At 45.8% G+C, this 144,179-nt stretch overlaps 2 protein-coding genes across 2 annotated transcripts; one reads left to right on the forward strand and one right to left on the reverse strand.

Moving 5' to 3' along the window:
• Positions 1-26,656: 26,656 nt before the first annotated feature.
• On the reverse strand, positions 26,657-111,266 carry LOC123079009 (uncharacterized). Its single transcript, XM_044501680.1, has 4 exons — positions 111,170-111,266; positions 109,821-109,990; positions 31,885-32,201; positions 26,657-27,185 (listed from the first exon to the last, which is right to left on the reverse strand). The coding sequence occupies exons 1-4, from the start codon at positions 111,264-111,266 to the stop codon at positions 26,657-26,659; spliced, it is 1,113 nt and encodes a 370-aa protein (XP_044357615.1).
• Positions 111,267-118,055: 6,789 nt separating this feature from the next.
• On the forward strand, positions 118,056-120,970 carry LOC123132455 (gibberellin receptor GID1). Its single transcript, XM_044552250.1, has 2 exons — positions 118,056-118,461; positions 119,086-120,970. The coding sequence occupies exons 1-2, from the start codon at positions 118,423-118,425 to the stop codon at positions 120,112-120,114; spliced, it is 1,068 nt and encodes a 355-aa protein (XP_044408185.1). The 5' UTR covers positions 118,056-118,422; the 3' UTR covers positions 120,115-120,970.
• The last annotated feature ends 23,209 nt before the right edge of the window (positions 120,971-144,179 follow it).

Below are 144,179 nucleotides of genomic sequence, written 5' to 3' on the forward strand. Positions count from 1 at the left end.
CCTGCAATGTTTGCACGAAAAAGACGGCATGCCTCCAAAGCAGTAGGAAGGTCCTGCCAGCTATGCTCTTACCAAACAAGAGAAGGAAATCTTCTTTGAATGCCTGCTCAGTATGAAGGTCCCGTCTGGCTTCTCGTCGAATATAAAGGGAATAATAAATATACCAGAGAAAAACTTCCAAAACCTAAAGTCTCATGACTGCCACATGATTATGACGCAACTGCTTCCGGTTGCATTGAGGGGCTTCTACCGGAAAACGTTCAATTAGCCATTGTGAAGCTATGTGCATTCCTCAATGCAGTCTCTCAGAAGGTGATCGATCCAAAAATCCTACCAAGGCTAAGGAGTGATGTGGCGCAATATCTTGTCAGTTTCGAGATGGTGTTCGCACCATCCTTCTTCAATATCATGACGCACGTCCTAGTTCATCTAGTCGACGATTGTCATTTTGGGCTCTGTATTTCTACACAATATGTTCCCCTTTGAGAGGTTCATGGGAGTCCTAAAGAAATATGTCTGTAACCACGCTAGGCCAGAAGCAAGCATCTCTATGGGCCATCAAACAGAGGATGTCATTGGGTTTTGTGTTGACTTCATTCCTGGCCTTAAGAAGATTGGTCTCCCTCAATCGCGGTATGAGGGGAGACTGACTGGAAAAGGCACGCTTGGAGGGGACTCAATAATATGTAGGGACGGGCATTCTTGGTCTCAAGCACACTACACAGTTCTACAGAACTCTACCTTGGTGACCCCGTATGTCGATGAACACAAGTACAGTCTGCTCTCCAAACACCCGGAGTAGTGTGACGACTAGATTACATGTGAACACATCAGGACTTTCGGTAGTTGGTTGGAAACACGTCTTAGAGGTGACAACACTATTTCTGATGAGTTGTACTTGTTGTCCAGGGGACCATCTTCGACTGTGTTGACTTACAAAGGATACAAGATAAATGGGAATACATTTTACACGATCGCCCAAGATCAAAAGAGCACCAACCTAAATAGTGGTGTCCACTTTGATGCTGCAACCAATAAGGGAAAGGACACATATTATGGTTACATAGTGGACATATGGGAACTTGACTATAGACATGATTTTAAGGTCCCCTTTTTAAGTGCAAATGGGTCAATCTGTCAGGAGGAGGGGTACAAGTAGACCAATAGTACGGAATGACAATAGTGGATCTAAACAATCTTGGGTACACAGACGAACCATTCGTCCTAGCCAATGATGTGGTGCAGGTTTTCTATGTGAAGGACATGTCTACCAAATCGAGAAAAAGAAAAGATAAGGAAGCGATTACATCATACGATGAGCCAAAGCGCCACATAGTTCTTTCAGGAAAAAGAGACATCGTGGGATTGGAAGGCAAGACAGACATGTCTGAAGATTATGAAAAATTTCATGAAATTCCTCCCTTCAAAGTCAAGGCTGACCAAGCACCCTGTGTAAGTGATGAAAAATATCCATGGTTACGGCGCAATAAGCAAAGGACACAAGCGAAGAAAAAATGAATACTTTCTCTCCACAACTATTATGATGATGCCTTTGATCTAGAATATCACTCCAGTTACATGTGAAGAAATGAAATGCCTTTTGTAACAGACGAGTTTTTGTATGAAATCCTGATACTTTGAAAGAGATTGTGCATTTTGTACACGAAGTGCATCCAGTTTTTGTCGTAACCCTCTCAACTTTTTAGCACATGCTATGTGGGTGAAATGATGATACCATGCCAACTTTCAACCTTTTCAGAATTCATTTGTAGTGCTTTTCAATTTCAGGGTCATTTAGCTCAAAAAAATCAGTAAATTCATGAAAAATAACAAATGAAGTCAGAAAGGGTTGAAAATTGATTATGTGGCTTTGAATGGTGCACTTTTAACACACAAAAAGTCTGGAGTTCAAAAAAGTTAAAAAATGAAATCCCTTTGTAATAGATGAGTTTTCGTCCGAAACCCTGATACTTCGAAAGAGATTGTCCATTTTGTACACGAAGGGCATCCAGTTTTTGCCGTAACCCTCTCAACTTTTTAGCACATGCCATGTGGGTGAAATGATGATACCGTGCCAATTTTAAACCTCTTCAGAGTTCATCTGAAGTGCTTTTCAATTTCAGGGTCATTTAGCTCAAAGAATGAACTAATATAAAAAAGAATGAACTAGAAATTTTTTATGAAACTCTAATAGCAAAAATAATAAACTAAAATTTATGCAACTAAAATTAGGAAAGTATTTTCTGTTCAAAACGTTAAAAGCAAAAAAGAATTTTCATAAAGAACTTTTTTTGTTAGAAACTTTAATACCAAAAAGAAATATCATAAAGATTTTTTGTTAGAAACTAAAATAACAAAAACTATTTTTGAATATAATGATAAAACACAGTAATATTAAATAGCAGGAAAAAGAATCACTCCAAAATCTTTTTTATAGTAAAGTTAATCACAAACTAGTGATTCGCACAAATTTCAAAGAATTCAAATTTAAACTATTCAAATTTGAAAACTAATGGTACTAACAGAAAGTTTATATTTTTCTAACAAAAAGAATTAAAAAATAAAGAAAAAAACAAAAGAAAAAATAATGCAAAAAACAAAAGAAAAACTGGGAAAAAATAAAAAAATGCACACAAACTTCAAAGAATTCAAATTTAAACTATTCAAATTTGAAAACTAATGGCACTAACAGAAAGTTTATAATTTCTCTGACCAAAAAACAAAAAGAATTAAAAAAATAAAGCAAAAAACAAAAGAAAATAAATAATGCAAAAAACAAAACAAAAAAGCTGAAAAAATAAAAAAACTGCCACCTACTAGGCCACCACGGCCTAAATATGACTAGAAACCCAACCCTGGGCCAGGATTCAGGCTCACAGAAGGCCCAATAGGCGTGACAATGGAGGCCGCGCCTCGAAGCACGAAATGGCAGGCGAGAAAAACGGTTCGAAATAATAAAGGCCAGACATAACGTTTCGCCGAAAAAGTTGTCAGTGGACATACCTTACTTTGATTGGATATTGTGCCCTTGTGGTTGAGGGTTGTAACCATTATACGGAGCCGGATATAGTTCACTCGTTCGTAAGACTGCTTTGGAGTATTCGGAGGAGGAACCCGCCTTGCAATGCCGAAGACAATCTGTGCGTCGGACACATCGTCATTGAAGCCTGGTTCTGGGGCTACTGAGGGAGTCCTGGATTATGGGGTCCCCGTGCGTCCGGGCTATGCGACATGGGCCGGACTGATGGGCCATGAAGATACAAGATAGAAGACCTTCCCCCTTGTCCGAATGGGACTCTCCTTTGCGTGGATGGCAAGCTTGACATCCGAATGTGTAGTTTCCTTTCTCTGTAAACCAACTCTTTACAATCCTAGGCGCCTCCGATGTCTATATAAACTGGAAGGTTTAGTCCGTAGAGATCATCACAGTCATATAGGCTAGACATCTAGGGTTTAGCCATTATGATCTCGAGGTAGATCAACTCTTGTAACCCCTATACTCATCAAAGTCAATCAAGCAGGAAGTAGGGTATTACCTCCATTAAGAGGCCCCGAACCAGGGTAAGCATCGTTGTCGGTGTCAAAACCGGCGGATCTCAGGTAGGGGGTCCCGAACTGTGCGTCTAGGCGGATGGTAACAGGAGACAAGGGACCCGATGTTTTTACCCAGGTTTGGGCCCTCTCGGTCGAGGTAAAACCCTACTCCTGCTTGATTAATATTGATGATATGGGTAGTACAAGAGTTGATCTACCACGAGATCAGAGAGGCTAAACCCTAGAAGCTAGCCTATGGTATGATTGTTGTTCGTCCTACGGACTAAAACTCTCCGGTTTATATAGACACTGGAGAGGGCTAGGGTTACACAAAGTCGGTTACAATGGGAGGAGACCTTCATATCGTATCGCCAAGCTTGCCTTCCACGCCAAGGAAAGTCCCTATCCGGACACGGGATGAAGTCTTCAATCTTGTATCTTCATAGCCCGGGAGTCCGGACAAAGGTCATAGACCGGCCATCCGGACACCCCCCTAATCCAGGACTCCCTCAGTAGCCCCCGAACCAGGCTTCAATGACGACGAGTCCGGCGTGCAAATTGTCTTCGGCATTGCAAGGCGGGTTCTTCTCCAGCTCCATATACTTGTAGAATAGTGTCTGACTTCTGATAAATGATGCGCTCCTTGGCTTCCACGTCCAATAAAGGCCAGCTTCCACGTGTCAAACGAATGCGAAAAGCCAGGGTATTTTTACATTTTCCCCCCGGGCTGCTCAAATAAGTTGCCTATATAAAAAGAGACGAGGATCTAGATCCGAACCACACCATCTCCCCTTCGCAAGCTTTCATCGGAGCGCTTCTGACTAGAAAATCCATTCCATCATGGACAGCCGACGCGGCTCCTCCTCTCGCACACCCAGCCCCAAGCCTGGGGATTGGGAGAGATGCTCCGTCCCGCATAGCAAGCTAGTAGTGCTTCAATCCAAGGGGCTACTCCCCCCAGCATATATGGTCCCAGTTTGATCCGGGATCGCCGCCTATGGCGGCGGAGAGCAGGCGCAGAGCGTCCCCAATCCCTCTCAAGGAGAGCGGGTGTGCCTAGTTCCTTATTTAATACGGGGACTTGGATTTGCAATTCATCCGTTTCTCCGAGGTCTACTGGAGTTCTACGGCCTCCAGCTACACAACCTCACACCTGCCTCCATACTGCATGTTGCAGGCTTTGTGGCCCTCTGCGAGCTATTCTTGGGCGTTGAGGCCCATTTCGCACTGTGGAAGAGGTTGTTCTGCCTTGTGCCCCGCTCTCAGGAGGGGTCAATTTATCAAGTGGGTGGAGCCGAACTATGGCGCATCGCCGGGACCGGATATCTATCTGGTACCCCAAAGAAGGTGTCCGAGGACTGGCCCTCGGAATGGTTTTACATGGACGACGTCCCCCTGCCGGACCCTGTGCGGATCGGCCTCCCTGAGTTTAATAACCCTCCATTAAAGAAATGCCTGAGCTGGCGCCCATGGAACCATCAAAGGGAAACTGACAGGGACGTTCTTTACCTGATGAGTCAGATAAAATTGTTGGCTCATTCCGGATTGACCATGATCGAGGTCATGGCCACATGCATTACGCAGGGGGTGCAGCCGCTTCAGTACAGAGGCCACCCCATGTGGGATTTCAATGGGGAGGACGACGCCACCCAGTGCGGTCGCAAGGGGCCCGATTCGGCAGCCACTCTAACGAAGATCTTATCCACTTTGTACAAGGGAGAAGAAGAGGAATTCCTCCGTGTCAACCCACGGGGTGGATTCTCTATGTATAGTCCTCCAAGCTGGGTAAGCGAACACTTTCACTTATCTACCCGCTTTCGAAATTCCCATAATCGAGTACTTAGTCTGGCGATGTTAACGCAGGAGCTACGCGAGACTATGAAGGAGATCAACAGCCCTCCTCCGCAACCCGAGGACCCAGAACGGTCCCTCGATCCGGATTCCCAAGAGGACCCGGACTTATGTGTGGAGTTAATTGATGGGGTGTTTCACCAATTGAGTAAGGACAACACCTTGGTGGCCATTACGGTCGACTATCCCGGACTACTTCCAGCCTCAAAGGTAACCGAGACCGAAGTCCCAATACTTTCAAGGAGATCCATCCATGCCTTATTTTGAATGTTGTAAACCAATAGTGTTTTGTTTTGTAGGGGAAATCCTTGAGGCGGAGGGCCGGGCCCGTGGTGGGCAGCCAACAAGGGCCGCTGAAGCCAGGTGCGCCAAAAAGAAGTGTGGACCGGATCGAGACTCCGGTGCAACGGTACGGCATGCGAATTTAACACCTAGGGTTTATGCCCTCAAGTCATGCTAACGCTCATGCTCTCCTTAGGAAGAAGAGAGCCCGCCGGACTATATCCACCGGCCAGGCTTCAAGGCCGGGTCCGGAAGCGGAGGCGGACACGAGGCGCGCGTCGGGCATTCCTCCGACAGAGGACACAAACGGGCTATCTGCCACCAATTCAGAGGTGGAGAGTGCCATGAACCACAGGCATCGCCGGACTGTTCTTCAGGACGCATGTTTTTCCCCAGAGGCATTGAACGCCTTTAATACGGGAGATGTGTACCTCCGTGCCTCTCAAAATGGTCTAGCCAGAGCCACAGAGCAGTATGTAGAAGACATACGGGTGAGTAAATCTGATGGTTATATATGTCAGTAGCCCCCGAGACTTGAAATAGTTAAGATAACTGTTTTAAGGATCATATGTTATGTAGGGTCTTACAAAGAAGAACACGCAACTGTCTCAGGAGCTGGAAGATTGCAAGGCCCAACTCGAGGCCGCACTGGCCGCTTCAGCTATTGCCAAGGGGACCCCCTCATGTAATATATGCGTCAAAAAATAATTCCGTTGTGAAGTGCGGCATGTGTGCAATTCTGACGATAACAGTGCAGATGGGGCCAGAGTAAATCCAGACAAGCAACAACTCCTATGCCAACTAAAGGCTGGCAAGAGCGTGCTGACGAGGGTGAGGCAAGAGAAGAACAAACTTCAAGACGCCAATACCCAGCTGGACGAGGAACTAAAGGATGTTCGTATTCAACTGTCTGCTTCCGTAAAGGAGAATCGGCGACTTCGACGCGGCATTTTTAGTAAGTGCTTGAACGAATTCTCAAAAAAAAACGGCGAGGAAGTCGATTGACAGAGCTATGTCTGTAGGTCTGCTGACATGTCGTCCTGCGGAGGAAATGCCCGGTTCAACGGGGGACCTTCTTCCCGAGCTATTGCAACTGCACGAACGAGTTCGGCACGCAATGCAGGGCGTCGTCCAGGCTATGTGGCCATCCCTCTCCATGCCCGAAGGCCTTGGGGAGCTTGCAAAGAAGCTGGAGGGAGTGCGGCAGCGCTTTCGGTTGTGGAAGATATCGGCCTGCCGTCAAAGTGCCAGGGAGGCCTGGGCCATGGTGAAGACTCGGTACACGAAGGCTGACCCGAACCACATGGCCGAGGTCGGCCCTATGGGTCCTGACGGAAATGAGATCCCTGTTAGTTTAGTATATGGCCAGGTAGAGCTGGCTGCAAAGTATTCTCAACAGGACTATAAATTAGACCGCCTGTTGGATGGTATTGAAGAAGAATATACCGAGTCAGATTGACTCTTTAATTTAAAATGACACGAAAAATAACTTCTAGCCGGATTGTAGATCGTTTGTCATTGCGGACCTTTTCGCTTCGACCTCTGGACCCTATAGTCCGGAGTGTGTCCGAATACCCTCTCGATTATGTAAGAACCAGGGCATGCATGGAGACAAGGCGTAGGGGCCATAATTGCTTTAGCAGACAAGTGCCCAACTAGTTATGTTATATTACATGGTTAGTAAGAAACACCTTCTAGGGAGAATAGTTCCGTTAGGGGTTCCTTTCCCTGGGAGACATGTCCTAAACTGCATGTCCGAACTGCTAAAAAGAGCAGAAAAGCATCTGGGGGCAGATAAACAAACAAGAAAAAACATCTTTTAGTTCACCGACCGAATATTCCCTTAAGAATGCTAGCTTTCGGCTTCACCCAGTCTGAGGTACACATCCGGCTGACCCGGCAGTAACAATCACAGAGGTGCTCCCTTTACCACCTAGCCGAACGAACGGGAACGTAGGGGTAAGCACAGGAGCCAGGCAACCCAGCTTGGCCAAAACTTAAGTCATATCGATGCATATAATGGTGTATAAAACATTCATGCGGAAGTGTCACACATGTTTTGGGCATGAGGCCCGTTTATATAAACTTCTGATAAAGAAGCCCCCAGGTATGATGAGCGCGGGTGGCGCGTCAAGTATGTGCGAACAATGCGCAGGCAAGCCCCTAAGGGCTTGGGAGAAAAAAAGGTAGGGAGAAGGAGAGAAATGCCAGACGGATAATGAGAAAAAGTAAAAAAGGGACAGAGGAAGGAGACGAACATGGAGTCCGGCGCTAGGCGTAGAATCTTCGTAGGCGTGCTGCGTTCCATGGGTTCGGCTCAAGTCGGTTGTTTGATGCGTTTCACAGATGGTACGCTCCACCAATCAGTACTTGGTCGATTATTAAGGGACCCTCCCATTTGGGCTTTAGTTTGTCCTTTTTCTTGTCCGACAGGCGTAGAACTAGTTCGCCAACATTATAAGTTTTGGCCCGTACTTCTCTGCTTTGATATCTTCGAGCCTGTTGTTGATAGAATGCGGAACGGGCTTTTGCCACGTCGCGCTCCTCCTCCAATGCGTCCAAGCTGTCCTGCCGATCGAGCTTGGCTTCTCTTTCTCCGTACATGCGCACGCGAGGTGAGTCATGAATTATGTCGCAGGGCAGAACTGCCTCTGCGCCGTATACCATAAAAAATGGTGTGAATCCGGTAGTGCGATTCGGCGTGGTCCGCAGCCCACAAAGTACGGAGTCAAGCTCCTCTACCCAGTGCATGTTAGATTACTTGAGGGATCGCACTAGTCTGGGTTTGATGCCGCTCATGATGAGACCGTTGGCTCGCTCGACTTGACCGTTAGTTTGTGGGTGATAGACTGAAGCGTAGTACAGCTTGATGCCCATGTTTTTGCACCAGAGTTTAACTTCGTCGGCCGTGAACTTTGTGCCGTTGTCAGTTATGATACTGTGGGGGACGCCATAATGGTGTACAACCCCGGATATGAAGTCTATCACCGGTCCGGATTCGGCCGTCTTTACAGGCTTGGCCTCTATCCATTTGGTGAATTTGTCCACCATGACCAGTAGATATTTTTTCTTGTGGGTTCCTCCTTTAAGGGGTCCAACCATGTCAAGCCCCCAGACCACAAAAGGCCAGGTGATGGCTATGGTTTGTAGGGCGGTAGGCGGCATGTGGCTTTGATTAGCGAATAATTGGCAACCGACGCATCGCTGCACTAAGTCCTGAGCGTCTGCCCGGGCCGTCGGCCAATAAAATCCAGTACGGAAGGCCTTGCTTACAAAGGCCCGGGCTGCGGCATGGTGCCCGCCGAGTCTGGCATGAATTTCAGCCAGAAGATTTCGCCCTTCTTCTTCGGAGATACACCTTTGAAGGACTCCGGTTGTGCTCTTCTTAAAAAGCTCTCCCTCATGGACTTTGTAGGCTTTAGATCGCCACACTATGCAGCGGGCCTCGTTTTGGTCCTCGGGAAGTTCCTGCCTAGTTAGGTAGGCTAGGAATGGTTCTGTCCACGGGGCAATGATTGCCATTATTGTGTGGGCTGGCGGTGTTGTTTCGTTTGCAGAGCCACCAACGGTGTCAGAATGTTCGGTGAGGGGTAGTGTGGTTGTGTCCGGGCTGTTGTTTCCGGACTCTCCCTCCCATGATATGGATGGCTTGAAAAGCCTCTCTAGGAAGATGTTGGGAGGGACGGCATCGTGCTTCGCGCTGATGCGTGCCAACACGTCTGCTGCCTGGTTGTTCTCCCGGGCTATATGGTGAAATTCAAGCCCCTCAAATCGAGCTGACATCTTTAAGACGGTGTTGCGATAAGCTGCCATTTTCGGATCCTTGGCATCAAAGTCTCCATTTATTTGGGATACCGCGAGGTTTGCATCCCCGCGGACCTCTAGGCGCTGAATGCCCATGGAGACTGCCATCCGGAGACCATGTAGAAGGGCCTCATATTCGGCTGCGTTGTTGGAGTCCGTGTACATTATCTGAAGTACGTATTGGACTGTATCTCCTATAGGGGACGTCAGAACGACGCCAACCCCCAGGCCAGCCAACATTTTGGAGCTGTCGAAGTGCATGATCCAGTTGGAATATGTGCCGTACTCTTTAGGGAGCTCGGATTCGGTCCATTCGGCGATGAAGTCAGCCAAAACCTGCGATTTGATAGCTCGTCGTGGCTTGTAAGTTATATCGAACGGGAGGAGCTCAATGGCCCATATGGCAATCCGGCCCGTTGCGTCGCGGTTGTTTATAATATCATTAAGAGGTACTTCAGTGCCACTGTTATTGAACACTCTTGGAAATAGTGTCGCAGCTTCCGGGATGCCATGAACACCGCGTATGCTATCTTTTGATAATGCGGGTACCGTGACTTGCATGGAGTTAGGACAGTGGACACGTAGTAAACTAGTTTTTCGAGAGGGAACTTGTGTCCGTCTGTTTCTCGTTCGACGACGAGCACCGTGCTTACAACTTGGTGGGTTGCCGCGATGTATAATAGCATTGGTTCGCCCGTGTTGGGCACGGCCAGGACCGGATTTTTTGCCAGTATGGCTTCGATTTCTTCGAGTCCGGCCGTGGCGGCATCTGGCCACTCGAAGTGTTCGGTGCGCCGCAAGAGGCGATAAAGGGGTAATGCCTTTTCTCCTAAGCGGGAGATAAAGCGGCTTAGAGCCGCCACGCATCCTGTCAATTTTTGTATTTGCTTAAGGTCTTTTGGGATATTCAATTGCGACAGAGCTCGGATCTTGGCTGGGTTTGCCTCAATTCCTCTATCGGATACAATGAAGCCTGAGGGAGTCCCGGACTAGGGGGTGTCCGGATAGCCGAACTACCATCATCGGCCGGACTCCAAGACTATGAAGATACAAGATTGAAGACTTCGTCCCGTGTCCGGATGGGACTTTCCTTGGCGTGTAAGGCAAGCTTGGCGATACAGATATGTAGATCTCCTACCTTTGTAACCGACTCTGTGTAACCCTAGCCCTCTCCGGTGTCTATATAAACTGGATGGCTTTAGTCCATAGGACGAACAACAATCATACCATAGGCTAGCTTCTAGGGTTTAGCCTCCTTGATCTCGTGGTAGATCTACTCTTGTAACCCACATCATCAATATTAATCAAGCAGGACGTAGGGTTTTACCTCCATCAAGAGGGCCCGAACCTGGGTAAAAACATCGTGTCCCTCGTCTCCTGTTACCATCCGCCTAGACGCACAATTCGGGACCCCCTACCCGAGATCCGCCGGTTTTGACACCGACATTGGTGCTTTCATTGAGAGTTCCTCTGTTCCGTCGCGATTAGGAAGGATGCCTTCTCCCGTCTTTAAAGACGGCACCGTCGTCAAGAGAGCTTTGGCCGCCGGCCAAACTGTCCGGCTAGGTGGTTTTCTTATGACCGCCTGTTCGGCCACCGCTCTGACAATGACCTCTCAGGTCATCAAAAGCGATCTTGACGTCAGCCCGGAATTCGCCGAGCAGTTAGATCTGATTGAGCTCTCCTCTGTAAACGAGCTCTTGGATCGCATCGCCGCCCCGGGAGTAGCCACAGACTACGATCAGATTGGGCTTAAACCCGATCTGAGAGAGATTAACTCTCCTCAGGCCACCCACCACGTTGTCGTTGTAGAGGAACAATGCGTCAACCCTTCTTCTACGTTGAAAACCAACTATGTCCGGATTCCCGATCCCTCCAAGCCGGATTCCCGCGAAGGGACGGATGCTAAAAAAATACTAAACTTAGAGTCAGGCATAGGACTAGATTCGTTGGAAAGCATCCAGCAAGTCAAGCTTACAAATCCGGAAACTTCTTTGCCTTTGAGCCTCAGATCGGGCGGGGTTCCGAACTTGATTCCACCCGCCCACCCAAACATAAGAGATCTATCTCGAATACGGCAAGAGCCCGATGAAACAGTACACCATTACTGGGCCAGATTCCTCCTGGTTATGAATAGGATAAAGGACTGCTACGAAGAAAGTGCAATTTCAATTTTCTGCAACAATTGCACGGACAAGGGAATCATGAACGCCATAAGTCGTCGCGAAGTTACACGCTTCATCGACCTAGCGACTATCGTACAAAAATACTGTGCGGTAGAGAGTGCCAGGAACACCGAAACTAGGTTTTGGGACAGTCCAGCCTTGACCACAACCCTAGTCCAAAGTAAAAGGGTGCGCCATACTCAAGCACCTGGGTTAAAAACCAAAAAGCAAAGACCCCCTAAAGGGCATGAAACCGTACTGGAGGGCTGGCTCAACGGACCCTGCAAAATCCACAGTACGGAGGGCGCCACTCCAACACACAACCTTCGAGCATGTTGGATACTACGGCAGGTGGCCGGAAGTGGCGAAGGCTTTTTAGCCCCGGGCAAACAGCCCAGCAGTACCGGTACGATATTAACAGTCTTCGAGACTTCCGCATCAAATAACATGCGAAAACGAACAATCCGCGGCCTCGCCGAAGTCTACCAAGTAGCAACAGCAAATCCATGGAGTGACACGGCTATCACCTTCAACGCGAGCGACGAACCTAAATTCCGAACAGCTACAGCACCAGCCGCATTGGTCCTCAGTCCGGTAGTGGACGGCTTTCACCTTAGCAAGGTACTCATGGATGGCGGCAGCGGATTAAACCTCATCTATGAGGAAACCCTTCAAAAAATGGATATTGACTGGAGCCGCATCAAGCGAAGCAGCACAACCTTCAGAGGGATAATCCCTAGTCGAGAAGTACGCTGCACAGGAAAAATCACACTAGATGTAGTGTTCGGCTCACCGGTCAATTACAGGTCCGAGGAGGTCACGTTCCAAGTGGCCCCATTCGGCAGCGGATATCACGCTTTGTTAGGGCGAGAGGCATTCATAATCTTCCAAGCTATACCCCACTACGGGTACATGAAGCTCAAAATGCCCGGACCCAATGGGATAATCACTCTTGCCAGCGATCCAGATACAACACTCCGCGCTGAAAATAAGACAGCCGCACTGGCCCTAGAGGCATTGTCCGAAGCCCTAGCGGCAGAGGAACTAACTACGCTGTGCTCCATGGTGGATAGGGACGATGTGATACTCGATAAGAGGTCCAAGTCCACCTCTTTTAAACCAGCAGACGAAATAGTCAAATTTCAGGTCCATCCAACGGACCCCACAAAGACGGCCTCCATTGGGGCACAATTAAGTCCTGATGTCGAAGCCGCACTACGAGAATTCCTTCGGGAAAATTGGGACATTTTTGCCTGGCACCCTTCAGACATGCCAGGAATCCCACGCAGGCTGGCAGAGCACAGCCTAAACATCCTAAAAGGATTCAAGCCGGTCAAACAAGCTCTTCGGCGATTTTTCGAACCCAAAAGACAGGCAATGGGAGAAGAGCTAGCCAAACTCTTAGAAGCCGGATTCATCAGAGATATAAAACATCTGGACTGGCTAGCCAATCTAGTAATGGTACCAAAAAAGGACAAATCCTGGCGCCTCTGTGTCGATTTTAAAGACCTTAACAAGGCCTGTCCAAAGGACCCTTTCCCCCTCCCTCGCATCGACCAAATCATCGATGCTACAGCAGGGCACGATTCATTGTGCTTCCTCGACGCATACTCCAGATACCATCAAATCAAGATGGCGGAGAAAGACTAGGCCGCAACGGCATTCATTACTCCATATGGGCCATTCTGCTTCAACACAATGCACTTCGGACTCAAAAACGCCGGCGCAACATATCAGCGCATGATTCAAACATGTCTGGCCCAGATAGGCAAAACAGTAGAGGCATACGTAGACGACGTGGTCGTCAAGACCAAACACGTCGAAACTCTAGTAGAATACTTGAGGGTGACATTCGACAACCTCCGAGCATATGACATTAAGCTCAATCCGGAAAAATGCGTCTTCGGCGTACCAGCCGGAAAGCTCTTGGGCTTCATCGTATCCGGTAGAGGAATTGAAGCAAACCCGGCCAAAATCCGAGCTCTGTCACAATTGGATATTCCAAAAGACCTCAAGCAAATACAAAAACTAACCGGAAGCATAGCGGCCTTAAGTCGCTTCATCTCCCGTTTGGGAGAAAAGGCTATGCCCCTCTATCGCCTCCTCCGGCGCACCGAACATTTCGAATGGACGGATGCTGCCACAGCCGGACTCGAAGAAATAAAGGCCATACTGGCAACAAATTCGGTCCTGGACGCGCCCAACCTGGGCGAACCTATGTTATTATATATCGCAGCAACACATCAAGTTGTCAGCGCGGTACTCGTCGTCGAGCCAGAGACAGAAGGGCACGGATTCCCTCTTCAAAAACCAGTGTACTACGTATCCACTGTACTAACTCCATGCAAGTCCCGGTACCCACATTATCAAAAGATAGCATATGCGGTGTTCATGCCATCCCGGAAGATGCGACACTACTTTCAAGAGTGTTCCATAACGGTGGCCCCCGAAGTACCTCTCAACGATATTATATACAATCGCGACGCAACGGGCAGGATTGCAAAATGGGCTATTGAGCTCTTACCATTTGACATAACCTATAAACCACGGCGAGCTATAAAGTCGCAGGTTCTGGCCGACTTCGTCGCCGAATGGACCGAAGCCGAAGTCCCTAAAGAGTACGGCGCATACTCCAATTGGATCATGCATTTCGGCGGATCCAAAATGTTGGCTGGCTTGGGGGCTGGCGTCGTCCTGACGTCCCCAACTAGAGACACAATCCAATACGTACTTCAAATAATGTACATGGACTCCAATAACGCAGCCGAATACGAGGCCCTTCTACCTGGCCTCCGGATGGCAATCTCCATGGGCATTCAACGCCTAGAGGTGCGCGGGGATTCAAACCTCGCAATATCCCAAGTAAATGGAGACTTTGATGCCAAAGATCCAAAAATGGCAGCTTACCTCAATGCCGTCCTAAAAATGTCAGCTCGGTTCGAAGGACTCGAATTCCACCATGTAGCCCGGGATAATAACCAGGCAGCAGACGTGTTAGCACGCATCGGCGCGAAACGAGACGCCGTCCCTCCAAACATCTTCCTGGAATGGCTCTTCAAGCCATCCGTGTTATGGGAAGAGGAGTCCGGAAATAACAATCCGGAGCCAGCTGCATCACCTAACTCAGACCATTCTGATACAATCGGCGGCTCAGCCAACGAAATAACACCTTTAGCTCACGAAATAATGGCAGTAATTGCCCCATGGACAGAACCATTCCTAGCCGACTTAATTCGGCAGGAACTTCCCGAAGACCAAAATGAGGCCCGCTGCATAGTTCAGCGATCTAAAGCCTACAAGGTCCATGAGGGAGAACTTTATAAGAAAAGCACAACCGGAATCCTTCAAAGGTGTATCTTCGAAGAGGAGGGGTGGAATCTCCTGGCTGAAATTCACGCCGGACTCGGCGGGCACCACGCTGCAGCCCGGGCACTCGTAGGCAAGGCCTTCCGTACAGGATTTTATTGGCCGACAGCCCGGGCAGATGCTCAGGACTTAGTCCAACGATGCGTCGGTTGCCAGCTCTTTGCTAATCAGAGCCACATGCCACCCACCGCCCTCAAAACTATACCCATTACCTGGCCGTTCACTGTCTGGGGGCTTGATATGGTTGGACCCCTTAAAGGGGGAACCCACAAGCACAAATACTTATTGGTCATGGTGGACAAATTCACCAAATGGATTGAGGCCAAGCCGGTTAAAACGGCAGAATCCGGACTGGTGATAGACTTCCTATCCGGGGTAGTACACCGTTTTGGCGTCCCCCACAGCATCATCACTGATAACGGCACGAACTTCACTGCCGACAAGGTTAAACTCTGGTGCAAAAACATGGGCATCAAGCTCGATTATGCTTCTGTCTATCACCCCCAAACTAACGGTCAAGTCGAGCGAGCAAATGGTCTAATCATGAGCGGCATCAAACCCAGACTAGTGAGGTCCCTCAAGGAATCTAACACGCACTGGGTAGAGGAGCTCGACTCCATACTCTGGGGGCTGCGGACCACGCCAAACCGAACAACTGGATTCACACCATTTTTCATGGTGTATGGCGCAGAGGCAGTTCTGCCTTGCGATATAATTCATGACTCACCTCGTGTGCGCATGTACGAAGAAAGAGAAGCCGAGTTGGATCGGCAGGACAGTTTGGACGCCTTAGAGGAGGAGCGGGACGTGGAAAAGGCTTGTTCCGCATTCTACCAGCAGCAGGCTCGAAGATATAAAAGCAGAGAAGTACGGGCCAAAACTTACAATGTCGGCGAACTCGTTCTACGCCTGCCGGACAAGAAAAAGGACAAACTTAAGCCCAAGTGGGAAGGTCCCTTCATCATCAACCAAGTCCTGACCGGCGGAGCATACTGTCTACATAAAGCATCTGACAACCGACTCGAGCCAAACCCATGGAACGCAACCCGTCTCTGAAGATTCTACGCCTAAACACCGGACTCAGAGTTCGTCTCACTCCCCCGTCCACCTTTTTGATATTTTTTACTGTCTCTTGTCCCCCTCCTTATTCCCACTTCTTTTTCAATACCTTTTATAGGCTGATTTGCGCTCTGTTCGCACACACTTGATGTGCTCCTAGCACTCATTACACCTGGGGGCTTCTTTACCAGAAGCTTATTAATATGGGCTTCACGCCCAATACATGTGTCATACTTCCGCATGTACCTTTTATTCACCATTATATGCATCGATATGATTTAAGTTTTGGCCAAGCTGGGTTGCCTGGCTCCTGTGCTTACCCCTACGTCCCCGATTGTTCGGCTAGGAGGTAAAGGGAGCACCTCTGCGATTGTTACTGCCGGGTCAGCCGGATGTGTACCTCAGACTGGGTGAAGCCGAAAGCTAGCGTTCTTAAGAGAATATTTGGTCGGTGACTTGAAAGATGATTTATTACTTACTTATTTATAAGCCCCCAGATGCTTTTTCTGCTATTTTCGCAGTCCGGCATTGCACCTTAGGGCATGCCTCCCAGGGAAAGGAACCCTTAACGGAACTATTCTCCCTGGAAGATGTTTCTTACTAACCATGTAATATAACATAACTAGTTGGGCACTTGTCCGATAAAGCAATTATGACCCCGACGCCTTGTCTCCATGCATGCCCCGGTTCTTTTATAACCGTAGGGGTATTCGGACACACTCCGGACTGTTGGGTCCCGAGGTTGAAGCGAAATGGTCCGCAAAGACAAACGATCTACAATCCGGCTAGAAGGCATCTTACATGTCATTTCAAATTACATCGTCAAACCGACTGATTGTACTCCTCCTCAATCCCATCTAACAGGCTGTCTAATTTACAGTCCTGTTGGGAATATGTCACGGCCAGTTCTACTTGGCCATACATCAAGCTCACAGGGATCTCCTTCCCATCAGGCCCCGCAGGACCGACCTCGGCCATGTGGTTTGGGTCAGCCTTCGGGTGGCGCGTCTTCACCATGGCCCAGGCCTCCCTGGCGCCCTGACGGCAGGCCGATATCTTCCACAAACGGAGGCGTCGCCGTGCTCCCTGGAGCTTCTCAGCAAGCTCACCAAGGCCCTCGGGTAGGGAGACGGATGGCCATAAAGCCTGAACGACGCCACTCATCGCCTGCCGAACACGTTCGAACAATTGCACCAGCTCGGGAAGTTGGTCACCTGTTGACCCAGGCATTTCCTCCGCAGGGCGACCTGTGAGCACACCTAAAGACATATTTCTGTCAAGCGACTTCCTCGCCGAATTCTTCTTTTCAAAGGAATTTGCTCAAGCACTTACTATAAATGCTGCGACGAAGTCGCTGATTCTCCTTCAAGGAGCCAGACAGCTGGGCCCGAACACCTTTCAGCTCTTCTCCTAGCTGGGTGTAGGCATCTTGGAGCTTGTTTCTCTCCTGCTGCACCTTCATAAGCACCCTCTCGCCAGCCTTTAGCTGACGCAGTAGTTGTTGCTTGTCCGGATCTAGTCCGGCGCCCTCTGCAATATTATTGTCAGATTCACACCGCACTTTGTTAATTAATTATCTTTTCAAAGTACATCTTACCAGCAGGGGTCTCTGTGGCTCCCCCTGTGGCGGCCAGTGCGGCCTCAAGTTGGGCCTTGCACTCTTGGAGCTCCTGGGAAAGATGGGTATTCTTCTCCGTAAGATCCTGCACAAAAATTGATCCTTAAATCTGTTATTTTAACCATTTTAAGTCTCGGGGGCTACTGGCATATATAACTATTAAAATTACTTACACGTATGTCTTTCACATACTGCTCTGTGGCTCTGGTTAACCCATCTTGAGCGGCACGGAGGTGCGCGTTTCCCGCATCAAAGGCATTTAACGCCTCCGGGGAGAAACACGCGTCACGAAGAACTGTCCGGCGACGCCTGTGATTCATGGCGCTCTCCACCTCAGACCGGGTGGCGGACAGCCTGTCGGCATCCTCCGTCGAAGGAGCGTCCGACTCATGCCTTGTATTCGCATCCCCTTTCGGGCCATGCGTAGGAGCATGGCTGGCGGAGGCTTGATTAGCAACCTCTCCGGACACTGTCCGGCGAGCGCTCTTTCTGGAAAAGTTATGAGCATTAATATACCTCCTGGGAATCCTTCCCTTAAAAAATAGCGGTGCTCCATACCGTTGCGGCGACGTTTCAGTTCGCGTTGCACTCCTCTTCCGCCTGCTGGGCCGGACTGACCCTTGTTGGCCGGTCGCCGCGGGCTCAACTTCCTGCCGTAAAGGCACTTCCTGTCGAACACCATTGGTGCATGGTGGTCAGAACTAAGCATTAAAGAAGTAACGACGCCAGGACTTCGGTCGTACTCACCGGGGAAGCCGGACACAAACCGGGGTAGTCAGCCATAATGGCGACTAAAGCATTATCTATGCTGAGCTGGTGGTACACCCCGTCAATCAGTTCCACCGCTAAGTCCGGATCCTCTTCGGAGGCCGGATCAAGGGACCTTTCTGGGTCTTCGGGTTGTGGGGCTGGGCTTTTTATGCCCTCCACATCCCGACGCAGTTCCTGTGTCAAAATCATACAATAAGACAATTGCCTTTAAAGGCACGGTTCAGATATGCATGCGACCGCTTACCCAGCTCCGAGGGTTGTTCATGGAAAATCCGTTCAGAGGATTCGTGCGGAGGAAGTCCTCTTTCTCCCCCTTGTACAAGCCGGACATGATCTTCACCAGATCGTCGGCCGAACCAGGTCCCTTGCGGCCGTGACGGGTGGCGTCGTCGTCTCCGTTGAAGTCCCACATGGGGTGGCCCCTATATTGGAGCGGCTGCACCCCACACATAATGCATGTGGCCATGACTCCGATCATGGTTAATCCGGAATGGGCTATCAGCCGTATCCAGCCCATCAAGTAATGGACGCTACTATCATCTTCTCGTCGAGCGCTCCGTGGGCGCCAACTTAGGCGTTTCTTCAGGGGAGCGTTGCTGAACTCCGGAAGGCCGATCCGGACTGGATCCGGCAGCGGAGCGTCCTCCATATAAAACCACTCTGAAGGCCAATCTTCGGACGCCTTCTTCGGGGTCCCGGACAGGTATCCGGTCCCGACGATGCGCCATATTTCAGTCCGCCCACTTGATATATCGACCCCTCGTGAGAGCGGGGTACGAGGCAAAACAGCCTCTTCCACAGCGCAAAATGGGGCTCAATGCCAAAGAATAGCTCACACAGAGCTACGAAGCCCGCGATGTGCAAAATGGAGGCAGGTGTAAGGTGATGAAGCTGGAGTCCGTAGAACTCCAGGAGCCCCCGGGAGAAACGGATGTATAGGAAATCCGAGTCCCCTTATTAAGTAGCAGACAAAGCACACCCGCTCTTCTTTGGAGGGATTGGGGGCGCTCTCTGCCTGCTTCCCACCTTTGTAGGTGGCCAGTCCGGCTCGAACCGGAACCATGAAGGCTGGGGGAAGATATCCCTCTGCTTGGAGCGTCACTAACTCGCTGTGCGGGACTGAGCATCTCCTCCAATCTCCTGGCTTAGGGCTGGGAGCGCGAGAAGAGGAGCCGCGTCGACTGTCCATGTTGGAATGGGTTTGGTGTCAGATGCGCCTCGATGAATGCTTGCGGAAGGAGGATGATGTGATTTGGATCTGGATCCTTGCCTCTCTTATAGGCAGCTTATTTGCGCAGCTAGGGGGTAAAACATAAAAATACCCTGGCTTTTCGCGTTCATGCGACGCGTGGAAGAAGACCATTATTGGACGCGGAAGCCAAGGAGCGCACCATTTATGAAGCAACCGGACACTATCTGGCAAACACATGGAGCATGAAGAAGAACCCGCCTTGCAAACGCCGAAGACAACATATGTGTCGGATTCGTTGTTATTGAAGCCTGGTTCTGGGGCTACTGAGGGAGTCCCGGACTAGGGGGTGTCCGGATAGCTGAACTACCATCATCGGCCGGACTCCAAGACTATGAAGATACAAGATTGAAGACTTCGTCCCGTGTCCAGATGGGACTTTCCTTGGCATGGAAGGCAAGCTTGGCGATACGGATATGTAGATCTCCTACCTTTGTAACCAACTCTGTGTAACCCTAGCCCTCTCCGCTGTCTATATAAACCGGATGGCTTTAGTCCATAGGACGAACAACAATCATACCATAGGCTAGCTTCTAGGGTTTAGCCTCCTTGATCTCGTGGTAGATCTACTCTTGTAACCCACATCATCAATATTAATCAAGCAGGACGTAGGGTTTTACCTCCATCAAGAGGGCCCGAACCTGGGTAAAAACATCATGTCCCTCGTCTCCTATTACCATCCGCCTAGACGCACAGTTCGGGACCCCTACCCGAGATCCGCCGGTTTTGACACCGACAAAGCCCAAGAGCTTTCCGGCTGGTACGCCGAAAACGCATTTTTCTGGGTTGAGCTTAATGTCATATGCTCGGAGATTGTTGAACGTGAGCCTCAAGTCGTCTACTAGAGTTTCGACATGCTTGGATTTGATGACCACGTCATCTACGTATGCTTCATCTGTTTTGCCGATCTGGTTGGCCAGACATGTCTGAATCATGCGCTGATATGTTGCGCCGGCGTTTTTGAGCCCAAAGGGCATCGTGTTGAATCAGAATAGGTCGTATGGTGTGATGAATGCCATTGCGGCTTGGTCTGACTCTGCCATCTTGATTTGGTGGTAGCCAGAGTATGCATCGAGGAAACACAATGAATCGTGTCCTGCAGTGGCGTCGATGATTTGATCAATTCGGGGGAGGGGGAAGGGATCCTTTGGGCAGGCCTTATTTAGGTCTTTAAAATCGATGCATAGGCGCCAGGATTTGTCCTTCTTTGGTACCATCACCAGGTTTGCTAGCCAGTCCGGATGTTTTATATCTCTGATGAATCCGGCTTCCAGTAGTTTTGCTAGCTCCTTTCCCATGGCTTGTCTCTTGGGTTCGGAGAAACGCCGAAGAGTCTGCTTAACGGGCTTGAACCCTTTTAGGATGTTCAGGCTGTGCTCGGCCAGCATGCGTGGGATTCCTGGCATGTCTGAAGGGTGCCAGGCGAACATGTCCCAATTTTCTCGTAAGAATTCTCTGAGTGCGGCGTCTACATCAGGTTTTAGTTGTGCCCCGATGGAGGCCGTTTTTGTAGTGTCCGTTGGATGGACTTGGAACTTGACTATTTCGTCTGCCGGCTTGAAGGAGGTGGACTTGGATCTTTTGTCGAGTATCACGTCGTCCCTGTCCACCATGGAGCGCAACGCAGTTAGTTCCTCAGCTGCCAGGGCTTTGGATAATGCCTCGAGGGCCAGTGCGGCTGTCTTGTTTTCGGCGCGGAGCGCTGTTTCCGGATCACTAGCAAGAGTGATAATTCCGCTGGGTCCGGGCATTTTGAGCTTCATGTACCCGTAATGGGGTATAGGTTGAAAAATTGTGAATGCTTCTTGCCCTAACAGAGCGTGGTATCCGCTGCTGAACGGGGCCACTTGAAATGTGACCTCCTCGGATCTACAATTATCCGGCGTGCCGAACACCACGTCCAGTGTGATTTTCCCTGAGCAGCATGCTTCCCGGCTGGGCATTATTCCTCTAAAGGTTGTGTTGCTTCGCTCAATGCGGCTCCAGTCTATTTCCATTTTTTGTAGTGTTTCCTCATAGATGAGGTTCAATCCGCTGCCATCGTCCATGAGTACCTTTGTAAGCCAGAAACCGTCCACTATCGGACTGAGGACCAGTGCAGCTGGTGCTCGGGTTAGCCGGAATTTAGGTTCGTCACTAGCATTAAAAGTAATAGCCGTGTCACTCCATGGATTTATTGTTGCTACTTGGTAGACTTCGGCAAGGCTGCGGAGCGTTCGCTTCCTCGCATTGTTTGATGCCAAAGTCTCGAAGACTGTTGACATCGTGCTGGCGATTCTAGGGTGGTGCTCTGCGGATTCTAGAGTTAGAAGCTCCTTGCCACTTCTGGCCACCAGCCAGAGTATCCAACATGCTCTGAGGCTGTGAGTTGGTGTGACTTCCCCTGAACTATGAATTTTACAGGGTCCATTGAGCCATCCCTCCAGTACGGTCCCATACCCTATAGAGGGTTTTTGTTTTTTGTTGTTTGGCTTAGGTGCCTGGCGATAATGCGCCCTTTTGTTTCGGACTGGGATTGTATTCAGGGCCGGATTGTCCCAGAATTTCGTTTCGGTTTTCCGAACGCTTTCTATCGCACAGTACTTTTGTACTATGGATGTCAAGTCGGCGAAGCGTGTAATTTCGCGACGACTTATGGCGTTGAGGATTCCGATGTCCGTGCAGTTGTTATAAAAGAATGTAATTGCATCCTTCTCACGACAGTCCTTTATCATGTTTATAACCAGGAGGAATCTGGCCCAGTAGTGGTGTACTGTTTCCCCCGGCTCTTGCCGTATTTGGGATAGATCCCTTATATTTGGGTGGGCGGGTGGATTTAAATCCGGAACCTCACCCGATCAAAGACTCAGGGGCCAAGAAATTTCCGAATCCGGAAGCTTGTTTTCTTGGACGTTATTCAATGAATCAGGCCTGCTGCCTGACTTTAGGTTCAGAGCTTGGGCGACATCCTCCCCTCCGCGGATATCCGTCTTGGAGGGGTCGGGAATCTGGACACATCTGGTCCTTAGGATGGGCGAAGATTCGCCGCATTGTTCTTCCACCACTTCAACGTGGTGGGTGACCTGGGGAGAGTCAATCTCTCTCTAATCGGGTTTAAGCCCCATTTGGTCGTAATCTGTAGCGACTCCCAGGGCGGCGATGCGATCCAAGAGCTCGTTTAGGGAAGAGAGCTCCATCGGATCTAACTGCTCGGCGAGTTCCGAGCTGATCTGGAGATTGCTTTCGATGACCCGAGAGGTCATCGCCGGCGCGGCGGCCAAATAGGCGGTCATCAAAAATCTGCCTAGCCGGAGAGTTTGGCCGACAGCCAAAGCTCCTTTAGCAACAGCGTCGTCTTAAAAGACGGGGTGCGACATCCTTCCTGTTGGTGACGACACAGAGGAACTCTCAATGAAAGCACCAATTTCGGTGTCAAAACCGGCGGATCTCGGGTAGGGGGTCCCGAACTGTGCGTCTAGGCGGATGGTAACAGGAGACAAGGGACACGATGTTTTTACCCAGGTTCGGGCCCTCTCAATGGAGGTAAAACCCTACTCCTGCTTGATTAATATTGATGATATGGGTAGTACAAGAGTTGATCTACCACGAGATCAGAGAGGCTAAACCCTAGAAGCTAGCCTATGGTATGATTGTTGTTCGTCCTACGGACTAAAACTCTTCGGTTTATATAGACACCGGAGAGGGCTAGGGTTACACAGAGTCGGTTACAATGGGAGGAGATCTTCATATCGTATCGCTAAGCTTGCCTTCCACGCCAAGGAAAGTCCCTATCCGGACACGGGACGAAGTCTTCAATCTTGTATCTTCATAGTCCGGGAGTCCGGCCAAAGGTCATAGTCCGGCCATCTGGACACCCCCTAATCCAGGACTCCCTCAATCGTGCCCCCTTTGTCTCCTCTTACCTTTGATCCTCAGACGCATAGTTCGGTACCCCCTACCCGAGATCGGCCGGTTTTGACACCAACAACTTGTGCATCCAAAATCCTTGAACCAAGTTTCGTCCATGAGTGTCCACCATATATACCTATATGCGGTATTTATGTGCCATTCCAAGTAAATTTGCATGTGCCAAACTCTAAACCTTCAAATAATAATCTATTTTGTATGCCTGAATCGCTCATGTGGCGACTAGGGGTTGTCAGTATCTTCCATGCTAGGTGGGTTATTCTCACGATGAGTGGACTCTGCTCATCATTCACGAGAAAATGGATGGTAATTGGGATGTCCAGTCCTATGATCAAAAGATCAAAAACAAAATCGCAAATAAATTAAACAAAGCTCCCCCAGGAATGTTGATAGTTGGACGGTACCCGTTGTTTCGGACTAGCCGTGGAATGTGATTGTTGGTGGAGGGGGAGTAAAACCTTTACCTTTCTGTTTGGGAATCGCCTATAATGTATCTAGTATGGAAGATATTGGGAACTCTTGGTTGTTATGTTCACAATGAAAGCATACCTCTCAAAATTATTTTCATCTCTGTTTTAAAAGCTTCGAGCTCTGGCACCTCTGCAAATCTCTGCTTCCCTCTATGAAGGGCCTATCTTTTACTTTTATGCAAGAGTCAGCAGTATTTCTTCTCATTCCAACCTATTGTTTAGTTGGTAAGCACCATGTGATGGGGAAAGATCTAAGCATATATGGCCATTCAAATATATTTGATATTATTATTGTTGACAATTATCTATATGATAAGTAAGTTGGGAGGCAAAACATTAAGCCCCTATCTTTCTCTGTGTTCAATGGATGCTATTTGTTCTAAAAATATGCTTTGAGTGGTAGCAATCATGGAAGACTATATGATAGTTGAGTATGTGGGATTTGCTAAATCAAAGCTCTTACATGGACCCTTCTTGAAAATAAGATGAATTGCAATTGTTTGATGACTGAGAACCTAGTTTGTTAGTTTTCAAGAAAGTTTATGATCTATGCCTTAACATGTGAATAGCTTGTTACTTGATCATGAGAAGTTTTATGAGATGAGCTACTGTTATGATATACAATGATGCTAGAAAAAGTGATTGAAATTATCATTGATCAAACTTGTGCACTTGATAGCATTCCACATCAAAAAAATTGTTTTTATCATTTACCTACTCGAGGACGGGCAGGAATTAAGCTTGGGGATGCTTGATACGTCTCCAACGTATCTATAATTTTTTATTGTTCCATGCTATTATATTATCTATCTTGGATGTTTTATATTCATTTATATGCTATTTTATATGATTTTTGGGACTAACCTATTAACCTAGAGCCCAGTGTCAATTTCTGCTTTTTCCTTGTTTTTGAGTTCCGTAGAAAAGGAATATCAAACGGAGTCCAAATGAGCTGAAAATTTACGGTGATTTTTTATGGGCCAGAAGAAGCCCCGAAAGCAAAAGAGTTGGGCCAGAGGAGACACGGGGCCTCCACAAGGGTGGAGGGCGCACCCTACCCCCTGGGCGCGTCGTCCGTCCATGTGGTTGACTCATGGACCCCCTGACGTGAAAACGACGTCAAAAATTCCTATAAATACAGAAACCCCCGAAACGAAACCTAGATCAGGAGTTACACCGCCGCAAGCCTCTGTAGCCACCCAAAACCCAATCGGGACCCTGTTCCGGCACCCTGCCGGAGTGGGGAATCATCACAAGTAGCTATGTGTTTGATCTCTCTCTCTCTCTCTCTCGTGTTCTTGATTTGGCACGATCTTGATGTACCATGAGCTTTGCTATTATAGTTGGATCTTATGATGTTTCTCCCCCTCTACCTTCTTGTAATGGATTGAGTTTTCCCTTTGAAGTTATCTTATCGGATTGAGTCTTTAAGGATTTGAGAACACTTGATGTATGTCTTGCATGTGCTTATCTGTGGTGACAATGGGATATTCACATGATCCACTTGATGTATGTCTTGGTGATCAACTTGCGGGTTCTGTGACCTTGAGAACTTATGCATAGGGGTTGGCACACGTTTTCATCTTGACTCTTCGGTAGAAACGTTGGGGCACTCTTTGAAGTTCTTTGTGTTGGTTTGAATAGATGAATCTGAGATTGTGTGATGCATATCGTATAATCAAACCCGCGGATACTTGTGGTGACATTGGAGTATCTAGGTGACATTAGGGTTTTGGTTGATGTGCGTCTTAAGGTGTTATTTTTTTACAAACTCTAGGGCTGTTTGCGACACTTATAGGAATAGCCCAATAGATTGATCAGAAAGAATAACTTTGAGGTGATTTCATACCCTACAATAATCTCTTTGTTTGTTTTCCGCTACTAGTGACTTTGGACTGAGTCTTTGTTGCACGTTGAGGGATTGCCATATGATCTAATTATGTTATCATTGTTGAGAGAACTTGCACTAATGAAAGTATGAACCCTAGGCCTTGTTTTGAAGTATTGCAATACCATTTTCGTTCACTTTTATTACTTGCTACCTCGCTGTTTTTATATTTTCAGATTACAAAAACCTATATCTACCATCCATATTGCACTTGTATCACCATCTCTTCGCCGAACTAGTGCACCTATACAATTTACCATTGTATTGGGTGTGGTGGGGACACAAGAGACTCTTTGTTATTTGGTTGCAGGGTTGTTTGAGAGAGACCATCTTCATCCTACGCCTCCCATGGATTGATAAACCTTAGGTCATCCACTTGAGGGAAATTTGCTACTGTCCTACAAAACTCTGCGCTTGGAGGCCCAGCACGAGTCTACAAGAAGAAGGTTGCATAGTACTCCCTCCGTCCCGAAAAACATGTCGTGGGCGTAGTTAACTGGTAATTTTGCAAAAAAAACCTCGTGGTTTGAAAAGCGTTTCAAACAAGTCCCTCCACCCCGTCTTCTTCCTCCGTCCGTCGCCTGCACGTCGCCAGGGGCCGGCGCCGCCCAGCTGCGTGATTCGCCAGGGGCTGGCGAGCCCAACTGAGCTCCTCCGTCGTCGCCAAGTACATGCTCTCGCCGCCATCAGCAGTTACCTCCTCCACCGCTGCAGCCCAGATCTGCGCCGCCGCGGTACCCTCCCGCTGCGATTACCCGCGGCGTCGCCGGAATCTCCCACTACGTCTTCCTCGAGGCCATGCGCGTTCCTCCTCGAGCTCGCCCGCATCCTCCTCAAGCCCGCGCACGTCTTCCTCGTGCTCCCGCGCGTCCTCCTCGAGCTCCGGCGCGTGCGCTGCCGTGATCTCCTACCGGCGTCGCCGGAGGCTGCCTCCACGATCCGGTGGACCAGGAGCACGCGCACGTGATCCTCAATCTCCAGCGCGACCTCGTCGATCTCCCACGCCCGCGCACCCGTGCTGCTCCTTCTCCCCTGCCCACGCACCCGTGCGGCTGCTTCTCCCCTGTCGCCGGTGGTTTCTGCCCGTGCTGCTGCTGCTCCGCTGACCCTGCCCGTACTGCTGCTGCTCCACTGACCCTGCCCGTGCTGCTGCTGCTCCACTGAGCTGCCTGTGCTGCTGCTCCTTGACCCTGCCCGTGCTGCTGTTGCTCTACTCTGCACCCTGAAGAAGGTACAGTAAAAATGTGTGATGGTGATGTAAAACTTCAATTGGAGAAAAATAATTCTGCTTGTGATGGTGATGTAAAACTGTGTGTGATGGAGCAGAAAAATACTTCTGCTTATGGTGCCCAGTGGATACAAATCTGATTGAAAATGTACATGGACCACAACTTAGTTTCAGTTTTGTTGGTCTACTAGTTACTCCAACAGTAGAAGAGCAGAACATGCTTGCTTCTTCCTCATTTATCTATCATTAGTACTGAATCACTAAATGAACAATGGGAGTAATTCACTAAATAGTGTCACTTATTTAGTGTTAACACTGATTTAGTAACACTAAACAGAGGAGTATGGCAGCAGCAATTCAGTTAACACTGATTCAGTTAACAGTCAACAGTTTCATTTGAATTACAGTGAACTTTTAAAGTTAACAGTCAACAGTTTTTGATCAAATTTTTAAAGTTAACAGTCAACAGTTTTTGAATTATAGTGAATTACAGTTAACAGTCTTTGATCAAATTTTCATCACACAGAGAAAGGGAGTGAATTAATTTCTGAAGAAATAGATAGAATGCACAAGTTTCAGTTCATAATGAGAATAGAATTATTTGTTCTGTAACTTGATCAAAATAGCACTACATACTTTGACACTACATATTTTCAGGGGTACTAAAAATGCATAATGCTCATATGTTCAGGGGTACCAAATGTTCAGAAGATATCAGTAAATGCACCAAGAGCAACTAGTCATGCTATCTTGACAGCAATTAGCAGGACTATTGCCTTAGATGCTTCTCTACTCTACTCTACTGCTATGCTATGCTACATCACATCACATCAAATCAGGAGTGATTTACAACACTCTGTTTTGCACTCAATCAATTTCTTATCTAAGCTCCCATGCTCATATATAGAGGTCCTAGGAACTCTGTCAGTCCTGTCATTTAAAGTCCAATAATTCTTTTAATTCAGTTAAAATGTTGTTGATTGAGTTAAAACCGGCATCTTTTCATTATTGAAAATTCAGTTAAAATGCAGTGTTAAAACTGTAGCTATCTACTCATGACCATATCTAGCAGAAGTGTTGACATTAGTACTCCTCCTACCACTTTGTGTGTGTATTCTTGTTATGGTACCATGGTGTACTTATCTTTTGTCATTGATGGCAGGAACACATAAATATGGATTTGAACTTGATGCCTCAAGAGGAAGACGATGAAGACATTAATTTGAATTGGGTCCCTGGAGAGGAGGAACCTCAAGTGGCAGAAAATGGAGATATGGATTTGAACTTGATGCCTCAAGAGGAAGACGATGAAGGCATTAATTTGAATTGGGTCCCTGGAGAGGAGGAACCTCAAGTGGCAGAGAATGGAGATATGGATTTGAACTTGATGCCTCAAGAGGAAGACGATGAAGCTATGAATTGGATGCCTCAAGAAGATGAAGCTCAAGAGAATGAAGCTCAAGAGGAAGAGGATGAAGTTATGAATTGGATACTTCAAGAGAAAAGAAGAGAATTGTCAGATAAGGAGAGGCACGGTGTTTACTTTGCCTTGCTGGTAATCAAGCTCAGAGATGGGTCCGTTCAACCAGACGACAAGCTGCTAGTCTCAAACCTGTTGGACATAAGTGTACGATCTGTTGAAAGAATCTGGGAAGAAGCCAAAAAGCAAATTGCCGATGGCAAAGAAGTAGATGTCTCAAGCAAGAAGCCAGGAAGGTCTGGCCGAAAGAGAAAGGAGCTGGATCTAGAGAGGACCTCAACAATCCCACTAAATAAAAGAAGGACAATTCAATCTCTGGCACGGTCTCTAGGTGTGGCCCGATCGACCCTACATAAGAGGTTCCAGCTGAATGAGCTCAACCGCATCACAAGCACCGTGAAGCCTCACCTCAAGCTAGAGAACAAGCTTGCGAGATTGAAATTTTGTATGTCCATGATCGATGACAATTCAATCTCAACTTCTCGGGCTATGTTTAAACCAATGACGAATATGGTTCACATCGATGAGAAGTGGTTTGACATGACGAGAGTGAAGAATAGTTACTATGTACTTCCAGGAGAACCTGAGCTGAAGCGCACCGTGTCAAACACTCACAGCATTGGGAAGGTGATGTTCCTAACAGTTGTTGCCAGGCCTCGATATAACAATGAGGGGGAGCTAACATTCTACGGGAAGATTGGCATTTGGGCATTCGTTGAAGAGACTGAGGCGAAGCGGACAAGTCATAACAGAACAAAGGGAACAAAAGTGTTGACATCAGTGAAGGTAACTAGGTCTATGTGCAGAGATTATCTAATCAATAAGGTTATCCCGGCAATTCAGGATAAGTGGCCTGACGATGACGAGGGAGCAACAATATTCCTCCAACAGGATAATGCAAAGCCCCATGTCCTTCCCAATGATGTAGCTTTTCGAGAAGCTGTGGAACAAACTGATCTTGACATCCGATTGCTACAACAGCCCCCAAATAGCCCTGAGTTAAATTGTTTGGACCTCTGCTTCCATACCTCTCTCCAGTCTCTAACCGACTGCAGGTCACCCACAAACATCCAGGAACTGGTACAGGGTGTGGAAGAGGAATTCAAGAACTACGATCCCGACAAGTTGCACAGAAGCTTTATCACATTAGAAGCAGTTATGTTTGAAGTTATGAAAGCCAAAGGAGGAAATCAATATAAGTTGCCCCACTTGCACAAGGATCGCATTCAGAATGCTGGCGGGGAAATCATCAGTGTATATTGCGACAGTCGGGTAGTTGTTGATACTAGGGCCATTATAGAAGAAATGGAAATTGCAATAGGAAAAGAAAATGATAGGAAAGAATTGGCTAAAGAAGGGAGAAGAAAGAAAAGTAAAGGGAAGGGAAGGGAAGAAGTGGCCAGAGAAAGGAAAAGAATGTAGTCAAGAGGGGGCAAAGAGGCCCTTATGTCATGTAGTCAGGTGCTCCTTGTGTATGTCTTGTGTAATCTTGTGTCAAGAGGGGACAAAGATGCCCTTATGTCATGTGTAATCTTGTGTCAAGAGGGGACAAAGAGGACCTTATGTCATGCCCTTGTGTATGCCTTGTCTAATCCTTGTATATAAACTCCTTGTTGGAATTTATTGGAATTTGGGTTATTTGGAATTTGAATTGATTTGGATTAATTTTAGTTATTTGAATTAATTTAAAATATTTGGATTAATTTGAATAATTTGAATTAAAACTGAATATTTGTGCTAACTTACTTTGCAATTTGTGCTAACTTACTTAATTATTTGTGCCATAATGTTGGCCATTTTAGAAATGCACTAATTAAATTTCTAAAATGAAGCTATAGATATACAGTGTTATGTTCTGACAATAGCTAGGTACTGTAGATAGGATAGCAAATTTGTAGAACCAGTTGAGTTAATTTGAGCAAGTCTTGAGATGATGAACTTGCTGTCAGTTGACATGATGAACTTACTGTTAATAAAAAGCACTGTTGTTATGTTATAAAAACTGTAGTATGAAAAGCAACCGAGAACAAATTAGTCCAATAGCAGTCCTTTTTTGTTTTGGATTAATTTTAGTTATTTGAGTAAATTTTGAGTAAAATGACAGTACTTCGGAAAATATGGAGTAATGCATAAATTTGTACTCCAGCAAGTTTATTGCATACTCTGACTGAACTTTAGTTTACTGTTAAATGGCACTTGGGGTTATCTAGTTGATCAGCCTCATGTTTCACTTTATTCCTCCTTTGCTGTGGACTGGGGGTTATCTAGCAGATTTCCATGCATGGTTGATTGGTCAGAAAAATAACTAACCCAGCCAGCTCTCATGTGGCTCTAGATTAGACCCCAATTGTTGAATTGTTCATAATACTCCAAAAATGATGGAGTACTACTGTTCATATGCATGCAAGATTGTAACTGTGCAAAATACCCCAAACTCTAAACTAACAGAACTAGTGCAAAAGTGTTGATAATCTAGAGGCTCTTTTCAACTAGCAGAACTGTGTACTCCTACTAATAGTAGGACTACTACTAGTAATCTAGAGGCTCTTGTAAGCTAATGTTTACAACCAGAAAATGGACAGATTTAAAAATATCGCACATGTTATATTTGCAACACAAATAGAAGGGGGGATCTTATTTTACTGGTGGATCTTGATCAATGGCTATGTAAAGAATTTGAATCAATTTCTACACAACAATACTGAATTGGGGGAAAGAATGAGAGGAGCCCAACATGAGAAGTGATGGACTATGGATACCGTTGCAATCAAAACCTTTTCTCAGTTAATTGGCAAAAAATAAATGCTGTAAGAAGAAGCGAGGCCACCAACACCCAGAACATGGTAAACAACGATGGCCTCCACTTCAAAAAGAGGATCATTGTTTCTGAAGCAAGTAACTTGCTCAGCATGTTTCTAAAGCCAGTAACTTGCTCGGCATGTTTCTGAAGCCAGTAAACAATGATGGCCTCCACCATGTTTCTCAAGCCAGTAACTTGCTCAACATGCAAGGAGGATCATCGTGGAGTAACTTTTAATCACATCCACTAAAATTCACAAGTTGACGGCACACTTTACAAGAGTACATTCAGTTTACAGGAGTACATTCACTAAAATTCAGTAGACAGAGAATACACACATTCAGTAAAATTCAGTTTAGAGACTACGCACGTTCAGTACATTCAGTAGATGAGTAGAGAAGAGAGGTTCATACCCAGGCTGTAGGCGTTGGTGACGGAGATGACCCAGGCTGGAGAAGATTTGTAGCCGCCGCCGCTGCTGCCAAGTGAGCAGGGACGACCCACTGGACAGCCGCCGCTGCTGCCGCGGTGTCGCAGGCGCGGGTCTTCCACCAGAGAAACAACGAAGAAGAAGCCGCCGCGGTCGTATTCCTAGTGGAGTTAGTGGAGTTGTCGTCGCCGTCTTCAACACTCGCAAATCCACAAGCTTTAGGTTGCTGTCGTCGTTAGGCTCATCGGCGTTTACCTTGTTGCATCTCCTGTCGCCATGGGGCTCGTCGGCCTCATCGACCTTTAGATTGTTGGTGATGGTCAGGATCCAACGCCTCCGGGCTCACTAACGCCGGTTCCTACGCAGCCGGAGCAGAGCGCGGCGGTAGCCGGGGAAATCGAAGATTTTTATGAGGAAGGGGGAGCTTGGGGAGGCAGGCGAGGGGCAGGTGCGGCAGCGGAGCAGGAGGCAGGTGCGGCGACGGAGCGGGGGAGCAGGGAGCTGCGTTCGCGGGGAGCAGCGCAGCTGCGGCGGCGGGGAGCAGCGCAGATGCGGCTTCTGTCGGAGGAGGACGACGAGGGAGCGCGGGTTTGGTCGGGAGAAATTAGAGGTTTTTTTTGCAAAATCGCCCTCGCGACATGTTTTTCGGGACGGAGGGAGTAGACATCAAATACCCATCTGTTAGCTTAGCATATGATCATTCAGTTTATTGCTATTGCTTTCTTAATGTCAAATACATATTCCTTCAATTATGAGATTATGCAACTCCTGGATACTAGAGGAATACCTTGTGTGATTGTTGGGGAACGTAGTAATTTCAAAAAAAAATCCTATGCACATGCAAGATCATGGTGATGCATAGCACCAAGAGGGGAGAGTGTGTCCACGTACCCTCGTAGACCGAAAGCGGAAGCGTTAGCACAACGCGGTTGATGTAGTCGTACGTCTTCATGATCCGACTGATCAAGTACCGAACGCACGGCACCTCCGAGTTCAGCACACGTTCAGCTCGATGACGTCCCTCGAACTCCGATCCAGCCGAGCTTTGAGGGAGAGTTCCGTCAGCACGACGGCGTGGTGACGATGATGATGTTCTACCGACGCAGGGCTTCGCTTTAGCACCGCTATGATATTATCGAGGTGGATTATCGTGGAGGGGGGCAGCGCACACGGCTAAGAGATCCAAGGGATCAATTGTTGTGTCTAGAGGTGCCCCCCTATCCCCGTATATAAAGGAGCAAGGGGGAGGCTGGCCAGCCTTGGAGCGCACCAAGGAGGGGAGAAGTCCTCCTCCTAGTAGGAGTAGGACTCCCCTCTTTCCTAGTCCAACTAGGAAAAGGAAGGGGGGAGGAAGAAGAGGGAAAGGAGAAGGAAAGGGGGGCTCCCTAGTCCAATTCGGATCCCCTATAGGGAGGGGGCACAGCTTGCCCTTGTGGGCTGCCTTCCCTCTTCCCTATGGCCCATGTAGGCCCAATAGTCCCCCCGGGGTTTCCGATAACCCCCTAGCACTCTAATAAATACCCGAATCACTCGGAACCTTTCCGCTGTCCAAATATAGTCGTCCTATATATCGATCTTTACGTCTCGACCATTTCCAGACTCCTTGTCATGTCCCCGATCTCATCCAAGACTCCTAAATACGTTCGGTACATCAAAACACATAAACTCATAATATAACTGTCATCGAACTTTAAGCGTGCGGACCCTACGGGTTTGAGAACTATGTAGACATGACCGAGACACGTCTCCGGTCAATAACCAATAGCGGAACCTGGATGCTCATATTGGCTCCCACATATTCTACGAAGATCTTTATCGGTCAAACCGCATAACAACATACGTTGTTCCCTTTGTCATCGGTATGTTACCTGCCCGAGATTCGATCGTCAGTATCTCAATACCTAGTTCAATCTCGTTACCGGCAAGTCTCTTTACTCGTTCCGTAATACATAATCCTGCAACTAACTCATTAGTTACAACGCTTGCAAGGCTTATAGTGATGTGCATTACCAAGTGGGCCTAGAGATACCTCTCCGATAATCAAAGTGACAAATCCTTATCTCGAAATACGCCAACCCAACAAGTACCTTCAGAGACACCTGTAGAGCACCTTTATAATCACCCAGTTACATTGTGACGTTTGGTAGCACACACAGTGTTCCTTTGGTAAACGGGAGTTGCATAATCTCATACTTATAGGAACATGTATAAGTCATGAAGAAAGCAATAGCAACATACTAAACGATCAAGTGCTAAGCTAACAGAATGGGTCAAGTCAATCACATCATTCTCCTAATGATGTGATCCCGTTAATCAAATGACAACTCATGTCTATGGTTAGGAAACTTAACCATCTTTGATTAACGAGCTAGTCAAGTAGAGGCATACTAGTGACATTATGTTTGTCTATGTATTCACACATGTATTATGTTTCCGGTTAATAAAATTCTAGCATGAATAATAAACATTTATCATGAAATAAGGAAATAAATAATAACTTTATTATTGCCTCTAGGGCATATTTCCTTCAGTATCCCACTTGCACTAGAGTTAATAATCTAGTTCACATCGCCATGTGATTTAACACCAATATTCATATATGTATATGATTAACACCCATAGTTCACATCGTCATGTGATCAACACCCAAAGGGTTTACTAGAGTCAATAATCTAGTACACATTGCTATGTGATTAACACCCAAAAAGTACTAAGGTGTGATCATGTTTTGCTCGTGAGAGAAGTTTAGTCAATGGGTCTGTCACATTCAGAGCCGTATGTATTTTGCAAAAAATATTCTATGTCTACAATGCTCTGTATGGAGCTAACTCTAGCTAATTGCTCCCACTTTCAATATGTATCTAGATTGAGACTTAGAGTCATCTGGATTAGTGTCAAATCTTGCATCGACCTAACCCTTTATGATGAACCTCTTGTCACCTCCATAATCGAGAAACATATCCTTATTCCACTAAGGATAATTTTGACCAATGTCCAGTGATCTACTCCTAGATCACTATCGTACTCCCTTGCCAAACCAAGGGAGAGTATACAATAGGTCTGGTCCATAGCATGGCATATTTTTATAGAACCTATGACTGAGGCATAGGGAATGACTTTCATTCTCTTTCTATTTTCTGTCGTGGTCGGGATTTGAGTCTTACTTAATTTCATACCTTTGCAACACATGCAAGAACTCTTTCTTTGACTGTTCCATTTTGAACTACTTCAAAATCTTGTCAAGGTATGTACTCATTGAAAATCTTATCAAGCGTCTTGATCTATCTCAATAAATCTTGATGCTCAATATGTAAGTAGCTTTACTGAGGTCTTTCTTTTAAATAACTCCTTTCAAACACTTCTTTATGCTTTCCGAAAAAAATCTACATCATTTCTGCTCAACAATATGTCACTCACATATACTTATCAGAAAGGCTGTAGTGCTCCCACTCATTTTATTGTAAATACAAGCTTCACTGCAAGTCCGTATAAAACTATATGCTTTGATCAACTTATCAAAGCGTATATTCCAACTGTGAGATGCTTGCACCAGTCCATAGATGGATCGCTGGAGCTTGCACATTTTGTTAGCACATTTAGGATTGACAAAACCTTCTGGTTGCATCATATACAACTCTTCTTTAAGAAAACTATTAAGGAATGCAGTTTTGACATCCATTTGCCAGATTTCATAAAATGTGGCAATTGCTAACATGATTCGTACAGATTTAAGCATCGCTACAGTTGAGAAAATCTCATTGTAGTTGCTACCTCTTGAGCACTGCGTTGGATTTCCCCGAAGAGGAGAGGATGATGCAGCAAAGTAGCGTAAGTATATCCCTTAGTTTTTGAGAACACGCACAAGTCCCTCGTACCTATACAAAACGATAGCTACTCGCAACCAACGCGATTAGGGGTTGTCAATCCCTTCACGGTCACTTACGAGAGTGATATCTGATAGAGATGATAAATAATATTTTTGGTATTTTTGGTAGATATATGCAAAGTGAAAAGTAAAAGGCAAAGTAAAAACAAAGCAAGTAAATAAAGCGACAGAGATCGATATGATGAGTATAGACCCGGGGGCCATAGGTTTCACTAGTGGCTTCTCTCAAGAGCATCGATATTCTACGGTGGGTGAACAAATTACTGTTGAGCAATTGACAGAATTGAGCATAGTTATGAGCATATCTAGGTAATGATCATGTATATAGGCATCACGTCCGAGACAAGTAGATCGAAACGATTCTGCATCTACTACTATTACTCCACTCATCGACCGCTATCCAGCATGCATCTAGAGTATTAAGTTAACAACAGAGTAGCGCCTTAAGCAAGATGACATGATGTAGAGGGATAAATTCATGCAATGTGATAAAAAACCCATCTTGTTATCCCCGATGGCAACAATACAATACGTGCCTTGCAACCCTTTCTGTCACTGGGTAAGGACACCGCAAGATTGAAACCCAAGCTAAGCACTTCTCCCATTGCAAGAACTACCAATCTAGTTGGCCAAACCAAAAAGGATAATTCGAAGAGACTTGCAAAGATAACTCAATCATACATAAAAGAATTCAGAGAAGATTCAAATATTTTCCATAGATAATACTGGATCATAAACCCACAATTCATCGGTCTCAACAATCACACTGCAAAAAGAAGATTACATCAAATAGATCTCCACAAGAGAGGGGGAGAACATTGTATTGAGATCCAAAAAGAGAGAAGAAGCCATCTAGCTACTAGTTATGGACCCGGAGGTCTGAAGTAAACTACTCACACTTCATCGGAGGGGCTATGGTGTTGATGTAGAAGCCCTCCATGGTGGATGCCCCCTCCGGCGGAGCTCCGGAACAGGCCCCAAGATGGGATCTCGTGGATACAGAAGGTTGCGATGGTGGAATTAGGTTTTTGGCTCCCTTTCTGATCTATCGGGGGTACGTAGGTATATATAGGAGGAAGGAGAACGTCGGTGGAGCAACAGGCGGCCCACGAGGTAGGTAGTGCGCCCAGGGGGCGCCCTCCACCCTCGTGACCGCCTCCGGCACTCCTTGGAGTAGGTTCCAAGTCTCCTGGATCATGTTCGGTGAGAAAATCACGTTCCCAAAGGTTTCATTCCGTTTGGACTCCGTTTGATATTCCGTTTCTTCGAAACACTGAAATAGGCAAAAAAAATAGCAATTTTGGGTTGGGCCTTCGGTTAATAGGTTAGTCCCAAAAATAATATAAAAGTGGAAAATAAAGCCCAATATAGTCCAAAACAGTAGATAAAGTAGCATGGAGCAATCAAAAATTATAGATACGTTGGAGACGTATCAGGCATCCCCAAGCTTAATTCCCGCTCGTCCTCAAGTAGGTAAATTATAAAAAAAGAATTTTTGATGCGGAGTGATACTTTGGCATAATTTCAGTGTAAATATTCTTAATTGTGATATGAATATTCAGATCCGAAAGATTCAAGACAAAAGTTCATATTGACACAAAAAATAATAATACTTCAAGCATACTAATCAAAGCAATCATGTCTTCTCAAAATAACATGGCAAAAGAAAGTTCATCCCTACAAAATCATATAGTTAGGCTATGCTTCATTTTCATCACACAAAGATGTTCCCAACTTCTATACCCCCGATGACAAGCCAAGCAATTATTTCATACTTAAATAATCTCAAACTTTTTCAACCTTCACGCAATACATGAGCGTGAGCCATGGATATAGCACTATGGGTGTAATAGAATATGATGATGGGGATTGTGTGGAGAAGACAAAAAAGGAGAAAGTCTCACATTGACAAGGATAATCAATGGGCTATGTTGATGCCCGTCAATTGATGTCAACATGAGGAGTAGGGATTGCCATGCAACGGATGCACTAGAGCTATGGATGCTCAACAAAAGAAAACTAGTGGGTGTGCATCCAACTCGCTTGCTCATGAAGACCTAGGGCATTTGAGGAAGCCCATCGTAGGAATATACAAGCCAAGTTCTATAATGAAAGATTCCCACTAGTATAAAAAGACAACTTATGAGACTCACTACATGAAGAACAAGGTGCTACTTTGAAGCACAATATATGAGACTCACTACGTGAAGAACAAGGTGCTACTTTGAAGCACAAGTGTGGAAAAGAGATAGTAGCATTGCCTTTTTTCTTTTCTCTTTTTTTATTTTTTTTGGGCCTTTCCTTTTTTTCTTTTGGCCTTTCTTCTTTTTTGGGGCAATGCTCTAATAATGATGATCATCACACTTCTATTGATTACAACATAAGGATTACAACTCGGAACTTAGAACAAGATATGACTCTATATGAATGCCTCCGGCGGTGTACCAGGATGGTGCAATGAATCAAGAGTGACATGTATGAAAAATAATGCATGGTAGCCTTGCCACAAATACGATGTCAACTACATGATCATGCAATGGCAATATGACAAAAGTAATGTATGTCATGATGATGATGGTGGAAGTTGCATGGCAATATAACTCGGAATGGCTATGGAAATGCCATAATAGGTAGGTATGGTGGCTGTTTTGAGGTAGATATAAGGAGGTTTAAGTGTGATAGAGCGTATCATATCACGGGGTTTGGATGCACCGGCGAAGTTTGCACCAACTCTCAAGGTGAGAAAGGGCAATGCACGGTACCGAAGAGGCTAGCAAAGGCGGAAAGGTGAGAGTGCGTATAATCCCTGGACTCAGCATTAGTCGAAAGAACTCATATACTTATTGCAAAGATTTAGAAGTCATCAAAAATCAAGTACTACACGCATGCTCCTAGGGGGATAGATTGGTAGGAAAAGACCATCGCTCGTCCCCGACCGTCACTCATAAGGATGCACAAGTCAGGTACACTTCATGTTTCAAATTTGTTACACAACTTTAACCATACGTGCATGCTACGGGACTTGCAAACTTCAACACAAGCATTTCTCAAATTCATAATCACCCAACTAGCACGACTTTGATATTACCACCTCCATATCTCAAAACAATTATCAAGCATCAAATTTATCTTAGTATTCAATTCACTCAAAAGAAACTTTCACATATCTTGAATACCAAGTATATTAACATTAAGCAAATTACCATGCTATTAGCGACTCTCCAAAATAATCTAAGTGAAGCATGAGAGATCAATAGTTTCTTTAAAACAAATCCACCACCGTGCTCTAAAAGATATAAGTGAAGCACTAGAGCAAAAATTATCAAGCTCAAAAGATATAAGTGAAGCACATAGAGTATTCTAACAAATTCCAATTCATGTATGGCTCTCTCAAAAGGTGTGTACAGCAAGGATGATTGTGGTATACTAACAAGCAAATACACAAATAATACAAGACACTCCAAGCAAAACACATATCATGTGGTGAATAAAAATATAGCTCCAAGTAAATTACCGATGGAAGTGGACGAAAGAGGGGATGCCTTCCGGGGCATCCCCAAGCTTTGACTTTTTGGTGTCCTTGGATTATCTTGGGGGTGCCATGGGAATCCCCAAGCTTAGGCTCTTGCCACTCCTTGTTCCATAATCCATCAAAAGAATTCACCCAAAACTTGAAAACTTCACAACACAAAACTCAACAGAAATCTCGTGAGCTCTGTTAGAGAAAGAAAACAAAAGACTACTTCAAGGTACTGTAATTAACTCATTCATTATTTATATTGATGTTAAACCTACTGTATTCCAACTTCTCTATGGATTATAAACTATTTTACTAGCCATAGATTCATCAAAATAAGCAAACAACACACGCAGAACAGAATCTGTCAAAAACAGAACAGTCTGTAGCAATCTGTAAGTAACGCAAACTTCTGGAACTCTAAAACTTCTACCAAAATAGGAAGTTCTGGAAACTTTGTTTATTGAACATCATCAAAAAGAATCAACGCGAAAGCACGTTCCTGTGATTTAACAAAATTATATTCGTGCGTGCAAAGTTTCTGTTTTTCAGCAGAATCAAATCAACTATCATCGTAGGTTATCCTATAGGTTCTACTTGGCACAAACATTAATTAAAACATAAAACCACATCTAACCAGAGTCTAGATGGATTATTTATTCCTAAACAGAAGAAAAAACAAAAAACACAAAATAAAATTGGGTTGTCTCCCAACAAGCGCTATCGTTTAACGCCCCTAGCTAGGCATTGATATTTCAATGATGCTCACAAGAAAGACAAGAATTAAAGCACAAAGAGAGCATCATAAAACACGTGATAGACACATCTAAGTCTAACATACTTCCTATGCATAGGCATCTTATAGGCAAACAAATTATCAAGGCAAGCAAAAACTAGCATATGCAAGGAGGCGGAAAGAAACAATAGCAATCTCAACATAACGAGAGGTAATTTATTATCATGAAAATTTCTACGACCATATTTTCCTATCTCATAATAATTACATGTGGGATCGTAAGCAAATTCAACAAAATAGCTATCACATAAAATATTTTCAACACGATCCACACGCATGAAAAGTTGACACTCTTCCGAAATAGTGGGATTAACATTAACTAAAGTCATGACCTCTCCAAACCCACTTTTATCAAAAATTTCATAAGATTGAATATTTGCCAAATATGTGGGATCTAGAGTTGACAACTTCCAAACCCACTTTCAATATTATTGCAAACAATATTATCAATCTCATATTCATCATGGGGATTAAATATATTTTCAAGATCATAAGAAGAATCGGATCATGATCATTGCAACAAGTAGTAGACATAGCAAAACTAGCATCCCCAAGCTTAGGGTTTTGCATATTATTAGCACAATTGACATCAAGAGAATTTATAGTAAAATCATTTAAATCATGCTTTTCATTGAGGGAGCTATCAAGCATGGGTGCAATAGCAACGATCTCATTTTTAACATAAGGAACTATAGCAAATTTGTCTTCATAAATATTGTCTTCATGGCCACAAGAATAGCAAGCATCATGTTCAACAAGGGATATTTCAATCAAATCATCAGAATCATCATTATCTATAGATTCATGCATATCATTATTTTCTTCCAAAGCAACGGTCATTCTTTCAATAAATTCTTGGACATAGACATTATGAGCAAGATTTTCATTGCAATATTTAAGTATGACGGAATTTTCAGATTTGTTGAGAGTAAAATCATACTTTTCAATCAAAGAAGCAACTTCATGAGAACCCTTAAAAACAACAAATTCTTCAATTTGTTCAATATCATAGTAACTATAAACACCCTTTGCATAAGAAGATAAGATTTCATTATCATTGAACTCGCATAGGTAGGGAATGTGTTTTTAGGGTTCTTAGAGCAACAAGTAAAATCACACATTTCACAAAGATTCCAAGCATAGCATAGCAAACTATTTATATGATACCATAAGAGTCTCCCTTTTTCAGATAAACGATGACGCACAAAATGAGCATGCTCATCTAAAGATTTCCCATCAACTAGGCTAGTTGGGGTTTCAGCACGAGCGCATAAGGATCGAAGATGATCCAAGTAGAACACTTTAAGTGGATCCATATCAATAGATTTTTGGCAAGCAAAGATTCAAGCATATAGAAGGCACAAGGAAACACAAACAAAGATACATACGGGAAGAAGGCGAACAGGAAGAAGAGGAGGAGATTGGGAAAGAGAGGGCGAATAAAACGACAAGGGTGAAGTGGGGGAGAGGAAAACGAGAGGCAAATAATGTAATGCGAGAGATAGGGATTGTGATGGGTACTTGGTATTGTTGACTTGCTTGCGTGAGCCTCCCCGGCAACGACGCCAGAAATTCTTCTTGCTACCTCTTGAGCACTGCGTTGGATTTCCCCAAAGAGGATAGGATGATGCAGCAAAGTAGCGTAAGTATTTCCCTCAGTTTTTGAGAACCAAGGTATCAATCCAGTAGGAGACCACGCACAAGTCCCCTGTACCTATACAAAATGATATCTACTCACAACCAACGTGATTAGGGGTTGTCAATCCCTTCACGGTCACTTACGAGAGTGAGATCTGATAGAGATGATAAATAATATTTTTGGTATTTTTGGTATTTTTGGTAGATAGATGCAAAGTGAAAAGTAAAAGGCAAAGTAAAAACAAAGCAAGTAAATAAAGCGACAGAGATTGATATGATGAGTATAGACCCAGGGGCCATAGGTTTCACTAGTGGCTTCTCTCAAGAGCATAGATATTCTACGGTGGGTGAACAAATTACTGTTGAGCAATTGACAGAATTGAGCATAGTTATGAGCATATCTAGGTAATGATCATGATTATAGGCATCACGTCCGAGACAAGTAGATCAAAACGATTCTGCATCTACTACTATTACTCCACTCATCGACCGCTATCTAGCATGCATATAGAGTATTAAGTTAAAAACAGAGTAACGCCTTAAGCAAGATGACATGATATAGAGGGATAAATTCATGCAATATGATAAAAACCCCATCTTGTTATCCTCGATGGCAACAATACAATACGTGCCTTGCAACCCTTTCTGTCACTGGGTAAGGACACCGCAAGATTGAACCCAAAGCTAAGCACTTCTCCCATTGCAAGAACTACCAATCTAGTTGGCCAAACCAAAAAGGATAATTCGAAGAGACTTGCAAAGATAACTCAATCATACATAAAAGAATTCAGAGAAGATTCAAATATTTTCCATAGATAATACTGGATCATAAACTCACAATTCATCGGTCTCAACAAACACACCGCAAAAAGAAGATTACATCAAATAGTTCTCCACAAGAGAGGGGGAGAACATTGTATTGAGATCCAAAAAGAGAGAAGAAGCCATCTAGCTACTAGTTATGGACCCGAAGGTCTGAAGTAAACTACTCACACTTCATCGGAGGGGCTATGGTGTTGATGTAGAAGCACTCTATGGTGGATGCCCCCTCCGGTGGAGCTCCGGAACAGGCCCCAAGATGGGATCTCGTGGATACAGAAGGTTGCGGTGGTGGAATTAGGTTTTTGGCTCCCTTTCTGATCTGTCGGGGGTACGTAGGTATATATAGGAGGAAGGAGTACGTCGGTGGAGCAACAGGGGGCCCACGAGGTAGGGGGCGCGCCAAGGGGGGGCGCGCCCTCCACCCTCGTGACCGCCTCTGGCACTTCTTGGAGTAGGGCCCAAGTCTCCTGGATCACGTTCGGTGAGAAAATCACGTTCCCGAAGGTTTCATTCCGTTTGGACTCCGTTTGATATTCCGTTTCTTCGAAACACTAAAATAGGCAAAAAAAATAGCAATTCTGGGCTGGGCCTTCGGTTAATAGGTTAGTCCCAAAAATAATATAAAAGTGGAAAATAAAGCCCAATATAGTCCAAAACAGTAGATAAAGTAGCATGGAGCAATCAAAAAATATATATACGTCGGAGACGTATCAGTAGTCAATACCTTGAACTTGTCGAAAACCTTTTTGCGACAAGTCGAGCTTTGTAGATAGTAACACTACTATCAACGTCTGTCTTCCTCTTGAAGATCCATTTATTTTTTATGGCTTGCCAATCATCGAGAAGTCCACCAAAGTCTACACTTTATTCTCATACATGGATCCTTTCTCAGATTTCAAGGCCTCCAGCCATTTCACGGAATCTGGGCTCATCATCGCTTCCTCATAGTTCGTAGGTTTATCATGGTCTAGTAACATGACTTTCAGAACAGGATTACCGTACCACTCTGGTGCGGACCGTACTCTAGAAGACCTACGAGGTTCTGTAGTAACTTGATCTGAAGTTTCATGATCATCATCATTAGCTTCCTCACTAATTGGTGTAGGAATCATTGGAACTGATTTCAGTGATGAACTATTTTCTAATTCGGGAGAAGGTACTATTACCTCATCAAGTTCTACTTTTCTCCCACTCACTTCTTTCGAGAGAAACATCTTCTCTAGAAAGGATCCATTCTTGGCAACGAATGTCTTGCCTTCAGATCTGTGATAGAAGGTGTACCCAACAGTTTCCTTTGGGTATCCTATGAAGACACATTTCTCCGATTTGGGTTCGAGCTTATCAGGTTGAAACTTTTTCACATAAGCATCACAACTCCAAACTTTAAGAAACGACATCTTAGGTTTATTGCTAAACCATAGTTCATAAGGTGTCGTCTCAATGGATTTAGATGGTGCCCTATTTAACGTGAATGCAGCTATCTCTAATGCATAACCTCAAAATGATATTGGTAAATCGGTAAGAGACATCATTGATCGCACCATATCAAATAAAGTGCGGTTATGACGTTCGGACACACCGTTACGCTGTGGTGTTCTAGGTAGCATGAGTTTGTAAAACTATTCCACATTATTTTAATTGAAGGCCAAAATCGTAACACAAATATTCATTTCCACGATTAGATCGCAGAAACTTTATTTTCTTGTTATGATAGTTTTCCACTTCACTCTGAAATTCTTTGAACCTTTCAACTATTTTAGAGTTATGTTTCATGCTCAAATCATATGTGAAGGTCAGAAATTAACGATACCCGCCACGAGCCTTAATACTCATTGGTCTGCATACATCAGTATGTATTATTTCCAACAAGTCAGTAGCTCGTTCCATTGTTCTGGAGAACGGAGTTTTAGTCATCTTGCCGAAAAGGCATGGTTCGCAAGCATCAAAATATTCATAACCAAGTGATTCCGAAAATCCATCTTTATGGAGTTTCTTCATGCACTTTACACTGACATGACCCAAATGACAGTGCCACAAGTAAGTTACACTATCATTATTAACTTTGCATCTTTTGGCATCAACATTATGAATATGTGTATCACTACGATCAAGATCGAACAAACTATTTTCATTGGGTGTATGACCATTGAAGGTTTTATTCATGTAAACAGAACAACAATTATTCTCTGACTTTAAATGAATAACCGTATTACAATAAACATGACCAAATCATATTCATGCTCAACGCAAACGCCAAATAACATTTATTTAGGTTTAACACTAATCCTGAAAGTATAGGGAGTGTGTGATGATGATCCTATCAATCTTGGAACTACTTCCAACACTCATTGTCACTTCCCCTCAACTCGTCTTTGTTTATTATGAAACTCCTGTTTCGAGTTACTAATCTTAGCAACCGAACAAGTATCAAATACTCAGGGGCTACTATAAACACTAGTAAGGCACACATCAATAACCTGTATATCAAATATACCCTTATTCACTTTGCCATCCTTCTTATCCACCAAATATTCAGGGCATTTCCATTTCCAATGACCATTTCCTTTGCAGTGTAAGCACTCAATTTCAGGCTTTGGTCCAGCTTTGGGCTTCTTTGCGGGAGTGACAACTTTCTTTTCATTCTACATGAAGTTCCCTTTCTTTCCCTTTGCCCTTTTCTTGAAACTAGTGGTCTTGTCAATCATCAACACTTGATGCTCTTTCTTGATTTCTACCTTCGTTGATTTCAACATCGCGAAGAGCTCGGGAATCATTTTCGTCATCCTTTGCATACTATAGTTCATCACGAAGTTCTACTAACTTGGCGATGGTGACTAGAGAACTCTGTCAATCACTATCTTATCTGGAAGATTAACTCCCACTTGATTCAAGTGATTGTAGTACCCAGAAAATCTGAGCACATGCTCACTAGTTGAGCAATTCTCCTCCATCTTTTAGCTATAGAACTTGTTGGAGACTTCATATCTCTCAACTCCTGGAACATCTCATATGGCCCATGACGTTCAAAACGTCATTGAAGTCCCGATTCTAAGTTGTTAAGCATGGTGCACTAAACTATCAAGTAGTCATCATATTGAGCTAGCCAAACGTTCATAACGTCTGCATCTGCTCCCACAATAGGTCCGTCACCTAGCGGTGCATCAAGGACATAATTCTTCTGTGCAGCAATGAGGACAATCCTCAGATCACGGATCCAATCCCCATCATTGCTACTAACATCTTTCAACACAGTTTTCTCTAGGAACATATCAAAGCAACAATGCGAGCTATTGATCTACAACATAATTTGCAAAATACTATCAGGACTAAGTTCATCATAAATTAAAGTTCAATTAATCATATTACTTAAGAACTCCCACTTAGATAGATACCCCTCTAATCATCTAAGTGATCACGTGATCCAAATCTACTAAACCATGTCCGATCATCACGTGAGATGGAGTAGTTTTCAATGGTGAACATCACTATGTTGATCATATCTACTATATGATTCACGCTCGACCTTTCGTTCTCAGAGTTCCGAGGCCATAGCTGCATATGCTAGGCTCGTCAAGCTTAACCTAAGTATTCGGCGTGTGTAAAACTAGCTTGCACCCGTTGTAGATGGGCGTAGAGCTTATCACACCCGATCATCACGTCATGTCTGGGCACAATGAACTTTGGCAACGGTGCATACTCAGGGAGAACACTTTTATCTCAAAATTTAGTGAGAGATCATCTTATAATGCTATCATCAATCAAAGCAAGATAAGATGCATAAAAGATAAACATCACATGCAATCAATATAAGTGATATGATATGGCCATCATCATCTTGTGCTTGTGATCTCCATCTCCGAAGCACCGTCATGATCACCATCATCACCGGCGCGACACCTTGATCTCCATCGTAGCATCGTTGTCGTCTCGCCAACTATTGCTTCTAAGACTATCGCTACCGCTTAGTGATAAAGTAAAGCAATTATAGGGTGATTGCATTGCATACAATAAAGCGACAACCATATGGCTCCTGCCAGTTGCCGATAACTCGGTTACAAAACATGATCATCTCATACAATAAAATTAGCATCATGCCTTGACCATATCACATCACAACATGCCCTGCAAAAACAAGTTAGACATCCTCTACTTTGTTGTTGCAAGTTTTACGTGGCTGCTATGGGCTGAGCAAGAACTGTTCTTACGTACGCATCAAAAACCACAATGATAGTTCGTCAAGTTAGTGTTGTTTTAACCTTCTCAAGGACCGGGCGTAGCCATACTCGGTTCAACTAAAGTTGGAGAAACTGACACCCTCTAGTCACCTGTGTGCAAAGCACGACGGTAAAACCAGTCTCGCGTAAGCGTACGCGTAATGTCGGTCCGGGATGCTTCATCCAAGAATACCGTCGAACCAAAGTATGACATGCTGGTAAGCAGTATGACTTGTATCGCCCACAACTCACTTGTGTTCTACTCATGCATATAACATCTATGCATAAAACCTGGCTCGGATGCCACTGTTGGGGAACATAGTAATTTCAAAAAAATTACTACGCACACGCAAGATCATGGTGATGCATAGCAACATGAGGGGAGAGTGTGTCCACGTACCCACGTCTTCACGATCCGACCGATCAAGCACCGAACGCACGACACCTCCGAGTTCAGCACACGTTCAGCTCGATGACGTCCCTCGAACTCCGATCCAGCCGAGCTTTGAGGGAGAGTTCCGTCAGCATGACGGCATGGTGACGATGATGATGTTCTACCGACGTAGGGCTTCACCTAAGCACTGCTACGATATTATTGAGGTGGATTATCGTGGAGGGGGGCACCGCACACGGCTAAGAGATCCAAGGGATCAATTTTTGTGTCTAGAGGTGCCCCCCTGCCCCCGTATATAAAGGAGAAAGGGAGGAGGCCGGCCAGCCTTGGGGCGCACCAAGGAGGGGAGGAGTCCTCCTCCTAGTAGGAGTAGGACTCCCCTCTTTCCTAGTCCAACTAGGAAAATGAAGGGGGAAGGAAGGAGAGGGAAAGGAGAAGGAAAGGGGGGGCGCCCCCTCCCTAGTCCAATTCGGACCCCCTATAGGGAGGGGGCGCAGCTGCCCCTTGTGGGCTGCCTTCCCTCTTCCCTATGGCCCATGTAGGCCCAATAGTCCCCCCGGGGTTTCCGATAACCCCCCGACACTCCGATAAATACCCGAATCACTCGGAACCTTTCCGATGTCCGAATATAGTCATCCAATATATCGATCTTTACGTCTCGACCATTTCGAGACTCCTCATCATGTCCCCGATCTCATCCGGGACTCCGAACAACCTTCGGTACATCAAAACACATAAACTCATAATATAACTGTCATTGAACTTTAAGCGTGCGGACCCTATGGGTTCGAGGACTATGTAGTCAATCACATCATTCTCTTAATGATGTGATCCCATTAATCAAATGACAACTCATGTCTATGGTTAGGAAACTTAACCATCTTTGATTAACGAGCTAGTCAAGTAGAGGCATACTAGTGACACTATGTTTGTCTATGTATTCACACATGTATTATGTTTCCGGTTAATATAATTCTAGCATGAATAATAAACATTTATCATGAAATAAGGAAATAAATAATAACTTTATTATTGCCTCTAGGGCATATTTCCTTCAGTGATATCAAACTTCACAATGTAACTAGGTGATCATAAATATGCTCTACAGGTATCTCCGAAGGTGTTTGTTGAGTTGGCATAGATCGAGATTAGGATTTGTCACTCCGAGTATTGGAGAGGTATCTCTGGGCCCTCTCCGTAATACACATCACAAGAAGCTTGCAAGCAAAGTGAATAAGGAGTTAGTTACAAGATGATGTATTACGGAACGAGTAAAGAGACTTGCCGCTAACGAGATTGAACTAGGTATAGAGATACCGACAGTCGAATCTCAAGCAACTAACATACCAACAGACAAAGGGAATTACGTATGTTGTCATCAAGGTTCAACCGATAAAAGATCTTCATGGAATATGTAGGAATCAATATGGGCATCCAGGTCCATCTATTGGTTATTGACCGGAGAGGTGTCTTAGTCATGACTACATAATTCCTGAACCCGCAGGGCTGCACGCTTAATGTTCGTTGACGCTAGAGTAGTATTGGGATATTTGATGGGTGATAATCAAATGTTGTTAAAAGTCCCAGATGAGATCCAGGACATCACGAGGAGTCTCGAAATGGTCGAGAGGTCAATATTTATATATGGGAAGTTATATTTTGAGTTCCAGAAAAAGATGCAGTTTTTTTGGTAGTGTACCAGGAAGCTTCTAGAAGGTTCTGGAGGATTCCGGAAGGGTCCAGAAGTCCAAAAGTGGGTCCACCATGACCCAAGGGCTAGCATGGGCTACGGGGAGGCACACTGGCCTTATTGGGCTAGGCGCACCACGTCCTCAAAAGCCCATGTGGCTAGGGAAAGCAAAAAAGGACGGAGTCCTAGTAGGAATAGGATTGGACTTGAATCCAAGTCCTCTCGCCCTTAGCTGCGTCGTAGGGCTTGGAGGGGCTGTTTACCATGCCCCTCCACCTATATATAGAGAGGAGGGGCGCCCCAAGAGGACACACCAAGCCCTAGGCGCTCCTCTCTCTCCTGTTACTCCGTAGTTCCACCACCTCGTCCTGGCAACGCTTAGCGAAGCGTTGTCGGTGCTCCACCACCACCATCACCACCATGCCGTCATGTTCGTTGTGATCCCATCTACTTCTAGTCTCCCTCTTGCCGGATAAAGAAGGAGGATACGTCATTGAGCCGCACCTGTGCTAAACTCAGAGGTGTCGTCCATTCGGCACTAGATCGGTTGGATTGTGATCGGATCGCGAAGAGTATGACTACATCAACCGCATGATAAACGCTTCCGCTTAATGGTCTATGAGGGTACGTAGACACACTCTCCACTCTCGTTGCTATGCATTGCCATGGATAGATCTTGCATGTGCGTAGAAATTTTTTGTTTTCCAGGCAACGTTCCCTAACAAAACTAGGTGGTAAAAATTTAGCAGCAATCTAATTTGCATAATCAGCATACCATGGAGTACTACGAGAAGCATTTATGATAGCTAACTGTTTATCAGGAAAGCTATCATCAATAGGTATTGGGTCATCAAGAATATTTTCTAACCTAGACAAGTTGTGTGCTACGAGGTTCTCAGCTCCCTTTCTATCAACAATATGTAGCAAGAGAACCCATCCAATAAGTCTAGGTTTAGCATATTTCTTTTCCATAAGATATTTAATAGCATCATGACCGGTGTGAACAGTAACTTTGGAATCAACAATATAAGATCTGAACTTATCACAAGCAAACACAACTACAAGAAATTCCTTTTCAGTAGTAGCATAATTTCTTTGAGCACTGTCTAGAGTTTTACTAGCATAATGGATAACGTTTCATTTCTTATCAATTCTTTGCCCTAGAACAGCACCAACAGCATAATCACTAGCATCATACATAATTTCAAAGGGTAGGTTCCAATCAGGTAGTTGAACAATAGGTGCAGAAATTAAGACTTTCTTAATCATCATAAAAAACAAATGGAACATCTTTTTGCAAGAGATTAGTGAGAGGCCTAGAAATTTTAGAGAAGTCTTTAATAAATCTTCTATAGAAACCAACATGACCAAGGAAACTTCTTATACCTTTGATATCTTTAGGACATGACATTTTTTGAATAGCATCAACTTTAGCTTTATCAATTTAAATACCTCTTTCGCAAATTTTATGCCCCAAGACAATACCTTCATTAACCATAAAGTGGCACTTCTGCCAATTCAAGACAAGATTAGTTTCTTCACATCTCTGCAAAACTCGATCAAGGTTGCTTAAGAAATCATCAACAGAAGTTCCGTATACAGAGAAATCATCCATGAAAACATCAACAATCTTTTCACAGAAGTTAGAGAATATAGCATGCATACATCTTTGAAAGGTAGTAGGTCCATTGCATAAACCAAAAGGCATACGTCTATAAGCAAAGGTACCAAAAGGGCATGTAAAAGTAGTTTTTTTTTCTTAATCCTCTTGTGACACAGGTATTTGAGAAAAACCAAAATAACCATCTAGAAAGCAAAAGTGTGTGTGTTTGGATAATCTTTCTAGCATTTGATCAATAAAAGGTAGATGATAATGATCTTTTCTAGTAGCTTTGTTTAATTTTCTAAAATCAATTACCATTCTATAATCTTTAACAATTCTTTGTGGAATCAATTCATTCTTATCATTGGGAACAACGGTAATACCTCCCTTCTTAGGGACACAATGAGCAGGACTTACCCATCTACTATCAGCAACATGATAGATTATACTTGCTTCCAGAAGCTTTAATATTTCATTTCTTACTACTTCTATCATCTTAGGATTCCACCATCGTTGGTGATCAACAATTGGTTTAGCATCAGGTTCCATATTAATTTTGTGCTGACATAGAGTGGGACTAATGCCCTTAAGATCATCAAGAGTATATCTAATAGCGGCACGGTGCTTCTTCAGAGTTTTCAATAATTTCTTTTCTTCATGCTCTAAAAGGCTAACACTAATAATAACAGGATATATCTTCTTTTCATCTAGATAAGCATATTTCAAAGTATCAGGTAATTGTTTAAGATCGAACATGGGATCACTCTTGGGTGGTAGTGGATCTGCAAGAGTCTCAATAGGCAAATTGTGTTTCAAAACAAGCATTTGTTTAAAGAATATTTTGTCTACTTCGTTTCTTTCATTCATGAACATGTCACTTTCATGGTCTAGCAAATATTGTTCTAAAGGATCAGTAGGAGGCACTACAATAGAAGCAAGACCAATAATTTCATCTTTACTAGGAAACTCTTTATCATGGGGTTGTCTACGAAATTTGGAGAAATTAAACTCATGAGACACACATCCCCAAAATTTTACATTAAAAGTTTCTTTCTTACAATCTATCTTAGCATTAACAGTATTCAAGAAAGGTCTACCAAATATAATGGGAGAAAAATCATCTTGTGGGGAACCAAGAACAAGAAAATCAGTAGGGTACTTTATTTTTCCACACAAGACTTCAGCATCTCTACAATCCCAAATTGGTGAAATAGTATCTCTATTAGCAAGCTTAATAGTAACATCTATATCCTCTATTTCAGCAGGTGCATTTTCATTCATAATATCTTGATATAAAGTAAAAGCAATTGCACTCACACTAGCACCCAAATCACATAAGCCATTATAACAATGATCTCCTATCATAGGAGAAGCAACAGGCATGCCAAAAATAGGTCTATGTTTATCTTTATCATCGGGTTTAGCAATTCTAGCAGCTTCATCACAGAAATAAATAACATGCCCATCAATATTATTGATCAAGAGATCTTTAACCATAGCAATACTAGGTTCAACTTTAATTTGTTCAGGGGGTGTAGGTGTTCTAGTATAACTCTTACGAACCACAGCTGAAGCGTAATTTGAGAGTTAGTAAAATTTTGAAGAAATTCTCTCTTGCTTCACTTAAATTATTTTGAGAGAAAGAAAAATTTATTATGCTCATGATCTTCACTTATATTTGTTTGAGCTTATGAAAAGCAACACATAAAAGTTAGGCCCAAAGTGATAGATATCCAAGAAGGATAAAGAAAAAATAAAATGTCATGAAGATCATTGGACAAAATAAACGTGATTCTTAGAAATAGTTTTGAGATATGATGATGTGATATGTGAGTTAGGTTGATGTGTAATTGTGCTCTAATAAGAATATTGGTGTTAAGGTTTGTGATTCCCTATGCATGCACGAAAGTCAATAATCATGCAATGAAAATTATATCCTACTTTTGGTGCATTATTCGGTGTTAATTATGCTTAATGCTTGCTTATGAGATTATTCCTTTCTTGGTTGGTTGCTTCCCAATCTTTTGCTAGCCTTCATTTTGCACTAAGTATGAACTCTAATTGTGCATCCAAAATCCTTTAAACAAGTTTTGCCATATGAGTCCACTATATCTACCTATATGTGGTATTCTTTTGCCGTTCTAAGCAAATTTGTATGTGCCATCTCTAATTCTCAAAATAAACTTCTCTTTTGTGTGTTTGTTTCACTCGCGAAACGGTGACGGGTGGCTAATATTTTCCATGCTAGATGTGTTATTCTCAAGATGAGTGTTTATTCACTTGTCATCGCACGAGAGTAAGGCAAAGGTCTTAGGGATGCCCAGTCGTGAAATGCAAAAGAATATTTACTTTATGTTGTAAAATAATAAATTCCTTCGAAAGTGTTGGTATGGAGGGCACCTGTGGATACGGCTAGCCATGGAAAGTGAAAGAATGGTGGAAAAAGGAATAACCTTTATTTTATGTTTGGGAACCGCCTATGGCATATCTAGCATGGAAAGTGTTCGTAACTCTGAGTCGTTTTCGTTGGTGGGATAGATACACCTCCCAAAATGTTTTTATCTCTAATTTTTTCGCTTTGAGCTCTAGCACCTCTACAAATCTCTACTTCCCTCTGCGAAGGGCCTTTCTTTTACTTTATGCAATTTTAATTTTTATTTTGAGTCTCCATCTTGTCTTACAAAAAGCACCAACTAGGAGGCAATATGATCGTGCTCAAGTATTGGGTGTAGTTAATATTCGAGTGTGTTTCATGAATGGATCAATGTTTGAGCATGATGAGCTAGGGATAACTTATTTTAGCATTGATATTTTGAAATACATGGTTGCTTGTTGATGTGCTTGAGTATCTAAATTATTATGTCAAAACTAGACTATTGCTTTGAATCACATAAAATTCCAAATGTCCATGCTATAAAGAAAAGAATATGATTTGACTTGATGAACAGCACTCCACATCAAAAATTATGTTTTTATCACTTACGTACTCGAGGACGAGTAGGAGTTAAGCTTGGGGATGTTGATACGTCTCCAACGTATCTATAATTTTTTATTGTTTTATTATCAATCTTGGATGTTTTATAATCATTTTATATCATTTTTTGGTACTAGCCTATTGACATAGTGCCAAGTGCCAGTTGTTGTTTTTTTTCATGTTTTTTACATCGCAGGAAATCAATATCAAACGGAGTCCAAATGCCACGAAACTCCACGGCAATTTTTTATGGGCCAGAAGGAAGGCAATGGGCCTTGGTTGCACCTGGGGGGTGCCCCGAGGAGGGCACAACCCACCAGGGCGCGCCAAGAGGCCCAGGCGCGCCCTGGTGGGTTGTGCCCACCTCGGGTGCCCCCCGGACCGCCTCTTTGCTCTATAAATACCACAATATTTCAGAAACCCTAGAACAAGCATCAAAATATTCATCCAGCCGCCGCAGAGTCCAGAACCACCAGATCCAATCTAGACACCATCACGGAGGGGTTCACCACTTCCATTGGTGCCTCTCCGATGATGCGTGAGTAGTTCTTTGTCGACCTTCCGGTCCGTAGTTAGTAGCTAGATGGCTTTCTCTCTCGCTGAATTCTCAATACAATGGTCTCTTGGAGATTCATATGATGTAACTCTTTTGCGGTGTGTTTGTTGGGATCTGATGAACTTTGAGTTTATGATCAGTCATATCTTTTATATCCATGAAAGTTATTTGAGTTTCTTTGATCTCTTATATGCATGATCTCTTATAGCCTCGTATTTCTTCTCCGATATTTGGATTTTGTTTGGCCAACTTGATCTATTTCTCTTGCAATGGGAAGAGGTGCCCGGTAGTGGGTTCAATCTTATGGTGCTCGATCCCAATGATAGAAGGGGAAATGACACGTATGTATCATTGCTACTAAGGATAAAAAGACAGGACCTATATCTACCGCCATATAGATAAATGGATCTTGTCTACATCATGTCATCGTTCTTATTGCATTACTCCGTTTTTCCATGAACTTAATACACTAGATGCATGCTGGATAGCGGTCGATGTGTGGAGTAATAGTAGTAGATGCAGGCAGGAGTCAGTCTACTAATCTTGGACGTGATGCCTATGTAATGATCATTTCCTAGATATCATCATAATTATTTGAAGTTCTATCAATTGCCCAACAGTAATTTATTTACCCACCGTTGCTATTTTTCTCGAGAGAGGCCACTAGTGAAACCTATGGCCCCTGGGTCTTTCTTCTCATATATTTGCCTTGTGATCTACTTTTCCTTTGCATTTTTATTCAGATCTATTAAACCAAAAATACAAAAATACCTTGTTGCGTTTTATCTTTATTTATTTTATTTGGCATTCGATCTATCAATCTACTGCAATTTACCTCGCATCCACTTGCCAATTTTGGTGTCGTTACCCGAAAGGGATTGACAACCCCTTTAACACGTCGGGTTGCGAGGTCTTTTTATTTGTGTGCCAGAGCTGTTTACGTTGTGTTGCTTGGTGATCCTACTGGTTCGATACCTTGGTTTCATAACTAAGGGAAATACTTACCTTCGATGTGCTACATCATCCCTCCCTCTCCAGGGAAGTACCGACGTAGTTCCAGCTGCCATCAGGGATCCATGTATGAAAATAAAGTATAGACTTTGGTGGACTTGCCCGATGATCGGCAAGCCATAGAGAATAAATGGATCTTTAAGAAGAAGACTGGCGCTGATGGTAATGTTACTGTCTACAAAGCTCGACTTGTCGCAAAAGGTTTTTGACATGTTCAAGGAGTTGACTATGCTGAGACCTTCTCACCCGTAGAGATGCTTAAGTCTATCCGAATCATGTCAGCAATTACCGCATTTTATGATTATGAAATCTGGCAAATGGATGTCAAAACAGGATTCCTTAATGGTTTTCTTAAAGAAGAGTTGTATATGATGCAACCAGAAGGTTTTGTCAATCCTAAAGGTGCTGACAAAGTGTGCAAGCTCCAGCGATCCATTTATGGACTGGTGCAAGCATCTCGGAGTTGGAATATACGCTTTGAGGAGGTGATCAAAGCATATGGTTTTATACAGACTTTCGGAGAAGCCTGTATTTACAAGAAAGTGAGTGGGAGCTTTGTAGAACTTCTAGTATTATATGTGGATGACATATTGTTGATCAGAAATGATGTAGAATTTTCTGGAAAGCACAAAGGAGTGTTTGAAAGGAGTTTTTCAAAGAAAGACCCCGGTGAAGCTGCTTACATATTAGGCATCAAGATCTATAGAGATAGATCAAGACGCTTGATAAAAAATTTCAATGAGTACATATATACCTTGACAAGATTTTGAATTAGTTCAAAATGGAATAGTCAAAGGAGTTCCTGCCTGTGTTGCAAGGTATGAAGTTGAGTAACTATGAGGTTGAGTAAGACTGAAAACCCGACTACGGCAGAAAATAGAAAAAGAATGAAAGCCATTCCCTATGCCTCGACCATATGTTATATAAAGTATGCTATGTTGTACGCCAGACGTATTGTGTACCTTGCCATGAGTTTGGCAAGGGGGTACAATAGTGATCAAGGAGTGGATCACTGGACAACGGTCAAAGTTATCCTTAGAGGACTAAGGAAATATTTCTCGGTTATGGAGGTGATAAAGAGTTCGTCGTAAAGAGTTGCGTCGATGCAAACTTTGACACCGATCTGGATGACGCTAAGTATCGATCTGGATACATATTGAAAGTGGGAGCAATTAGCTAGAGTAGCTCCATGCAGAGCATTGTAGACATAGAAATTTGCAAAATACATACGGATCTGAATGTGTCAGACCCGTTGACTAAACTTCTCTCACAAGCAAAACATGATCACACCTTAGTACTCTTTGGGTGTTAATCACATAGCAATGTGAACTAGATTATTGACTCTAGTAAACCCTTTGGGTGTTGGTCAGATGGCGATGTGAACTATGGGTGTTGATCACATAAAGATGTGAACTATGGTGTCAAAATCACATGGCAATGTGAACTAGATTATTGACTCTAGTGCAAGTGGGAGACTGAAGGAAATATGCCCTAGAGGCAATAATAAAGTTGTTATTTAATATTTCTTATATCACGATAAATGTTTATTATTCATGCTAGAATTGTATTAACCGAAAACTTGATACATGTGTTGATACATAGACAAAACACAGAGTCCCTAGTAAGCCTCTACTAGACTAGCTCGTTAATCGAAGATGGTTAAGTTTCCTAACCATAGACATGTGTTGTCATTTGATGAATGGGTTCACATCATTAGGAGAATGATGTGATGGATAAGACCTATCCGTTAGCTTAGCATTATGATCATTAAGTTTTATTGCTATTACTTTCTTCGTGACTTATACATGTTCCTTTGACTATGAGATTATGCAACTCCCGAAAACCAGAGGAATACCTTGTGTGCTATTAAACATCACAACGTAAATGGGTGATTATAAAGATGCTCTACAGGTATCTCCGAAGGTGTTTTGTTTGGTTGGCATAGATCGAGATTAGGAAAAAGATTTTTCACTCCGAGTATCAGAGAGGTATCTTTGTTCCCGGTAATGCACATCATGATAAGCCTTGCAAGCAATGTGACTAATGAGTTAGTTGCGGGATGATGCATTACGGAATGAGTAAAGAGAGTTGCCGGTAACGAGATTGAACTAGGTATGTGGATACCGACGATCGAATCTCGGGCAAGTAACATACCGATGACAAAGGGAATATCGTATGTTGTCATAACGGTTTGACCAATAAAGATCTTCATAGAATATGTGGGAACAAACATGAGCATCCAGGTTTCGCTATATGTTATTGACCGGACAGGTGTCTCGGTCATGTCTACATAGTTCTCGAACCCGTAAAGTCCGCACGCTTAATGTTCGATGACGATTTGTATTATGAGTTATGTGTTTTGGTGACCGACGATTGTTCGGAGTCCCAAATGAGATCACAGACATGAAGAGGAGTCTCGAAATGGTTGAGAGGTAAAGATTGATATATTGGACGATAGTATTCGGACACCGGAATGGTTCGGGAGTGTTTCGGTACTTATCGGAGTACCGAGAGGTTACCGGAACCCCCCGGGGGAAGTAATGGGCCACATGGGCCATAGGGGAGAGGCAAGACAGCCCACAAGGGGGTGGTGCCCCCCCATGGGGAGTCCGAATTGGACAAGGGGGGGGGGGCGTCCCCCCTTTCCTTCTCCCTCTCCCTCTCCTTCCCCCTTTCCCCCTCCGATAGAAGGAAGGGGGGCGAATAGGACTAGGAGTGCAAGTGGGTTTCCCCCCACTTGGCGCGCCCCCTAGGCCGGACTCCTCCCCTCTCCCTCCTTTATATATGGGGGCGGGGGGTCACCTATAAGGACATCAATTGTTTCTTAGCCCTATGTGGTGCCCCCCTCCACCCTCTACTCCTCCAGTCATATTGTTGTAGTGCTTAGGTGAAGCTGCGCGGATCACTTCATCATCACCGTCATCATGCCATCATGCTGACGAAACTCTCCCTCAACACTTTGCTGGATCAAAAGTTCGAGGGACATCATCAAGCTGAATGTGTGTTGAACTCGGAGGTGCCGTACGTTCGGTACTTGATCGTTGAATTGCAAAGACGTTCGACTACACCAACCGCGTTAAACTAATGCTTCTGCTTTCGGTCTACGAGGGTACGTGGACACATTCTCCCCTTGTTGTTGCTACACATCTCCTAGATAGATCTTGCGTGATCGTAGGAATTTTTTTGAAATTGCATGCTACGTTTCCCAACAGTGGCATCCGAGCCAGGTCTATGCGTAGATGATATGCACAAGTAGAACAGTAAGAGTAGTGGGCAGTGATCATCATATTGCTTACCACCAATGTCTTATTTTGATCCACCAATGTCGTGGTTCTAAGCCTGACAGTAGAGTGGGGGGGTAGGTATGGAGAGGCAAGGTCCTAGCTATGGAGAGGTTGTAAACACAAGAGATGTACGAGTTCAGGCCCTTCTCGGAGGAAGTAAAAGCCCTACGTCTCGGAGCCCGGAGGCGGTCGAGTGGATTATATGTATATGAGTTACAGGGTGCCGAACCCCTCTGCCTGTGGAGGGGGGTGGCTTATATAGAGTGCGCCAGGACCCCAGCCAGCCCACGTAGGAGAGGGTTTAAGGTGAGTTAAGTCCGGGGCGTTACTGGTAACGCCCCACATAAAGTGTCTTTACTATCATAAAGTCTACTTAATTACAGGCCGTTGCAGCGCAGAGTGCCTCTTGACCTTCTGGTGGTCGAGTGAGTCTTCGCGGTCGAGTCCTTCAAGGCAGTCGAGTGTGTCTCTCGTTGGTCGACTGGAAGGTGACCTCTTCTAAGGGTGTCCTTGGGCAGGGTACTTAGATCAGGTCTGTGGCCCTACCCTAGGTACATGACCCCATCATTAGCCCCCGAATGGATTGAGGCTTCGAGTGAGGAAGGAGTTGATGTTGTTTCCGATTAACTTTTGCACACTGGTCGTGCGTTGTTCTAGACCAAAGAATCTCTTCGTTGGTAGTGAGCAACTTGTCTTTAGTCGACTCGATCCATTCTCTTCTTTCGTCGTGTGATCTTTCGGGCTTCGACGATTTCCGAGCAACGGATCGCAGGAAATCCCGCGTCTGACAGACCGATCTGCCGTTCGCGGATTCCGCGGGATGCGAAATTTTGGGGAAGCGCGCGAAGCGGAGCAGGCCGCGGCGTTCGGATGGGACGGGACATAGACGCCTCGATCCCCGCGCCGCTTTCTTCGCCACGTATCCCGCCTGCATAACTGTTTCTGGATATGATTAGATCGACCGGGCCCACCTGTCATCCACTCGGAAGGGACCTTATAAATACGCCCGGCGAGGGTTTTTTGTACAGTGCCTCAGCATTCTCTTTCTCTGCTCCCTTCATCTCCGTCCAGCGCGCTCGCTCTCGCCTCCGCACAACTTCTCCTCGCGCGTCTCACCGGCAACCATGGCCAAGGAGAAGACGGCGGCGCTGGAACGCGCGAAGAAGGCATCGGCGACGGACAAGGCGAAGGGGAGATCCACCAGCCGCGGCGGGTCTTCGTCTAGATCCCGCCTGCCGAAGGGCTGGGTCCAAGGAGATTGGATCCAGTCGACCATCACGGAGAAAGATCTCCTCGACATGGCCAACGAGGGCCTGATCCCTCATGGAGCTGCGAGGCTTCCGGGGAAGGAGTGGCAGCCCCAGCCAGAAGAGGGTGAGTGCGTGCTCCTGGCTACCCATGTCGACCGTGGATTTTCTTTGCCGCCGAGTATTTTCTTTCGTGGTTTCTTGAACTTCTTTGGAGCGCAACTCCATCACTTTACCCCAAATTCTATCGCCTATCTTGCCGCGTTCGTGTCCATGTGTGAGGGTTTTCTGGGCTGTCGACCGCACTGGGGCTTGTTCAAGCATATATTCACATGTCGCTCTCAGACCGTGAAGAAAGCGAGCCCAGGCGATGAAAGGACCCGAGTTGTCCAAATGTGTGGGGGCCTGGGGATCCAGGTGAGGAATAAGAGCACCTTCCCAGCCATGACTTTTCCCGAGTCAGTCAGAGGCTGGCAGTCGACCTGGTTCTACTGCCAGGATCAGCCGACGCCGGGGCAGTCGAGTGGACTCCCTCAGTTTACCATGGACCGAGTGAACAAGCCCTCCTCTCTGAAGTTGATTCCGGAGGAGAAAGCTGACGTGAAGATGTTGATGGAGCGCGTAGTACAGTTGGTTCGGGAGGGAGTGACAGGCATGGATCTCCTGGAGGTTTTCCTTAGGCGTCGTATCCAGCCCCTTCAGTTCCGGAGCCACTGCATGTGGTTGTACTGTGGGACTGAGGACGAGACTCGGGTCCATCCAGAAGCAGTCGACGATGTCACTCTGGAAAGGTGGATGGCTGCCGTTACCGGAAACAAGGATAACCCACGCGGAGCCAGAAGGATTCCTCCACTCGACCACCACAGTGATCCAAACAAGGTATGCCTGCTCTGCTCTCCACTGTTTTCTTGTCATATTCATTTCTGTTTATTCTGCCAATCGGTCGATTGATCTTTGTCTTGATGTCTATCAGGCCCTCACCGAGCTGTACTCGATGCTCAATGGAGCACAGGCTCCGACTGGGGAGGGTGAGGCGAGTGGGGGCGAGAGCCAGGAGGAGGAGTGGGACTCGGACGTTGTTGAGGATGATGACAACGATGACGACGATGACGGTGATGAAGATGATGCTGAAGACGAGGAAGAAGAGGAGGAGGAGGTCGTACCACCGTGCTCGGAAAGGCAGTCGAAGCTTGTCCACGACCCTGCGACTGAACGTGGCAAGGGGGTTGCGACCGTTGCTCAGTCGACCAAGCGCCCTCGGACCACCTCTCCGGCGCCGACTGAAAAGGCGTCGAAGCAGCCCAGGGCGGCTTCGTCAAAGCCGACCAAGCTCCTGCCGAAGATGAAGGTGTCCATCCCCACCATATCAGGGTAATCATGCTGCTTAAGACTTCCTATTTTGTGTGAACATTGTCTCTGGTTGGCGCTGGAGTTAGTCGACTGATTCTTTGGAGTTGCAGTGCTGCTACTTCTGAGACCTCAGCCCGGGCTGATGACCATGAGATGGAGGACGCAGCAACCTCAAAACCAGGTACTATACTCTTAACGCCGTTTTTAGTCGACTGACTCATGATCTCTAATCCTGATTCTTTTCTGTAGCTCCACCGAATGTTGTTATCACTCTCCCTGATGATGAAGATGAGGAACCGCTGAAGCACAGAAGGAGTAGGAAAGCGTTTGCCAGCAGGGTGCCCCAGGATGTGACGGTGCCTGAGACTCTGGTTGCGGAGGAGGAGAACACCACTCGACACACTGTGTCCTTCGCAGATCCACTGACGAGTGCTCAGCAGCCCTCCCTCTTCACGACGCACCATGTCCTAGAGGACCAAGCTGGCGCCGCGAAGGAGGCGATACGCCAGGCAGGGATCATGATGGAGCAGTTAAGGACCATCCGGGATGCGAGCCAGGCAGCTTATGACGCTAGTTCCGCCCTTCAAAGCAATGTTCAGGTCAGTCGACCACCGCCTTTTCTGTTAAGATATGCTATCAAAAAATTTTCTTTCCAGAATTTATAGTAGTCACCCAGTGGGTGTGTCGACTTAGACTCCGTGTTAGCGGGGGCACGCTGAGTGCACCCGCTGGGTGTAGTCCCCAAGGCTAAGGTCGACTGCTGGCAGTCGGCCTTAGGCTTTATAATTTCAGTCTTTGCGTCATTCGACTATGTCGACTGGATTTCGCAAACTGGTCGACTGGTCGACTCTGTCTTCAATAGGATTAGTGGGGGCACGCTGAGTGCACCCACTGGGTGTAGTCTCCAGGGCTAAGGTCGACTACTGGCAGTCGGCTTTAGGTTTTATAAAATCAGTCTTTGCATCATTTGACTATGTCGAATGGATTTCGCAAACCGGTGGGGGCACGCTGAGTGCACCCACTGGGTGTAGTCCCCAAGACTGTGGTCGACTGCTTGCAGTCGATTACAGTCTTAAAGAATACATCTCTCTCTCTTTTTTTTTGAGGTCGACTGGTCGACTCTATCTTCGATAGGATTAGTGGGGGCACGCTGAGTGCACCCACTGGGTGTAGTCCCCGAGACTACGGTCGAATGCTTGTATTCGGCTGTAGTCTTAGAAACGTGTGATTTTTCCTTTTTCACTCGGAAGTGAATTATATTTGACATTTAGTCGATTGGTTCTTCGCAGAACTCCTGTGATCTTGTGGCTCGCTACTCTGAGCTGGAAAACAAGCACGTTCAGCTCGAGCTGAATTTGAAGCTGGTTCAGGAGAAACTGACGAAGGCAAAGGAGGAGACCGAAGGTATGTTTGGTGAGACCTTGACGACTGATTTTCCCCTTCGTTTGTTTCAAAATCTGATCTTGCTGTAACTTGCAGGTAAGGTAAGGGAGGCCCAACAGAAAAAAGACCTTGAACTAGCTGAGAAGATCAAGCTCGCTGACGAGAAGCTAGCTTCAGTCACCAAGCTTGAACAAGACAATACCAATCTGAAAGCTGCTCTTGGGATTGCCAACAAGGAAGTCAGTCGACTGAAAACTGATAAAACTGCCCTGACCGACCAAGTCAGTAAGTTGACTGGGAAGAAAAATGATCTGGAGGCCTTCCTGAGTGGTCTTGCCAAGAAGCTGTTTCTTATGCTTGAAGGTAAACCTCTATGCTCGGTAATCATTTCCAATCGTGATTTTTTCATTCGACCATCGCCTTGACTCGGTGATCGTCCTTGCAGAATTTTGTCAAAACTTTGAAGAAGAAACTAGCCGGCTGGAACCAAACCTCGACCCCATCAATTCCCCGGTGAACGACGAAGTTGCCATGAATGTTTTCCGACTGGAGTCCCGTGTTGCAGCTGCCGTGGACTATCTTGCCACTCGGCGGGATTTTTATAACTTAGGCGAGTACTTGGACTGCAGCTAAGCCCCCGAGTGAGAGGTTTGCTCTTCACTCGGTAGGATTTTTGTAACTTAGGCGAGTACTTGGACTGCAGCTAAGCCCCCGAGTGAGAGGTTTGCTCTTCACTCGGTAGGATTTTTGATTACTTAGGCGAGCACTGGGCTGCAGCTAAGCTCCCGAGTGGAAATCTGGCTTACCACTCGGCAGGATTTTTATAACTTAGGCGAGTACTTGGACTGCAGCTAAGCCTCCGAGTGAGAGGTTTGCTCTTCACTCGGTAGGATTTTTGATTACTTAGGCGAGTACTTGGACTGCAGCTAAGCCCCCGAGTGAGAGGTTTGCTCTTCACTCGGTAGGATTTTTATAACTTAGGCGAGTACTTGGACTGCAGCTAAGCCTCCGAGTGGAAGTCTGGCTTACCATTCGGCAGGATTTTTATAACTTAGGCGAAACGGATTCGCAGCTAAGCCTCCGAGTGGGAGTCTGGCTCACCACTCGGTAGGATTTTTTACAAACTTAGGCGGAACGGATTCGCGGCTAAGTCACCCACTGAGGGGAAATTTTATTAGACAAAATGAAAAGTGACAAAAATTATGGAGGAACTATGACACTATTATTTTGAGGTCCATGAACTACAGAAGTACTTTATTGCAACTCATCCAAGTGATAAAACTTAAGTGTAAAATGGGCGGAGTAGTTCCGCGTTCCAAGCTCGGGACTCGTCGATATTATGCTCGACGTTGTAAAGACGGTACGCCCCGTTGTGGAGAACCTTGGTGACAATGAAGGGACCTTCCCAAGAAGGAGCAAGATTGTGTGGTTTGTGCTGATCCACTCGAAGAACCAAATCTCCTTCCTGGAAGGCTCGACCTCTCACATTTCTGGCGTGGAAACGACGCAAATCTTGTTGGTAGATGGTCGACCGGATCAGAGCCATCTCCCTTTCTTCCTCTAAAAGGTTGACTGCGTCCTGCCGCGCTTGTTCAGCTTCTGCTTCGTTGTAGATTTCAATTCGAGGAGCATTGTGGAGAAGATCACTCGGCAAGACTGCTTCAGCTCCGTAGACCAAGAAGAATGGAGTTCTTCCGGTCGACCGATTAGGTGTGGTCCGCAGTCCCCAAAGCACTGAGGGAAGTTCGTCGACCCAAGCTCCAACTGCATGCTTGAGATCACGCATCAGTCGGGGTTTCAATCCCTTGAGAATCAGGCCATTGGCTCGCTCTGCTTGTCCATTCGACTGCGGATGGGCGACTGAAGCGTAGTCGACCCGTGTGCCTTGAGAGTTACAGAAATCTCTGAATTCCTCCGAGTCAAAGTTCGACCCATTATCCGTAATGATGCTGTGCGGGACTCCATATCTGAATATTAGTTCCCTGATGAAGCTAACAGCAGTACCGGCGTCAAGGTTCTTGATTGGTTTAGCCTCAATCCACTTGGTGAACTTGTTGACTGCCACCAGTACATGCGTGAAGCCACTTCGCCCTGTTCTCAAAGGACCGACCATGTCCAACCCCCATACTGCGAAAGGCCAGACGAGTGGAATGGTCTTCAGGGCTGATGCAGGCTTGTGCGACATATTCGAGTAAAACTGACATCCCTCGCACTTATCCACTATCTCCTTTGCCATCTCATTCGCCTTTGGCCAGTAAAATCCGGCTCGGTAAGCTTTGGCCACGATGGTCCGAGAGGACGCGTGATGACCACAGGTCCCCGAGTGAATATCATTAAGGATGATTCGACCTTCTTCCGGCGTTATGCACTTCTGACCGACTCCAGTCGCGCTTTCTCTGTATAACTGTCCTTTGATTACGGTAAAGGCCTTAGATCGGCGGACGATCTGTCGAGCCTCTTCCTCATCCTCCGGGAGCTCTTTTCTCAGGATATACGCGATATATGGAACCGTCCAATCGGGAATGACCACCAAGATCTCCATGACCAAGTCGACCACTGCTGGGACTTCAACCTCAGTCGGATCTGTGGCACTCTTGGGCTGTGGAGCTTCTTCGGTGAAAGGATCTTCTTTGACTGACGGAGTGTGTACATGCTCCAAGAACACACCACTCGGAATGGCTTCTCTCTTGGAACCTATCTTTGCTAGATCATCAGCTGCTTGATTTTTCAGTCGGGGTATATGATGGAGCTCCAACCCCTCGAACTTCTTTTCCAGCTTCCTCACTGCACTGCAGTATCCAGTCATGGCTGGGCTTCTCACTTCCCACTCCTTCATCACTTGATTGACCACTAAATCCGAGTCGCCATAGACCATCAGGCGACGGACGCCGAGTGAAATGGCCATGCGCAACCCATATAAGAGGGCCTCATATTCTGCCTCATTGTTGGAGGAATCAAAGTGAATCTGGAGCACATATCTGAGCTTATCTCCTCTGGGGGAAACCAGGACAACCCCAGCACCGGAACCATTCAACATCTTAGAGCCATCAAAGAACATGGTCCAATGCTCCGAGTGAACTTCAGTCGGCTGCTGCTATTCAATCCACTCGGCGAGGAAATCTGCTATTGCCTGGGACTTAATGGCTTTCTTTGCCTCAAACTTGATATCAAGGGGAAGAAGTTCAATCGCCCATTTGGCCACTCGACCAGTTGCATCTCTGTTGTGCAAAATCTCTGATAGTGGAGCGTCGCTGACGACTGTGATGGAATGATCAGAGAAATAATGAGCAACCTTCTTTGTGGTCATGTATATTCCATACACAAGCTTCTGATAATGAGGATATCTCTGCTTGGATGGAGTCAAGACTTCAGACAAATAATACACTGGGCGCTGAACTTTGAGAGCTTTTCCTTCTTCTTCCCGCTCGACCGTTAGCACAGTACTGACGACTTGTCATGTGGCTACGATATAGAGCAACAGAGGCTCTTTGCTGATTGGAGCAGCAAGCACCGGCTGGGTGGAGAGCAGAGCTTTTAGCTCGGCAAACGCTGCATCAGCTTCTGGAGTCCACCCGAACTTGTCTGCCTTCTTCATCAGTCGGTAAAGAGGCAATGCCTTTTCACCGAGTCGTGAGATGAATCGACTTAATGTGACCAAGCATCCAGTAAGCTTCTGGACATCGTGCACTTGCACAGGGTGTTTCATTCGGAGAATAGTGCCGATCTTCTCTGGATTAGCATCGATTCCTCGTTCGGAAACGAGAAAACCGAGTAACTTGCCACCAGGAACTCCAAATGTGCACTTTGATGGATTGAGCTTGATATCATACCTTCTGAGGTTGGCAAATGTTTCGGCGAGATCAGCGAGCAGGTCGGAACCTTTTCGTGACTTGACAACGATATCATCCATATACGCTTCCACATTCCGACTGATTTGAGTGAGTAGACACTTCTGAATCATTCGCATAAATGTGGCTCCGACATTCTTGAGGCCGAATGGCATGGTGATATAGCAGAAGCACCCGAATGGAGTGATGAAAGCTGTTTTTACCTCGTCGGGTCCGTACAGACGGATCTGGTGGTACCCGGAGTAGGCGTCTAGAAAAGACAGTCTCTCGCATCCCGCGGTCGAGTCAACAATTTGATCTATGCGAGGGAGAGGAAAATGATCTTTCGGGCAGGCCCGGTTGATGTGCTTGAAATCAATGCACATTCGGAGTGATTTGTCTTTCTTAGGGACCATGACGACATTAGCGAGCCACTCGGAGTGGTATATCTCTCGGATAAATCCTGCCGCCAACAGTCGAGCCACTTCCTCACCAATGGCTTTTCTCTTCTGGACGGCGGACCGCCGAAGATGCTCTTTAACTGGTTTTGCAGATGAGTCGACTCTTAGGCGATGCTCAGCCAGTCCCCTGGGAACACCTGGCATGTCAGCGGGCTTCCATGCAAAAATGTCCCAGTTCTCACGGAGGAACTGGATGAGCACTTCTTCCTATTTTGGGTCGAGTGTTGTGGAGATGCGGGTCGGAGCTGCATCGGGGTCGGTTGGGTGAATGTGAACAGGCTTCGTCTCACCGGACGACTAAAATGCAGACTCTGTGGCGGGTTTCTTGGATCGCAGCAAGTCACTCGGATCTGCGTTTTGCTTGTATTCTTCGAACTCGACCGTTGTCACCTGGGAATCGGCAATCTTTGAGCCTTTCTGGAAGCACTCTTCTGCCTTTTTCCGATCACCGGTGACAGTGATCACTCCTTTGGGGCCGGGCATCTTCAATTTGAGGTCCACGTAACATGGTCGAGCCATGAACCGCGCATAAGCTGGTCTCCCCAAAATGGCATGATATGCACTCTGAAAATCCACGACCTCGAACGTCAACTTCTCTTTGCGAAAATGTTTCGAATCACCAAACACCACGTCCAGAGCTATTTGGCCGAGTGACTCGGCTTTCTTTCCTGGTATAACTCCATGAAAGCTCATGTTACTGGTGCTCAGTCGGGACATCGGAATGCCCATTCCTTTCAGTGTGTCTGCATACAGCAAATTCAACCCACTACCACCGTCCATAAGCACTTTTGTCAGTCGAGTGCCTTCAACAACTGGATCGACCACCAAAGCTTGCCTCCCAGGGGTGGCAATATGAGTCGGGTGATCAGATTGGTCGAAGGTGATGGGTGTTTGGGACCATTTCAGATAGTTTGCTTTTGCTGGGGCAACCATGTTCACCTCACGGTTAATAACTTTCAATCGACTCTTGCTCTCCATATCTGCAAAGATCATTAGAGTGGAGTTGATATGGGGATATCCTTCCTCACTGTCCTCCTTGTCTTCGACCTTGTCCGACTCCTTCTCCTTGTTATTAGACTGTTTTCCCTGAAACTGCTGGATCAGGAGTCGACATTGGCGAGTGGTGTGCTTCGGGTAGATGATATTCCCCTCTTCGTCTTTCTTCGTGTGGATGTGACACGGCATATCCATCACATCGTTCCCTTCTTTATTCTTTACCTTCTTAGGGTTCCAGGATCCTTTTGGTTTCCCTTTAAACTTTCCCTGAGTCACGGCCAGAGCCTCTCCTGGAGCTGCCGGTTCAGCCTTCCGCTTCTATTTCCGACTGGTGTTTCCCTTTTCCAACTGACTCGGCTTGTGCTTGCCGCTTTGGAGTCAGTCTTCTTCTTCGCCGTTGGCGTACTTGGTAGCAATCTCCATCATCCGACTCAAGGTCATGTCACCGGTTCGACCAAACTTCAAGCTCAATTCTCTGTTCTTGACGCCATCTTTAAAGGCGCAGACTGCCTGATGATCAGACACATTCTCCACAGTATGGTGCAAAGTGATCCATCTCTGAATATACTCTCTGAGAGTCTCATTGGTCTTCTGCACGCAGACTTGCAACTCCGTCAGTCCAGCCGGTCGCTTGCAAGTTCCTTCAAACGTTCTGATGAACACTCGGGACAGATCTCCCCAAGTGTAAATGCTGCTAGGAGGTAATTGAGTCAACCATGCCCTGGCAGAACCTTCCAGCATGAGGGGCAAATGCTTCATGGCCACCTCGTTGTTCCCACCACCAATCTGAACCGCCACTCGGTAGTCCTCAAGCCAAGTTTCAGGCTTAGACTCACCAGTGAACTTGCTGACTCCTGTTGCCAACCTGAAATTGGGAGGGATAACTGCGGCTCTGATAGCTCTGCTGAAACATTCAGGACCAGAAACATGCACTCGACTGCTTGTGGGCGCATCTCTGTTGAGTCCGCCTCGATGGGCTCTGTTCCGGTCGACCAAACCTTGCACGATAATGGATCGCACGTTGAAGCCTGGTTCTCTGGGGTCGACTGGAACTCTTCGCCCCGTACTGAACTGACGCCTGTCATCTTGCTGCCGAGGAGCGTAAGACCCACCCCTCGGAGGGGAATTGGGCACTCGACGCCTATCATCTCGGTCGAGTCGGTCACCATATTGGTCTCGCCGATTCTCGCGCCCTTCACGCCGCGGAGGCGATCTGGGACTGTGAGCCGACTGAACCGTATTCGCAGCGACGGATCGACTATGAATTCTGTTGCGCGACTGCGACACGGCCGAATTCTGGTCTCCTGCTGCCCGGAGTAGATCCCTGATCTGCATCAAGCCTCTGCCAGCTTCCGACTGAGAGGGTTGGATGGACTCTGCTATACGGGTCGCAGCTGCTAAATTCTGGATTGGGGTTCGATATACCTGAGTCGGCGGGAAGAGTTGACGTCGACTGGTGTCGGGAATTCGTTGCCGCGCGCGCTCGTCGAGTGCTCGCTGAAGATTCTCCAGTCGAGTGCGTTCGGCCAAATTGGCCAAACGTACCTCCTCCAAGGCGCGAGCCTCGGGGGTTTCTCCTGCGATGGGAGTACGCAGAACATCCATGTTCCTGCGGCGAAGTTCCTCTCTTTGCAGAGAGTCGAGTGGCTCGGGCTGGTACTCTTCGTGGTCTCGTGCGGGGTCGCCTCCGTCGCCTGCTCCACCATCACGGGCGAAGCCAGGGGGACTGCGGGGCCCGTCGACCATCAGAATTTCTGCCGCTGGATCACTGCTATCGCACTCGGATGCGGTCTCTACGGGACCAGTCGACAGATCAAACAGGCCGTAGAGAGATTCGTCGGGCTCGATTGCCGCAACTTGGGTGGTGGCCGTCTGGCGAGCCACCGTGTGCCTCACCCACCGCTGAATCCTCGACCGGCCCGAGCGCTTGCGCTGACGGGAGACCGGGAGGGTGGTCGATGGGGATGTCGACCGATACGGGGTCGACGGTTGCCGCAGCAGAACGCCGCGGACACATGCGCGAAAATGTGTCGCACCGCGGACGGGGAGCGCATCAACGTCGAGTGGAGCCTCCTGGAGCCAGGCGGAGTCGTCGGTGATGAAGGTGAGAGCGCCGAGACGGATCTCTCGACCCTCGACCAAAAATCCAGCAGCCACCATGATGAAAGTACTCGGAAGAATCGCAACTTCTCCACAAAATTGCTAAAACACCTGCCCCACGGTGGGCGCCAACTGTCGTGGTTCTAAGCCTGACAGTAGAGTGGGGGGGTAGGTATGGAGAGGCAAGGTCCTAGCTATGGAGAGGTTGTAAACACAAGAGATGTACGAGTTCAGGCCCTTCTCGGAGGAAGTAAAAGCCCTACGTCTCGGAGCCCGGAGGCGGTCGAGTGGATTATATGTATATGAGTTACAGGGTGCCGAACCCCTCTGCCTGTGGAGGGGGGTGGCTTATATAGAGTGCGCCAGGACCCCAGCCAGCCCACGTAGGAGAGGGTTTAAGGTGAGTTAAGTCCGGGGCGTTACTGGTAACGCCCCACATAAAGTGTCTTTACTATCATAAAGTCTACTTAATTACAGGCCGTTGCAGCGCAGAGTGCCTCTTGACCTTCTGGTGGTCGAGTGAGTCTTCGCGGTCGAGTCCTTCAAGGCAGTCGAGTGTGTCTCTCGTTGGTCGACTGGAAGGTGACCTCTTCTAAGGGTGTCCTTGGGCAGGGTACTTAGATCAGGTCTGTGGCCCTACCCTAGGTACATGACCCCATCACTTAATGTTCGATGACGATTTGTATTATGAGTTATGTGTTTTGGTGACCGACGATTTTTCGGAGTCCCAAATGAGATCACAGACATGACGAGGAGTCTCGAAATGGTTGAGAGGTAAAGATTGATATATTGGACGATAGTATTCGGACACCGGAATGGTTCGGGAGTGTTTCGGTACTTATCGGAGTACCGAGAGGTTACCGGAACCCCCCGGGGGAAGTAATGGGCCACATGGGCCATAGGGGAGAGGCAAGACAGCCCACAAGGGGGTGGTGCCCCCCCATGGGGAGTCCGAATTGGACAAGGGGGGGGGCGTCCCCCCTTTCCTTCTCCCTCTCCCTCTCCTTCCCCCTTTCCCCCTCCGATAGAAGGAAGGGGGGCGAATAGGACTAGGAGTGCAAGTGGGTTTCCCCCCACTTGGCGCGCCCCCTAGGCCGGACTCCTCCCCTCTCCCTCCTTTATATATGGGGGCGGGGGGTCACCTATAAGGACATCAATTGTTTCTTAGCCCTGTGTGGTGCCCCCCTCCACCCTCTACTCCTCCAGTCATATTGTCGTAGTGCTTAGGTGAAGCTGCGCGGATCACTTCATCATCACCGTCATCACGCCATCATGCTGACGAAACTCTCCCTCAACACTTTGCTGGATCAAAAGTTCGAGGTACATCATCAAGCTGAATGTGTGTTGAACTCGGAGGTGTCGTACGTTCGGTACTTGATCGTTGAATTGCAAAGACGTTCGACTACACCAACCGCGTTAAACTAATGCTTTTGCTTTCGGTCTACGAGGGTACGTGGACACATTCTCCCCTTGTTGTTGCTACACATCTCCTAGATAGATCTTGCGTGATCGTAGGAATTTTTTTGAAATTGCATGCTACGTTTCCCAACAGTGGCATCCGAGCCAGGTCTATGCGTAGATGATATGCACAAGTAGAACACAAAGAGTAGTGGGCAGTGATCATCATATTGCTTACCACCAATGTCTTATTTTGATCCAGCGGTATTGTTGGATGAAGCGGCCTGGACCAACTTTACATGACCACGTTCATGAGACCGGTTCCACTGAAAGACATGCAACTAGTTTTGCATAAAGGTGGCTGGCAGGTGTCTGTTCTCCAACCTTAGTTGAATCAAATTTGACTGCGGTCGGTCCTTGTTGAAGGTTAAAACAACAAACTTGGTAAATCACCGTTGTGGTTTTGATGCGTAGGTAAGAATGGTTCTTACTAGAAGCTCGTAGCAGCCACGTAAAACTTGCAACAACAAAGTAGAGGACATCTAACTTGTTTTTCTAGGGCATGTTGTGAGGTGATATGGTCAAGACATGATGTGATATACGTTATTGCATGAGATGATCATGTTTTGTAAATGTTATCTCCATAGCCCATTGATTATCCTCGTCAATGTGAGACTTTCTCCTTTTTTTGTCTTCTCCACACAATCCCCATCATCATATTCTATTCCACCCATAGTTCTATATCCATGGCTCACGCTCATGTATTGCGTCAAAGTTGAAAAAGTTTGAGATTATTTAAGTACGAAACAATTGCTTGGCTTGTCATCGGGGGTGTAGAATTTGGGAACATTTTTGTGTGACGAAAATGAAACATAGCCTAACTATATGATTTTGTAGGGATGAACTTTCTTTAGCCATGTTATTTTGAGAAGACATGATTGCTTTGATTAGTATGTTTGAAGTATTACTATTTCTTGTGTCAATATGAAATTTTATTTTGAATCATTTGGATATGAACATTCATGCCACAATAAAGAAAATTACATTGAGAAAAATGCTAGGTAGCATTCCACATCAAAAATTCTGTTTTTATCATTTACCTACTCGAGGACGAGCAGGAATTAAGCTTGGGGATGCTTCATACGTCTCCAACGTATCTATAATTTTTGATTGTTCCATGCTATTATGTTACCCCTTTTGGATGTTTATGGGCTTTATTTTACATATTTATATCATTTTTGGGACTAACCTACTAACCGGAGGCCCAGGCTGTATTGATGTTTTTTTGCCTAGTTCAGTATTTCGAAGAAAAGGAATATCAAATGGAGTCCAAACGGAATGAAACCTTCAGGAACATGATTTTTGGAATGAACGTGATCGAGAGGACTTGGAGTGCAAGCCAAGAAACGGCCAAGGCGCCCATGAGATAGGAGGGCGCGCCCACCCCCTCTGGGTGCGCCCCCTGTCTCGTGGGCCCCTCGGGCGGCCACCGACGTACTTCTTCCTCCTATATATACCCATGTACCCCGAAAACATCCAGGGAGCCAACAAAAAACAATTTGCACCGCCGTAACCTTTTGTATCCGTGAGATCCCATCTTGGAGCCTTCGCCGGCGCTCCGCCGGAGGGGGAATCGACCACGGAGGGCTTATACATCAACACCATAGCCCCTCCAATGAGTTTTGAGTACTTTACCACAGAACTTCGGGTCCATAGTTATAAGCTAGATGGCTTCTTCTCTCTTTTTAGATCTCAATACCATGTTCTCCCCCTCTCTTGTGGAGATCTATTTGATGTAACTCTTTTTGTGGTGTGTTTGTCGAGATCTGATGAATTGTGGGTTTATGATCAAGTTTATCTATGAGAAATATTTGAATCTCCTCTGAATTCTTTTATGTATGATTGAGTTATCTTTGCAAGTCTCTTCGAATTATCAGTTTGTTTTGGCCTACTAGATTGATTTTTCTTGCCATGGGAGAAGTGCTTAGCTTTGGGTTCAATCTTGCAGTGTCCTTACCCAATGACAGCAGGGGTTGCAAGGCACGTATTGTATTGTTGCCATCGAGGATAAAAAGATGAGGTTTATATCATATTGCATGAGTTTATCCCTCTACATCATGTCATCTTTCTTAATGCGTTACTCTGTTCTTATGAACTTAATACTCTAGATGCATGTTGGATAGCGGTCGATGTGTGGAGTAATAGTAGTAGATGCAGGCAGGAGTCGGTCTACTTGTCACGGACGTGATGCCTATATACATGATCATGCCTAGATAATCTCATAATTATTTGCTTTCTATCAATTGCTCGATAGTAATTTGTTCACCCACCGTAATACTTATGCTATCTTGAGAGAAGCCACTAGTGAAACCTATGGCCCCTGGGTCTATCTTTTATCATATAAGATTTCAATCTACTTTTATTTGCATCTTTACTTTTCCAATCTATATTATAAAATACCAAAAATATATTTATCTTATCATACTATCTCTATCAGATCTCACTTTCCCAAGTGGCCGTGAAGGGATTGACAACCCCTTTATTGCGTTGGTTGCGAGTTCTTTGTTTGTTTGTGTAGGTGCGTGGGACTTTTGAGGAGCCTCCTACTGGATTGATACCTTGGTTCTCAAAAACTGAGGGAAATACTTACGCTACTATTGATGCATCACCCTTTCCTCTTCAAGGAAAACCAACGCAAGCTCAAGACATAGCAAGAAGGATTTCTGGCGCCGTTGCCGGGGAGGTCTTTGCTCAAGCAAAGACATACCAAGTACCCATCACAAACTCATCTCCCTCGCATTTACATTATTTGCCATTTGCCTATCGTTTTCCTCCCCCCCACTTCACCCTTGCCATTTTATTCGCCCTCTCGTTCCCAATCTTATCCTCTCTTTTTCGCTTGCCCTTTTTTTGTTTGCTTGTGTGTTGGATTACTTGTTGCCATGGCGCAAGATAATACCAAATTGTGTGATTTCTCCAATACCAATAATAATGATTTCCTTAGTATCCCGATTGCTCCTCTTAATGATGTTGAGTCTTGTGAAATCAATACTTCTTTGCTGAATCTTGTTATGAAGATCAATTTGCCGGCCTTCCTAATGAAGATGCCGCTACTCATCTAAACAACTTTGTTGATTTGTGTGATATGAAAAATAAGAAAGATAGGGATAATGATATTGTTAAATTGAAGTTATTTCCATTTTCACTTAGAGATCGTGCTAAAGTTTGGTTTTCGTCTTTGCCTAAAAATAGTATTGATTCTTGGAACAAGTGCAAAGATGCTTTTATCTCTAAGTATTTTCCTCCCGCTAAGATTATCACTCTTAGGAACGATATTATGAATTTTAAACAACTTGATCATGAGCATGTTGCCCAATCTTGGGAAAGAATTAAATTGATGATTTGCAATTGCCCTACTCATGGTTTGAATTTATGGATGATCATACAAAAAATTTATGTCGGTTTGAACTTTGCTTCTAGAAATCTTTTAGATTCGGCTGTGGGAGGCACGTTTATGGAAATCACGTTAGGAGATGCTACAAAACTTCTTGATAATATTATGGCTAATTATTCTCAGTGGCACACCAAAAGATCTTCTAGTAAAAAAGTGCATGCTATAGAAGAAATCAATGTTTTGAGTGGAAAGATGGATGAACTTATGAAATTATTTGCTACTAAAAATACTCCTCTTGATCCCAATGATATGCCTTTGTCTACTTTGATTGAGAATAATAATGAATCTATGGATGTGAATTTGGTTGGTAGGAATAGTTTTGGAAACAATGCTTATAGAGGAAACTTTAATCCTAGACCGTTCCCTAGTAATTCCTCTAATAATTATGGAAATTTCTACAATAATTCTTATGGTAATTTTAATAGGATGCCCTCTGATTTTGAGAATATTGTGAAAGAATTTATGATTTCTCAAAAGAATTTTAATGCTTTGCTTGAAGAAAAATTGCTCAAAGTTGATGATTTGGCTAGGAACGTTGATAGAATTTCGCTTGATGTTGATTCTCTTAAACTTAGATCTACTACTCCTAAGCATGATATCAATGAGTCTCTCAAAGCCATGAGAATTTCCATTGATGAGTGGAAGGAAAGAACCGCTAGATTGCGTGCCAAGAAAGATTGCTTTGTAAAGGCTTGTTCTTCTAGTTTCAATGAAAATAATGATGAAGATCTTAAAGTTATTGATGTGTCCCCTATTAGATCTTTGTTTTGCAATATGAATCTTAATAATAATGGGACTGGAGATGAGTCAACTTTAGTTAGAAGGCGTCCCAATAATTCGGAGTTTTTAGATCTTGATGCTAACTTTGGTAAAAGTGGGATTGGAGAGTTCATGACTTTAACTAGCATTGAACCCACTATCTCGGATTTCAAGGAATTTGATTATGATAATTGTTCTTTAGAAGGTTGTATTTCCTTGTTGCAATCTGTTGTTAATTCTCCTCATGCTTATAGTCAAAATAAAGCTTTTACCAAACATATCGTTGATTCCTTGATGCAATCTTATGATGAAAAACTTAATTTGGAAGTTTCTATACCTAGAAAACTTAATGATGAGTGGGAACCTACTATAAAGATTAAAATTAAAGATCATGAGTGTTTTGCTTCGTGTGATTTGGGTGCTAGTGTTTCCATGATTCCGAAAACTTTATGTGATATTCTAGGTTTCCATGATCTTGATGATTGCTCTTTTAATTTGCACCTTGCGGATTCCACCATTAAAAAGCCAATGGGAAGGATCAACGATGTTCTCATTGTTGCAAATAGAAATTTGGTGCCTGTAGATTTTATCGTTCTTGATATAGATTGCAATCTTTCTTACCCTATTATTCTTGGTAGACCTTTCCATAGAACGATTGGTGCGATTATTAATATGAAGGAAGGGAATATTAGATTCCAATTTCCATTAAGGAAAGGCATGGAGCACTTTCCAAGAAAGAAAGTGAAATTACCTTATGAATCTATCATGCGGGCTACTTATGAATTGAGTGCCAAAGATGGCACTACTTAGATCTATCTTCGCTTTTATGCCTAGCTAGGGGAGTTGAACGATAGCGCTAGTTGGGAGGCTACCCAATTTTATTTGTGTTTTTTGTTTTTGTTTCTGTTTAGTAATAAATTTTGCATCTACCTTCTGTTTAGATGTGTTTTTATGTTTTAATTAGTATTTGTGCCAAGTAGAACCTATAGGATAACCTATGGTGATAGTTAATTTGATTCTGCTGAAAAACAGAAACTTTGCGCGCACGAAATTAGTTTTGTTAAATCACAGAAACGTGCTTTTGTGTTTTTTCTTTTTGATGCTGATCAATAGACAAATTTCCTAGGACTTCCTATCTTGTTAGGATTTTTAGAGTTCCAGAAGTTTGAGTTAGTTACAGATTACTACAGACTGTTCTGTTTTTGACAGATTCTATTTTTCGTGTGTTGTTTGCATATTTTGATGCATCTATGGCTACTATTAAGTAGTATGAACCATAGAGAACTTGAAATACATTATGTTTAACACGAATATAAAAAAGGATTAGTTCATTACAGTACCTTATGTGGTGGTTTTGTTTTCTTTCACTAACGGAGCTTATGACATTTCCTGTTGAGTTTTGTGTTGTGAAGTTTTCAAGTTTTGGGTAAAGATTTGATGGACTATGGAATAAGGAGTGGCAAAATCCTAAGCTTGGGGATGCCCATGGAACCCCAAGATATTCAAGAGTAGCCAAAAGCCTAAGCTTGGGGATGCCCCCGGAAGGCATCCCCTCTTTCGTCTTCGTTCATTGGTAACTTTACTTGGAGCTATATTTTTATTCGCCACATTATATGTGTTTTGCTTGGAGCCTCGTGTATGATATTAGTCTTTGATTTTTAGTTTACCACAATCATCCTTGCTGTACACACCTTTTGGGATAAGCCTACTTGATTAAAATTTGTTAGAATACTCTATGTGCTTCACTTATATCTTTTGAGCTAGATAGTTTTTGCTCTAGTGCTTCACTTATATCATTTAGAGCACGGCAGTGGCTTAATTTTGTAGAAATTGCTAGTCTCTCATGCTTCACTTATATAATTTTGAGAGTATTTTAGAACAGCATGGTATTTGCTATGGTTATAAAATTGGTCCTAGAATGGTAGGCATCCAAGTTGGGTATAATAAAAACTATCATAGGAAGTGAATTGGATGCTATGATCAATTTGATACTTTATAATTGTTTTGAGATATGGAGGTAGTGATATTAAAGTCATGCTAGTTGGGTGATTATGAATTTAAAGAATGCTTGTGTTGAAGTTATCATGTCCCGTAGCATGCATGTATGGTTAAAGTTGTGTAACAAATTTGAAACATGAAGTGTACTTGGATTGTGCATCCTTATGAGTGGTGGTCGGGGATGAGCGATGGTTTTTTCCTACCAATCTATCCCTCTAGGAGCACGCACGTAGTGCTTGGTTTTTTATGACTTCTAAATTTTTGCAATAAGTATATGAGTTCTTTTGACTAATGTTGAGTCCATGGATTATACACACTTTTACCTTTCCACCATTGCTAGCCTCTTCGGTACCGTGTATTGCGCTTTCTCACCTTGAGAGTTGGTGCAAACTTCGCTGGTGCATCCAAACCCTGTGATATGATACGCTCTATCACACATAAACCTCCTTATATCTTCCTCAAAACAGCCACTATACCTACCTATTATGACATTTCCATAGCCATTCCGAGATATATTGCCATGCAACTCTCCACCGTTCCGTTTATCATCATGACATACATTACTTTTGTCATATTGTCATTGCATGATCATGTAGTTGACAGCGTATTTGTGGCAAAGCCACCACGCATAACTTTTCATACATGTCACTCTTGATTCACTGCACCATCCCGGTACACCGCCGGAGGCATTCATATAGTCATATCTTGTTCTAGTTTCGAGTTGTAATTCATGTGTTGTAATCAATAAAAGTGTGATGATCATCATTATTAGAGCATTGTCCCCAAAAAGAAAAAAAGAAAGGCCAAAAAAAGGCCAAATAAAAAAAGAAGAAAAAAGAAGAAAAAGGAAAAAAAAGAAAATAAATAAAAAGGGCAATGTTACTATCTCTTTTTCCACACTTGTGCTTCAAAGTAGCACCTTGTTCTTCATGTAGAGAGTCTCATATATTGTGCTTCAAAGTAGCACCATGTTCTTCATATAGCGAGTCTCATATGTTGTCACTTTCATATACTAGTGGGAATTTTTCATTATAGATCTTGGCTTGTATATTCCTACGATAGGCTTCCTCAAATGCCCTAGGTCTTCGTGAGCAAGCAAGTTGGATGCACACCCACTAGTTTCTTTTGTTGAGCTTTCATTCATTTATAGCTCTAGTGCATCTGTTGCACGGCAATCCCTACTCCTCATGTTGCCATCAATTGATGGGCATCTCCATAGCCCGTTGATTATCCTCGCCAATGTGAGACTTTCTCCTTTTTTTTGTCTTCTCCACACAATCCCCATCATCATATTCTATTCCACCCATAGTGCTATATCCACGGCTCACGCTCATGTATTGCATGAAAGTTGAAAAAGTTTGAGATTATTTAAGTACGAAACAATTGCTTGGCTTGTCATCGGGGGTGTAGAATTTGGGAACATTTTTCGTCAATTTTTGTGTGACGAAAATGAAGCATAGCCTAACTATATGATTTTGTAGGGATGAACTTTCTTTAGCCATGTTATTTTGAGAAGACATGATTGCTTTGATTAGGATGCTTGAAGTATTACTATTTCTTGTGTCAATATGAACTTTTATTTTGAATCATTTGGATCTGAACATTCATGCCACAATAAAGAAAATTACATTGAGAATTATGCTAGGTAGCATTCCACATCAAAAATTCTGTTTTTATCATTTACCTACTCGAGGACGAGCAGGAATTAAGCTTGGGGATGCTTGATACGTCTCCAACGTATCTATAATTTTTGATTGTTCCATGCTATTATATTACCCCTTTTGGATGTTTATGGGCTTTATTTTACATATTTATATCATTTTTGGGACTAACCTACTAACCGGAGTCCCAACCCGTATTGCTGATTTTTTTTGCCTATTTCAATATTTCGAAGAAAAGGAATATCAAACGGAGTCCAAACGGAATGAATCCTTCAGGAACGTGATTTTTGGAACGAACGTGATCCAAAGGACTTGGAGTGCAAGCTAAGAAGCAGCCGAGGCGGCCACGACATAAGAGGGCGCGCCCAGCCCCTCTGGGCGTGCCCCCCTGTCTCGTGGGCCCCTCGGGCGGCCACCGGCCTACTTCTTCCTCCTATATATACCCACGTACCCCGAAAACATCTAGGGAGCCAACAAAAAACAATTTCCACCGCCGTAACCTTCTGTATCCTCGAGATCCCATCTTGGAGCCTTCATCGGCGCTCCGCCGGAGGGGGAATCGACCACGAAGGGCTTCTACATCAACACCATAGCCCCTCCGATGAGTTGTGAGTAGTTTACCACAGACCTTCGGGTCCATAGTTATTAGCTAGATGGCTTCTTCTCTCTTTTTGGATCTCAATACCATGTTCTCCCCCTCTCTTGTGGAGATCTATTTGATGTAACTCTTTTTGTGGTGTGTTTGTCGAGATCCGATGAATTGTGGGTTTATGATCAAGTTTATCTATGAGAAATATTTGAATCTCCTCTGAATTCTTTTATGTATGATTGAGTTATCTTTGCAAGTCTCTTCGAATTATCAGTTTGGTTTGGCCTACTAGATTGATTTTTCTTGCCATGGGAGAAGTGCTTAGCTTTGGGTTCAATCTTGCGGTGTCCTCACCCAGTGACAGCAGGGGTTGCAAGGCACGAATTTTATTGTTGCCATCAAGGATAAAAATATGGGGTTTATATCATATTGCATGAGTTTATCCCTCTACATCATGCAAGCTTTTAAATAGCGGATAGCGGACTGGTTGCGGATTAGGGTCCACATAGTGGAATGTGGATAGCGGGCGATATTGCGGCCGCTATGCCGACATGGCCAATTTTTAAAAACACTCATAAATTTGAGATTGTTGTGTATATTTCTAGGCCATTGACAAAAATATGACACTTAATTTGAGAAATCATCATTTATATAAGAATATAACCTATAATTGCACAATATTTGGTCGTGCAACCATACAAGCAAGACACATTTACCAAAATAGATTGCACAACAGAATAATAAGGACTTATATAGCGGGCGATATTGCGGATAGTAGACGATATAGCGGTCTAACAAGGGATATTGCGCCTGCATCATGACAACATGCTATTTTCTAACGCAACCTTAAACTAATAGTGGCAGGGTGCCGCTACCGCTATTGCGACTTGTTATAGCACTAAAACGTAGTGTGAGTAATCTAACCTGGGCTTTTTTCTCATGCCTTCTGAACCGCTGGTGACTCGGTGGCACCGCGCGACGTGACGTCCAAGTAAGCGCGTACACGTACATGCGTCCATGATTTGGTGCACCTAACAGTTCGTCGTGCAGTTCTTGTGCCGCGCTTCGTCTAAAAGAAAGCGGCCAAAAACGCAAAAGAGAGAGAGGAGAAAAGGAACTCTAAATTCTCGCGCATCCATCCATGCATCCATCCAAGAACCCCGAGACCGTCCAAAACAATAAACAAAACAAACAGACCAGGAGAGAGAGAGAGAGAGAGGAAAAAATAACTATATTGGCAGCTGAGCTAGGGGCAAGTGGGGTGGGCCCCGCACACGCAAGTTTTACTTTTTGAGCCGCCCGGTTTTGTCGTCTCCCCCGTCCACTCCCCTCCCCCCTCCCCTATTTCCATTGCCCCCCTCCCCTATTTCCATTGCCCCCCCCTCCCCACCCCCTCTCCCCCTTCCTATTCGTCTCCCTGCGCTTCACGCCATAGCTCACCAGCGCACGCGCGCTCTCCTTGAACCTTTGGCGAGCCTCGTACGCCCTCGCACCACTGTGCGCGACTGCTTGCCCGGCTTCTCGTGCCTGATAGGGAGGGAGGGAGGATTCGGAGCCGGAGGAGATCACCGGCGGCTGGGCTCCTGCTAGAGGACTCGGCGAGCGGGATCCACCTCGCGCTTCGACGGAAATTATTATTTATTTATTTATTTTTAAAAAAGTTGCGTCGCCTAACTGGGCCAACGGCCCAACCGAGCGGGCCTCACCCCAACGCGCCGCCACTGATACGTCTCCAACGTATCTACTTTTCCAAACACTTTTGTCCTTGTTTTGGACTCTAACTTGCATGATTTGAATGAAACTAAGCCGGACAGATGCTGTTTTCAGCAGAACTGCCTTGATGTTGTTTTATGTGTAGAAAACAAAAGTTCTCGGAATGACCTGAAAATCCATAGAGACAAGTTTTGGAAAATATAAAAAATACTAGCGAAAGAATCAAGACTAGGGGGCCCACACCCTGTCTACGAGGGTGGGGGGCGTGCCCACCCCCCTGGGCGCGCCCCCCTATCTCGTGGGCCCCCTGAGGCTCCGTCGACCTCAACTCCAACTCCATATATTCCGTCTCACGAAGAAAAAAATCAAAGAGAAAGTTTCATCGCGTTTTATGATACGGAGCCGCCGCCAAGCCCTAATCTCTCTCGGGAGGGCTGATCTGGAGTCCGTTCGGGGCTCCGGAGAGGGGGATTCGTTGCCGTCGTCATCATCAACCATCCTCCATCACCAATTTCATGATGCTCACCGCCGTGCGTGAGTAATTCCATCGTAGGCTTGCTGGACGGTGATGGGTGGATGAGATTTACCATGTAATCAAGTTAGTTTTGTTAGGGTTTGATCCCTAGTATCCACTATGTTCTGAGATTGATGTTGCTATGACTTTGTTATGCTTAATGCTTGTCACTAGGGCACGAGTGCCATGATTTCAGATCTGAACCTATTATGTTTTCATGAATGTAAGTGTGTTCTTGATCCTATCTTGCAAGTCTATAGTCACCTATTATGTGTTATGATCCGACAACCCTGAAGTGACAATAATCGGGATACTTCTCGGTGATGACCGTAGTTTGAGGAGTTCATGTATTCACTATGTGCTAATGCTTTGTTCCGGTTCTCTATTAAAAGGAGGCCTTAATATCCCTTAGTTTCCACTAGGACCCCGCTGCCACGGGAGGGTAGGACAAAAGATGTCATGAAAGTTCTTTTCCATAAGCATGTATGACTATATACGGAATACATGCCTACATTACATTGATGAATTGGAGCTAGTTCTGTGTCACCCTATGTTATAGCTATTGCATGAGGAATCGCATCCGACATAATTATCCATCACTGTCCAATGCCTATGAGCTTTTCACATCTTGTGCTTCGCTTATTTTACTTTTCAGTTGCTACTATTACAATTACTACAAAACTATTATCTTTACTTTTGCCACTGTTACCTTTATTATCATACTACTTTGCTACTAAATACTTTGCTGCAGATACTAAGTTATCCAAGTGTGGTTGAATTGACAACTCAACTGCTAATACTCAATAATATTCTTTGGCTCCCCTTGTGTCGAATCAATAAATTTGGGTTGGATACTTTACCCTCGAAAGTTGTTGCGATCCCCTACACTTGTGGGTTATCAAGACTAATTTCTGGTGCCGTTGCCGAGCAGCATAGCTCTATTCTTTGAGTCACTTGGGATTTATATTTGTTGATCACTATGAAGAACTTGAAAGATGCAAAAAACCAAGATTTTGCCCTCAACTGCGAGGGGAGGTAAGGAACTGCCATCTAGCTCTGCACTAGATTCTCCTTCTGTTATTAGTAAGCTTGCGACACCTAAAATTGCTACTGCTATGAATTATGACATGTCGCATGTTATTGATGATGCCACTTCTGCTATGCATGATACTTATGATGAAACTACTTCTGTGCGTGATATTACTTTTCCATTAGGTGAATTTATTGATGAACAACTTGCTAGGGTTAGAGAGAATGAAATTATTGAAGATGCTATTATTGATGAAAGTGATGATGAAAGTTCTCCCCTGATTATGAATTACATGTTGTTCCTGAGGGTTATGTTATGGAAGAGGAAGTTGCTAGAGCTATCTTTTCTTGTAAAGATAGATATGATCTTAAGAAATTATTAGCTAAATGGAAGCAGCAGTCTCTTAATGCTGGAATGAAACCTGACCATGCTTTTGCTACTTTACCTATCTGTGTTACTGATAAGGATTATGAATTCTCTGTTGATCCTGAGATAATTACTTTGGTTGAATCTGATCCTTTTTATGGCCTTGAATCTGAAACTGTTGTGGCACATCTTACCAAGTTAAATGATATAGCCACCCTGTTTACTAATGATGAGAAGTCTCGCTATTATTATATCCTTAAGATATTTCCGTTCTCATTAAAGGGTGATGCTAAGACTTGGTTTAATTCTCCTGATCCTGGTTGTGTGCGTAGTCCCCATGATATGATTTATTACTTCTCTGCTAAATATTTCCCTGCTCATAAGAAACAAGCTGCCTTGTGGGAAATATATAATTTTGTGCAAATCGAAGAAGAGAGTCTCCCACAAGCTTGGGGGAGGCTTCTCCGATTACTTAATGCTTTGCCCGATCATCCTCTTAATAAAAATGAAATACTTGGTATCTTTTATAATGGACTAACCGATGCTTCCAAGGACTACTTGGATAGTTGTGCTGGTTGTGTTTTCAGGGAAAGAACAGTCGACAAAGCTAAATTACTATTGAATAATATGTTGACTAATGAAAATAATTGGACTCTTCCTGAGCCAATTCCTGAGGCAATTCCTGAACCAATTGAGCCAACTCCTGAGCCTATTCCTAAACCCACTCCGAAGAAGAGAGGTGTTCTATTTCTCAGTCCTGAAGATATGCAAGAGGCAAAGAAGTCCATGAAAGAAAAAGGTATAAAAGCTGAAGATGTTAAGAATTTACCTCCTATTGAAGAAATACATGGTCTTAATATAGCGCCTGTTGAAGAACCACATTGTCTTGATAACCCGACACAAGTAGTAACGGTAAATTCTCTCTATAGATATGATAAAGTTGAAATCCCTTCTACTAAATTTCATAGCCCATGCTTAGATGAATTTGATGACTTTATGGCTAGACAAGAAAGTTTTAATGCTTATGTTGGTAGAGAATTAAAGAATAATGCTTTCGAGATAGGACGCGTGAGTGATTATATGGCTAGAGTTAAAGGTGAACTTAAACTCATTAGCAAATATGCTTCAATGGTTGCTACTCAAGATGAGCAAGTACTTAAAGCTCAAAATGATTTGCTCAATGAATTAAATAATAAACCTGACTTCGCTGTAAGAGTGGCTACTAGAACTGGTAGAATGACTCAAGAACCTTTGTATCCTGAAGGCCACCCTAAGAGAATCGAGCAAGATTCTCAGAGAAACAATTTAGAGGCACCTAGTTCTTCCAAAAAGAAGAAAAAGAAAAAGATAGGACTTTGCATGCTTCTAGTGAACCTGTTGTAGACACACCTAAGAATTCCCATGATATTTCTATTTCTGATGCTGAAACACAATCAGGTGATGAACATGAACCTAGTGATAATGCTAATGATAATGTTCATATTGATGCTCAACCTAGCAAAAATAATGAAGTAGAGATTGAGCATGCTGTTGATCTTGATAACCCACAATCAAAGAATCAACATTATGATAAGAGAGATTTTGTTGCTAGGAAGCACGGTAGAGAAAGAGAACCATGGGTTCAGAAACCCATGCCCTTTCCTCCTAAGCCATCCAAGACAAAGGATGATGAGGATTTTGAGCGCTTTGCTGAAATGATTAGACCTATCTTCTTACGTATGCGCTTAACTGATATGCTTAAAGTAAATCCTTATGCTAAGTATATGAAGGATATCATTACAAATAAAAGAAAGATACCGAAAGCTGAAATTTCCACCATGCTTGCTAATTATACTTTTATGGGTGGATCACCAAAGAAACTTGGAGATTCGGGGGTATCAACTATACCATGCTCCATTAAAAGAAATTATGTTAGAACTGCTTTATGTGATCTTGGAGCCGGTGTTAGTGTTATGCTTCTCTCTCTTTATATCGTAGACTTGAATTGAATAAGTTGACACCTACTGAAATATCTTTGCAAATGGCTGATAAATCAACTGCTATACCTGTCGGTATTTGTGAGGATGTGCCTGTTGTGGTTGCAAATGTCACTATCTTAACGGACTTTGTTATTCTTGATATTCCCGAGGACGATAGTATGTCGATTATCCTTGGTAGACCCTTTTTGAATACTGTAGGGGCTGTTATTGATTGCAACAAAGGCAATATCACTTTTCAAGTTAATGGTAATGAGCGTACGGTACACTTTCCGAGGAAACAATCTCAAGTTCATAGCATCAATTCTATTGGAAAAGTTCCAATTATCATTATTGGAGGTTTTGAATTTCCTCTTCCTACTGTCAAGAAAAAATATGATATTCCTATTGTTGGGGATGTTCATATCCCCGTTGAGGTAACTTAGTGTTATTTGAAATTTCTCCGCTTCCGTGTTATTCGGAATGAGTTTGTTAACAAGACTTGATAAACCTTGTTAGTGGATTCATTTTGATGTTCATGAGATGGATGAAACTAGAAGGCACAACCTTCTGTACCCTTTTTTTACTTTCTGTTATTTAGAATAAATAAAGCAAAAATAGTATTATCTGCCTGTTTTCTGAATTATTCGTGCAATAAAAAATATCCCGAAAATAGAAGTGCTCCAAATGCCCTGCAAATTTAGTATGATTTTTTATGGAATATTTGAGGATTTTAGGCACTGAAATCACTGTAGGAGGGGCAAGCACTAGGCCACGAGAGTGGAGGGCGCGCCCCCGTGTCTCGTGGGCCCCTGGTGGCCCCCCTCCACTTATGCCAGCACCCAGACACTCCATCTTCTTCCCAAAAAATCTCCATCCAGCTCAAGCACGAGTTCTAGCTCATTTTGTTGCGATTTTCGATCTCCTTGCTCAAAGCTCCATTCACAAAACTGCTTTTGGGAGATTGTTGCTTGGTATGTGACTCCTCCATTGGTCCAATTAGTTTTTGTTCTAGCGCTTTATTCATTGCAATTTTTTACTGCATAGGCGACCCTGTTCTTGAGCTTGCATGTCAAATTTATGAGGTCCCAAGTAATTCTAATGCATGATATAGGCTCTAGCCACTTGTAGGAGTAGTTGCTATCAATATTGTTTAGTTTTATTCACTTTTATTTTGAAGTTACTAAAATTTCAGAAATTTTTCAGAAAAAGAATTATGTCTAGGAGTATGTACCAAGGTGGTTCCTCAGTAAAGAAAGGACCCAGGATTGCCATACATGAGCAAGACGACAACCTACCGAGGAAAGCAGAAGTACGAGCTTGTGAGTGGCCATCCCACGATTTTATGGTCGAAGCAGGATTTAAGGAGGAATTTGACGCGTATGTGTGTAATGCCGATCTGGAGGACTTCTTACAAGATAAGTGTCCTCAGTACTATCAATTGACTGATTCATTTGTGCGAAGGTTTAAATATAAATGTACACGTAATTCTCCGAGTGTCCTATTTGATATCTATGATACATCTTATACCATGGACTTAGAGGATTTTACAACTGCTTGCAAATTTCCACAGTGGGGCATTATTAATGATCCCCACAAATCTGAATTTAGAGATTTCCTTGCCAGTATTACTGTGGGAGAATCTAGGGACATATCACAAGCTACCATAGGAAGCATTCATTTTCCTGCTATACATTATTTTGCTCTTTTCATTGGTAGATGCATTAATGGTAAAGATGAAGCATGTCATATGTGTGTCCCTGATCTTTGTGTCCTCAAGAGTGCCATGTTAGGTTATAAAGATTACAACTTGGGGGCAATAGTTGCACGTAGGTTGCATAATAATAGTAGAGCTGGAGATTTATTTGGAGGAAATTATGCGACTCGTGTGGCAAATTATCTTTGTATAGCCCCATGAGAGGGGGATATGATGTTGCCTCCTGCTTATTTAGATTATGACGCTATGGTCCAACACCATTTTCTTGAGAGGAATGAACAATTCCTCCAGTATCGACTAATCTTTGACAGACGTAGCGCTGTCCATGTTACTCTTCCTGCTCCTTTCCTTTTTGATTACCAGGCAAAAGGAGGATATGTTGTTACCAGGGAGGAAGTAGCTGAACACGAGGGGAGAGCGGAGGCGGCTCGCCAACATGCCGCAGCTCAAGAGGCATTTGTTGCTGCATCTCAGTACGACCCCAGTTACAACTACGGATATCAACCAGGCTATCCTTGGCATTAGACCAACTTAGGCCAAAAGCCTAAGCTTGGGGGAGTACGTATTTCTCACCGACTTTACATTCATGTTCACACACTATTCTAGTCGTCGGTGCTCATACTCTTTCATTGTATTATCCATGCTAGTTTAATTTTCTTTTTCTAGTTTTCTTCTTGTGTGTTTGATAAACCTTAAGAAAAACCAAAAAAATAGTTAGTTAATTTCCATGCTTGTAGTAGAATTAAAATGAAAACCCCAAAAGATTTCTTGTTCTTCTTTTACTTGTTGGGAGCTTTCCCGTGTAAATAGTTTTATTTTATTTTCTTTCCTTTGGGGGTCGAGAGTAGAAGACCATATTGAAAATGTTTAGTGGCTCTCATATGCATGATTGTTTATTTAACTTAGAGCCCATATTACTTTGTCTTCTCTCTTGAGTTGAATGCTTGCAGATTCTAGCTTAGTCCAATGCACGTGCACTATTATTATTATACACATCGTTCGATCATGCAAGTGAAAGGCAATAATGACGATATATGATAGATTGGTTGAGATGAAAAAAGCTGGTATGAAATCGACCTCTCTTGTTTTCGTAAATATGATGAGTTCATCATTCCTGATTCAGCTTATTATGAAGTAAACATATTTGCAATGACATTTAGAGATTATGGTTGCTTGTGCCATGCTTGATTAGCTATGAGTTATAATGGTTTACCTTGCGTGCCAGCATGCTATTAGAATGATTATGATGTGGTATGATGGGATGGTATCCTCCTTTGAATAAATTGAGTGACTCGACTTGGCACATGTTCATGCATGTAGTTGAAACAAATCAACATAGCCTTCACCATATTTATGTTCATGGTGGATTATATCCTACTCATGTTTGTACTCGATGTGAATTAATTTTAATGCATGTTTATGACTGTTGTCGCTCTCTCAGTTGGTCGCTTCCCAATCTTTTGCTATCCTTCACCTGTACTAAGAAGGAATACTGCTTGTGCATCCAAACTCCTTAAACCCCAAAGTTATTCCATATGAGTCCACCATACCTTCCTATATGCGGTATTTACCTGCCGTTCCAAGTAAATTTGTATGTGCCAAAATCCAAACCTTCAAATGAAATTCTGTTTTGTATGCTCGAGCAGCTCATGTTTTGACTAGGGCTGCCTATATCTTCCATGCTAGGTGGGTTATTCTCAAGAGGAGTGGACTCCGCTCCTCATTCACGAGAAAGGGCCGGTAACCGGGATGCCCAGTCCCATGATCCAAAAAGATCAAAGCAAATCAATATAATTAAACAAAACTCCCCCAGGGTTGTTGTTAGTTTGAGGCACTCGTTGTTTCGAGCAAGCCATGGATTGATGCTTGTTGGTGGTGGGGGAGTATAAACTTTTACCATTCTGTTTGGGAACTGCCTATAATGCATGTAGTATGGAAGATACAGCCATCTCATAGTTGTTGTGTTGATAGTGAAAGTATGCCGCTCAAAATGTTATTCAATCTCTATTTTAAAATCGAGCTCTGGCACCTCTACAAATCCATGCTTCCCTCTGCGAAGGGCCTCTCTATTTACTTTTATGTTGAGTCATCACCTTCTTATTAAAAAGCACCCGCTGGAGAGCACGTTGTCATTTGCATTCATTACTATTTGTTTATATTGGGTATGACTTGACTGGATCTCTTTTACCATGAATTACAATGTTTAGTCAGTCCTTGATCTTTAAAGGTGCTCTGCATTTATGTTTTGCAGTCTCAGAAAGGGATAGCGAGATACCATTTTGTTATATCATGTTATGATTGTTTTGAGAAAGTGTTGTCATCCGAGTTTTATTATTATGGCTTGCTAGCTGATTATGCCATTGATATGAGTGATTGTGAGACCTAAGTGTTATTGTGAGTATGCTAAGTTCATAATATTTGCTGAAACCTGAATGCTGGCTTTGCATGATTACAACAACAAGAGCAAACAGAGTTTGTAAAAGTTTTTCTTTATCACTTTCAGTTTATCAACTGAATTGCTTGAGGACAAGCAAAGGTTTAAGCTTGGGGGAGTTGATACATCTCCAACGTATCTACTTTTCCAAACACTTTTGCCCTTGTTTTGGACTCTAACTTGTAGGATTTGAATGAAAGTAACCCAAACTGACGTTGTTTGCAGCAGAACTACCATGATGTTGTTTTATGTGTAGAAAACAAAAGTTCTCGGAATGACCTGAAAATCCATAGAGACAAGTTTTGGAAAATATAAAAAATACTAGCGAAAGAATCAAGACTAGGGGGCCCACACCCTGTCCACGAGGGTGGGAGGGTGCCCACCCCCCTGGGTGCGCCCCCCTGTCTCGTGGGCCCCCTGAGGCTCCGCCGACCTCAACTCCAACTCCATATATTCTGTCTCGTGGAGAAAAAAATCAAAGAGAAGGTTTCATCGCGTTTTACGATATGGAGCCGCCGCCAAGCCCTAATCTCTCTCGGGAGGGCTGATCTGGAGTCTGTTCGGGGCTCCGGAGAGGGGGATTCGTCGCCATCGTCATCATCAACTATCCTCCATCACCAATTTCATGATGCTCACTGCCATGCGTGAGTAATTCCATCGTAGGCTTGCTGGACGGTGATGGGTTGGATGAGATTTACCATGTAATCAAGTTAGTTTTGTTAGGGTTTGATCCCTAGTATCCACTATGTTCTGAGATTGATGTTGCTATGACTTTCCTATGCTTAATGCTTGTCACTAGGGCCCGAGTGCCATGATTTCAGATCTGAACCTATTATGTTTTCATGAATATAAGTGTGTTCTTGATCCTATCTTGCAAGTCTATAGTCACCTATTATGTGTTATGATCCGACAACCCCGTAGTGACAATAATCGGGATACTTCTGGTGATGACCGTAGTTTGAGGAGTTCATGTATTCACTATGTGCTAATGCTTTGTTCCAGTTCTCTATTAAAAGGAGGCCTTAATATCCCTTAGTTTCCACTAGGACCCCGCTAGCACGGGAGGGTAGGACAAAAGGTGTCATGCAAGTTCTTTTCCATAAGCATGTATGACTATATACGGAATACATGCCTACATTACATTGATGAATTGGAGCTAGTTCTGTGTCATCCTATGTTATAGCTATTACATGAGGAATCGCATCCGACATAATTATCCATCACTGATCCAATGCCTACGAGCTTTTCACATCTTGTGCTTCGCTTATTTACTTTTCCGTTGCTACTTTTACAATTACTACAAAACTATTATCTTTACTTTTGCCATTGTTACCTTTATTATCATACTACTTTGCTACTAAATACTTTGCTGCACATACTAAGTTATCCATGTGTGGTTGAATTGACAACTCAACTGCTAATACTTAATAATATTCTTTGGCTCCCCTTGTGTCGAATCAATAAATTTGGGTTGAATACTTTACCCTCGAATGCTGTTGCGATCCCCTACACTTGTGGGTTATCAACCGCCACCGTGCCCGAGCGGGACTCGCCTCCCGAGGCCGCCCCCCTTCCTAAGTCAGTTGTCCCCGACCCCCTTTATAACCCCCGCCCCACGCAGCCCCGCGCCGCCGCCGCAAGCAGCCGCAGCAGCGCCCGCCCCGTCGCCGCATCGCCCGCTCCGCCGCCGTAGCCCCGCACCCGCGCACCGGAGCCGCCGTTAACCTTGCCGCCCCGGAGTTTTTTTTGGTTTTTAGGTAAAACCGCACAGTTTTATTAAACCCTAGTTTCGGGTTTTTTATTAGATCGGTTCGGTTTTCTCGGTTTAGTTCTGTTTGCAAACGTCTGTTCGCTCATTCGTTTTAACGAACAAATTCACCCGTTCATCTCTGTTAGCGGACATTCGTCCGATAGATTTTTCCTTTTCCGTTTATTTTTGGCCAGGGACCTATCTGCGATTATTCTTATCGCAGATTAGCCCCTGATCTTCAAACCCTCGCAACTTTTCAACCATTCGTCGAAATCTAGTGAAACCAACGCCAAAATCTTTGTATCAAGCCCCTCTTTTTGGTTAATCAACTTGAACATGATTTGTACAATTTAAAATTTGGTTTCAAGCATATTTGAATTCGAAGTTCTTTTGACCGTAGTTTCAGTTCCATAGCTCCGATTCGACCGATTCTTTTTGCAAATCAAAGCTCTTCAGTTTAACTTTCAGATTCAATCTTCTTATTTGAGTTCTATCCTTGCATCTATGTTTGAGTGCTTATGTATGCTATTGTTTGTTTGCGATAGAATTCCCGGAGTGCGGAGCGTGCTACTATGAGTCTCTAGGATTTGCAGATTGTCAGCAAGGCAAGTAACACTTTGATCATACCCCTTTATTACCCAGTTTTTATGCATTAGTTACAATCCTCAAACATTGCATGATTAGGATGTGATTAACATGTGTGTATTGGGAAGTAGATGATGAGGTAGAACCTATTGTCCTTTTTATTATCAAACCCCTGGGAGTTACTTCTACGTTATGCTTATACTGTTATGCTATGCTCGTAGACATGGTTTGGTTTGGGTGTATCCATGACAGATGTGAGATTGTTAAATTTAATGGTTAACTGAAGGTGGCTACTTAAATACACATCTGGGTGGATTGGTTGCGGGCACCTGGGGATATACCAGTGATGTCTTTTGGTTCGCCACCCAGGCTCAAAGGGATCGTATGATTATTTATGCTAGAAACTTCCATGTGCAGCCACAAACTATTATGGGCTCTAGCATAGTTGAGTATGTTGCATGACCTCTTTCAGTGGCAGGCTAGCAGATGTAGGGGATTGTAATGCCCACGATGCGGGTATATCTCTCACATGTCGAGGCTTGACTTAGAGGCATAACCGCATTGTAGGTTTTGTCGCAAGAAGGGTCATCTTCACACAATCCCATGTAATGAACAAGAATGGGATAAAGAGAGTTGGCTTACAATCGCCACTTCCCACAACACATAAATAAATTCATACATCATTCAAATTACACTCATAGACCGACTACGGTCAAATCCAAATGAAAAGAAGATAACCCCAAATGCTAGATCCCCGATCGTCCCAACTGGGCTCCACTACTGATCATCCGGAAACGAAACATAGTAACGACCAAAGTCCTCGTCGAACTCCCACTTGAGCTCGGTTGCATTGCTTGCACTGGTATCCTCGGCACCTGCAACTGTTTTGGTAGAATCTGTGAGTCACGAGGACTCAGCAATCTCACACCCGTGAGATCTAGACTATTTAAGCTCATGGGCAGGAAAGGGGTAAGGTGGTGGAGCTGCAGCAAGCACTAAGCTTATATGGTGGCTAACATACGCAAGTAAGAGCGAGAAGAGAAGCAACGCATCGGTCGACAATCTAGAAGTGATCAAGAAGTGATCCTGAAACTACTTACGTTCATACAAAACCCAAACCATGTTCACTTTCCGGACTCCGCCGAAAAGAGACCATCACAGCTACACACGCGGTTGATGCATTTTAATTAAGTCAAGTGTCAAGTTCTCTACAATCGGAGATTAACAAATTCCCATCTGCCACATAACCGCGGGCACGGCTCTCGAAAGTTTATACCCTGCAGGGGTGTCCCAAATTAGCCCATCACAAGCTCTCATGGTCAACGAAGGATATTCCTGCTCCCGGGAAGACCCGACCAGTCTCGGAATCCCGGTTACAAGACATTTCGACAATGGTAAAACAAGACCAGCAAGACCACCCGACTGTGCCGACAAATCCCGATAGGAGCTGCACATATCTCGTTCTCACAGCACAATGGATGAGCAATCCGTACAACTAAAACCAGACCTCAAGTTTCCCAGAGGGGGCGCTGCAAAGGACTCTAGTTTGGACCAACACTCAGAGGAGCACTGGCCCGGGGGGGTAAATAAAGATGACCCTCGGGCTCGCGAAAACCCAAGGGAAAAAGGCTTAGGTGGCAAATGGTAAAACCAAGGTTGGGCCTTGCTGGAGGAGTTTTATTCAAAGCAAACTGTCAAGGGGGTCCCATAAATCACCCAACCGCATAAGGAACGCAAAATCAAGGAACATAACACTGGTATGACGGAAACTAGGGCGGCAAGAGTGGAACAAAACACCAGGCATAAGGCCGAGTCTTCCACCCTTTACCAAGTATATAGGTGAATTAATTAAAATAAGAGATATTGTGATATCCCAAAATATCCATGTTCCAACCAGGAACAAACTTCATCTTCACCTACAACTAGCAACCCTATAAGAGGGGCTGAGCAAAAGCGGTAACATAGCCAAACAACGGTTTGCTAGGAAAGGTGAGTTAGAGGCTTGACATGGCAATATGGAAGGCATGATAACCAAGTGGTAGGTAGCGCAACCATAGCGATAGAGCGAACAACTTGCAAAGCAAAGATAGAAGTGATATCGAGGGTATGGTCATCTTGCCTGCAAAGTTCTCAGAGTTGTCGAAAGCTTGATCCTTGTTAGCGTACTCAACAGGTTCCTCGTTCACGTACTCGTCTCCCGGATCTACCCAAGGCAAGAACACAAGCAATGGAACAACAATCAATCACGGTGCAATGCACAAGCACCATTATGCAATACTTGGAATGATATGCAAGATATGATATGCAATGCATAAGCGTGCTCCGGAAGGGAAAGAATGATCAAGGCATCAACTTGGCAAACCAAGTATGCCGCTGGAAAGATGAGGTGATTTCGGTTGAAATCGATACAAGGATCATTGGAAACGGATGCACGGTTTGCAAATGGCAAGCAAAACAAGAATGACACTATTCTGCGATTAACAGCACAATGCTACATAGCATGCAACAAGAAACTAAGCTATTGTACTCCAACATAGCGACGAAGCATATGGCAGTGATGTACACACGATGCTTGACAAAACATGAACACTGAGCTATGGCTAAATCACACAAGAGCAGGTTCAAACAAGCCTGGCAAAAGTGCAAAAGGCATCAGCTTCACAGACTTAGTGAAAATACTAACATGCCAGAAAATACATCAGGAAGCCATGTTTAGAGCAAGCAAACAACATTCTACAGGAACATATCATAGCAAATCAAGGCATGGCATGAATATAATAAATGCATAGAACAAAAGTTCCTTACTGAACATGAGCCAAAAAGTCACAGAAGATATGATGGCACCCATGTAAACATAGCAAGTTTTATTAACAGTTTCAGCCTTAGCAGAAAAACAGAGCATATCATAAACAAATTTATGATAACAACTTTGCGAGCTCGAATCACTCATCACAAAGCATTTCATGACAAAAAACATACTAACAGCAAGATGACATGTTCATGAAGCAAACCATGGCAAGAGCAAGTTCATAGGATGCATGTATCATTAGCAACAACCATGGCAATATGGATTAACATGTTAACATTCTGCCAGAAACATTTTATAGCAAAAGTAAAGCAAGAACAAGACATGCTAGGGCACTCCATAATTGCAAACAGGGGCATGGATGGATAGAGCATAACAATATGTTCAAAACATCCTTACTGAAGTATCCCAAAACAAGCATGGATATCACTGTAGCATCACATGGCATCAAAATAACAGCAGAACAGGGACTGAAATCAGCAACATCATGAAGCCTAGTTTGCATGCTTGTGCTAGCCACCACATTTATCACATAAATTCAAGACTAGCACCCCTATAAAGATGGCATGTCATAGTTCAAAACACATGTAGAGCTCATGCTCATAGGATGCACACACAAAATGCAATGAAAAAGACAAATCACCAAATTCTGTTAACAGACAGTAGTTAACATCATATAGCACTCTTGCAACGATTATTAAGGCATCAAGATGAACACAAACAAGCATGGCACAATGGAACAAAATTAAGAGCATCTCATGATGAACATTTTGACATATTTTATGCACAAATCGGAGCATCGAGCATGAAGTTATGACATGACAAACATGGGTACATAATGCAAAAATTACAGGACAGTGAAAACGAGGTCAACCTTCTAGGGTTTCGGCATGGTTCTCGATGCGGTTGGATCTCGCCGGAGTAGTTCGCCGGAGGGGAAGCACACGGTGGCCGGATCTCGGGGACTCACCGGATCTTGCGGGCAGCGGGGCTGGGCACGGCCTGGTCGGGGCGCGAGGCGCGGCCGGGCGGTGGTGGTCGTCGGCGCGGGGCGGCAAGGCGGCCGGCGGTAGGAGGCGCGGAGGCAAGGTGAGGCGGCGGTGCGGGGTCGGGCCGAGGCGGTGCCGGCGGGAGGCAGAGAGGCGTGCAGGAGACGGAGCAGGCCGCGGTCGGGCCGAGCGGGCCCGCACGGTCGACGGCGAAGTGGGGCGCGGCCTGGGTGACGTGGCGGCTCCCTAGTGGCTGCGAGCGGTGAGGGGGCGACGTGGCGAAGCCTGATTGGCCGAGCGACGTGGAGGCTGGCGGCGGACATGTCCGTCGGCGGGGGAGTTGTGTCCGGCGGTGCGGAGGGAAGAAGGTTAGGGCTTGGACTGCGAGGGGGGGTGTTTATATAGGTAGAGGGAGCTAGGAGAGTCCAAATGAGGAGCGGTTTTCGCCCACACGATCGTGATCCAACGACGGAGAGCATGGAGGGGCTTTAGATGGGTTATTGGGCTGTTTTAGAGGGGTGTTGGACTGCAACACATGAGAGGCCTTTGTGATTACCCGGTTAACCGTTGGAGAATCAAACGGCCTCCAAATGGAACGAAACTTGACAAGTGGTCTACCGGTGGTGTACCAAGGCCACTTGGCAAACCTCGGTCCATTCCGAGAACGTTCTTCTCCCGCTCACGAAAAAAGACAAGAAGGGTGCGACGGGTGCATGTGGGAGTGTCGAATTGCGAAACGGACAACAGGGAAAATGCTCGGATGCATGAGACGAACACGTATGCAAATGAGATGCACATGATGACATGATATGAAATGCATGTCATGACAAAAATGCAAAATGAAAGACAAAAACCCAACCACGGAGGGAATACCATAACACATAGCTGAAAATGGCAAGAGTTGGAGTTACAAATATGGAAAGTCACATTCGGGGTGTTACATGGATGTAGGTTGGTATTGTCTACCCAGAGTAAAGAGTTAGTGTTTCTGAAAGACTGTGTCTCGGTCATCCGTTTCTCAAACACCATGTAGTGCGAGAAATCCAATGGAGGACATCGAGTCTTGTGGGGAAAAGTGCACAAACCTCTATAGAGTGTACAAACTAATCATGGTTAGCCGTGTCCCCGGTTATGGACATCTTGAGTATCTGGTTCTTGGATTATCATCTTGATCTCATCACTCTAAACTAATTTGTTGGGTTATTAATTACTTTTTAATTGGGATTGAGATGGGGGTACCATTCTCAATATTTATCAACTACCATGATAGTTAAACAAAATATATTCCTTTGTTGTAGGGGAAAATTGGCTTTTCGCAAAACATTATAACCATAGAGCCTCCACCATCCATATTTGCATGTAGTGATAGCATTTACCTGCTCATTGCTCTACCGTGTTATATTGCCAGCATATTCCATGTGCTGACCCATTTCGGGCGGCAACATATCATGTTGCAGACTTTTCAGACGAAGAGTAAGGTGCGCTAGGTCGTTGTCGTGCACTCAGCTATGCCGTTGGAGTTGATGGACTCACTTTATCTTCCAAGCCTTCTGTTGTTATCTTATTTAGATGGACTTAAGCCATATTATTGTAATAAGTTCTCTTTTGAGACATTCGATGTAATAAGTGTGTGATTGCACTCTGTTATAAATCCTTCAAGTATTGTGTGTGTCAGCATTATCGGTCCAGGGATGACACTTATACACAGAGATTTGACTGTTTGAGGTCGGATCGCTACAGTTTTGTCGATCCTAAAGGTGCTGACAAAGTGTGCAAGCTCTAGCGATCCATTTATGGACCTGTGCAAGCCTCTCAGAGTTGGAATATACGCTTTGATGAGGTGATCAAAGCATATGGTTTTATACTGACTTTTGGAGAAGCCTGTATTTGCAAGAAAGTAAGTGGGAGCTCTGTAGCATTTCTAATATTATATGTGGATGACATATTGTTGATCGGAAATGGTGTAGAATTTTCTTGAAAGCATAAAGGAGTGTTTGAAAGGAGTGTTTGAAAGGAGTTTTTCAAAGAAAGACCTCGATGAAGTTGCTTACTTATTGGGCATCAAGATCTATAGAGATAGATCAAGACGCTTGATAAAAAATTCAATGAGTACATATATACCTTGACAAGATTTTCAAGTAGTTCAAAATGGAATAGTTAAAGAAGGAGTTCTTGCTTTTGTTGCAAGGTATTAAGTTGAGTAAGACTCAAAACCCGACTACGGCAGAAAATAGAAAGAGAATGAAAGCCATTCCCTATGCCTCGGCCATATGTTCTATGATGTATACTAGACCTATTGTGTACCTTGCCATGAGTTTGGCAAGGGGGTACAATAGTGATCCAGGAGTGTATCATTGGACAATGGTCAAAGTTATCCTTAGAGGACAAAGGAAATATTTCTTGGTTATGGAGGTGATAAAGAGGTCATCGTAAAGAGTTGCGTCGATGCAAGCTTTGACACCCATCCAGATGACTCTGAGTATTGATCTGGATACATATTGAAAGTGGGAGCAATTAGCTAGAATAGCCCCATGCAGATCATTGTAGACATAGAAATTTGCAAAATACATACGGATCTGAATGTGTCAGACCCGTTGACTAAACTTCTCTCACAAGCAAAACATGATCACACCTTACTACTCTTTGGGTGTTAATCACATAGCGATGTGAACTAGATTATTGACACTAGTAAACCCTTTGGGTGTTGGTCACATGGCTATGTGAACTATGGGTGTTAATCACATAAAGATGTGAATTATTGGTGTCAAAATCACATGGCGATGTGAACTAAATTATTGACTCTAGTGCAAGTGGGAGACTGAAGGAAATATGCCCTAGAGGCAATAATAAAGTTATTATATTATATTCCCTTATATCATGATAAATGTTTATTATTCATGCTAGAATTGTATTAACCGGAAACTTGATACATGTGTGGATACATAGACAAAACATAGTGTCCCTAGTAACCCTCTACTAGACTAGCTTGTTAATTGAAGATGGTTAAGTTTCCTAACCATAGACATGTGTTGTCATTTGATGAACGGGATCACATCTTTAGGAGAATGATGTGATGGACAAGACCCATCTGTTAGCTTAGCATAATGGTTGTTAAGTTTGGTTGCTATTGCTTTCTTCATGACTTATACATGTTCCTTTCACTATGAGATTATGCAACTCGCGAATACCGAAGGAATACCTTGTGTGCTATCAAATGTCACAACGTAAATGGGTGATTATAAAGATGCTCTACAGGTATCTTTGAAGGTGTTTTGTTGGGTTGGCATAGATCGAGATTAGGAAAAAGATTTGTCACTCCGAGTATCGGAGAGGTATGTCTGGGCCCTCTCGGTAATGCACATCATGATAAGCCTTGCAAGCAATGTGACTAATGATATAGTTGCGGGATGATGCATTACGGAAAGAGTAAAGAGAGTTGCCAGTAACGAGATTGAACTAGGTATGTGGATACCGACGATCGAATCTCGGGCAAGTAACATATCGATGACAAAGGGAATAACGTATGTTGTCATAACGGTTCGACCGATAAAGATCTTCGTAGAATATGTGGGAACCAATATGAGCATCCAGGTTCCTCTATTGGTTATTGACCGGAGAGGTGTCTCGGTCATGTCTACATAGTTCTCGAACCCGTAGGGTCCGCACGCTTAACGTTCGATGATGATTTGTATTATGAGTTATGTGTTTTGGTGACCGAAGATTGTTTGGAATCCCGGATGAGATCACAGACATGATGAGGAGTCTCGAAATGGTCGAGAGGTAAATATTGATATATTGGATGATAGTATTCGGACACCAGAATGGTTCCGGAGTGTTTCGGGTATTTAATCGAGTACCGGGAGGTTACCGGAACCCCCCGAGGGAAGTAATGGGCCACATGGGCTATAGGGGAGAGGCAACACATCCCACAAGGGGGTGCCCCCCCCATGGGGAGTCTGAATTGGTCAAGGGGAGGGGCGTGGCCCTCCTTTCCTTCTCCCTCTCCCTCTCCTTCCCCCTTCCCCCTTCGATAGAAGAAAGGGGGCGAATAGGACTAGGAGTCCAAGTGGGTTTCCCCCCACTTGGCGCGCCCCCTAGGCCGGCCTCCTTCCCTCTCCCTCCTTTATATACGGGGGCAGGGGGCACCTCTAAGGACATCAATTGTTTCTTAGCCATGTGTGGTGCCCCCTCCAACGTTTACTCCTCCAGTCATATTGTCATAGTGCTTAGGCGAAGCCCTGCGTGGACCACTTCACCATCACCGTCATCACGCCGTCATGCTGACGAAACTCTGCCTCGACACTTTGTTGGATCAAAAGTTCGAGGGACGTCATCGAGCTGAACATGTGCTGAACTCGAAGGTGACGTACGTTCGGTACTTGATCAGTTGAATCGCCGAGACGTTCGACTACATCAACCACGTTAAACTAACGCTTCCGCTTTCAGTCTACGAGGGTACGTGGACACACTCTCCCATTCTCGTTGCTATGCATCTCCTAGATAGATCTTGTATGATCGTAGGAATTTTTTTGAAATTGCATGCTATGTTTCCCAACACTCCCTCTGGCCCTTGGCCTCCATGGTGATGATGGTCCCCTTCGGGATTCTCCTCCATGGCCTTCGATGATGATGCCCCCCTCCGGCAGGGTGCCAGAGAGGGCCTAGATTGATTTTTCTTGGCTACAGAGGCTTGCAGCGGCGGAACTCCCTACCTAGGTTTCTTTTCGGGGGTTTTGGTATTTATAGGAATTTTTGGCATTGGTCTCACGTCAAGGGGGTCCACGAGGCAGCGACAAGCCAGGGGGGCGCACCCTCCACCCTTGCCACTTCCTCATGAAGCCTCTGGCCCAACTCTTGTGCTTCGGAGTTCTCTTTTGATGCATAAAAAATCACCATAAATTTTCAGCCCATTCCGAGAACTTTTATTTCTGCACAAAAAACGACACCACGGTAGTTCTGCTGAAAATAGCGTTAGTCTGGGTTAGTTCTAATCAAATCATACCAAAACCATATAAAATTGTTGTAAACATGGCATGAATACTTCATAAATCATAATACGTCGGAGACATATCAATCATCTACTTATTAATTCCCAATGCCTTCCCCTAGGCCCAAATCATGGTGAAGTATTATGTAGTCAATGTTCACATAACACCACTAGAGGAAAGATAACATACATCTCATAAAAATATCGAATGGATACCAAATTCATATGATTACTTATAACAAAACTTCTCCCATGTCCTTAGGAACAAACGTAACTACTCAGAAAGGATGTTCATGTTCAAGATCAGAGGGGTATTGAATATCATTAAGGATCTGAACATATGATCTTCGACCGAATAAACCGACTAGCATCAACTACAAGGAATAATCAACACTACTAGCAACCCACAGGTACCAATCTTAGGTTTCGAGACAAAGATCGGATACAAGAGATGAACTAGGGTTTGAGAGGAGATGGTGCTGGTGAATATGTTGATGGAGATTGACCCCCTCCCGATGAGAGGATCGTTGGTGATGGTGATGGCTTCGATTTCCCCCTCCGGGAGGGAAGTTTCCCCGGCATAACAGCTTTGCCGGAGCCCTAGATTGCTTCTGCCCAGGTTCCGCCTTGAGACGGCGGCGCTTCGTCCTGAAAGCTTCCTTGTGATTTTTCCAGGTCAAAAGCCACCATATAGCAGAAGATGTGCACCAGAGACCTGCCGGGGGCCCACAAGCCCTAGGGGGGCGCCCCCGAGATTGTGGCCACCTGGTGGGTCCCCCTCTAGTATTTCTTCACCCAATATTTTTTATATGTTCCAAAATAAATCTCTGTAAACTTTCAGGACTTTTGGAGTTGTGCAGAATAGGTCTCTCAGATTTGCTCCTTTCTCGTCCAGAATTCCAGTTGCCGGCATTCTCCCTCTTCATGTAAATCTTGTAAAATAAAAGAGAAAAGGCATAAGTATTGTACCATAATATGTAATAACAGCCCATAATGCAATAAATATCAATATAAAAGCATGATGCAAAATGGACATATCAAGACCAGACTACGAAGAACTTCACTATGTTGAGGCCATGACGTTGTTGTCCCTCTGCGAAGAAAGGATGGAGCTTGAAAATGCAGATCAAGAATATTCTTCAGAAGGTGAAGGAGATTTTTTTTTCACTATGGTAGCTCACAAGCACAAGAAGATGTTGAAAATCAACATAGCATCACCACAAAACTTGAAATGCTCACAGAAATGTTAAGTGATCTCAGAAGACAAAATCTGTGCCTCACTAATGATGACGAATTTGACTTGCTTGAATCTTCAAGAAGGCTACCTCCAAAAGAAATGAAGTGCTTCAAGTGCAAACAGTTCGGTCACCTTATAGCTGATTGCCTGTGCCGGGAAAGACCAAGCAACAAATGGAAATATCTTCATTGCAATGGACTCACTCGAATGCATCATCATACTAAGCTCCCAAAGAAAACTAAATCTCCATCATCATCCTCTTTGACGAGACCAGTCACAGACGTACAAGCCAAAGCTACTATCGATTCCAACATGAAGAAAATCTCTTAGCTGAATAGAGTCTATACTGAAATGAGAATTGATTCCGAAGATGATACATCCGATTCAGATTTAGATTCAGATGATGAAGAGCTTCAAGAAGGATCGTAAGAAGCAATGCCTTCATTGCCTATGAATCATTAGACAACTCTCTCGAATCAGATACTGATGACGATGCTTCAAGTGATGACGAACCAATTGCATTCTGTCTCATGGCAAAATCCTCTAAGGATCAGGTATCAGCAAACACCAAAAATCCATGAATGGATATTCTCCTGAATACATTGCCTATGCTAAACTTCTTAAGATTGCAAAATCTCAACAAGATGAGCTTGAAATGCTTGAGAGAAATCTTAGAAGGATTTCTGGTCGAAGAGATGGAGAAGAATCAAAAGTTGATCGAAGAGCAAGATGTTTTTTCTTCAACTATTGAAGATCTTACCAATCAATATGATTCACTTTCAGTCGACTACGAGAGTTATCAGATGAACTCCTTAACAGGAATCAGAACTCGTTTTATTAAAAGAGTCTCATAACAAGCTGGCATTAGAAAAAGCTTCTCTCTTCACCAAGCAATCTGTTCTACTTCCTGATGATTTTTTGCCTCCTTGTTAAAAATGCCTAAAACGGAGCAATGATGATTCACATGCTAAAACTTCTAATGCTAACATTGAGAATATAGCAACCGCTGTGAATGATAGCTCTAATCCCTCTCCCAAGGATTTGTTGCTATTTCTGATGAAAATTGCGGATTAAAGAACTTGCTTGAGACAGGAATGCTAAAGAGCCTCAAAGGGCATCAAACTCTGTGTGATGTGCTCAAGAAGTCAATACTGCACAAAAATACTCGAAAGGAAGGATTGGGTTTCGAAAGGAAACTCAACATTGATAGAACTTATTGGACTCCAGAGCAATATCCTCGAACGAGTTGGGTTCTTGCTAAAAGCAAAACACTCGAACCCGCAACTATGTCAGAATATGATTCTTCCATTCCTGCCATTTCTGATGAGTCTGATGACTTGAATTACAAATTGTTCAAACAATAGAATGGTAAGTTTCCGCTTGATATATTGGGACTAACTGCAGTTCTGGTTCACCCAAGAAGCAAATATGGGTGAATAAATGCGTCATTGAAAATATGGCTGTCACTGCTAACTTGAACATACAGAGTAATTCTCTTCAAGAAAATAGTTATCATTCGCAGAATGGTTCAGGAAAATTCTAGAATGGGTATCGATCAAACCTTCGATAGAAGGAGTACATGTGTACCTATTCAAATCATTATACTCATATCTCTGTAAATAACTTCAATGGTTATTCATATGATTACTATTGAAGTGCACATGTGTCTCACAGATCTCACCGAAAGAATGCTGCTGCTCAGACGAAGAAAATGAGATCCTTGTTGCCCACGCAAGTGTGGGTTGTGAAAAAGAACTAACCCCTTCTTGCAGATGTTATCTCCGGGATTTTCATCGTCCATCTATTATCCTGAGATCTATTGTTGTTGCTATTCATTGTGTTTTCTTTCGTATTTCTGTTTGATTGTGTTTGTGTTCTGTCCGTATGTTAACCCACTCAGAGCTCTTTGTTTTTTTTTCTTCATTTGGCTGAGTGTTTTGATGCGGACCCTGCTCTTTGTGGTCCAATCCTTGTTATTCGTCATAAACATGCAACTTGATCTGAAGAAGATTTCAATCCGGCATCCTTGGTCACGAATGAAATCAACTTCGAACATTTATATGTTTTGGCGCTTGCCCTTCTTCAAACTCTTCGGCCTTCCGTTCAGTTACCGAGATTTTCGCAGGAAATGGCTGACACATGGCCATGATCCCACGATTGTGATCTCATCCGTTGAGTGTGGAGTGTCTCGTGCTTTTCGACCGTAGATCTCGGAGGAAGCGGTTTCACCTTCGGGCTACATAAATACCCCTCCAGGCGTCCTCTTCCTTTGTTCTCCCTCGGTTCATCCGCAAACCCTCTCTCTTGCTCTCTGCCTGAGCCCGAGCTCGAAGCAGCGCCGTCGTTGCGCCTCACCGTGCAACTCCGGTGAAGCCTCGCCGTCATTGGTTGCACTAGTGCGGTACTTCTTCTTCTCTGCCTTGTCGTAGTTGATCTTTGCTGCCAAGTTAGGGCGCACAGATCTGGAGTCAGCCCTGTCTTTCCTCTGTTCTAGGGCTGTTCTTACCGGCGCGATTTCTCGTTATTTATTTTCCTTGCGGTAGATCTTTAGGGCTTCTCTTAGTTGTAACTAGTGTGGTTTGTAGTTTTACCTCATGCTAGTTATCCTGGATCTAGGGTTCTTGTGTATTTATTCGAAATATTAGATAGGTTGTCACTTTGCCTTAGGGCATGTTGTAGATCTGTAGATGATATCTTGCATATATATACATACCATGGATTCCTTTGCTGCTTCCAAAAATCTTGTTGTTTTCAGTCAAAATGCTTCTGTGCATGTTTGAAACCATTTCTTGTTTCCCCTCGCATTGTGTTGTTTTTCTCTCAGGATTGGTCATGGCTCACAGTTTGGAAAGAGCAGTCTGGGTCAGGAGAAGAAATGCCTCAGCAACCGCATGTGGCTGAAAGAGTAAAGCTGACTGGTGAAAGAAAAGCACCTAAGCCACCAGAGATTCTGAAGAAGAAGTTTGAATCTGAATCAGACGAGGAGGAAGATGATATTGCCTTGGCTCACAGTCAATTTTTAAATTTAAATTTGAACAACTTTGCTTCGAAACACAAATTTGCTTATAACTTTTAATTTAAAATAGGTTTTTAATTAATTCTTTTTGCTACTGTTTTGTATTAGTTTTGTTTATCCAGAGAAACAATTAATATATTTTTTGATAAAAGTTTAGATCAGTTTCAAAACAAAACCCTATTAGGCTTGTTTTTAATAAAGAGAAATTATTTTATTTTGTTTTAAACTAATTCTTTTTGCCACTTTAATTTAATTACACTAAAGTTTCTGCTAGCTAACAGAAACAAGATTTTATAAATCATTAAAATTGTTTTAGTTCAGTATTAAGTTGTATCTTGTTTAGGTCATAACTTAAGTTTTATAAAAGCTTTTAAGTTGATTCCTTTTTCTAATGAAAGTTTTACTTAAATATTTTCTAATAAACTATTTTTTTATATTTTAATTTTAATTTTCATATTTACATCATAGAGTTATGTCTGTTCTTGCTTGATTGAACTTGAGTTTTCTTCCAGTCTTTATAAAGTCTCTTTAACTTTTATTTGGATTTCTTTGTTGTTTTCACCATAGTGTTACTTGTTGATTTCTATTGATTGTTAGTGATTGCTTTTGTTACTTTTGGAGGTTGAGGATTCTAGGTTGTAGGAGTTCTTCGGTGAGGAATCGGTTGTTGTGATTCACCCTAGAAAGATTGTGAAGGTTTGGAGGCCACCTCAAGGTCTACCACTACTGATTGAGAATCATCTTCATGGTTATATATCAAGGAAAATATGGTGAGCCTTCGTGGTGTTGATGTGCCTTCATGTTAACACCCACGCCTCCAACGGTGACTAGCTTCCCTAAAAAGAAGTGAACATCGGGATACATCCTTGTCTCCGGACTTTTGGTTATCCCTAATCCTAACTCCTTACTTGTGGTTTATTTGTCTCTGTGTCTTAGTTATACCATATTGTGTTTGCTTGTCTCTATATTACTCCCTTCGTATACGACGTTAAAAGTCATATATTTAGGAACAGAGGGAGTAGTTGTTGTTGATTACATTGCTAGCACTAGAATCACCTTTGCAATTTTTACTAGCTTTTATATTTCGTACTATTGCCTAAAATTGTTGAGTACTCCCTCTGTGCTTATATTTTCTTTTCTTTGCATATCACTATCTGATTTTAATCTTGTGGCTGCCAAGAACAAGGGGAGTGACAACCCCCTTGTCTTTTTTGGATGCAAGAAAATGTTTTGTTTGTGTGCAGGTGCTGTTAAAGTTGTTCATGTGTTGCTTCCTACTGGTATGATAACCATTGGTTCTTAACTTAGGGAAATACTATCTGCTACTTGCTTCACCCTTCCTCTTCGGGGACATCCAACAACTCCATCGCGAGTAGCAGTGACTCTGGTAGGATTTGGTTTGGTGAGTAGGAGGAGCACTTTGGGTTTGATATAGTGGGAACCTGTGAAAATGTGTCTGATGTTTTTGGAGTTTGATCTCTAAGAGCTTGAGCAATGAACTCATCTTCTCAACCTCATTCCCTTTTCATAGTATCAACATACCAATGGACTCAATGTGATCTTTGATCACTTAAATGTAAAAGGGATATTTTTGAGGCATGGACCAACAGTTGTCCTTAGCATTTTGAAGGGTATAATTTCACTTTCCAAGTTTTACCTAAAAGGAACTTTCCTGAAATAAACTTTGAGCGGGAATTAGTTCAACGATATATATGTTAACATGAATTGCCAAAACCACCCTGGGTATTAGATGCACTTTCGAAATTCCACAAAGTGATACATCAAGTCTTGAGCATTTCCACCTTGATCTTGTTAATTTTGGACATTTGGGGACTCCTGGTGGGTAGGAGTTCTTCGGTGAGGAATCCGTTGTTGTGATTGACCCCAGAAAGTTAGTGAAGGGTTGGAGGCCGCCTCGAGGGTCTACCACTAGTGATTGAGAATCACCTTCGTTGTGATATATCAACGATAATATGGTGAGCCTTCGTGGTATTGACGTGCCTTCATGTTAACATCCCTCCTCCAACGGTGACTAGCTTCCCTTCAAAAGTGTGAACATCGGGATGCATCCTCATCTCCGGACTTTCAGTTATCCCTAACCCTAACTCCTCACTTGTGGTTTATTTGTCTTCGTGTCTTAGTTATGTCATATTGTGTTTGCTTGCCTCTATGTTAGTTGTTGTTGATTACGTTGCTAGCACTAGAATCAACTTTGCAATTGTTACTCACTTTTATATTCCACACTATTGTCTAAAATTTCTAAGTAATAACTAAAATTTGTAACCGTACCTATTCACCCCCCCCCTTAGGTCCATCGCGACTGTTTTACTTGTGAATGATTACTTCCCCGCAATGACTACTACCCTGACGCAATCTCTTTGGCAACTTGACTACCAACACGAATGCATCTTCTTCCACCATGTTGTATGTGTTCTTATCCCTTGGCATAGGGAATGCTTTTAATCTTGTGACTGGCAAGACCAAGGAGAGTTACTACCCCCTTGCGTTTGTTGGATGCAAGCAATTGTGTTGTTTGTGTGCAAGTCCTGCTAAAGTTGTCGCGTGTTATCTCCTACTAGTTCAATAAACCTTGGTTCTTACTTTGGGGAAATCCAACAACTACATCACGATTAGCAGTGACTATGGTAGGATTTGGTTCCGTGAGTAGGACGAGCACTTGGGCTCTGATATAGTGGGAACCTGTGAATGTGTCCGATGTTTTTGCAGTTTGATCTCTAAGAGCTTGAACAATGAACTCATCTTCTCAACCTCATCCCCTCTTGATAGTATCAACATACCAATGGACTCAATGTGATATTTGATCACTTAAATGTAAAATGGAGATTCTTGATGCATGAACCAATAGGTGTCCCTTGCATTTTGAGGGGTCTAATTTCACTTTCCAAGTTGTACCTAAAATGAACTCTCCTGGAATAAACTTTGAACATGCATTGGTTCAAGGATATATATGTTGACATAAATTGCCAAAACCACCCAGGGCATTATATGTACTTTCAAAATTCCACCAAGTGATAGATCAAGTCTTGAGCATTTCCACATTGATCTTGTTAGGAGGTTGGGGACTCCTAGCAGGTAGGAGTTCTTCAGTGAGGAATCGATTGTTGTGATTCAACCTAGAATGTTTGTGAAGGTTTGGAGACCACCTCATGGTATACCACTAGTGATTGAGAATCACCTTCATGGTGATATATCAAGGATAATATGGTGAGCTTGCGTGGTGTTGACGTGCTTTCATGTTTACATCCACCCCTCCAACGGTGACTTGCTTCCCTTCAAAGAAGTGACATCGGGATACATTCTTGTCTCCGGACTTTCGGTTATCCCTAACCCTAACTCATTACTTGTGGTTTATTTGGCGTCGTGTCTTGGTTATATCATATTATATGGTTATCCCTAACTCTATATTAGTTGTTGTTGATTACATTGCTAGCACTAGAATCACCTTTGCAATTGTTACTCACTTTTATATTCCACACTATTGTCTAAAATTGCTAAGTACTCCCTCTGTAAACAAATATAAGAGCATTTAGCTCACTACTTTAGTGATCTAAACGCTCTTATATTTATTTACGGAGGGAGTACTAATTAAAATTTGTAACTGTAACTATTCACCCCCCTAGGTCCATCTCGATTATTTTAGCTGTGAACGATTACTTCCCCACAGCGACTACTACCATGACGCCAACGATATCTTTGGCTGCATGGCTACCGACGTGAACGCCTCTTCTTCCACCGCGTTTTATGTGTTCTTATCCCTTGGCATAGGGACTGCTTCTGCACTTTTGGTACTAGCAATTGATTTGGGCATGTTACCTTCATCATATATATACCCGACTACTTGTCTAGTATATGTTTAGTACTTTTATTCGTCCAATCACTATGTTTGTTATATTTATCATGATTTATCTACCACATTTCTAGATTAAATTTAATGAAAAATTGCTTAGATATTTAAAAGAGAAGAAGAAAGATAAAGGACACGTATTGCATCGGGCTTCCCAAAGGAACCATAAACATGATATATATATATGAGCGAATGTTTAGCATCCTCAAAAAGATGTGTAAAAGAAGGATGCCTACAGAAATTTTTACAATCCAAACGGCATCGTGCAAAAGTTATCTGTCCAGTCCTACGAAATTCTAGTTAAATCCCTTTATTCCAAATGTTTTTCTTAACAACTCATTCTGTCGTACTGAAATTCGCATGCACGCTACAACAGAGAGTAGGAACTCGCTATTACGAAAAGTAAATTGGCTCAACTTGATCATATTACCACGTCCTCCTTCAGCTACATTTATTATAGGTGACGGGCAATATGTGGTTCAGAATATCCATTCACAAGGTTTTTCTTTTAACATCGATAAAATGCTGTCCACTCGTTTGAGGATGCTTCCAATTAATAGTTATCTCTCGTAGGGCAGTGTAGGGCCTTCATCCAATCCTGGGCTACTTACATGGCCAAGATGGGCCTTGAAGTTCACACTAATAATTAATACAGTGGGTTGGGCTTGAGTGCTTGACCCAGTCCTCTTAGCCCAACTCAGTGGCAGTTTTAATTGTGTTGCTCAACATGCCGTAGTGATAAATATAAACACACCAGATAATCCAGGTTACAAAATAATATTCAAAACTAGCACTGCTACCAGATAATCCCGGCAACCGCTTCCGATCCAATCCAAGCTGTAGCAGCTACCCAGAAAACTAAAACCAGTACGCATTGGTTCATATGCAAGGGCCAGTCTTTGATTTGAAGAGTAAAATGCAAGCGCGGTCCTAATTCTTTCCCAAAAGTGTCGATTGGGTCCTAATTCTTTCAAAATGCACATCTGGGTCCTAATTCTTTCTAAGTTGTTCATCCGAGGTCCTAATTTCGTTTGACCGCCGCTGACCAGCTCGCGTGGCGCTTTGACCGCCGCCACGTCGACTCGAGGGCCCACGCGGGAGATTTCCCGCAGTTGGAGGTTGGGAATTTAAGCAGTTTGGCCCCTGGAGTTTATGCTTTCCTCATTCTCCGGTCCCTAGGTCTTCTGCTCGCTCTCTCCCTCTCTCTGGCGCCGCGCCGTCGCCGCCATGTCCGCCGCCGCTAGCTCGTCTGCAAGTGAAGAAGCAGAGCATTGTTGAGACTGTGGTGTATGCAGAAGCAATGCAGAAGATGAATGAGCTCATTTTTCTATGTAGGAGTATTCTCACCTTAAACCTGGGACTTCCTCTTATTCCACTGCTAAACCCAGGAGATTTAGGGCTTAGTACAGGAGGTAGCTCAGGTGTACCACTAACATGAATAGTATCAATTACACTGTCAAAGGCCATGTCTTTGTGATCAACAAACAATTGAAAGTACTGGAATTTTGGAACAACTGCTGTCATGTGCAAAGTGTCAGTGTCACAGTCCACAATTCGTAGTCCATCACCTAAATTCTTTCCAGGCAGTAACCAGTAAATAACATGCTTAGATTGGTCACTATATCCCAATTGATGCATAAAATTAGTGAGCCAGAGAGGAGACCATGTATCTACTTCGCAACCATCGAACAGAGCAACTTTCCCATCGGCATACATCTTCGATCGGCCAAATCCGCAGAAAAATCCAGCATAGTTGATTTCTACGGTAAAAACCTCCTCTTGTGGTCCTAGGTATCGAGGGATTCAGTCAAATACTACCATCGATTCGAGCTAAATCGGAATCCGCAGAAAAAGAGGATCGAGGGTTAGGGTTACGGGCACCACACTGACCGTATCGCAGAGGAGGATCTCCGGGTCGCCGATGCACGGGCGCCATCCTAGCGGCGCCGCCGCCGAACAAGCGCCTGCGATGGCCGCCTGCCTCTTCTCACCGGACCACCGCCGTCGATCTCCCCTGTTTCGCCAGAGCAGAGAGAGGTGGGGAAGAGGAGAGGAAAAGGACTACGGCTGTGAAGAGATTAGGGTTGGGGGGCTCTTTTGAAAAAATGCACGGCTGGTCGTTATCACACGTGGGCCCTCGAGTCGACGTGGCGGCGGTCAAAGCGCCACGCGAGCTGGTCAGCGGCGGTCAGACGAAATTAGGACCTCGGATGAACAACTTAGAAAGAATTAGGACCCAGATATGCAATCTGAAAGAATTAGGACCCGATCAACACTTTTGGGAAAGAATTAGGACCGCCCTTGCATTTTACTCTTGATTTGAATATAGGAGCCTGGCGAGTGCAACCCGGGCATGTGCATGCACCACAATAATTGCCACAGTTTATGCTTGTCACCAAGTGGTTCCAATAGGGAAACCATTTTATACACACACACACAACGAACTTTTTTATATACGTACTGCGCTTTGCAGGAGTCCTATCGCCCAAAGCAAACTCACCACCGCAACGGCAGCCATTGGCCTTTAACTAATCGTGTCCGTCCAGCGATTAGCGCATTGACATGGGGGACGACCTGCATTAGCGCCGGTCGTCAGTCCATGGCCGAGGCTGAACGTGGTTAAGCCAGTACTTTTAATCCATGGCGGAGGCGGCCATTGGACGAGCGAAAACCGGCGGAGAGAGGCCGCCACGTACCGGTGGTGACGGGCGGTGGACGAGGAGCGCCGGCGCCGCTGCCGGCCGGCCGGCCGGCAGGAGGAGTAGAATATTGGACGTGGCGGGCCGCGGCCATGTGAAACGAATACAGGTTAGCACAATTTTAATTAGTACGAGTATGGTATAGTGGTGGACTGGTGGTGTGCTGAGATAGTAGATGCTTATCACAGATGAAAAATCGCGAAATGGCCGGCCCACACCTTGTGATTGCAGTTTGTCCCGCCAGTATTGTATATATCCTACACTATTAAAGCCTTTCTCTCAGCAGAAAACCCGGCGGTTAGATTCTTTGTACTTTGGCAAAATGTCAAGACGATGCTTTTTCGCCCATCGATCAAGGTAACGTAACGCGCCAGAGCGTACATGCTACGCTGACCTTTCACACGGCCTATATGCGCGCGAGCGAAAACAGAGCCGGAACTAACAGAGTTCACATCCTTTCCCCCCGATTAATTGAAAAAAACTTTTCCTCTGCAACTCCCGGAGCGCCTCCATTGGCGATTAGGGTTTTGAGGGTGAACGGCGGCGGCGCGCGCTGATCTTCGGCGAGGCGCACAGGAGCGTAGCTCGGGGATGGTGGCGTCCTCGGGGCAGGGCAGAGGGAAAGATCCCTTGTCGCCGAACGTGTCTAGGGCAAGATTGGCGGAGGCTTTGGGGAAACTTGACATCACTGAAGAAGAGGCCACACCATTAGTGCTTGATGATGCGGATGATGAAGCGCTGGCGAAGTGGATGCTGACCGGAAAAGTTCTCCACAGGAACCTTCTTCACATCCAAACCATCACCAATGCACTCCGGCCAGCGTGGGGAAACCCTAAAGGTCTCAACTTCAAATCTGTGGGAGAAAACACGTTTGTGGCCGAGTTTGCAAACCAGAGGGATCAGGACCGCGTCTGGTAGGGGGCGCCGTGGCATGTGAGCAAGAACGCCGTCGTTCTCTCCGAGTTCGACGAGTGCATGCGCCCTTCAGAGCTTCTGTTCGAGAAGATCCAGTTGTGAGCGAGTGTAGTTAATCTACCCTTCAACTTGCGTAATGACAAGTGGTGTGCTGCGATTGCAAAATAGATTGATGAGCATGCAACTGACGTGTGCTTCGATCATGCTAATGGATTTCTGAGAGCCAGAGTCACATTGGATGTGAGCAAGCCATTGAGACGCTGGATTCTGATTGAATCAACTAGGAGGAAGAGTACGGATCCCTATGAAATTCAGTATGAGAACATACCGCACTTCTGCTTCTCTTGTGGTCGTCTAGGCCACTCGGATCTGCACTGTCCGACACCAGGAGTGCGCGATGCTAATGGTGATCTACCTTTTGGAAGAGGACTCCGTGCGTCGGACGAGCGCAAAAAGGCCAGCTCTGGTGAGAACATGTCCAGGGAGCATAAACCCAATACAAGCAACAAGGCTGAGACACGAAAATCCAGTACGGCTACGGACAAAGGTACCGAGGTGACCTCGCCTGTACAGAACAAGCATCAAAACAAAAGAAAGGGGGGCCGCATATAAACAAGCAGGTCTACAGAAGGGTGGAACTACCTTTGCTGTCTAATGAGGCCTTTAATGCTACAGATCAGACCCAGATCGCACATTGCAAGGAAGGAGATGTTTCCGATCAGTCAGCTGATGAGGATAGAGAGAGAATTCCAAAAAAGAAGAAACCCACCCCGGTTAGTTCGGGACAATCGGCAGAGGCTACTGGACAGCCCTGCCAGTCGCAATGAGATGCCTAAGTTGGAACTGCCATGGGCTTGGGAACCCAGCGGCAGTTCGAGAGCTTCGCAGTGTTGTGAAGCAAGAAGGGACCGGTCTCCTCTTCTTGATGGAGACGAAAATCCCGGCAAAAAGACTAGAGAATCTGCAAGCTACCTTAGGTTTTGCAGGATGTTTTGCATTGAACAGTGCTGGTTTAAGTGGAGGTATTGGTTTGTTCTGGTCAACTGATTTTACTGTTGATCTTAAGAGCTATAGTTCTGGCCATATCGATGTTATGGTGCAGAAAAGTGACATGAGCGAAGATCCCATTCGGTTCACAGGTTTTTATGCTGCCCCTAGAGTATCCGACCGTCACCACAGCTGGAGTTTTCTTCGCACCCTTAATGCAATTCCACACTCGGCTTGGTTGTGTGTTGGAGACTTCAACGAGACACTGTATGCCTCGGAACACTTCTCACGCGCCGCCAGGCCTGAATGGCAGATGCGAGCTTTCCGAGATGTCACGGATGAATGTTTGTTTCAGGACCTGGGATGGACGGGTACTGAGTACACATGAGATAATGGCCAATTGGGTGGCGATAACTTGAGGGCCAGGTTGGACAGAGCTTTTGGAAGTCCAGACCTAATGCATCGATTCGGATATTCACGTGTAAGGCACATCAGCACCACCGAATCTGACCATTGTTTTGTTCTGACGGAATTGCGAACGCACGACACTGAGCATTATGCACGAGGGGTCAAACAGTTTCGGTACGAAGATGTTTGGCAAACCCATGCAGATTATGACCAAATGGTTATGAATAACTGGCAAAGAGGGTCGGGGCAGCATGGCTTGGCGGGAGTCCTTCAGGCACTCAACACCATGCAAAACTCGCTCTCTTCATGGGGTGCAAAGGAGTTCGGCAATCTAACAGCCACTATAAGGAAGCTCCGGGCCAAGTTGGACAAATTAAGGAGCAGGCCGGGCCGTAGGGGTCCAACTGACGAAGAGAAGGCCACCGCCAAGAAACTGAAAGAGGTGCTTCGCCAGGAGGAAATTTGGATGCGCCAGCGGTCTCGGGTGCCATGGTTGCGCCACGGTGATCGCAACACCAAATTTTTCCACGCACGGGCTGCAATGCGTAAACGTGTCAACAAGACAGAGAAGCTTATGCGTGCGGATGGTTCTATATGCCAAACTTTGGACGAGGACAGAAACGAAGTCCAACAGTTTTTTCAAAACTTATATACATCTCAAGGGTTCAACTCCATGGATGATCTGATCAGCCTAGTACCAGCCCGTGTGACCGAGCAAATGAATGAATATATTGACAGGCCGTACACAGCTCAAGAGGTGAAAACCGCTTTGTTCCAAGTGGCGCCATCAAAAGCGCCGGGAGTGGATGGTTTTACCGCGGGTTTCTTCCAGAGACACTGGTCTCTACTCAAGGATGACATTATCCCGACGGTGTTGGGTTTCTTGCATGGGGGCGAGCTACCGGAGGGCATGAATGACACGTCAATTACTCTCATTCCAAAGGTACGACACCCACAACGCATCAACCAGTACAGACCTATTTCCCTTTGCTCTGTCCTATACAAAGTTGCAGCCAAGTGCATTGTTAACAGAACAAGGGACTTTTTGAATGATATCGTGAGGGAGGAGCAGAGCGCTTTCGTGCCGGGGCGACTCATCACGGATAATGTACTCATAGCATATGAGAGTGTGCACACAATGAAGAAGAGGAAAAAGGGAAAGAACTTTGTGTGTGCAGTAAAACTTGACATGATGAAGGCTTATGACCGTGTAGAATGGCACTATCTAGAAGGGATCATGTCTAAGTTGGGCTTCAATGCTTCCTTCATCCGGCTGATTATGAAGTGTGTCACATCAGTCCGGTTTTCGGTTCGTGTGAACGGAGAGCTTCTGCCATACTTCACCCCTTCTAGGGGCCTGCGGCAGGGCTGCCCCGCCTCACCTTATCTATTCCTGCTCTGTGCAGAAGGCTTCACAACCCTACTTAACAGGTATGGAGGCGTCTATGTGGATAGGGGGATTCGTGTCAGTGTTCATTCTCCATGGATCAATCACCTGCTTTTCGCGGATGATAGCCTTATCTTCATGCAATCAAGGGTGGAGAGTGCCATCAGACTCAATAACATTCTGCAGGTTTATGGCGAGTGCTCGGGACAGTGCGTAAACAAGGAAAAGAGCTCCATCCTTTTTAGCCCGAACACACCAGAACCTGTCAGAGAGGTTTTGAAAGGAACTCTAGGTATCTCGATCGAGGCTTTCAACGAGAGGTACCTGGGCTTGCCTACTACAGCAGGGCGCATCACGTCGGGCACTTTCAACTATATTGGTGAACGAGTCAGGTCCAAGATGAATGGTGGGACCGAACGGCTGGTTTCCTGCGCAGCCAGGGAGGTGTTGGTAAAGTCGGTGGCTCAATCTATACCGACGTTTACAATGAGCTGTTTCAAGCTGGCCAAGAAGAACTACAAAAGTATATCCTTGCCGATGGCCAAGTACTGGTGGAGCAGCTCCGTCGACAAACGATCCATGCACTGGATAGACTGGAAATCGCTTTCAGCCCCAAAGTGCAAGGGAGGGATGGGTTTTCGTGATCTGGAAACGTTCAATATCGCACTTCTGGGAAAACATGGTTGGCGGCTTATTACGGATCCGAATTCTTTATGCTCTAGGGTTCTCAAAGGCCGCTATTTCCCAACTGTTGATTTCATGCATGCTACTGTGCCGAATAACTCCTCAGCGACCTGGCGAGGCATCATAGCAGGGAGGAAGGCACTTGAAGCTGGAATAATAAAGAGGATTTGCGATGGACCTCTATTAATGTTTGCACTGACCGCTGGTTGCCTGGGAAACTTTCCTTGCGTCCGTCAGTTCAGATTGGTGATGCTACCATCCACACCGTTTCCGACCTAATCGACCATGAAAATTGGAGTTGGAGGACGGAATTAGTGAGAACAAACTTCATACCACCAGATGCAGATGCAATACTGAACATACCACTCAGACATGGTGGAGGTGATGATTTTTGGGCGTGGGCTTATGAGAGATCCGGGACATATTCTGTCAAATCCGCGTATCGTGCTCTAATGACTCGTAACGAACATCAAGTTCTAGAGGAAGGGGCGATCACTGAAACTTCAGAGACTGACAAACAGATGTGGACACGGCTATGGAAGCTCAAAGTTCTGCCCAAAGTTAGGGTTTTTTGGTGGCGCGTTCTCCGAGGTATCCTACCAGTGGAATCCACACTGAAATACCGACACATTGCGACTGAGGCTCGATGCCAAGTATGAAAGGGCGCAGATGAGGACATGTTCCACGCACTCATCAAGCGCTCTCATGCCCGCAGCTTCTGGTCAGAAGCTTGACCGTGGCCGGATATCAAGTTACCAGAACTCCACCCCCTCACGTGATGCAGGGACATTCTGTGTGACTCTCGATTTGGGGAGGAGGATCGGGCTAAGATAATCACTGTCATGTGGGCTATATGGACATCCCGCAACAATATAACACATGACAGGGCTAGTCTGGATCCGGTCCAATCTTTAAAACGTATCAGAGAAACCATCATGCTATTAGAGCTACCGATGGAATGCACCGGACTCTACCTGGCTATGGGTGGAGATCACCGGATTCAGACTACATCAAGATCAATACGGATGGTAGCGTCTCTCTAGCTGAAAACAGAAGCGGGGCGGGAGGTGTTGCACGAACCTCCTCCGACTTCATTGCTGCCTGGAGCAAGCCACATGAGAACATCACGGATCCACTAATCGCAGAAGCTCAGGCCCTGCGAGATGGTGTCATCTGCGGCAAGCTCCGGGGTTTTTCGCGGGTGATCTTCGAGGTTGACTGCTTGGAGCTGGTTCAGCTCTGGAACTCGCGATAATTCTCGCGCTCTCTCATAGCGCCTATCCTTCTCGAAATTGGAGGGCTAGCCTCCTCAATTGCTTACTTTGATATTATTCATGTAACGCGACAGTCTAATATGTCAGCTCACCTGTGTGCGAAACATGCAAGCACTCTAGGTGTGTCTGACTGTTGGATGAACTCACCCCCGGTTTACTCGTGACCAGCCTCATGGCCGATCGTGCTGGAGCTCAGACTGAATGAATAAAGCTCAATGATTCCCGCAAAAAAAAAAAAAAAAACAGAGCCGGAAAACCGTTGAAAAATCCAAGTAGCCGCATCAAGGCCGGCAGCGGGGCTAGATCGGGGCCAAGACGCCACAAACGGGGCTTGGAAAATCCAAGTCCGTGCCAGCTAGCCGTGCGCCTAATGAACAGGACAAGGCTGGGCCTGTCAGTTTTTTCTCTAATGTCAGGGTTTTGCTTAATCAAACCTTATTATAGCACTGAAACGTAGTAGTGTGAGTAATCTAACCTGGGCTTTTCTCTCATGCCTTCTAAACCGCGAGGCGACGTCCACGTACGCGCGTACATGTACATGCGTCCACGATTTGGTGCACCTAACAGTTCGTCGTCCAGTTCTTGTGCCGCGTTTAAAAGAAAGCGGCCAAAAACGCAAAAGAGAGAGAGGACAAAAGGAACTCTCAATTCTCGCGCATCCAAGCACCCCGAGACCGTCCAAAACAATAAATAAAACAAACAGACCAGGAGAGAGAGGAAAAAATAACTATATTGGCAGCTTAGGCTGGTCACAGTGGGAGGAACTTAGAAGTAACATCACACACTCCAATACAATTTTACTTATGTGACACATATTTAATGAAGAGAGAGGTGCTTGTGGTAACTAGCTAAATTACCGGAACATCACATACTTCAAGAAACAATGAGTCTATAACCTAATAAATACATCGTTGCATGACACTACATAGATATTCCTACCCACTATGAGGTAGTAACATAGTCTAAGGAAGTGTGAAGTTACTAGCTTATGTTTTTGCCCATTGTAACCAGCCATCCATGCATCCATCCAAGAACCCCGAGACCGTCCAAAACAATAAACAAAACAAACAGACCAGGAGAGAGAGAGGAAAAAATAACTATATTGGCAGCTGAGCTAGGGGCAAGTGGGGTGGGCCCCGCACACGCAAGTTTTACTTTTTGAGCCGCCCGGTTTTGTCGTCTCCCCCGTCCGCTCCCCTCCCCCGTCCCCTATTTCCATTGCCCCCCTCCCCACCCCCCTCTCCCCCTTCCTACTCGTCTCCCTGCGCTTCACGCCACAGCTCACCAGCGCGCGCGCTCTCTCTGAACCTTTGGCGAGCCTCGTACGCCCTCGCACCACTGTGCGCGACTGCTTGCCCGGCTTCTCGTGCCCGCTAGGGAGGGAGGGAGGGGGGATTCGGAGCCGGAGGAGATCGCCGGCGGCTGGGCTCCTGCCGGAGGACTCGGCGGGCGGGATCCACCTCGCGCTTCTTGGAGGCCCCCATGCCGTGAGCGAAGCAGCCAGCGCCATCCTTTGTTCCCCGGGGAGATCTTGCTCCTGCCTGCAGCAGCTGAGAGCCGAGGGCCGACACCGAGAGGAGGCACCGCCCGCCGACATGGCCGGCAGCGACGAGGTCAACCGCAACGAGTGCAAGGTCCGTCCGCCCGTCCTCCTCCTTGGTTTGGCGCTTCCCGCGCCTGTTTCGGGGCACTAGCGCCGCATGTGCAGGCCTCCGTCCTTGCGCTTGTGTTTGGGTTCTCGTTTTCGGGCCTTCTTCTTCCGTGTGGGCGCCGCCGCCCGCGCGATTCTCGATTTGTGCCGTGCCCCCGCCAACGCCCCGCCGCTTTACGGCTGAGTTGAGACGGTGGGAGGGGATTTGGGGCCTGCAATTTCTCTCTCGGTCCGTCGCTGCCTTTGTTTCCCCTTTGGGCTCAATCCCAATTTTATTCCCCTCTCGCCTGCCTCGGTTGTTTTAGGGGGGTGCCCGGGCGATACTAACACAGCTACCCAACAAGCAACAAATCATTCATCCACATCCATCCAGCCAGCCGTGTGTGTGCGCGCGTGCCTTTGCCGCAGAGCGCCAGCCCAAAGCTTGCATCTTTTCTAGCAAGACGCGACCGAAAGATGGCGCCTCGCATTGCGCTCCTGTCCGTGCGCAAATCAGCAAAGAAATAGGAGGATTCCTTTCGTTTCGTTTCGTTGAGACGTTTGATTGTGTTTTTCGTTGGTGGTCTCGCTCTCACACTGTTGCTGCTGGGTTTGTCGTGCTGTGCAGACGGTGGTGCCGCTCCACACATGGGTGCTCATCTCCAACTTCAAGGTGTCGTACCACATGCTCCGCCGCCCCGACGGCACCTTCGAGCGCGACCTCGCCGAGTACATGGACCGCCGGGTGCCCGCCAACCCCAGGCCGGTCGAGGGCGTCTCCTCCTTCGACCACTTCATCGACTTGTCCGTCGGCCTCGAGGCGCGCATCTACCGCGCCGTCGCCGGCAACGCAGCGGGCGCCGCCGAGGGCGCCGCCGCGCTCACCCTGCCCATCCTCGAGTTCCTCGGCGGGGCGCCGTCCCCGGACCCGCTCCCGGTGATCATCTTCTTCCACGGCGGCAGCTTCGCGCACTCGGCGTCCAGCACAACCATCTACGACAACCTCTGCCGCCAGTTGGTGAAGCTGAGCAAGGGCGTGGTGGTGTCCGTCAACTACCGACGCGCCCCGGAGCACCGGTACCCGTGCGCGTACGACGACGGGTGGACCGCGCTCAAGTGGGCCCAGGCCCAGCCGTTCCTGCGGAGCGGCGAGGACGCGCAGCTCCGCGTGTTCCTCGCCGGCGACAGCTCCGGCGGCAACATCGCGCACCACGTGGCCGTCCGCGCCGCGGAGGAGGGGATCAAGATACACGGCAACATCCTGCTCAACGCCATGTTCGGCGGCAACGAGCGCACCGAGTCGGAGCGGCGCCTGGACGGCAAGTACTTCGTCACGCTCCAGGACAGGGACTGGTACTGGAAGGCGTACCTGCCGGAGGACGCGGACCGGGACCACCCGGCGTGCAACCCGTTCGGGCCGAACGGGCGGCGGCTCAAGGGCCTGCCGTTCGCCAAGAGCCTCATCATCGTGTCGGGGCTGGACCTCACCTGCGACCGGCAGCTGGGCTACGCGGAGGGCCTCCGGGAGGACGGCCACGACGTGAAGCTGGTGCACCGCGAGAAGGCCACCATCGGCTTCTACCTGCTGTCCAACACGGACCACTACCACGAGGTGATGGAGGAGATCGCCGAGTTCGTCCGAGCTAACCTCCTGTAGTACATACACCAGCCCAGTCGTCGTGGATAAGCCCGCCGTCCGTCCCGACACAATCAAATACGTACGTACTACGTACTACTGCCTATAGGAAGCTAAATGGTAAGCTTGACTTATACTAGTATCTCTTATACTACCGCCGCTGCCGGTGGTGCTGCTGCTTGGGGATGTCATCTTGGAGCCCGGCAATGGCTTCTGGCAAGTGATCTCTAGACTCCAAAGGGGATCCCCATGTCCGTCTGTCTGTCTGATGATAAAACTCAATGGCTCGTCCTCGTCGGAGCGAGGGAAGCCATTGTCGTCCCACTAATTGTTCCGCCGATCGGCTCGGTCGGTGGGATCCTTGGTTCTCTGATCTGTATCCATCCATGTGTTTGCCTGGGGTTAAGACAAGAGAGAGAGTGCCTTCGCTCCAGCATGTACCATTTGACATTGGTTGATGGAGAGGAGCATATTATTTCACCTTCATCCTCTGTTGCTGCCGCTGCTTATTATCTATCCTTGAGGGAAGATCTATCTAACGTTATGTGTACAGTGATCGATCAACGGGGAGAGTGTCCGTCTTTTGTTGCTGTTGATGTGGTAGTTTCTTTCTTGTGTCGGCTACGGGTTGGATTGGATTGGATTGGATGGTGCTCTCTCAGCTCACTCTCGTCCAATCCGTGCATGTGAAAAATACGGCTATCTATCTATCTAGTAGTATCTATCTATCCTGTGTGGTGATATATGCTTCTAGTCCAGTCCAGACAGTAGTAGTCTAGGCTAGCAGTATAAATTCTCTTCCAACTTTTTTGTATCTTTCTCTCCCTTTTTGATTGTTGTACTCTGATGATCCTTATGTATACACATGTTTGGACTTTGGACTGCGAGTGCTGTAACGCGTGTGCTTGGTTGATCCGTCCATTCCGGGTTTTTTTCCCCCTCCACATGGGTGTCGGTGAAGAATGTGGTACTGGTAAAAGAAGACGATGCCAACATTTCGAACCAATTATGTTGGATATGAAAGGTTGTTTCCCTTTCTTTGATTTTCAAATACTACTAATGCAGAGTAGCACGGTACTCTTGTCGTAGGGCTTTGGTTTGAGGTGATGATGATGGCCGTTTTGTCCATTGCTCCTCGCGCCACGTGGCGTCGTCCCTGCGTGCCTCTAGGCGAAATTGGGGCAGCTACCCTAATTCTGTGGCGGGTACTTGGGTGGAACCAGGTATGGAGGAGGTGGTCTGTCGGCGATCGGAAAGTGATCTGTTGCGTCCCGTTCCGGTGGGCACTGCGTTGCGTGCCCCCGTTGCAACGCGAATGGACCGGACCGGGTCATTTCTCCCTTGCTTGCTTCTGGTTGTTGCCTTGGTAGGAGGAGTAGCTGGTGTGATCTGATCACGCTGCTGCTGGTGCTGGCTCTGGCTCTGGCTGTGGCTGGTGTGAGTGAATGTGACATTATTCTGCAGCGAGTGCGTGCGTGCAAGTCATTCTTGCACGCAGGAGGGTCGTGCGTGCTTTGGCAATGGCGTACTGCAGCTACCCATTTCGGGCGCTCAGCCGTGCGGGAGAAGGCGTCTCGTACGGTATATAGGATCAGAGAGAGACAAATGGCTGGAGCAATGCCCCGCAGCCAGCACGGGCGTTTGATCCAAGCAGCTGGCGGCTACCCTGTGGCCGTGCCAGTGTGCAAAACAGCACAGCCACATCTGTGTTGCAGTGTTGCGTTTTCTGCTGGGAGTTGCAGTGTTGCCTAGCTGGTGTGGCGCGATGATGAAAGAAGAGAGAGAGGTGAGGAAGACAAGGGGTGGCATCATTTGCGGGGCGGCAGCGGCAGCGGCAGCTAGCCAGCGTCGAAGGGCCAAGGGCTGGCTTTCTCGTGCGCTTTAAAGTCACGGAGCGCAGCGGTTGAAAACATTGACGCTCGCAAGCAAAGGTGGCGCAAGTCTCCGGAAAAAGACAAACGGGTCCTGCTGCGCTGCCCTGCCCCGTGTTCTCATTTACTGCCACTCTGCATTGTATGTCCGCCCCGGCCATGGTGCGGTGCGGTGCGGCGCGGCGGCGGCATCCATCCGCGTCTGTTTGCGGCAGCCGGGCGGCCGGCCGGCCTCGATCGCGGTGTACAAAGTCAAGGCTTCGCGCACCAGCGCACCACGTCCGACGGGCAAAGCGCGGCGTTTTTTGGAGTTTCCCCGGCGGGCGCGCTCGTTCACTTTCGTCTTCTCCGTCCACTGTCCAACCGCCTTTGCCTCGTCTTTCCTTTCCTTCTACTGCTGCTACCAATCCTGTCACTGCCCCGCCGGTCGGTGTCACTCGTCGCTCGCCGTGTTGGTCTCTTCGAATTGTTTCTTCTCGGACCGACCGGTGCCGGTGGGGATTAAATTGGCAAAATGATCTAGACATGGATGGTAATTCTTTTCTCTTCTTTTATGGTGCACTTTGGCCCTGAGAGCGATTTTTGCCGCCGTTCCATCTCCATCCATGCATCAGAAATAGCACAGCTGGCAGTGTGTGGAAGGTCCGCGTGGCCGTCCTTTTAATGAAAGCGTGTGGCGTGGCCAGCCTCATCCACTTCCAACACTCGTCCACATCTGGGCACGCGGCGCTCCCTCGCCGGCGACCAGGAACCCTAGCAAGCCACCACCAGGGGGGTTTTCAAAAGGGAAGGGAAGGGGGAAGCTCAGCGCAGGCGCGAGCTCCTCCTCCGCCGCCTGCAAGATGTGTCTCGCCATCGGAGCGGCAACGCCTGTACATACCAGTCCACGAGACGCGGTGGCACTGGCAGTACCGCCGACCATTGCAGTATTCGGATGTCAGCCTGCCGCACGGCTGGCATCTGGATTCGCAGCGGATCCCCATTCCGGCAATGCCACGCACGGCGCGGGCGCACAACGAAGAGGTTCGTTGGCGTCGCGAGGCCCTCACTCCGGAGCAGCAGGCGATGCGTGCCTACGCGCCAGACTCCCCCAACTGGGAGCACTGGTTCCCCCTAAAGCACGAGGAGGAGCGCCGCCGGGGCGTCATGTCGACGACGACGTGCCTCCTCCGCCGCTCGAGGTTCTGTCGGAAGAGGAGGATGAAGAGGCGGCCTACCAAGCCGCTCTCGAGCTAGCCCTGCAGCACGCGCTGAAGGCAAGCAGGATCGAGGAGGAGGCCCGATGGGATGGGTTGGAGCACGTCCTTGCCTTGTTGGCGGCGGGGGACTCCGTCCACGCCCCGCTCTTCGTCCCGCCTCCGCCACCGCCGCCGCTGCCCATCGTCGAGCCCAAGACGGAGCCGGAGCCCATGCGGGTGCAAAAGCGCCCGCTGCCTCCGCCCATTTGGCCGGAGGAGTCCTACACCTAGACCCGACGAGCTACGCGAGTGGGTGAGCGCGCCTCTGATCCACTACGTGCGCGACACCGGAGGAGGAAGGCGGCCCACCTTGAGCGCTGGAAGGCGCACTGGCTCGCCAAGGAGGGGCCGATGGCGTGCGGCGGATACGCTGCGATGATAAGGCACCGCGGCTTGATGAGGGGGAGGGGCGCGCCCGGCGAGCCGCAATGCCGGCGCCCCAGCACACGCCAGAGGAGGCTGCCCTCGCAGCCTACCCAGCGGCGTTCGGGTGGACTGGCCCGGCTCCCGTCTTCATCGACCTCACCGGCGACAATGGCGGCGGCAAGGGTAAGGCGGATGTCTATGGCAGCATGCGGGCGCAATTTTTTGTATGTTTTAATTAATGTTTAATTATGTTTTAAGTGTACTTTGGCTGGCGGTTGATCCGGATGTTTTATTTATGTTTATTTCTGGGACGTGTTGTTTTTTTATGCACATAAATTTGGGTCGGCCTCTCGTTAGACCCAAACAGGTAAAAGACAGACAAAACACGGGTATGTTTGGATCGGACCGTTGGAGTTGGTATTCTGTCATGTCTTCTTCGTGGCGCATGATTAACCGGCGCAAGAAGGCCGAGATATTATCCGGGAGGTGTGCGTTGCCGTCTTGGTAGTATACCAGACACGAACAGTGCTAAAACAGTAATGCCATGTGTTTCGCTCTGGGCGGTACAATTATGCACAAGGGAAGGTCGTACCGAATCCAAATCTTTCTGCGAGAAATAATCCAGGCCCATTCAATTTTTGGCTGGCTGGCCGGTACTCGTGGCCTCTGCCTGGCCACGTGTAAAACGCTCTTTCCTTGGCCAAACCTAACACTCCACCAGGCTCATTTATTTGCGTTTGTACGTACGTACTGCAGCCGGCGACGTCTAATTAAGCGGCTCCGACGGACAAATCTTCCCCCTTATCTCCAGACCTGGACAACCCAGAAACCGACACTCGGATGAATAGTGAGCCGTACGATCTATCTACCACTTGCTTCCAGTAACATTTACTCCTGTACTACTTCCTCCGTTCTGAATTATTTGTCTAGATACGGATGTATCTAGACTCATTTTAGTGCTAGATACATCCGTATCTAGACAAATCGAAGACAAGTAATTTGGAACGAAGGGAGCACTAGTTAAGAGCAAATTTTCACTTCGTTTTTGATAAAGGGGGTTTCTCACTTTCTCCAGACCCACTTGTCTTAGAATGAGGCAGCAGCCACAGAATGTTTTACAGCGCTCAGACACTGATCGAACTCATAGACAAGCCTACGGGGAAGAAAACAGATGACAGCATGACAAACATGTTCAAGCTTCAGTTCTTTGCAAGGTCCGGAAAGAAGCCGCGCCCCTCTTGAAGACGTTTGGTCGTGATTCTTGGGCATCGATCGTTGCTGCTCCTGCTAACTCTGTGGCCTCGGCGGATATCCCAGTGCGGCCTGCCTTGGAGATGCAGGCTGAGTTATTGCGCTCTGAGCTCCTTGATATGGCTTTCTTCCGGTTTGAGGAGACGGTCCAGCCTTTGCGTGATGTCGTTGACTCCATGCAAGGTTGGATGTTGCGGATGGAGAGCTTCATGGAGCGAGTTGAGTCTGCACTAGGAGGGCTCTCCCTGGCGCCGTCTGTGTTGCAGAGTGCTCATGTGTTGCGCCCTTTGATTGTGCCTCATGGCAGCTTCGAGGTCGAGAGGGGAGACGAGCTTCCTGGTTGTTTCTCCCCTCGTGCTAGAGCCAGCTCGCCGCCGTCGGCCTATGAGGGTCTAGGCAATGATGTGGTTGTGACTCCGGTGCTGCAGATCATGCCTGAGCTTCGGAAGCTGTGTGGAGGCTCGGTTCTGCCTCTGTCCGTCGAACAACCGAAGGTAGACCCTCCTGAGATCTCAATTGTGGCTTTATCGCCAGCGTCACCCCTAGATTCTAGCCAGATACTTGATGCCGAGGAGTATGGTGATTTTGATGTTTCAATCTCTCAATCTCCTAAGTCCATTGGGTGTAAGGCGTCAACCAGTCTACCTCTTGGTGTCATGGAGCATGGAGTTCTAGATGTTGCTGATGTTCCCTTGTTTGCGACCATGGAGCAGGTGATGCCAACGCGTGACATGACCATTGAGCCAAGTGTGTTGGCACCTACTCCAAATCCAGATGCTCTCTTCGCGAAGGAACTTTGTGACTTGCTCGCTAGTGTGGAGGTTGCTAGACCTGGTTTGGGCAGGTCGATTGCTTGCCTCTTGATGGGGACACCAATAAGGGGCAAACAAAAGAAGGTGGGCAAAGGAAAGAGTGGCGCCATGGGCAAGGCGTCTCTCGCTGCTTGATGGATGACCTTCGATCTCTCGGCCCGTCCGCTTTGATTGGGTTGTCGTTGAGGGTTGGGAGGTGCCTGATGTCTTGTGTCGAGCTGTTCTTGTCGGGGGTCTCTTGGCGTAGTAGCAATATCGGGGTTTGTGGATGTTGTGTATTCGAAGAGTCTGGGAGGGGCCGCATGTGCTGTTGTGGGGTTTCTTGCCATGTGAGGAGTTAGTCTGTGCTTCATTGGTATTGGTTTTTGCCCGGTTTTCCGTAAATTAACTGGGCAATTCTCTTCTTCTTAATTAATCGATGATGCAAAATTTTTGCCTCCGTTTAAAAAAAAAGACTATTCAGCGGCCGCGGACTAGGTGGAGTTAGCCTGTAGGATCGCTCGTCGTTGCCCGTCCATCATCTTCATGGGCAGGGTGAACCCAAGGGATCCTCAGAGGTTCGCCTCTTCGACGATGCAGCAGCAATAGACATCGCAACACGAGGGTGGGTTGCATTCTGCTAAAATCCTTCACTGATGCAACAACTTGCCAACATGCATCTTCATCTGTCCTAACCTTGCCCTGGAAGAGTTTCTCGCTACGTAAGGGCAACTCTAACCGATCCCCTAAACGTTTATGGAGGATCCAGCGGAGTAAAGTTGGTGGAGGAAAATTTTTACTCCACTAAGTGTGACCGCACATAGCCATATAAACTCTATATACTTAGTGGAGTAAAAGCAAAATTGTGTAGATTTTTTGTCCTAGCCGCATGAACTTCACGCATTACACAATATATATCATAAAAAAATTCAAATTAAAACATGCATAACATAACCGTCATTATACATAGTTTCCTCATCGCGTTTTTTAAATTAAAACAAGCATAGTTTATCCAAAAGGCATCACTTAAAACATAAATGTTTGATCCAAAATCACCACAAACATAACATAAATGTCTCCCATCGACATGCACGAACTCAAACGAGGTGGTCTCCGAAGAAAACATCAACGCCGCCGCTACCACGACCATCCTCTCGGCCACCATCACCTCCATCCTCTCGGCCGCCGACACCAGCACCAGCACCAGCACCAGCACCAACACCACCATCACCATCACCACCCGCTCGGCTACCAACAATCACCGATCGGCAGAAAAGTCAAAAGTTTTTTTTACCTTGTAGGCATTTACTCGACCACTTGGCGGTCGCGACCTTTCTTGCCGTTCGGCTCCGCCGGAGAAGTGCTAGTAGATGTCGCCGATGATGATGCACGAGGCGCCGGCTGATGGCGGGACGCCGTTGTCGCCTTTTTCTTCTTCCTCTTCGCGGTCTCCTTGGCGAGGGTCGATGTCGCCGTCGTCAGTTTTCTTGCTCATTTGGACGTAGAGGGAGCGGCGGGAGGACGGCGCGCCGTCACGGGAGAGGCGTTCACCACCGGGGCGGCCTTTACCGCTTTTGCAACCGAAGCTTGAACCCGGTGGACTTTTTTTTATCCCCAAGTTCTTCTTCGGCGCGGGCGGCAGTGCGGTGGCCGATGGGGTGGCGGTGAGGTCCAGGGTATCCATTTCGGCGGGTGGTTCGATCATCGGTACCGGCGGCGGGGCGTGGAGGCAGCTGCGGAGGAAAAGAGGAGGCGGGAGAGAGGAGGCGCCGCTTTTTCTCAGTCAAGTGCATGGTGAGATATTTAGGGAGATTAGGGGGGTTTTCGGCGGGGGAGGATAATTTATCCTCCGCTAACCGTTTTAGGGGATCAAATATGAAAGCAACTTCAAACATATTATGCACATCATTCTTTTTCGAGGACATCCATTTTAAGCGACATCGATCATCACAGACGTACTCCCGCCGTCCCATAATATAAGAGCGTTTTGTAAGCTACTCCCCCCGTCCCACAATATAAGAGCATTTTTCAAGCTATGCTAGCTCGAAAAACACTCTTATATTATGGGACGGAGGTAGTACATAACAACAGAAAATACCAGACAAACTTGACAAAATGACTTGGGTAACGACAAACTCGAAAAACTATTGTTGGGCAAACTCATTTCCCCACGGAGTAAGGGCATCTCTAGTGCCGACCCTCAAACCACCCGCAACTATCCGGACCATGCGATCCAGATGTATTTTGCCATAGAAGGCGGTCCTCTATCGGTCTGCTCGACGGTCCAGATGCACATTTTTCCGCAAACCGGAAACAAACTAGGGGGGCTCTGCGGGCGTCCAGACAGCTGCCACGTCCACTTCTGACCACCTTGTGTTAGAGCATATTTCTCTCTAAGTGGTTTTGGTGATTGATGACAATGCTTTTGCGGATTAATCGTGTGCATTGAGCATTTCAGATATTCCTTCGTATGGTATGAGACGGTTTCTACCCCTTGGTGTTTAAAAGAGAAGACGGTGTTTTTTCCTTTGTTTCATGTTCGGTGGACTTGAGTCGTAGGATATATCGTACTATCAAGAGGGGGTCCATATCGGAAAGGTTTGGGTGGAATCAACACGTACACAACTCCCTTTCACACCTAGTTCTTTCCTGCTTCTACGGAGTGTCCTTCCATGGTGTTGGAGTGGCTCAGGTTCAAGCCAGCAGTAGTACTGCCTGTGTAGGCAGGCAGTAGTACCGCTCCAGTACCGCTGTACTACCGCCTCAGTTCGGGCCTCGGGTTTCTCGTGTCGGGTCTAGCGGTAGTCCCTATGGCATTGTCGGAATCGGTGCTCCGTGGACCCAACACGGTTCAAACTCTGGGGCATGTGCAAAGATCTACCCTAGCGTCAAACTCAAGCTCATCCTCCCCATGGCTTGGCCTCGTTGAGTTCATATGAGCGGGGAAGGAAGATGAACATGGGGATTTACCCAGGTTCAGGCCACCTTGCAGTGTAAAACCCTACTCCTGCTTTTGGTGGATTGGCCTCATGAGGAGGCTGGGGATGAACTAGTACAGTGAATGAGCAGCCATGTGCGGACTGTCGTGATTAGGATGGATCGATCCTTCTCTACGGTGGAGGCTAGTTTATATTTATAGTGGTCTTGGTCCTCTTCCCTCATTGCTCAGGCGGGAAGGCATTCCACAACGACCAATTTTAAAAGGGGATAAGAAGTACATCTTATCCTGACGAAAGGTGGTCTTCGCCTGCAAAGCTTCTGGCTGTGACACAGTGGTGGGCTCGGCGATGGCATCCGTCTTGCCGAGCCCGCGGTCGTGGTCTCGCTGCACCGGAATGGAAACCTTTGGGGCCGACCTCAGGAACCTGCGCCCGTCCTTGCTTCCTTAGCACCGAAGAGGAAATTGTCCCCTCTGCACCCGCTAGCACCCGCCTGACCTTCGTCGTCATGGCTCATGTCATTGTGGCCTCATGAGGCGTGGTACCTGCATAGAGATCTCCGCTCCTCGGGAGGCTGGCTTGGGGAGCTGCTCCTCTGGAATTCTTGGCGTCGCTCGCCATGCGAGGCCGGGGGCCCTCGCGAGGGTCTTCCTCATGTAGTCTTGCATCTGGGCCTTGCCGGATCGTCGATGAGGCCACGCGTTGGGCCGCAGGCAGGCAGGTCTGGGTACCCCCGATCCCAGAATGCCGATAGTAGCCCCCGGGCCCAAGGCATGCCTGGACTGGCTTTGAGGTGAAGGCAAGGAGCGAAGGGTGGAACACTGTGGGCCCCAATCGCCTGCAGGCCAAGCTTGACGTGTGGCGCATGATGGGCCACGGACGCCCCCACTTCCCCACATCGCCTTGTCAACCGCCCTGGCTGAATGAAAGCCTGACGCGCACTGCGGAACCATCATTGCACAAAGGTGAGAGGGCGTCGGCTGGCCTTGTCCGACTGCCTATAAGAAGGCGAGGGGGCAATGCCCCATTCCATCTTCGTCTCCTTGCCCGTTTGCCCCCAACCTCTACCGCGACGACCATGGCACCAGTGAGGAGGTTCACTGCAGAGGTGAAAGGCAAGGCTCCCCACAAAGCATCGGGTTCGCCACCGCCCATGAGAGGGCGCGATCGCCCTCACAAGTCTTCGGCAATGCGAACAACATCATCTCGGGGGCACGGGTGTCCTCCACTGGCGGTTCGCACCGGATTAGGCGGCCGCGAGAAGAACCCCTCCGGTGGGGGTGGCCGCGGAAGCTGCGGTGGCCTTGGCCCAGGGGGAGGCGTGTGGTGGTCGTCCGACCACCTCACTCGCGGGCCCATTCATATGACTTGGCCCGCGAGTTTGTGGTGTGGATGGAGGGTCCGCTGTCGGTATCAAAACCGAAAGATCTTGGGTAGGGGGTCCTGAACTGTGCGTCTAAGGATTGAAGGTAACAGGAGGCAGGGACACGATGTTTACCGAGGTTCGGGCCCTCTTAATGGAGGTAATACCCTACTTCTTGCTTATTTTACTTTAATGAGTATAGGGGTTACAAGAGTTGATCTACCTCGGGATCGTAGTGGCTAAACCCTAGATGTCTAGCCCGTATGATTGTGATTATTCTCCTATGGACTAAACCCTCCAGTTTATGTAGGCACCGGAGGGACCTAGGGTTGTACAGAGTCAGTTTATAGAGAAAGGAAGATGCAAAATCCGAACGCCAAGCTTGCCTTCCACGCAAAGGAGAGTCCCATACGGACACGGGGGAGGGCTTTCTGTCTTGTATCTTCGCGGCCCATCAGTCCGGCCCATATCGCATAGCCTGGACGCCCGATGACCTCCTAGTCCAGGACTCCCTCAGTACCCCCTGAACCGGGCTTCAATGATGATGTATCCGGCGTGCAGATTATCTTCGGCATTGCAAGGCGGGTTCCTTCGTCGAATACTCCAAAGCAGTCTTTCACACACTGAAAGTGCATTATATCGACTAGAGGGGGGGGGGTGAATAGGCGATTTTTATGAATTCTTCACTAAGGAATTTGCCGGTGAGGAAATTCCTTAGTGAAGAACTACTTGCAGCGGAATAAGTACTCAGAAGTAAGCATAACAGGATACAGACATATTCATCATGATGAAATGAAGACAAGCTAAGAGTACTGGAAGCGTAAGCACAGGATAACACAAGATGAAGACAAACAGACTGAAGAAATTGAACTGAGGAAATTGAGAAAGTCTTTAGTCAAGGTCTTCAAACACAGATAAGAACAATAACACAACACAATAATGAGGAAATGAAAGAGTTGTGGAAATAGAACCAGTTAGGTTGGTGAAGACAATGATTTGGTAGACCAGTTCCAACTGTTGTCTCAATTGTACGTCTGGTTGGAGCGGCTGGGTATTTAAACTCGAGGACACACTGTCCCGGACACCCAGTCGCTGAGCACGCAGATCAGGACACCAAGTCCTCACCGTATTCTCCTTGAAATAAGGTCACACAGACCTCATCCAATCACTCGTGGTAAGTCTTCAGGCGACTTCCAAACCTTCACAGACTTCGGTCACTCAGCGATCCACAATTCCTCTTGGATGCTATAGACCATGACGCCTAACCGTCTGGAAGAAGCACAATCTTCAAAGGTAACAAGCATCGGATCCACGCAGGATCAATCTCTTCAGTGATGCTCAATCACTTTGGGGTTGGTAGGTGTTTGGGTTTGGGTTTTTCCTCACTCGATGATTTTCGCTCAAAGTCCTCGGAGGATGGGTTGCTCTCAAATGACAAGTGTCAGTTTCTCTCAGAGCAGCCAACCAGCTAGTGGTTGTAGGGGGCGGCTATTTATATCCTAGGGAGTAACCCGACCATGATAAGACATAAATGCCTTTGTCTGATATAACCGTTAGGTGGATAAGATATTTTGGGACAGCTGGCGCGCAGCACAGCAACGGTCGGAAATTTGATTCTCAAATTCCTCAGGGCTATCATGTTCCTCACTGTGTAGGCAATCTGCACTGGCGAATTCCTAACTCCTTAGTCAGAACAAATTCCTCAGCGACCAGAAGAACTTCGTCTCTGTCACTGAAGAAAGTGACTGAACTGTATGAGATTTCCAAAGGCTTCACTCGAAGGGTTTGGTAGGTTTTAGGATTTTGAGTTGAGCATCACATGGAAAATTTTCCTTAGTATTTCCTTGACCCCCTTTAACAGTACGATGTTTCCTATGACTCAAGAAAGAGAAAAACAAAACTATGAAAACGAAAGTCTTCAAGCTTCATATTCCTCGCATAAATATCAAGTCTTCACGGACACACCAATTTCTTCACTTTCAAAGTCTTCAGGAAAGTCTTCAGGAATACCAAAATCTTCAGTCGAAGATATTCATTTTTAGGGGTCGACTTTCTCTGTAAATATCAAACTCCTCATAGACTTATAGACCTGTGTACACTCACAAATGCATTAGTCCCTTAACCTATAAGTCTTCAATACACCAAAATCACTAAGGGGCACTAGATGCACTTACAATCTCCCCCTTTTTGGTGATTGATGACAATATAGGTTAAGTTTGCAACGGGGATAAACATGTGAAGTGTAAGCACTGATATAACTGATATTGAGGAATTTTATTGCAAGATATAGAGGAACTCCCCCTGAAGATGTGCATAGTGAGGAATTTGCTTTTGAAGCAATGCACACTTGAAGAGTTAAATCATGGAGATCTCCCCCTATATCTTGTAATTCATAGACGCATTTGACATATAATATGAAGAATTTGAAATGCATGATGAGATATGGTGCCTGATGAAATTCAGCATGCGTGCAATAATATTAATGAGGAACAAGCATGCAGAATAACGCATCAAGAGTATCAGAGCACAGTGCATCAAAAGTATGTCACCATCGGGTTTAAGTTTACAACTCGATCCAATAAAGTTTCAGAAGAACGAGAGTTGTAACTTAGCAAAAACGCCCATATAATAGACCCGCTTGAAGACTAACTCAAATTTCTCCCCCTTTGTCATCGAATGACCAAAAGGATCGAAACTGAGGACTAACGCCCCTGAAGAATATCAAGTTGATGGAGGAGCGTCAGCGTTGTTGGGGTCGGTTGTCGTAGTCGGGCCTGCCGCAGTGTCATCCAGGTCTTCATTTTCATCAGTGTCGTGCGATGAAGAATAGGAGCTGGCCACCAAGGAAGGAACCTTGACCTTCTTGAATTTCTTCGGTAGAGGTGCAAACCAGTCAAATTCTTCCTTAAGACCCATATTCTTCAGATCTGCAGCGCTGTAGACATGAGATAGAACAACCCAGGTACGGTTGAAGGTTTCATGAAGGTAGTATTGGTTTTTCTTCACTGCATTGTGTGTTGATGTCATGTTGTGAAGAATTGAACCAAACTAACGCTTGACCCATTTATGATTGCGATCAACCTTCTATTGAAGACTGAGGAGTAACTCACGATCAGTCATCACCCTGGGTGCTGTGGCTTGAGGATTTTGCTTAGCGGCAGAATCATGTGTGGCAGAGTCATCATTGGTGGAGTAGGATGCAGCCTTGCGGAATTGACCATCCAATGGACGAATGCCTTTATCTATCACAGCAATTGCCTTGCCTTTGTCATCAACTGAGGAATATGTCCGTCAGAGGACTTCAATTGGAGGCAAGTAGCTGCCATGGTTCAGAGTATCAGCCTTGTAATTGAGTGAAGAACTTGTCCTGATGAATTTCATAATCCATGGTGCATAAGGCTTCAGCTCAAATGGTGACATAGCAATATTCGCCAGAGTCCTCATGAAGAAATCATGGAAGTTGACGGGAACGCCATGAATGATGTTGAAAAACATATTCTTCATGATGCCAACGACTTCTTCATCATTTGAGTCGTGGCCTTTGATAGGACTCATTGTCTGCGTCAGAATGCAATAGACAGTCCGAGGCACATAGAGTAATTCCTTGACGAGGAATTTGGTTCGAGGAGTCTGTCCTAGCTTCAAAGGCTTCATCAGCACTTGCATGTAATGATTTGAAAGCTCAGGTTCACTGTAGACGCAACGTGGACCGTCAAGGGGAGGACTAAGTGGTAAGATACGAAGCAATTCGGTAGCCGGTGCCTTGTAGTGAGTATTTTCAGACATCCAGTCCAGCACCCATGAATTCACATCTTCAGAATTTCCTGTAATGCGCAGCGTCGCAAAGAATTGAAGAATGAGTTCTTCATTCCAATCACAGATGTCAGTGCAGAAATTTTACAATCCAGCATCGTGAAGAACACTGAGGACTGGCTCGAAGCACGACAGAGATTCCATGTCCACATGAGGAATATGTTCATGATTGAAGACTTTGTCTTTGTTGAACAGTACTGAGGAATAGAAATTTGCTTGACTAGCAGTCCAGAAACGCCTCTTCCTTATGCGAGTAGAATCATAGGGGTTGTAATCTGTGAAGAACACATGTTCGCTGAAGAAATCTTCAGCCTTGAACTTTTGCTTCTTTGAGAATGGATCCTTTGGCTTGGGCACTGGTGTGTCAGTGAGTTGCATCACAACCTCAGGAATCGCAATCTCAGGTTCTTCAGGCTGAGGAATTTCTGGTTCCTCTCCAGTGGCAGTCTGCGTGTTCAAAGGATCATCAACAGTAGTTTCTTTAGCACTAGCGGCTGGAATGTCTTCATGCACAGAGGAGGTGGGATGAGTCTCTTCAGAGCCCAATTGAACGGTTGGTGCAGGGCACTGAGGTATTTGTTGAATCGGAGTGAAGAGTGGAGAATTGGGGTGCTGACTTTCCCAAAAGTCATCATTCATCATGGGCGTTGTACAACCAATGTCCATGTCTTCATCTTCATTTTCTTCAACGCCAGCCTCTTCAGTTGTGAACTGCGGCAGTGGCGAGGAAGCAACAGTTGTTGAAGGGATTGCATCCACGTCAATTTCTTCATCAATCTGCTCTGACGAAGCAGCATAATGATTTTCTTCATCAGATCCATTGGGGATCACATATTCTTTACCAGAAGGAACAAGGTCCTTTGATGGCATGGTGGAAATTGGAAGATCATCAATTGGATTTTCAAGTGAGCTGGTCATAGGCTTCATCTTCTTTGGAGCTGAAGATTCTGAAGCACTTGATGATTTCCTTTTCTTCACTACAGCTCGCTCTGCAGCCTTGGTCTTCCTCACATATGATGCAGATGGAAGGGTAGGAGTTGGTGTAGGCGCAGGAGGAGCTGTGGAGTCTTGTTGAATTTCCTCAGGCGCAACTAATGCAGTTGCCCTGACTTCTTCAGTTTCTTCAGGCGCACCACTACTGGATGCCCTGGCAATGTCTTCAGCGGCTGGAATGGAACCATCAGCCCTGGAACTAGCATTTTCATCAGTAGCCTGAAAGTCATCAACGGTGCTGGCATGTTCTTCAGTTGGCTGAGCAGATGCTTCAGCTTGAGGAATATCTTGTTGCGATGGGGCTGCAACATGGGTGAACTTCTCAGTCAGTTTCACAAACCTGACTTTGGCTCCTTGCCAATCAGCATAGTAAGCATTGAAATCATCGTTGAGGGCTTTGATTTCAGCTTGGATCTTGAGGAGTTCATCAGTTGTCATATTGACAACGTATTTCTTCAGGAACTTCTCCTTTTTGAACTGAGCCTTCTTGATCTGCCTGGCCTTTTCAAATTTCTATTTCTCTTTAGTGATAAAATGGGTCAGCATGTGACTTTGACCAGGAGTCAGATTGAAATCAGGCATAGGAGTATTTGGATCCTTGTGCCAGAGATCAATGTAATCAAGGATCGCCCCTGGATCCAAAAGCAGTGGCACATTTGTGCCTTTGGCTCTAGCGGCCCTTTCTTGTTGGTCTCTGATGATTTCTGCAAGTTCATCATCATCAGCTTCATCGTCAGATGGCACTTAGAAGGCAACCTATTTCTTCTTCGGACTTGGCCGAGGACCTCGACCAGCCGTTGCCTTTGTCTTCAGTAGAGTGGGGCCTGATGAAGATTTTGGTGCAGCTGAGGAACTTGCTGAGGCAGCAGAGGCAATAGAGATGCCTGTTGTCCATTGGCACGTGGCCAGATGTACAGGTGTTGAGGACCTTGCAAGATCAGCTGAGGACTTTGGAGGAGAAGCAGAGGACTTTGGAGGAGCAGGAGCAGCAGGAGGGATTGGCCGTGAGGGCTTTGAAGATTCTAGTCGTGAGGGCTTTGAAGATTCTGGCCGTGAGGGCATTGCTAAGGAACTTGGCCGCGAGGGCATAGTTGGTGAAGCACTTGGCTTGTGAGCGGGCTTCTTTGCCATTGATTTTCTAGGCTTGACAGAGGCCTCAGTGGCAGTAGCAGCAGCAGAGTCTTCATTGAATTTCCTCACTGCTTCTTTGGCATGTCTTGTCAACTTGGCTTGGCGTTTGGCCCATTCTTTAGGAAAATCCTCACCATGCTTGATGCTGGTGGGGTCAGCTACTTGGCCAGGTGCCAATGGAGCTCTTGGGCATGGAGGATTAAGTGCGAATTTCTTCATATACTTTGGAGTTACATATCTGTACTCCCTCCATTCTCTTGCCCATCTCCTTTCAATCTTCTGTATGCGCACCTTGCGCTGATTTTTATTTTCCTTTCCGAACTTAGCTTCATCAGGTGTGCAATAGTCAGCATAGATGGCCTCAGGTATTTCAAAAGCAGTCATGACCTCAGGCTTCTTTCCTCCTTTCTGCGGCTTCTTACCGTCAGCCATATTCTTCAGATGAGGAATTTGAACAATCGAATTTTCTGAAGAAGTGTGCAACTTTTCTTCGAGGAACGCTGCAAATGAGTTAATTTGATGAGAACCTAGTGATTCAGTAGCGGACATGAGTACCTGTGAACAGAGTATAGTTGCGAGGAATTTGGAGAGGTCATATGTGTTCTCAGAAGGTTTTTCAAAAAGAACAAGTTTGAGGAATTTGACCAGATGAGCCTTGAAGAATTTCACTAAGCGTTCTCTGTCTTAGGTTCCAGAGTTGTATAGATCGAGGATCCACACAACTAGGGAATCTTGAAGAAAAAATGATGCTTAGAGAAACGAATCAAGAACAGTTGACTAGTGAGGTGTTTTGTGTGTGAGGATATGAAGAATAAAATACCTTTGTAGATTTTGTGGTGAAATTTCGAATTAAAAGAGGGTAGTTGTAACGCCCTCGATGCGGCTATAGCTCCCACGTGTCGAGGCACGACTTAGAGGCATAACCGCATTGAAAGCAATGTCGCAAGTCAGGCAATCATTACAACATCCCATGTAATATATAATAAAAGGGGGAGATAACATAGTTGGCTTACACTCGCCACGTCACATCAGAGTACATAAATAACATTCATCAAACAAATCACTCATGGCCCGACTACGGTGCCAAAATAGAAAAGACCCCCAACATGCGACAAGGTCCTGAATCGATAACCCCAACTAGGCACCACTACTGATCATCTGGAAAGGACACGTAGTATCGCTGAGAGTCCTCGTCGAACTCCCACCTGAGCTCGTAATCGTCAACTGGAGCGGAATCACCTGGACCTGCATCTGGAGTTGTAGTATCTGTGAGCCACAGGGACTCAGCAATCTCACACCCACGCGATCAAGACTATTTAAGCTCATAGGAATGGATAAGGCAAATATATGTGGAGCTGCAGCAAGCGACTAGCACATGTGGTGGCTAACTTATACGCAAAAGAGAGCGAGAAGAGAAGGCGAAGCACGAGCGAGAAGCTAATGGAACATCCTGCGCAAGCATAACTCCAACACCGTGTCCACTTCCCGGAGTCCGCCGAGAAGGGGCCATCACGGTAACACACACGGTTGATTCATTTTAATTAAGTTTAGTTCAAGTCATCTACAACCGGACATTAACAAATCCCATCTGCCCATAACCGCGGGCACGGCTTTCGAAAGATCAATCCCTGCAGGGGGGTCCCAACTTAGCCCATAACAAGCTCTCACGGTCAACGAAGGAATAGACCTCCACCCAAGACACACCGATCAGACTCGGTATCTCGGTACAACAAGATGATTCGACAGGTTAAAACAAGTCCAGCAACACCGCCCGAATGTGCCGACAAATCCCGATAGGAGCTGCACATATCTCTTTCTCAGGGCACACTCAGATGAGCAATCCGTACAACTAAAACCAAACCTTGAGTTTCCCCGAGGTGGCGCTGCACAGGGCTCTAGTTCGGACCAACACTCAGAGGAGCACTGGCCCGTGGGGGCTAAAATAAGATGACCCTCGGGCTCCGGAAACCCAAGGGAAAAGGGGTTAGGTGGCGAATGGTAAAACCAATGTTGGGCATTGCTGGAAAAGCTTTAATCAAGGCGAACTATCAAGGGGTTCCCATTATAGCCCAACCGCGTAAGGGACGCACAATCCGGGAATATAACACCGGTATGACGGAAACTAGGGCGGCAAGAGTGGAACAAAACACTAGGCGAGAGGCCGAGCCTTCCACCCTTTACCAAGTATATAGATGCATTAAGATAACATAGCAATATAATGATATCCCAACAAGTAAATAAATGTTCCCACGAGGAACGGCTCCAATCTTCACCTGCAACTAACAACGCTATAAGAAGGGCTGATCAAAGCGGTAACATAGCCAATCAACGGTTTGCTAGGACAATGGTGGGTTAGAGGTTCAACATGGCAATTGGGAGGCTGACAAGCAAAAGGTAGGCATCGTAGCAGTGGCAAAGCAAAAGAGCGAGCAAACTAGCATAGCAAAGATAGTAGTGATTTCGAGGGTATGATCATCTTGCCTGCACAGTTGTCAGAGTTGACTGGATCCTCACAAGCAAACTCAACGGGCTCCTCGGTAGCGAACTCGTCTCCCGGCTCTACCCAACAAGACAAACAAGCAACAAGGATACAATCAACCACGGGCAAGACCAAGCAATATGATGAAATGACGATATGCTATGCGGGATGCGATGCGGGATGCAGAATGCAAGATATGACAGGAAATGCATGAACCTGGCATCAACTTGGAAAACCAAGTGTGCCACTGGATAGAGGGGATGAAATCGCTTGAAAACGATATAAAGATCATAGGAATCGGAGCTACGGTTTGGAAATGGCAAGCGTTTTAAGATATGACACCGGTCTGCGATTTACAGCAAGTAGGCATCTAAATGCAACTAAATGAACATGCTACAGCCACCAAACATGAAAACAAAATACATGGCAGCGAAGTACACAAGATGGTTGACAAAACACTAGCACTGAGCCATAGGCAAATTCATCCACTAAGAGGTTCAAACAAGCATGGCTAAAACGCAAATGCAAAACAGATTTCAGACTTAGTGAAATTAACACTAGTCTGAAATTTCAGATCACGAAGCTCTCTTCGGAGCAGCAAAACAACATGATAGGAAACCTGAACATGACAAGTAAGAACATGGCATGGAGCTACTCAACAAGCTTAATAAAACACCCAAAGTGACCTGGGGCCAAAAGGGTTCACAAAATACTCTACCGAGCTCACGAACATCGCTCGAACACAATCAGTTTTCAGACTTAGTGAAAACTGAGACATGCTGAAATTTAACTCACGAAGGCATGTAAACGAGCTCGATGCACTCACTACGGTGCAAGTCATGGCAAGGAAAGCATATAACCAGCAAGAAGGCACACAGTGCTAGCTACACATGGCAAGAACAAAGGCATAACATGCATGGAACACTAACGGTAGCATCGGCGAAATCGCAAACAAGTTAACGATCTGCCCAGATTAACAACGAAGCAAAAGTTGAGCTCGATTGAGTCAACCTAGAGCACTCCACAAATGCCAACAAAGACATGGATGGATAGAGCATAACTTAAATATCAAAACTCCCTTACTGATCATCCTCAAAAGAGGCACGGATCACTAGGAAACAAGCTGGACATATAGCATCATGAACTAGAATATCCCAGACTTAGTGAAAATCACTAAGTCCCGGAAATCTGCAATCTCAGGTACCCTACTTCGCAAGCTTGCACAAGACAACACACACGTCCTAAAAATGCATGGGTGGCACCTCTGGAAAGAAGACAAAATGCTTCACAAAACATCCCAAAGGGGCACAGGCATATCATGCACGAATTAATTATAGCAAAAATGACAAAAGTGCATGATGAACTAACGGATCTGCAGATTAACTCACGAAGCCTCCTTCTACCAGCATTTTGGGCCTCAAGATGACCTCAAATGCAAATGATGCAATGGAATGAAATGATGTACATGTCGAGACGAAGATTTTGACATATCATACGCCTAAAACGGAGCTACGGTTGCGGAGATACAAGCAGTCAAAGTTTGCTTAAAAAAAATTACGGGGAGAGGAAAAAGTCAACCCTCAGTTTAGATCCGAGATCTAGGGTTCGGGCACTGTAGCAGCCGGGGTCGGGGCGCGCCTCCCGAGGCGACGCCGGCGAAGGCGGGGACGGCGGCCGGCGGGGGCGGCGTCCTGGTGGCCGGAACGGCGGCGCCGGGCGGTGGCGGAACCGCGCCCACCGGAGACGGCAGCGGGGCGGAGCGGGGTCGGCGCGGCGGCCGGCGGGGACGCGGCGACGAGCTCCGGTCGGGGGCGCGGCGGCCCGTGGCGGCGGCGGCCACCGGCGCCGGAGGTGGCGGCGGCGGACGTAGGAGGAGGCGGCGGAGAGGCTGCGGGCCGGGGAGGCGTTGGGCGGCGGCGCGGGCCTCGGGGGCCGGCCACGGGCCTCCCGGGCCTGGCGGCGGGGATGTGGTCCGGTGCCACGTGGCGGCGCGGGAGTGGCGGCGGAGAAATGTCCGGCCGGGTCGGACGTGTCCGGCTCGGCGCGGAGATGTTTTTTTTTTTTGAACTAGGGTTTGGACGGGGAAGACGAGATCCGAAATGGAGGGGGGTATATATAGGCATAAGTGGAGCTAGGAGAGTCCAAATGAGGTGCGGTTTTCGCCCACACGATCGTGATCGAACGCTCTAGGACATGGAGCAGAGTTTGGTGGGTTTTGGGCCAAATTTGGGGGGTGTTGGGCTGCAACACACACGAGGCCTTTTCGGTCCCTCGGTTAACCGTTGGGGTATCAAACGAAGTCCAAATGACCCGAAACTTGACAGGCGGTCTACCGGTAGTAAACCAAGGCCGCTTGGCAAGACTCGGTCCAATCCGGAAGTGTTTAATCCCCACACAAGAAAGAAAGGTAGAAATGACCACCGGAGGAGAACGAAACGCCGGAATGCAAAACGGACAACGGGGAAAAAGCTCGAATGCATGAGATGAACATGTATGCAAATGCAATGCACGTGATGACATGATATGAGATGCACGAAAAAGAAAACAACACACGGAGACAAAGACCCGAACCCGAGAACTAAATATAACTTAGCGCCGGAGACGGCAAGAGTTGGATACAAATATGGAAAGTTACATCTGGGGCGTTACAAACACTCCACCACTACGAAAAGATCTCGTCCCGAGATCTAGGACTGAAAGAACTCCGGGTACTCAGAACGGAGGTGATCCTCGCGTTCCCAGGTAGCTTCACGGTCGGAATGGTGTGACCACTTGACTTTGAGAAATTTGATTGACTTGTTGCGAGTCTTGCGTTCCGTCTCTTCGAGAATAGCAACTGGGTGCTCACGATAGGAGAGATCTTCTTGGAGCTCAATGTCCTCGAAGTTGACGGTGCGGTCAGGAGTCTTGAAGCACTTTCGAAGCTGAGAGACATGGAACACGTCATGAACATTTGCAAAGTTTGAAGGAAGCTCGAGTTGATAGGCGAGGTCGCCTCTCTTGCTGACAATCTTGAAAGGTCCCACGTATCTAGGGGCAAGCTTCCCTTTGATACCGAAGCGACGAGTACCTTTCATGGGAGAGACGTGGAGGTAAACATGATCTCCAATCTCAAAACCCAGATCACGATGCTTACTATCATAGTAACTCTTCTGGCGAGACTGGGCTGCTTTGAGGTTATCACGAATGACTTTGCACATTTCTTCTGCTTCTGTGATTAAGTCATTACCCAGCAGCTGACGTTCACCGGTTTCAGACCAGTTGAGAGGGGTACGGCACTTCCTGCCATACAGAATTTCAAAGGGGGCCTTGCCCAAACTTGCTTGAAAGCTGTTGTTGTATGAGAATTCAGCATAAGGAAGACAATCCTCCCACTTCATGCCGAAGGAGATCACACAAGCCCTGAGCATATCTTCAAGAATTTGGTTGACACGCTCGACTTGACCGCTTGTTTGAGGATGGAAAGCTGTGCTGAAGCGGATGTTGGTGCCCATAGCCTTCTGAAAAGAATCCCAAAACTTGGAGGTAAAGATGCTGCCACGGTCTGAAGATATCACTTGAGGAATACCGTGCAGAGAGACAATGCGAGAGGTATAGAGTTCCGCCAATTGAGCTGCAGTGATTGACTCTTTGATAGGCAGAAAATGAGCCACTTTGGTGAGCTTGTCGATGACGACAAATATAGCATCATTGCCACGCTTGGACTTTGGAAACCCAGTCACGAAGTCCATTTCAATGTGGTCAAACTTCCATTCTGGAATGGCAAGAGGTTGGAGGAGACCAGCTGGCCTTTGGTGTTCTGCCTTCACTCTTCTGCAGACATCACATTCGTTCACGAATTGAGCGATCTCGCGCTTCATTCGAGTCCACCAATAAGCTTGCTTGAGGTCCTGATACATCTTCGTACTACCAGGGTGGATGGAGAGGAGAGAGTTGTGAGCCTCGTTCATGATCACCTTACGGAGTTCACCTTTGGGCACAACAATTCGATCCTCGAAGAAGAGAGTGTCCTTGTCATCAAGTCGGAAGCACTTGTACTTGGACTGACTCTTTGCAATACCAATCTTCACCTTTTTCACCATAGCATCAAGAAGTTGGGCTTGGCGAATCTGGTCTTCTAAGGTAGGAGAGACTTGAAGGTTGGCGAGGAAACCTTGAGGAACAACTTGCAGATTAAGTTTGCGGAAAGCTTCACAAAGCTCGGGTTGACAAGGCTTGAGAATCAGACTGTTGCAATATGCTTTTCTGCTCAAAGCGTCAGCAATCACATTAGCCTTGCCTGGAGTATACTCGATACTCGGATTGTACTCTTGAATCATTTCGACCCATCGAGTCTGCCTGAGGTTGAGATTAGGCTGAGTGAAGATGTACTTGAGACTCTTGTGATCAGTGAAAATATCCACTTTCCTTCCCAATAGAAGATGTCTCCAAGTCAACAAAGCGTGCACAACTGCCGCCAACTCGAGATCATGAGTGGGGTAGTTCTTCTCATTAGGTTTCAACTGGCGAGAGGTATAAGCAACAACTTTCTTCTCTTGCATCAGTACAGCACCGAGACCTTGGAGAGAGGCATCACAAAAGACCTCGTACGGCTTGGTTTCATCAGGCGGAGTCAGAACTGGAGCAGTGACCAATTTCTCTTTCAAAGAGTTGAAAGCAATATCACACTCCGGAGACCAAACGTACTTGACGTGCTTCTGAAGAAGATTTGAGAGAGGCTTGGCGATCTTAGAAAAGTTTTCAACGAATCTTCTGCAATAGCTTGCGAGACCGAGGAAACTGCGGAGTTGCTTCACGTTCTGAGGAGGTTCCCAATTCACAATTGCAGACACCTTCTCAGGATTCACGGAAATGCCCTTGGCGGAGATGATATGACCAAGATAAAGAACCTCATCTAGCCAAAATTCACACTTGGAGAACTTGGCGTAGAACTGATGTTCTCTGAGCTTGTCAAGAACCAAACGCAAGTGCTTGGCATGATCTTCCTTGTTCTTCGAGAAAACCAGAATGTCGTCGAGATAGACCAAAACGAATTCATTGGTGTAGGGGTTGAAGATGAAGTTCATCATGCGAGAGAACGTCGGAGGAGCGTTGGCGAGGCCAAAAGACATGACGGTGTATTCATATGAACCAAAGCTTGTTCTGAACGCCGTCTTGGGAATATCTTGCTCACGAATACGAATCTGATGATAACCCATACGGAGATCAAGCTTGGAGAATACTTGAGCACCCTTGAGTTGTTCGAACAGCTCATTGATGTTGGGAAGTGGGTATTTGTTCTTTATGGTCTTCTTGTTTACTGGACGGTAATCAACACAAAGTCGACTCGATCCATCCTTCTTCTTCACAAAAAGAACACCACAACCCCACGGAGAAGTACTAGGCCGAATGAGACCCAATCTTTCTTGCTCATCGAGTTGTTTCTTCAACTCCTTCAACTCTTCGGGGCCGAGCTTGTAGGGACGTTTGCACACAGGTTCCGTACCGGGCTCAAGTTCAATAACAAATTCAACCGGCCGGTGCGGAGGCATCCCTGGAAGCTCTTCTGGAAAGACGTCTTGATACTCACAAACAACCGGAATCTGCGAAATAGCATCCAATTCACCCTTCTCATTGAGAGAAAACAACCGGATGGAATTATCTCGAGCGGCAAAGACAATGACCTCCTCAGACGAATGAGTCAGTTGAATCTGCCTGGCTGCACAATCAAGCTGAGCTTTATGCTTAGAGAGCCAGTCCATCCCGAGAATAAGATCGATATCGGAATTGCCAAGAACCACCGGAGAAGAGAGAAACTTGCAGTCGCCCAAAGTGATTGTAACATCCGGAACACACACTCGAGATGTCAAGA

The sequence above is a fragment of the Triticum aestivum genome, chromosome 1B, assembly GCF_018294505.1.
Source record: "Triticum aestivum cultivar Chinese Spring chromosome 1B, IWGSC CS RefSeq v2.1, whole genome shotgun sequence".
Classification (NCBI taxonomy): domain Eukaryota; kingdom Viridiplantae; phylum Streptophyta; class Magnoliopsida; order Poales; family Poaceae; genus Triticum; species Triticum aestivum.

What these genes read in the sequence shown, in the direction of transcription:
- LOC123079009 (XM_044501680.1), bottom strand. Translation starts at nt 111,266, where the DNA reads ATGGCCGCGGCCCGCCACGTCCAATATTCTACTCCTCCTGCCGGCCGG. An exon ending in GAGGAAGTCCCAGGTTTAAG is followed by an intron (nt 32,202 to 109,820) that starts GTGAGAATACTC and finishes AACAATCTAAAG; the next exon opens with GTCGATGAGGCCGACGAGCC. An exon ending in CACCAACGCCTACAGCCTGG is followed by an intron (nt 27,186 to 31,884) that starts GTATGAACCTCT and finishes TACCTTCTTCAG; the next exon opens with GGTGCAGAGTAGAGCAACAG.
- LOC123132455 (XM_044552250.1), top strand. Translation starts at nt 118,423, where the DNA reads ATGGCCGGCAGCGACGAGGTCAACCGCAACGAGTGCAAG. An exon ending in TCAACCGCAACGAGTGCAAG is followed by an intron (nt 118,462 to 119,085) that starts GTCCGTCCGCCC and finishes CGTGCTGTGCAG; the next exon opens with ACGGTGGTGCCGCTCCACAC.